The following is a 144,179-nucleotide window of genomic DNA, read 5'->3' on the forward strand; positions in this document are numbered from 1 at the left end:
ATAACTCTAATGCCCTTAACGCAACCTGTTCAAAGTCAAGCAAATTAATAATTATTATTATTTTTCCATAGCTTAAAAAAGGCATTGTAACTTTTATAAAACAAAAGAGTTGAGGCCCTTAGGCGCTTGCCTAAGACCTGAAGGAACTAAATTATTCTGTGAGTTCACAGAAAATAAATACTTGATGAAACATATAAACCATGCTCTGTGAAAAGGGGGTTTAATGCATGTGCATAAAGTGTCATCTGCACAGGCTAATCAGGGACGACACTTTCCGCTCTTATAATATTGCCTGTTTAAAGAAAGTTTATTCTTAGCAAAATCCAGTTTAGGCGGAAAGTGTCATCCCTGATTTGCCTGTGCAGACTGCACAAGCTAATCTGTGATGACACCTTACGCTCAAGCATTAAACCCTCTTTTAACAGAATGCTGCTCATATTTAATTTCTCTTCAAATTTTTATTTTTTTTACTCAGCTGAGATATCACTAGAACAAATGTTCTAACCAAGTTCTAAAAAAGTTTCATGCATGAAGATTTGACTTAAAATGTGTCTATTAGACGATAGTTTTTTCTATTATTTACCTTGAGACCTAACTAGCCATTTTTTAACAAAGCATGTTTATCATTACAACAAATTATGTCACAATGTTTCATGGCGATTGGGCAATAAATCTGATTTCTAGATTGTGAAAAAGCTGTCTCTTTTTAGGCTAGCTGAAACCAACAGATCATAGAGAAACTTTTTCTTTATGGTAAGCTAAAAAACACAGTCAATCAGTTGCTATGGTTACCTGAAATCCTCGCCGCCATCACAGCCATTGTTTCCCTCGCCCCAAGAGCAGTCAATAAGCTGCTGCTGGGAGAAGCGAACTCTATACCCTGTCTTGAGGAAATACGCGCCTTCGATAGTCCCCACAGTCCCAAAACTCCAGCACGATCCACACACGCCCTGGTCTTTCACTTGAGTTACGGCCCCTGGATTTCAAAATTAAAGGTTCGAAAGTATTCCATTTCTCAATTGACTTGATAAGGAACTTGAATTATGCCCCCTATAATGCAAATAATTGTTGTACAGTATTTCATGAATTTCAATGTTCAATATTATAGTATCAAGGAGAACAATATTTTAGGTTTTTTAGTTACTAAATAATTCATTAGTTCATTGTGTTTCAGTTTCTGTAAATTATACCCTCCAAATGTCAGTTTTTCCAAAACAATTTAAGATACAAGTAAATGGGATAAGCCACAAATGGAAATCCACACGCAATGCAAACCAGGGGCAGAATTACTTTAAACACAACAACAACTACATCAATACCAAGAATCCTCCAATCAATGGTGTCAGGAACTGATGCGCGGTTCACTTTAGACTTGTCAAACACCTGGGCGCCGTGATCCCCAGGGGTGTGGCGGTAGCCGTTGCGCATCTTGAGCTCTGCCCTCGATAGATCTGTGAGGTGATTGACAGCCAGTCTGTAGGTCAGGCCCTGCCTGTTCTTGGAGTGAATGAACCTAGAAATGGCAGAGCACAGTGTTATCTTAAACCTATGTGATTGTGCAATTACTCTTAAGTTATTGACAACTGCTAAACAACTAGTAAACAAAAGCAAGGGAATGAAGATCAACCATTTACCACTAAGACACACATTTTGATGCATTTGTAGTCCCTTAGAAAGTTTAATCTAAGTACAGACCATTCTTACTAAATTCAAGTTTTAAGGCTTCATTTCCAAAGCTTAGATACTGATGAGCAGCAAACAGCATAAAAACTGAACAGACTGCGAGTTACTTGCAGGCTGTCGTGGTTTTATACTGTTTGCACATAGCCATTTTCACCTTTCTTCTAATGGGGAAAGGGTTAAAACAACTGCACTGCAGAACCAACATACAAGGCAACATTTCTTTAACTTTCAGGAAAATGTTAATCACCCGATCCTCATTCTTTAAATCTCCGCTTGCAAGCATGGAGCTTCGTGCTCACCTAAGAAAAGGTTGGGCACCAGTGACACTTTTGAGTTATGTTCTGAGAAAACTGGGCATAATGCATGTGCGTAAAGTGTCATCCCAGATTAGACTGTGCAGTCCGCTAAGGCTAATCAGGAAAGACACTCTCCGCCTACATTTGATTTTTGCTAAGAAGAGACTTCATTGAAGCGAAAAATGTAATAAAAGCGGAAATTGTCGTCCCTGATTAGCCTGTGTGGACTGCACAGTCTAATCTGGGACGACACTTTACGCACATGCATTAAATCCAGTTTTCTCAGAACACTACTCAAATGTGTCACTGGTGCCCAGACTCATTTAATCTGTCAGCATTAGGTCATGCGCTCACCTGACGTTTTGTCTGAAATTGTGCATCCTCTGTGCGTGTTCTTTCTCGTGTCCGTACACCTTGCCGTGCTTGCTCTTGAACTGGTCAAACATCTCAGTGATGTGGTTGTCATGGTGACTCACATACTCCATGATGGGATTGCTAAGGACGCGGTGCTCACCACTGCCAGGTCCAGGAAAGCCCCCACAGGTCATGCCTGAAACCAGAGGTCGATAATTATATGGCACAATGATGTTTTAACCATTTCACTCCATATGGCACGACCGCTTAGAAACAGCATTAATTATGCAAATGTTCAGATTTTCTGTAATAAGAATTATCATGCTCTGAAAAGAATATTAATTATGAAAAAATACATCTTATAATATTGATTATTGTATTAGTGTAAATGTATTTAATTAAAACATAGTAAAAATGCTTGTAATTTTGCTTTGCTTAAACATCTATATATCATTTCTTCCTTAGTAGTTACATGTTTCATAACTATTTATCTGTGGAAAACACATATTTTCAACTGAACACTTTAAAAGTGATTCAAAAGGTTTTAGCAATAAGCTAATATGGCAAATTGAAAAGTTAGCCCTGTAAGAAAATTCTTTCAAAGATGCCTTAAAAATATGTGTCCGCCAAGTGTATATGGTGTAAATGTATATCGTGTACACCTAGCAACCGGGAGGTCATGGGTTCGATCCCCACCGTAGGAGCATTCTTTCAATCTCTTTCAAAGACACCAAGAACTGGTTTTAGTCCCAGGAAACCGACTCGAAAGTGTTTCAAATAAGGCTTAGGCTTTCAATGCAGTCAAGCTAATATAAATAGTTTTAAAATAAAAATATGTGTTTTCCAAAGAGCTGTATAGATACAGCTCCAGATCTTACCCTGTGGTGGATCAAAGGTGGAGGCTGGGATCGGAGCCGTGTTGTACTGAGAGTAGTCGATCACGTATTTGTCATAGTGGGAGCCAAGTAGGGAGTCAAAGCCCATCATTATATAGCGGACAGGACTGTTGTCGCTGGGGTCGACCCACATGGTGTAGGTGTTCTTCTTGTGGCCCTGTTGGTCCACCAACACCCACACGTCACAAGCACGGCCATCAACAATGTCCTGCAGGCTTTGTTTCTGCATGAAAATATTAAATACATGTTGTTTTAGACATCTTCCTCATAAGTCCCAAAAGGTTGCAAAGATTGGTACTCTTTATTAAACAGGCTTTAACTCAATATTAATGACAACCTGGTAAGACTTTTTACACTAGCCAGTCCAATTTTTTGGCATGACCTTGTTACAATTAAACATGCTTGTCCGAGGACTAACTGACATTTTGGGAGACAAACAGTTTTGCCTTTTATTTAAATATTTGGGCCATGCTCTGTGAAAAAGGGGTTTAATGCATGTGCGTAAAGTGTCGTCCCAGATTTACTTGTGCTCAAGATAATTAGGGACATCACTTTCTACTTTTATGATATGTTTTTGTTTTAAGAAAGTCTCTTCATAGCAAACATCCAGTCAAGGCCAAAAGTGTCGTCCCTGATCAGCCTGTGCGAACTGCACAGGCTTATCTGGGACGACACTTTACACGCATGCATTAAACCCCCTTTTCACAGAGCCTGCTCATTAAAAAAAAACAAAATGTGAGCCTTTGCCGACCAATTTCTTAAAGCTACTAGAATCAACATATTAGAATACATAGCTAGCTGTCAAGCTAATTGGTTTATCTGAACTTCAAACCATCGTGAAACATAAAACCCTGTTACCTGAAAGCCAGAGAGGTCTGGCAGTACGTTCTGAATATCAACTGTGGAGCCACTGGTTCCATTGACCTGGAAGCAGCTCATGACATTGCGCTGCTGGTAAGTGGTCAACGGAGCAATCTTGTAGCTGGAGCCGTACATGAACATATCAGCACGCTGCATTGTCTGAACCATCCCTGACAAAAATATCAACATAACGAACATTCTTGAACCCTTTACCACTTAGACACGTATTTTGACACATTTATAGTCCCTTAGAAAGTTACATTTAATTCAATGCCTTTCTTACTTAATTCAAGTTTTAAAGTCTTCATTTTAAACCCATAGTTAATGATGAGCAGCAAACAGCATAAAACCTGAACAGACTGTGAGTTACACGCAGGCTGTTCTAGTTTTATGCTGGTTGCATAAGCCATTTTCACTTTGCTTCTTATGGGGGAAAGTGTAAATAAAGACATCCGCCTTAATAACACCCCTGTTCTTATATTATATATATTATGTTATTATATTATATCTTATATTATTTATGTAGAAAAAAACTAGTTTAGGTGGCAACATAATAATGTGGCAAATTTAAAATATCTTGCAATTAGGCACTCACCTGACTGAAAATGAAATGTTGACTGGAAATTATGAACGAAAATCCACCATCTTCAATACAAACACATTACATGTAGAATCTTGCTTAAACCCTACTGATGCATTTTTTACATTCATCCACTTTATAAAAACACTAAAACATGTTAAGCTGGTTTCATAGTACTAAATACAAATACTTGTATGCAAGTAACTGACAACTTCCCTACTTGAAACTGAGGAAGGAGAAGAATGACTGAGGAAATAATTCCATGACTAACCCCAACACATGTTAAATGACCAGTCTGATTATTGAACCAATCATGCTCTGATTTGAAGTCTTTCATTTTATCAACTGAGCTAACCAACCCGGTGCAAATAGTTCTTGATTCGAAAAAGTCACAAGTAAATGTGGGTAAGATTTTTTGCCAAAGTCCATACCTCCATAATAATCGATCCTGCTTCGTTTGTTTGGAGCATCATAAAAGCCTGCAAATGGTTCCTGTATTTCAGCATAGGGAAGCTGTAGGTTTCCCTGTACGCTGTACACATTGCCCCAAGTTGGGGGCTGATCCATCACCTTCACCTGCAGCATCTCCTGTGGGAGGGCACATACTGCCCCTGAAGTGGAGATAAAGAATACTATGCCAATGACTAAAATATATTTCTATTTTAAGCTTATCATGTTTGTAATATCCCTGGGTTCCAATGTTGCCACAACGCAGCAGCCCTAATCAACGTCCATCAATACACAGGAAATACAGTTTACCCTTTCTAAGTCACGAGACAGAAAAAATAATAGATGAAGATATTTTATGGAGGACCAAAAAAAGGCAGAGTTGACTCATTGTTAAAACTCACGTTCACTCCTATAGGCTTTGCTCTTTGATTGACTATGGAGACTAATTTGTAAAAATCTTGTATTCACCAATTTCTAGTTTAACGTGGTTATTCAACCAATCGCACAATGTGTTACAATTACAAGCAAGCGCGTTTTCATCTTGTCATTTGCACTGTAACATATTTGCTCATTTGGCGCTATTTTCCCACCACTTAAGCCTTGCATTTAAGGTCTCACGTGTTGATTTTTTTTTTAAAGAGAAGAGTTCAAGAATATTTTATATGTTGGCACATAAATACTTATAAAAACAAAATTATATATAAAAGGAACAATACTGGCACGACTTTGGTATGGTTAACTTTAAAAGACAGCATATGACTTTGACTTGAATACTGATTGAAGTAGCTAAAGAAACTTCAGCGTACAGTTTATATAGTATCGACAGTACCTTTAATGTCGCGCCAGTCAAAAATAATAAAAAGCGACTTTTAAAGTTAATTGTAGCCAGAACTAAGATTTAAGCTGAACTTGAAAACCGGAACTTTTTCTTTGTTTAAGTCAACTTCATTTCACTCCCGCTTGCCTCTGCGTGATCATGAACACAACACCATTATAAAAACATAAATTGAAAGTAATTTTAAGTTTGGTACTAGATCTATTTAAAAAATGAAACGCAAAACCAAAAGTACCAAATATAAACAGCGCCGAATAATACATCCTCACTGCATTCGCCATGTTCCACAAATGAAATCACATGATCTCTCAGCAATCACGTGATTAGCTCAGCAATCACGTGATTAGTCATGCGGTTAAACTTTGCTCAGCGGAACACTCAAACAAACAAGTCATCAATCGGGACAAAAACGTTTTTCACCACACGCATCATTATTAAACAATTAATGATCGAGTAAATATTTTTATGTAACGGTGAGTGTCAGTGATAACAATAGATGCGTTTCATGAACCATTTGCAGTAATATCGATGCACTCTACTTAACAGCGTCTTAGCCACGCTGAGGCACACCGAGGCAGTTGCCTCGGCTAAATTTGCAGAGCCATGTTGAGATTACAAAGAAAAAAAGGAAAATTTATGTATAAGAATAAAATCTATATAAGAAATTGAGGCAATTTGATGAATTTTAGGCACTCGTCTTCTTAAACATATAATATCATTGAGTACAACAGGTTCGTGTTGAGGCAGAGATAATTATTTCAATTTCAGCGTCGTAGCCACGCTGCACATCAAATACCGATAGGTATAAGTACGCTAATTCTGATACGGTTAAGTGTACAATTTTCGCAAAGAAAAAGAATCGTGATTAATTCTGAATAATCTGTTCCAAATAATATTAATAACTAACTGCTTAAATGGTCATTTGTACGGTGATGCAAACATGGCTGAATAATCGATATTCTACTGAAATCTTGAAAATAATAATATTTTTTTTTGATGTTAATATAACTTTACACAAATTTATGTTAATAAATAGATATCCAAAGAGATATAACCGCTTTCAACACGTATTTATAAACTTTTACGACGTGTGTGATGCTAGCCTTTTTAGCAAGTTTAGTTCATAGGTTGAATCATGCATCCTATTAAGTCTTTTTAGCACCCTTTCAGCCTATTTACTCTATTTAACACGTTCAGTACATAGGTTGGAAAATACATGATAATTAGCCTATTGAATTTATTTAGCAGTCTTTTCAGCCTATTAAGAAGGTTTGGTACATTTTTTGAAAAAAATAAATCCTAAAAGCATATGTACCAGTAGTTTTCGCCTATTAAGCGACGTAAGCAAGTTTAGTACATGTCTGTTATAAAATACATCCTATTTAGCATATCAAGCTTATTTAGCAGCCTTTCAACAAGTGTATTAAATAGGTTGAAACAAACATCCTATTTATGCTATTTAAAAACCTATTCAGCCTATGCAGTCTTTTTTGCTTTTTAGCAATCTTATTGAATAGGTTGAACCATTCATCCTATGATTAAGTGTAAGCCTATTTAGCAAGCCATTTGCATTATTTACACAACCAGTTTGTATGAACTGTTAAGTGCCCCTTTCGAACAAACAAGAGTTATCCCAAGGAAGTGACATAGCGCACGCTGATCTACCTTCGGCTGCCTGTCGGGCTGTTCTAGTTTCGGCCCAGGGTTTTAGTTAGGGTTGTCGTCAGAAGGACGTTCATCAAGCCTATTAAGCGCAGCTTTCGCAATATCTACGGCAAGTCGATATGCATCTTTAAGGGCCCCTTTTGTAAAACCAAAAGGAAGAGACCTAGTGCACGCTGATCTCCCGGCGGCTGCCTGTCGTGATTACCTTCTTTCGGCTCGGAGTTTTAATTATGGTCGGCATCAGGGGGACGTACATGAAGCCTTTTAAGCGTATTATGCGATATATCGACGACGAGTTGGTATGCACCTTTAAGGGCCCTCTTCGAACAAACAAGAGTTATCCCCCGGCAGCGACCTATTGCAATCATATCTCCCGCCGGCAGCGTGTCGGGCTGACCTAGTTTCGGCGCGGGGTTTTAATTAGGGTCGGCGTCAGGGACGCATTGATACAGCCTATTAAGCGTAGTATGCGATAGATCGACGACGAGTGGCTATGTATCTTTAAGGGCCCCTTTCGGACAAACAATAGGTATCCACCGGAATCGACCTAGTTCGCGCTGATCTCCCGTCGGTTGCCTTTCGGACTGACCTACTTTCGGCTCGGGGGTTTAATTAGCGTCAGAGGGACGTTGATGCAGCCTATTTATTGTTTTATGCGCTTTAACCAAGGCGAGTGGGTATGCACTTTTAAGGGCCCCCTTCGAACACATAAGAGTTATCCCCCGGTAGCGACCTATTGCAAGCATATCTCCCGTTGGCTGCGTGTCGGGCTGACCTAGTTTCGGCTCGGGTTTTTAATAAGGGTCGTCATCAGGGGGACGTACATACAGCCTATTAAGTGCATTATGCGATACATCGACGACGAGTGGGTATGCATCTAAAAGTGTTTTTTTCGGACAAACAAGAGTTTTCCCCCGGAATCGACCTAGTGAATGCAGATCTCCGGTCAGCTGCCTATCGGGCTGACCTTATTCCGGCCCGTGTTATAATTAGGGTTGGTGTCCGGGGGACGTATTGACAGCCTATTTAGCAAATTATGCGCTATATCTACGGCGAGTGGGTATGCACCTGTGAGGGCCCCTTTCGGACACAAACGAGTTATCACCGGAATTGACCTAATGCACGCTGATCCCCAGTTGACTGCCTTTCGGGCTGACCTAGATTTTATTTAGGTTGGGCTTCAGGGGGACGTAGATACAGCCTATAAAGCGTTTTACACGCATATATACGGCGAGTGGATATGCACCTTTATGTGCCCGTTTCGGACAAATAAGAGTTATCCCCTGGAAGCGACTAGTGCACGCTGATCACCCGTCGGCTGCTTGTCGGGCTGACATAGTTTCTTCCCTGGATTTAAATGAGGGTCAGCGTCAGGGGGGGGGGGGGCGGGGCTTACGTACAGCCTATTTAGCATATTGTGCGCTATATCCACGGCGAGTGGGTATGAACTTTTGTGGAAACCTTTCGGATAATCAAAAGTTATCCCCCGGAAGCGACCTAGTGGAGACTGATTTACCGCGTTGATCATTACAAACACCATCATCACCGTCACCACCACAACCATCACCTTCACAACCACCTTCACCACCAACATCATCACCAACACCATAACTACCAACACTAGCAACATCATCATTTCCACAACATTACCACCATCGCCACCACCATCAGCATCATAATTATAACGACCACCACCATCAGCATCACCATCACAACCACCGTCACCAAACCACCACCATCACCACCACCATCACCTCCAATATCAACACCACCATCAACACCACCATCATCACCACCACCATCACAACCATAACCACCACCATCATCACCACCAGCACAACCACCACCGGCTAAATTGAAGAATCTTCATGGCATCCGTAAACGATGCGCCATCCTTCTCCAGCAGTGGAACCGAATCGTGAAAGAGTCCCATCTGACACGAACAAGTAACTGAAATGAAAATAAATTAAACACTACTTTATTGAAAATATACACTTTCGTTTCATTTTAACTAACGATGATATTAAGGGGCGATAACAGATATATAAAATAAACACGTATAAGCATATATACCGGTAGGTAAATTAGAATACGTCCATTTGCAAGAAAATGTCAGAGTTGAATTACGTTAAACATCTGCACTGAAAAAACGGGATAAGGTGATGTAAGACCTTAGTTACTGCCTTTAGTTAACCGTATTACTGTTGAAAAACAGAACGAAAACGCTATCGAGTAGACTTGATTTTTAGAGCTAAGGCGTTTTAACACTGCTTACGCTGACTCGGACGACTCGGACTCGCTGTACCAGCACCATCGACCCGCGTCAGTGTTTACGCTAGCGGGCAAAAAAGTGTGTCCCTCGCAGTAAAACTGAGGAGCCTTGCCAGAGTTTGAGCAGACAGACACACAGACAGAGCGTCAACAACATTAAAACGTCCTAGCTCTAGAAATCAAGTCGAATGGACAGTGTTGTCTTTCTGCGTACCAACAGCAGTACTGCTTACCATAGGAACTCAACGACAATCGCACATCACAATTGTCTCTTTAATTATACCTGTCTAACGTCAATTTCAAAAATATATGTTATCACTTATCTTTGTATTTACAGGAGTGGAAGAGATGATATTTCAACGATCCATACTTCGGTCTTCTGACTGAGACCTCCAGCAGTTGGTCGTGGTGTATCCGATCCCATCGCGTGTTACTGTCTGTATCAAAATAAACGGACAGCTGTTCGAAAAAGATGTTAGAGATGGCACCCATTGTGTATATTAAATACAGACAAAGGACATTTCGCCAATATGCTTTGTCGAAATCTATTGATTAAAGTTTTAAAGTGTTCTAAATCACAATGTGATTTATTTTTTCCAAATTAGTTGCAGCGCGACAACCTTTTATTTACGATAAAAACGGTCAGTTTTGAAAGTTCAAAAGGAGTGGATTCCGTAAAAGTATTCATACACATTTGGGCGCACACGTGCATTGTTAAATGGCTATTGCTCCCATGTGGAAAACAGCAAACATATAAATGTGTGTTTATGTTCTGCTTAAATTCGTTGATATACTTTAAGCGGTATTTTAGTCAACAAACTATTTTTTCGTGTGTACATGCGTATTGTTTTTTATTTTCCTCAACCAAACTTTTTAACACTAATCACACTTACAAGCTCTGTCACAATTGCAAAGCATGCGCAAATAAGTAATAAGTACATTTAATAAACATTTATATTTACCTAATCAGGCGAACTGCACATCCATTTATTTCAATATCCCAACAACCATTGATCAACCCGATCAAGTTTCACACCTTGATAAACCACCTGATCACATCTCAGAAAGGTGTAACGTGCCACTAGCTAAAATAAAAAAATAAAGTAGTTGTGCAAAGATGGGCACTGTAATTGTATTTAATACAGCAATTATCAGCTTATTCACACAACTGAAGCATTGTGTCGAACTATGTATGATTAAAAAAAGAATACTTACACATTTTGTGATTTTAAGTCTGCATAAACTGCAGTCCTATGAGCTAACCCAAGGCTTGAAAGCGTATGTAACGTATAATTATTATATAAAAATAATCGCTGAATGATATTTGGATGGCACCAGTCGAAGTTTTACGAATCCTTTAAACGTTAACACACACCTAGTGATATAGATTTTTTAGTTTGGCCGCACACTGTCAGATCGTCGATGGTATTTTTTTACTTGATCGGACGTAGGTTATTTCGAATAAGATCGTGGCGACAAGTTATGCAACGAAAGGCACTGAGTAATGTTCAATAGACTGATACATGGAAAACAAGAGTTTAGAAACCCTACTTATCACCCGGGTACAAACAACGCTGATCCATTATGTCAACCAATTAAACAAAGATAGCTTACTTTAAATAATAACGATTCTCACGGTGTGTAACTTAAAAATGATCACAAAAGGGTCAGCTTTATTTGTACCTGCAGATTAGTGTGTTTTCCCAAAAAGTTCCCTTTCCGGGATACACATATTATCGTCAAGGTATCGGACGGCCACCGGTACAGTCATCCAAAGGCCCTTATTTTACGTGCGGCGGTAAACCCTATTCATCTTTTAGTGATATTCCTTGACAATATTCCTGCATGCGCGACGACCCTCACATTCACATCGGTACATTTATACTGTTATAAAGATTGAAATATATATATATAAACGTGACATTGACATACCAGTCGCGATCCTTTTCGTCACAACCCTCTTATCAGACCCGCAGACTAGACGCACGCAAGAACGCTGGACAAATACATACATTTGATGAAACTTTGTGAAGTCAGCTTGGACACCGTTAGGCTGACGCACGGGTACCTCACATTTGACGTAAGTTTTTTTTAATTTAAATAACGAAAGAAGTGGATCTGCGAATGATGCGTTTGACATGCTGCACCGTACTTCAGTCGGTTGCTGTGAATTATGTAGTTAACTGTAAACAACCCCGAATATACTACCAGAAAAGAAAACAAGAAATATCTTTTAAAAAAGATATTCGGCGTATATCCTGGCTTTGAAATTAAGGTAGAAAATTGACGTTTCTAAGTTATTAAATTAAAAACAAAGGTTTTAGTATTGCTGTGCTCTTTTTCACTAAATAGTCGCATATCCACCGCAGGAAATGTTTGTTATGAAGTGTACGAATATTAAACCACATAACAGTGTTCGTAGATACAAACAAATTTTACTACGTGGGATCACATCACATGGTTTATCATGAATTTATTTCTTCGTCATCGAACCATGTGGTTTGTTGATATCGAATTAAGACGCAGTTTTCTTTGCACACATTCAAATAACACGGTTACACTCGTGTCACGCGAAAATGGGTCTTATGGCATATGCGGAAAGCGTAGCTTAAGCCCAGCCTGCGCACTTACGCAGTCTGGTCAGGGGCTACGCTATCCGCTATAAAAAAAGCACGAAATGTATCGTGATATCTCCCAAGTAGCGTATTCAGTATGCATGTTCTGACAAGACTGCGCGGATGCACAGGCTGCGCTGGAGCCACGCTGGCAGCATATTGCATAAGACCCATTTTCGCATAACGCGGATCTTAAAAAAATAATATTGCGTCTTGTAAATGGAACATCAAACCAACATACATTCCGATAGAAAATTGAAGTCACGCTGTCTTATTTATAGCAAACTGGCCATTGTCGGTAGCTCTGGCTTTCATACGTCACACATGTGTGGCTAGATAATTAAACGATTTCCCTTTTATCATGGATACTAATATTTCGGTTGTTTTTCTTTCTCACAATACAAGACACGTGTCAATTACCGATAGGTGTTCACGATATAAAAGAACATGATACTACTTTTCATAATAAAATACTAAAACAAAAACATAAACTAAAATCCTTCCAGATCTCAGCGTCGTAGCCACGCTGAGGCACGCCGAGGCAGTTGCCTCGGCTAAAATTTGCAGAACAATGTTGAGATTACAAGGAAAAAAAAGAAAAAAATATTTTAAAGAATAAAATCTATATAAGAAATTGATGCAATTTAATAAATTGTAGGCGCTATGATATTCACAAACAAATATTATCATTAAGTACACTTGGTTCATGTTTAGGCAGATAATTATTTCAATTAAATAACTTCAATTGATGCCAAATTGGCTCAGCAAAATGATTTGGAAAATCCGTATATTAAACAAAGCGTCGCATTGTACGCTTTGATGCTAAAATCATGGAGGACATCGAAACGTACCAAGCTAGAATAGGGTGTTTTACGGCAAGGTCTGTCTCTATTTTAGACTTAGACACACTTCGTAGGTTGGCGTTTTCGGCTGTATTGGTATTCTCCTCTTTATGGCCGGTGTCGAGTTAAATCCGGGACCGTTTCAAGTGGTAAGAATGTTTGTTCACATTAGAATTTTCAAATTATGATATCCCGCGTATTCAACTTTTTTTAAGAAGTTCAAGTCTTCTTTTTAATAGTCAATGTAGTTGTTGATAAAACGGATAGATAATAATGACGTATTGCTAAATAAAAAATTACACAAGAAAAGTGTAAAAAATGGTAAGAAACTTTACTGATTTAAGTTAAATATTTTGTACTCCTCATGATAATCAATATGTCCCTGTGACGCAATCGGTAACGCGTCCGACTCTGGATCCATTGACCAGTATTATATTTTCACTGCCTTGATCGAACCCCAGAGGGTCCTGTTTTTTTTCAAATAACTTCCATCAATGATCCTTTTTATATGTGCTTATGATTTAATGTATTATGTAGCGTCCATGATTCCGATAATTTAGGTATAAAATGTGGTTTAAATGACCTTAAAAACGCACCAGAGACGTTCTACGTTCTATAAAACAAAATCGGGGGGGGGGGGGGGGGGGCATGCCCGGACCCCCTTGAATGACCTAATATACTGCCTCGGCTAAAATTTGGGTCTGGCTACGCCACTGCGTAAGTGAAAGTATGTAAATTTTTCTCAGTACTTTCTTAAAGTTTCTCTCTAATTTTACACAGGAGCGGTAATAGTGTCGGAACCTTCTAAAAATTGTCATCAAAATAATTCTTGTTTAGGTCGTATCACGCTCTGACCGCCTAAAAACTAGTGTAGTAAAATAATGTCACTTCCAACAGCCTTGCTGTTGGGCTAGCTCTTTAGCGACGTGGTTAAAGTGTCTGACTACCACTCTGGAGGTCGTGGGTTCAATCCCCGGCCTGAGCTCAGTATTTTCACATTACTAGCGAGCTGTCGGCGTCCCGAAGTTCGTTGAGGGTACGCCATTTGGCGACAAACATTTAATACGACCGCAACTTAAATCACATTCTATATTGCTGCATGGGTCCCTAACGACTGTTTTTCGAAGCTGTGGCGCCACCTCCGCTGCTCGCTTCTGTCGTCCGACACCGGTTTTCACGAATAACATTTCAGCTTACGGTAAGCCCGACGAGTTCATGAAACAACGTGGAAAGACGACCGACGAGAAGGATGATGCTACAAGTCGAGGTCCGCAAAATCCTTCTTAGAAATATCCGTATCCGACTCCGTGTCGTGTGTCAAAGGACATTCATGTAGATTTGCTAGTCTCCAAGAAACTATGTTCAGCCCTTTTAGACCTGTTTGAGGCAAAAGCTTGTCATGCAATGAGATGGCTTGCAATTCGGTAGATCATGACTTAATCGAATATACATGTACTTTAATCACCGTTATAAAAGCGTTAAGATCTTGAATTGGGTAGCTCTATCCAAACGAAGAAGTACAGTTTTGTAGCAAATGACCTTACACACGATCTTTAAAGCGTTTATATGTTGCTTTATATGAGTCGTGTTCTGAGAAAACTGGGCTTGATGCATGTGTAAAAAGTGTCGTCCCAGATTAGCATGTGCAGTCCGCACAGGCTAATCAGGGACGACACTTTCCGCTTTTATGGTATTTTTACCATATTTTTACCATGGTATGGTATCCTTATCGAAAATCAAGTTTAGGCGGAAAGTGTAGTCTGGGACGACACTTTACGCACATGCATTAAGCCCAGTTTTCTCAGAACGCGGCTCATATAATTAAAAATGATTATAGATGATTGACCTTAAGGTGAGATTTATTGAAAGTAAAGCTACAAACCATTCAGAGAGCTATTTGTTAATATTAACGGACCAGTTACGTAAATATTAAAGACTACAGGGTTTAATTTGCACTGTGTTGATGCAGTAGTAATCTATATTCACGCACCTAGTGTTCGTAGTGATACTTTCCGAGGTTTTGTCTGCAAAGGTACATTTAATTGAGATCGTCACAGACGCACGTTTGGTCTTTTATTTATTGTGTAATAAGAGTAAGGTTCGTCAAACCCTCAAACCTGTTTAAACCCAAATGCTTGCATTTGCAAGACCGTTCCTAGCCGGTGATCATCTTATGGTTATAGTTTGTGTTATGTTATGAAAAGTAGTGGGTAAGAATAAAATTGTCTCTCCCTATAGAGTTTATGGGGTTCAATTTTATTGTTAACACGCTCGTGCACTGTGAACAGTGTTTAACAGATGAGTCTTGTAAAAAATGCGGGTACACTCTGAACAGTGTTTAACGGACCAGTCTTGTAAAAAAACACCCGTGCTCTCTGAGCAATTATATGCGGGATTTTTATGATTTCCTTTTGAAAAATTTAACGTTGTGCTTCTAAGACACCAACGATTGTTTACATTTTGTTTGCTACTACACAGACCATTATCGTATATCAGTTTTAGCATTTACTTTAGAAACGTCATCTTTATACTTCCTGGTTGAATCAATCGGTTGAAGGAAATTCGATACCGACCATTGTGAATATGTGATATCTCGTAGTTGATTCACAAATATTCTTTACATTTTAACAGTGTTTTTGTTTGCATTTGTTGGTTTTATAAGCAGTTGAAATAAAAACAAATATGCCTGCAATAAAACGTGATTGGGAATCTATAGACAATCATGCTAGCAAAGTATGTATTTCTACTTTCGAGTTTAACATTTGTAATTCATTAATTCAAGTTTGAACAAGTTGTGCGAGTTATGATTATTACGGTTATCATTGCTTGTTATGTTGTATTCGTTAACAGAAAAGGTAAGTTTTAAGGTAAACTATTTTTTACATTTTTATTAACACATGATAAATATATCAAGTAAAACAGATTTCCACCAAACTTCAACTTAGTTGTTGTGTTTTGAATTGCGAACTTCCAAACCTAAATGACTGACTTAAAACTGTTTGTGTTCATTCATTTTCTTAAAGGGACCTTTTCACAGACTTTGGCATGTATATAAATGTGTCATTAAATGCTTTGGATTGAAAAAGCTCCAGTAAAAACAAGAATAAAATTAAAGAAAGAAAAAAAAGTTACCCTCAACTGGGCTCGAACCAATGACCCCTGGTGTAAAAGTCTATCGCTTAGACACCTCGGCCGTCCATGCTTATACAATACGTAATGTATTTTATACTTTATATAAGCAATCCTCGTAGTATAACAAAATATAACGACAACAACAGAACTCTCCAAATAAGTCAATCGTTTCGAGTTGCAACGCTTAATAATTGTCAGGTTTTTAAATCGTCGAAAGATGTATATAATGGATATTTTAGAGCATGGTAAATCATCAGTATTACTGTGTCCTCACAAATAGTATAACTTCAACGAAAATTACCGAATTCGATTTTTACCAAAATCTGAAAAGGCCACTTTAATAAAGTATAGTTTTAAAGCGGATCACAAAATCACTGTTAGGATGTATAACAATAATTTAGAATAAACACACTAACATTTTATAAATGGACTACACAATCATTTGTTGAACCTGTACTTATTAGGGGACAAGTTGATTGTATACGTTTGTTTGGCACATATTATTTTCACAAAACTACCGATTGTCGAATACACCCACGTCGTTCGAAAATGGGTCTTATGCCATCTGCGGTCAGGGTAGCTCATGAACAGTATTCTCTGATGCGACCACGAAACCTCGACTTTATAGCACTCAGAAGTTACACTGACCGCGTATGGCACGTTTTCGCATGACGCGGCTGACTGACCGCGTATGGCACGTTTTCGCATGACGCGGCTGACTGACCGCGTATGGCACGTTTTCGGATGACGCGGCTGACTGACCGCGTATGGCACGTTTTCGCATGACGCGGCTGACTGACCGCGTATGGCACGTTTTCGCATGACGCGGCTCATATACATGTATAGAGTAACTATCTTTACCGCATGTATTACGCCGAGTATTCGTGCCTTGTTCTTGTACAGACATGTCTAAAAGTTTGTTCGTTTCCAGGCAACGGCTACAACATTTGAGTCTTTAGTGGCGTATCTTGACCAGCCGATCGAAAAAAGTGCAGACAGGGACATTTTCATGACCAGGTAATAACTAATAAAGTGCAAGCATTTAGTTTGAAATATGAATTCAAAATAGTTTAACGCTATTTTTTTTGGACATTTGTTTCCTCTAATGTATCAGTTTCAGTAAAAATTAATACACATTTCCTGTAGGAATTGTAAACGATATCACGTTTAGATGCAGTAAATCATGAATACATGTATTTTAAATAATGAAAAATACGACGAATATAAACCTACGTTACCGTTAATTAGTAAATCCTCCTCAATGACGAATCAGTTTATGAGCTATTTAAATAAGATCACTTGCTCGGATGCATACTTAATTAATATATTATTGATTCATTTAGTCAGGATATTAAATAATAAAGACGTATTGAGGTAAGGAATTATCAAGCAACTGTATACTATGCAGATTTCAACGGGTTGTCCCAGGCGTCTGACAAGAGTGTACATCATGTCATTAATTGAGCTCTGTTGACAGGGCGAGCGTATCAATATACTCAAACGCTACTTATGGAAAGATAACCGTCCATATTTGTCCCCTTCCACTAGTGTTTGTTGTACGATCACACTTATACTATACATGTATAAAGCAAAACAAAACAAAAACTCGCCGTAGTGTGCTAACTCTAGTTTTCAACGCCAACTATTAAATCTACATGTCCAAGCCAACACCTTTATCTACCTGGCCAACGCTAACTACTTAATCTACGTGGGTAACGCTAACTACTATATCTACGTGTTCAACGATAACTACAATAAGTATATACGTATCCAACGCTTACTACTATATCTACGTGTCAAACCTTAACTACTATATATACGCGACCAACGTTAACTACTATAGCTACATGTTCAACGCTAATTACTATATCTACGTGTTCAACGCTTACTACTATATCTACGTGTTCAATGCTAACTACTATATCAACGTGTTCAACGCTAACTACTATATATACGTGTTAAATGATAAATACTATATCTACGTGTTCAATACTAACTACTATATCTACGTGTTCAACGCTAACTACTATATCTACGTGTTCAATGTTAACTTATATATCTACGCGTTCAACGCTGACTACTATATCTACGTGTTCAACGTTTACTACTATATCTACGTGTTCAACGTTTACTACTTTATCTACGTGTTCAACGCTTATTACTATATCTACGTGTTCAACACTAACAACTATATTTACGTGTTCAACACTTACTTCTATATCTACGATTTTAACGCTTACTACTATATCTACGTGTTTAACGCTTACTACTCTATCTACGTGTTTAATGCTTACTACTATATCTACGTGTTTAACGCTTACTACTATATCTACGTGTTTAACGCTTACTACTACATCTATATGTCTAACGCTTGTCACGGTGTCTACACTTAGGGCATTACTGTACTGGTTGAAATGTAACTCCAAAGTTCAAGAGAAGGATTACCCGCAGGATTCACCTCAAGGACTTGCCTGCAAAATGTTCTCTGAAAAGCTTGCGTTTGCTGATGGGTTTTCAAGAATGTGCAAGTAGGTGTCTCATTGTACAATCATTTATACCATTCTTAGTACTTATCAGTAAAACAACTTTAGTTAAGAGACTACAGTTATTTTATTACTTGGGAATTGTGGATTTGCCAAAACGTGGATGTTTCTTTACATGCTTCAGTATCCCCTGCATGGGTTTTAGTAGTTTATTTTAAAACTGCATGTTAAATAAAAATATATCGTTGCAGAGAGGCAAACATTGATTGCAGAGTGGTATTGGGCATCAGTAAGACAGGTGATTACAAACCAGGTGATCTTACTGTAGACAAAGGCCGAATGCAGTCGCGATGGAACAAACTATTTTTGAATGGTCAATGGTGGCCTGTCAATCCGCGCTACATACTGCACAACAGAGAGCGTGGCCTGATCAAGGAATTCTGGTTTTTAACCGATCCAGAGTTGTTTGTTCAGTACTGCCTACCTGATGACCCCGAGGATCAAATGTTGCCAAAGTCTAAAAGGATCAACAGCGAACGGGCTTTTATGAAGCTGCCTTTCCTTTCTCATAGGTTTCATGAATTGAACATGCGGCTTACGAGTGAAGACCAGTGCATAATTGAGACTGTAAACGGCTGCAGCAAAATCTCATTCAAAATTCCTAGAAAACTCGCGAAGGACTTCGAGTGTGAAATAGATTCCGCACACTTGTCAAACGTGCTTGACTTGAAAGGAAATAAAAGTGATGCAATCACAAAGGCATTTGCTGGTATCAAGATTGACAAACTGATATTCAGTTCAAGGAAGAAGGGGCATTTTATCTTTGAGCTTAGATGTCCTGTTGAAATGGCGTCGTATAACTTGACCATTGAGGGCGGTAAGATTGATGAACGAAAAACCACGCTGGTCAAGACGCGGATCGTGTGCAGGGAAAAGATGAAAAATTTCAAAGAATTTCCAGACAACAAAGGTTCACTTGGGTGGGGGTTCGGACCACGAGCCCATGCCGCGGGACTTCTTTCAACGACAAAGTTTGAGCCCAAGCTTCTAATACAGGATAACCATCTCGAACTGAAGTTTGGGGTCGAAAAAAGAGCAAAGAAAGAGTACCGCGCGGAGTTGTCAAGGGAGAATATTTCAACTGATTTGACAGGTATGTTTGTTAAAGAAATGGGTATGTTGTCGTTTAATCATTCGCTGATGTGGTCGGACAAACACAGATGTAACTTAATCCACGGTTGAAAACTAAAAGTATACATAATATTAATTTATATTGTTATGATATAGTGTGCGTTTGATTTAAAAATAATTGTTTCATATAAAATTGTTATATCAAGCTATATATGCAATTTATGCACAGGTTTCGTTCAAAGTCACCTGGACACTGTAAACAACAAATTTATAGTCAAAGTCCTTAAACCTCCGGTCTCCGGTGAATACGCTTTGACAGTGTTTGTGGTTGATGGAGTGAAACAAAAAGGAACACCCGTGTGCCAGTATCTTGTAACGACTCTTTTAGACTTAGAGAAACGTAAGTAAATTGTGTTGTGGTTTCAAATGCGAATAAACCGCTTGCGATATAAATTAACATCACAATCAGTGTTGATGGGGAACGAATTATAAAACATCATACGTAACATGTGTATATACCAATGAAAGAATGTACCTATGGTCATTTTATTAAAATAACGCGCTACGCAAAACAGCTTTAACAAATCTGGTAAACATTTTATATTGGAGAGAACAATGGATTACAAAAAATCTGTTGGGCGTCAAATGGTCCACAAGTATACGTGAAAAGCTCGGATATGCACTCGCGATTCATTTAAGGCGTCACTAAAGGCCGTTCCTAGGCGGTGACCGCAGCTTTATTCTTATATGTGTGTATGTTAATTGTTTCGTATTGTGCTGTTTCATTACTCTTACTGTATCGTATATTTGTTTTGTGTCTCTCTGTTCGGATAAATAGAGGACCGCGTTCTTAAATATAGTTCATAGCCTACTGGTGCCGCTGATTTCCAACTGAGTGTATATTTGTTTAAGTGGAAGACGAGTACTACGATTCGTCCGATGGAACCTCTGACGTTGATGAAGAGATCAATAAACTGGAGGATGAAGTTGCAAAGCTGACAGCTCAGCGTGACAAACTGAAGAAACAGCTGCAAACTTCAGAACAACGCGTGGTTAATTTCGACCAGAAACATGTTGTTTTTTAACTTCGGAGCTGCATGCTTCGTAATATACTGTAAATGTGTAACAATTTTTGTGGATGGGCTTCTATGTGAAACTTGTTTCTGCAAATTATTTTATTAAGTGAATATCGCATAGTGAGAAAACAACATTTGCGCTTGACTTATTTATCTATAGGTTTACTTGTTCTAAGATTTGTATGCGTTTTTAAGTACGCTAATCATATCATAACTGTGATCGATGTTTTGTTATTTAACAGCGTCATAATACAAATTCATAACCCTGCAAAAATGTATAAATGCATTTTGACAATTTTTTTACGGTCTCGACTAATTTTAAATAGACGAGTGTTCTTTAACTGTTTTTATGGGTGTGAGAGTATAGTAACGTTTCTTTTCCTAACAAACACGCATATTAAAATGCTATTCCACATTTATCGTATCGTCAAATTTTTTACAATTAAATTTTTTATTTGTTGGCTTAAGTCGTTTTTATATGTGTATCATTTTATTTTTACATTAAACTTCCACTTGAAAGCAGTGTGTATGTTCCGTAAGTTCAGAAATATCAACTTTGTATGTGTATTTAACATTGGTGTCGGATCTGGTTGCAAAAAAGACCATGTCCACCATATGGCCTCGTAGTGTGACAAAGTGTTGGACGTAAAAGCTTTTAAGGTAAGGAGATATTTTTGAATGGAAGATTTTATTAACATGTAAGTAGAACGAACTAAGTTGGCAATCATTGGAAATGTTACCTAATTCTGATCACGCATATCACATTAATCAACTTGGTCAAACTATTTGGAAAATTGTTTTAAAAACGTTTTAACGTTTGGATAATAAATGCGACTTCTAAATTCGTAACCGAACGTTATCATTCGGGTCATTATGTTTTACAACATAAAGCCGTATCAAAACCAACTAGGAAATTTTGAGGACAAAAGTTCTGACTGAGTTGCGTCAAGAAATGTGAACATTTGAGTGTAAAGAATGGAAATGTTAATACGTGTTTGCAATTACATGGCGATAAATATCTTATCGCATGCCTCTTCGCTCTAAAGTAGGGCAAAAACTGTGCAACTCAACGATAAACTAAGAATACAGAACGTCCGAAAACAAAATGATGTCTGTTGATTGTAGCCATGGCAACAAGAAAATGCGATTATAACTCGATGAACGCTTTAAAGACAAGGACAACCTAATTTTCGCATGACGCCTCTATATGTAAGCTGCCTAAACAATATAAACGATGTGTGCTTTTAAATTCTAGAGATCTGTAAGGCGGTACAAATTTCAAAAAGTTAACAAAATGTTAATTACTCATAGCAAATTGGAATCATATGTTCGATCGTTAACCCAAAACATGTTTTTTCAACCTTTTCGTATATAATATGAACAAAATTTCGAGCCAAGCTACCTGCGCACGTTTACTATATAAGAACACTGCGTATATTTGTTAAATTTTAATAATTGGTTTTAAGACTTCGCACGGAAACCGAAAATATCCTTATAAATTTCACATACGAAATTAAAGATCTCACCATCCTTAATTGCTTACAGAATATTTGGCATTTAAATTGTACTGCACACACATTTAAAGCATGTGAAAATAAATAAATAATAAAAGTAATCAACAAACAACATTTATTTTTTAAGGTCACAGTTTTAAAAAATACAAGTGAGGAACAAGGGTACAAATCATGATAATGACAACAAATTAATGTAACACAAAGTTATATATCACAGTCGCACAAAACAACACAAATATGAACATGTTCATCAAAACGAAATGAAGATTAAGTTACATCAAATTCAGATCATTCGTGTTCCAGATGTTGCAAACATTCATTCGAAAATGTAATATATTTATACCATTGCCCGCAAGTTATTTTCTTTAAAAAAATAATTAAATATAATGTGGGTTATTCCGCAACATCCCATGGGCGTAACCTAAGTTGTGAAAAAAGTTTCAGAAATTGCTAAGCTAACCCTTTATCCTTTATAAACGGACTTTTGTAGTCCCTTATCAAATCTAATTAAAATATTCTTTTCTAGTATCAAGTTTTAATGGCCTCATTTCCAACCTTTTTTAAAGGCTTAACATTTCCCACCTTAAGATATTGATGAGCAGCAGACAGCATGAAACCTGAACAAACTGCGAGTAACTCACAGGCTGTTCTGGTTTTATGCTGTTTGCACATAGCCATTTTCACTTTGCTTCTAAGTGGGAAAGGGTTAACAGCGCTTGCTTGTACGCGTGATCAAACAAAGTGTTAACAAACAATTAATTTTTGAATTACAGCGCAGTACCCATTTTGTACACTTGTTATATTTAAGTTAATTTAAATTTTAAAGTCATTTCGGTCATTATGGTCTTATATATAAGGTTTATAACTTCACTGTATTTAAGCTATGACGTATTTTTCATTAAATGTCTATAAATGACGCTGACGTCATTCAAGTTTATTTGTTTTGGTGTGTTGACATCACGGAAACTTCTGCGTGTATGTTTTCAACGGGAATAGCGAAAAGTATTTATTCCAATAGTTTTGGCAATATACAAACAAAACATATAGATATGTGGCAAAATCGTGATAATTCCTATCGCCTCCGTTCAATTCTTACGCATAGGAACTCCGATCCGCAGGTAAAATACCAACAACGACGCAGCCGTATATGACGTAAATTAACTGCCTGAAAGTTGGTTATAGAAGAATGACCTAAGCATATGGTTATGTTCACCTCTAGAGATACTGATACACAGTTATGTAAAATTTAATTTGATTAAATGGTTTCAGAGAATCAGTACACCCATTTCAAGCAGATGGATGGATCCCTTCAACGTTGGATTGAAAGAAACAAAACATCAGAAATATATTATCAAACCCAACAAACAGCATCAAAAATGCGAATTCTAAGTTTTAAAGGGAACAAGAGTTCCGCGGTCGGAGATGACCGCATTGAAGCCGGATTTTTGATTTAAATGACAGGAAAGTACCTTTCGTGTTTTTGTCAATGCAATACTTAAATTACTGAAATATTGTTCAAAGGTCAAAATGAAATGTAAGTACTTTTCAAGGCATGAGCAAACCTTGTGTTATGTTTTGAATGCATGCATATACATGAACAACAATAACATTTAAGGTCACAAATATGAACTTGAATTGACAATTAGGAAAGTTTGATCTCAATTTTTTTATTAGCAAATTAGTAACATATTGTTTGAAGTTTCCATCAATTTCATTATCAAATGTAAGAAAATAAACTTTAACATTTTTACATTCAAGGTCACAGTGACCTTGACCTTCAAATGAATGACCTTGAAATGTCCAGTGGTTACTTACTAGTTCTGGCCAACCTTCATGTCAAGTTTCAAGACTCTAGGTCCAAGCATACCAAAGTTATAACAACTTTAACATTTTTATATTGAAGGTCACAGTGACCTTCACCTTCAAATGAATGACCTTGAAATGACCAGTGGTCATCTGTTAATCCTGGCCAACCTTCATGTCAAGTTTGAAGACTCTAGGTCCAAGCATACCAAAGTTATACCATGAAATAAGAACTTTAACATTTTTACATTCAAGGTCACAGTGACCTTGACCTTCAAATGAATGACCTTGAAATGACCAGTGGTTACTAACTAGTTATGGCCAACCTTCATGTCAAGTTTCAAGACTCTAGGTCCAAGCATACCAAAGTTATAACAACTTTAACATTTTTTATATTGAAGGTCACAGTGACCTTGACCTTCAAATGAATGACCTTGAAATGACCAGTGGTCATCTGTTAATCCTGGCCAACCTTCATGTCAAGTTTGAAGACTCTAGGTCCAAGCATACCAAAGTTATACCATGAAAGGTCCAAGCATACCAAAGTTATAACAACTTTAACATTTTTTATATTGAAGGTCACAGTGACCTTGACCTTCAAATGAATGACCTTGAAATGACCAGTGGTCATCTGTTAATCCTGGCCAACCTTCATGTCAAGTTTGAAGACTCTAGGTCCAAGCATACCAAAGTTATACCATGAAATAAGAACTTTAACATTTTCGAGCACGCCGCCCGCCCGCCCGCCCCCCCCGCCCCGCCCCCCCGCCCGCCCGCCCGCCCGACAACATCAATCTATAAGCCGAGATTTTTTCGAAAAAAATCCGGCTAAATATATGACATTAAACGTTATTACAAATATAAATGCTTCATAAATGTTTGCAGCAAACAAAATGTATTTTTATACTTCACAATATTTTAAATAAATAAACAGTACACATCAGATGATAAAATGACTTGTAAACACAATGTTACAAAAATATATCACAGTTAATCAAAACAAAAAAATATGAACTACTATATTCAATAAAAATACACACATTTATTGAAGTTCAAAATGAAACAATTAACAATCGGAATTCATTATGGCAAAATTTCAAAGTGCACTGTTATACTGTTCCCATTTGCATTTTAAAACAAACTCTGGAGACCGCGTTTAATGTTCATCATTTCTTCTTTTTGCTGAAGTGTAATACAAAGAAACGTTTTTTAACAAAGGATACTATATTTAAGAATTGAATTTGCTTAAAAATATAAACGTTTAACAATTAACATGAAAACTAAACATATTCAATAAATGATTTATGAATACATATAAATTGATAGTTTTTTAATGAAATTCAAAAACTGAAAACGGTTGAACCTTGACCTTGAAGTAAGCCAAACGTGTTTTTATTTTTTAACCTCACAAATTGCCTTTTTTTGATGATCTGTTGTGCCCAATTCAAGTCTATCTATCATACAAATAATTGTATAAAACGTTACAATATTTACCGTTTCAGCAACAAGTTTCTTCTGTAAGGCAGCAATATCTTCTTTCAACTTCTCTTTCAAAGCATTCTCAAAATAAAGGGAAAATATTAAAACTAAACAACTGCTACAATCCTTAATACAGTTAATATAAAAATAGGACACAACATGGTCCTTAATTGTTCGACTTTAGTCATATGTTTTAAATGCAGATTTAAAAAAGAAAATGTTAAAAGTTATTTTAATACATACAGACTATATTTACCATGTTACCCCATGAATATGGCCAAGATTGACAACAGAGGTATGATGATAAAAAAACATCTACAGTGCCACAACAGCATGTGGTTTAATATTTGACCTGGTGAGCTAGTTTATTAATGCACATAACCCACTCTCAAACTCTTTCTAGATATTTTTATAATAAAAATTCTGACAAAGTTTCATCAATATTGAGCCATACATGTGGCCTCTAGAGTGGATGACGCACACTGCACTCCTCATGCAGCAGGCTGATGGACAAGTTAACGAACGTAGGGTGATCTAAATAGCTCAGCCAGAGCATATATATTTATTTTGCTCAGGTGAGATAAAAAGAATTGTGGATGAAGAAAACCAGCATACAAATAAGAACAAGTGAACATTTTTCTGGGCATAATAAGCATATTTAACAAATTAACCTGTAACAAGCACACACGCTGGAGGAATGAATGACTAACACCCTACTTTTAAATTGGCATACTTGAGCTTATCAGTGACATTATTTTTTACATCAATCTTATTAAAGGGAGAATGTCCGCAGAAATAGTTGCAGGGTCAATGACTACACACGTTTTATGTAATGAAACTCTTAATATTCATTCACGGGTAATCACTCTACTAATTCGCATAGATGAGTCTTCACAGAAAATTATGTATTTCTTTGTTATGTAAAATGTTAAGATCTAAAATACTTACATTCACATTGAGGTTGTACTTTGTAACTGCTTTTGTTCTTTCCTTCAAGTGTGCTTGCAGCTTTTTCATGTTCTGAATTCTAAACAATGAATCAGCAAGACTTCAGTATTGCTAACTTATGCATTATTTTACATCTTTTAATAAATCATTCTTTACTTAATCATTCTAAAGACTAACTAAATAGCTGATGAAGAAGATGTGATATCTTCGAAAATTCCAAGGTAAATAAGCCGGCTCTGAGTCCAAGAACCTACTCAAGTATGCATCAACCAGAGCAGAGAAATCTACATGAACGTTGTTATAATCATTGTTATAATCATGTAATAGGATTTTAAGTTGCAAAATGGTCATTTATTTTAGCAATTTTTAATGTGCGAAAATAAACATAATGCATTACTTCATATCATAAGGAACAATACATGCAAGTTGTATGTTTACAATTGTAGTAGTAATTTGTTGTTATAATCATTGTTATAATCATGTAATAGGATTTTAAGTTGCAAAATGGTCATTTATTTTAGCAATTTTTAATGTGCGAAAATAAACATAATGCATTACTTCATATCATAAGGAACAATACATGCAAGTTGTATGTTTACAATTGTAGTAGTAATTTGTTGTAAAAGAGACAGACAGACATATTCTGAACAACTATAAAGGGTAATGCAACATCATCATGTGGCTGGGTATTTCATTAACGCATACATACAACTATGAACAATGAAGTCATGTTAACCTTTTCTGTTGAGATTCCTTGTTGGTATGGATTAAGTCAAGTTGATACCTAAAGAATTCCTGTAAAAGTGATACAGTTTGGTAATTAGGAATATTTATTGCAAACTTTACATTCAAAAGTTGTAAACACTAAACAAACACTACTTCTAAATATAAATATCAGCTGCATAAGGGGTTCAAATAAAGAAAATTAACAGGATATTATTACATTTATTTAAATAAATAATTTTTTAAAGCTGTGAATACTACTTAAAGCAATTTAAATTTAAAGGAAGCATTTATGGTCCTGGGAATATGCTTTCAAAACCTAACGGGGTAACTGAAAACACCTGTGCAAGGATCAGGATATTTATTCTTACACTTTTAGATAAAAATCTTAATTAAATTGGTAAGACCAATTAAGTATTTGAAATTTATATAAATATCAACAAAGAAACTTGTTGGTAGGAAAAATTATAAATGCTCATTTTGGCAAAAAATAAGAACATTGCTTGGCCTATGTCAAAACCAAACTGCACCAAATACAAGGGTGTGCCAGTTAACATACTGGTAAATATTGTTGTAAAGTTAAATTTAATCCTCTTACAGTCATACATTTCTAGTATATGGCTAAAAAGGTCAATAACTTTGGTTAAAATTGAATGTTAAATACCCAAGTGTGTAAGAGGAAAAAAATCAGACATATTTCAAGATGCAAATCTGTATCCCTCAACCTAAAATGTGGCGTGCTGAAAAATTTCATCACTTATTAAACAAATTATCTGGTGAAAATAATTATTATTCTCAATTTATACATCAAAACACTTCCAAGATTTAAATAGCTTAATATGGAAGGGAAATTTATTTTTTTAGGACACATCTACTTGCCTATGTACAAACATATTGACAACTTCAAGCAATATTGCACAAATCATTTCTAAAAGTGGGGCCAATCCCAATGTTTTTCTTCCACTTTCTCAAAAACAACATCCATAATTATTAAAAGATGTATTATAATTATGATTATTTTTATGTGCCATTCTCATAATATTAATAAAAGCTTCCAATCCCATTTTACATGAAGTACAATCAGAGCAGTAAGTATGATTGATATGCAAAACACTTTTTTTATTAAACAAATAACATAATATAAATTAAGATTTCACTACCTCAGCTTTCTTGTCAGCATCAACTAACTTTTGAATATCTTTTTCAAGCGCCATCAATTCTATCAACATCTTCCCTTGGAACTCATCAAAAACGTTGACTCTGCAATTGGTAACAAGTGTTTTTGTTGGTTAATTGTGCCTTAGTGTTGAGCATCTAAAATAAAAGATCCCGAGGGTCCCTGAAAATCTGTAGCTCAGTGGCTCAATACTTGGTCTCGTGTTTTGGGTCAATTTTTACATCTAGTGCATATCTGGAACATATCTTGCTATGAACCTCTTTAATGAACAGGATGAAACAATCGCAATGATTGACTGAGACAGGTCCCCATACTTTTTATTAGACAGGAATCCCTATGCTGAGAGATGGAATTATTGGGAAATCAGCGAGTTTTTGTTATAATAAGCTGTGTTAATGACGCTTTTTGAAAAGCTTCTCTCCAAAGTGGACTACCAGATTTTAAGAATAACTTGCTTGCTGCAAAACCTGGGATGAATGGGTGCTGGTTTTAATCTCTGTGATGTGGAGAACAACAATAAAATGTCAATATAAATTATTTTACCTCTAGGCCTTTTGGTTTCGGAGAAGATTATTGCAATTATCATTTTAAACACCATTTTTGGCGCATTTATCTAATTATTCAATGGACAGGAGAAATATGGAAATTTTTCAATGACTAATCAAGGAACATTCTTGTGAAGTTTTATCAATATTGCCCTATAGTTCAGGAGGAAATTTCTCGTTTAGACAATGTTCAGGGACAGACACACAACGGACATCATGGTTCCCCAATAAGGCCAATAGCTCACTATGAGCATGGTGTGTTCAGGTAAGTGAAAATAAACAGTGAAAAGCAGGTTCTACATAATCTCTCCATTTGGATATACATAAGACAGCTGCTAAGAATAAAATTATTGTTTGAAATCATAACCATAAAGTAAAAGTATATTTTTTTCTTTCTGTTTAGAGGCCTTAATGCTCTTATAACAATGGAAAAAACAACAAACTTTACATACCGATTTTGGTTTTGTTCCGCCCAAGTCTGGTTAAAATGTTTTTGTGCATTTTTTAGAGTGTGCTTTGTATAATTTTCTAATCTCTTCCTCTTAAACTGAAAAAGTACATTAAACAATACTAAAACTACAATGAAGCGGTGTTCATATCATACATTATTATATCCAAAGAGTTGAAATCTATACATTTTTTTTTGTATTCAGAATGTAACAAATGAGGACCCCTGTGGTGTTTGGTTAAACACCATAGCTTATTGAATAATAGTTCTCAAACAATTTTAGATTCAGTTTCACCACTTTTTAACGTAAAATGATAAAGAATTGACAAAAAAACATGAACAATTAACAGGGCTTTTTTTCTTGATTTGGGGAAAGGGCAGGGGGACAAATAATTGACAAAACTGAATAAGAAGAATTGTCCCCAAAAGTAAGCTTGTAATTTGGGGAAAATTGCATAATTTTAATGAAATTCTCTTAGAGGAAGGGTTCTTTCTCTTGGGGGAAGAGGTCCTTGCTAAAGAAGGAAAAAAAGCTCTGATCAGTGTAAGCTAGCTTTATAAAAGATTTCCATGATGCTTAATGAGGAAATCTTACCTATAAGTGTTGTTTTCAAGGGAGGGCAACTTTTTTCAACTCAAGGAAAGTTATCCTTACAACTCATTTCTTTGATATTTTTTTTAGAATATTGTGCGGAAAATGTTTCTTCTTAGAGTGTAAACAAACTTTTACTGAAATTTTGAGCTATGTTTTGACCAATCAAAAACCAGTATAGACATTTGGTGTGTAAGGCAAATTGGTTTGCCCCATCCAGCTATCTATGTATATATTTTCCACAAATTTTTAATTCAGTTTACCAAAAAAGCTTACAAAATTAATAATATATTCTTATTTTAATGAAAAAATGGTTATAAATGGTGATAACTCTGCTATTAAAAAGTGGTGTGAAACAAAATGTGCGTGACCTTGGCCATTGTGACATGGTATTGCATGTGCCTATCTGCCTGATAACGATGATCAATTACAGCAGGGCATTTGAATCCTAACAAAACACGAAATATTTAATTAAAATGTGTAACATTTCACCTACGTGTGTGGCATTGCGCTTGACCCTAGAGACTGAGTCTTACCTGTGACACAGTCAGATAAAGGAGAAAAATTTCAGTAACAGAATCCATTGATGCATAGTGAAGAAAAGGCTAAATTATTAATTATTTGTCAGATTTGTGATTTTTGACCTTAATGTGTGACTTGACCTCCACTGTATTGTTAAGGGTCTTGCATGTGACTCATTTCCAGATGATTGAGAACAATTGTGGTAAGTTGCATGGATTTGGCTCATATGTAATTGGAGAGACAGCTCAAGACAGAAAAAATCCTATGTAAAAAGTCAATAAGAGCCATAACTCGTTATTGAGAAATGATTGCATCCCAATTGAATGTGCATCATACTCTTATCCATATACACTCTCATACAAGTTCCAAAGTAATCTACACCAAAACTCTAAGATGTTGTTAAAGACAAAAAAGGTGCTTTTTTAAGTGAAAGAGTCATAAATCCATAACAAGTAAATTGTTGTCTCAATTTTATGTGCATCATCCGCTTATGCATATATACACTCATACTAAGTTTTAATGCAATTGGCCGAAGTAGTTCCAGGATATGGCTCTGGACACAAGTGTTCTTGACAGATATTTTAAAGTCAAAAAGGACCATAACTCCCTTTTTTGTAAAAGATTGTGAATGCATTTTACTTTCACGATCCTCTTAATCCATATATTAACTCATATTAAGTTTTAATGTGCTATGGAAAGGATCGAGGAACAGACAACATAAAGGAATTATCTTTCCCAATATGTAGGGGGATAAAAAGGGAAGTTGCGATGCAATGCACTATTAAAATATATTTGGATAAGATTATACAAAACAGTAAATTGAGACCTACTTGCATATTTTTTTGGATGTCAGCACCAAATGCAGAACAGAATGCTGATAAGCCAAACTGAGTACGAAAATCCTCATCTGGCAAAGAAGTGGCATCACTGTAAATACTGGGCGCAGGAGCAGGTGCATCTGTAGTGTACACAAAAAATAAACACTGCCAACATTTAAGGCAAGCATACATGTAAAAGGTATTTCCCCCCCCCCCCCCCAGTTTTGATAAAAAAGAACTTTTTGCATGAATGATTCAGGATTGTGATTACATAGAACTAAAAGTATGGACATCTATGTTACAAGAGAAATTACTCATAAAGTCGCAAGTTTTGTATACCATCTGTTAAACAACATCAATTCATTACTTTGTATTTATATGTATATCTACCTGTGAAACAACATCAATTTGTATGTATATGTATATCTACCAAAATGTATAGTAAACTAGAGCTTTGTCACAGACGTGAAATATACCCCCACATGCTGCATTGACACATAATATTTTGCATGCTGTCTTCACAAAACAAGAGAAGAGATATTTTATGGCAATTTTCAAGAATTATTATGCCATTATCATTTATGGCCATTTTGACATTTCAACTCTTGAATTTTGCATGACACGCCGTCCAATGATTGTGAACAAATGTACTGAGTTATCAAAGAATCTCACAATGAATGAGTAGTTATGGCCCGGACAAGATCATGTATAGCCATTTTTGACCTTTGATCTCAAAGTGTGACCTTGACCTTGAAATATCGATGTAATTCTTTCGCATGACACACCGTCCAATTACTGTGAACAAATGTACCAAGTACTATAAAAATCTCACAATGAACGACATAGTTATGGCCTGGACAAGATCATTTATGGCCATTTTTAACCTTTGAACTCATAGTGTGACCTTGACATTGCAGATAACGACGTAATTCTTTCGCATAACACGCCGTCCAATGATTGAGAACAAATGTGCAAAATGATTTTAAAATCTCACAATGAAAAACATAGTTATGGCCCGGGCAAGCTCATTTATGGCCATTTTGACCTGTAAACTCAAAGTGTGACCTTGACCTTGGAGATATCGACGTAATTCTTTCGCATGACTCACCGTCCAATGATGGTGAACAAATGTGCCAAACAATTTTAAAATCTCACAATGAACAACATATAGTTATGGCCCGGACAAGCTCATTTATGGCCATTTTTGACCTTTGAACTCAAAGTGTGACCTTGGCCTTGGGGATATCAACGTAATTCTTTTGCATGACACAACATCCAATGATGGTGAACAAATGTGCCAAATGATTTTAAAGTCTTACAATAAATGTAAAAGTTATGGCCCGGACAAGCTCCATAATGGGCAACTCTAATTGTGACCTTTACCTTGGAGATATCTACGTACTTTTATCGCGTGACACACCGTCCCAAGATGGTGATCAAATGTAACTAGTCATTTAAAAATCTTACGATTAATGACATAGTTATGGTCCGGACAAACTTTAAGTTTAAAACGCATGACCTTGTTTTTGACCCGGCATGACCCACATTCAAACTTGACCTAGACATCATCTAGATACAACTTCTGACCAAGTTAGGTGAAGATTGGATGAAATTTTTGAGACAGACCGAACCACAAAGTTACCAATGTTTATAGGGGTATAATAGGGATAGAAGTAGTTACAAGGCAACTATGTGATTGTACATAGTTTGTGTATATTGTGTATTCTTGGGATGGTGGCCTGAATTTACTTAAATAAAATTGTTTGAGTTGAGTTATTATTATTATAAGACTGGAATTTAACACAACACAGAGCAATATGAAACTGAATATAAATATATGTTACAATTAATACAAATATTAAATGTGTTCACTTGCTTTAAAAAGTATGCTAACACCGTGCATATAATTAATACTTTACATTTTTAAAACACTACAAATATAGAAAATAATCGCAAATATTACACACAACCTTTCAGATCAAATTTAAACAACTTCTTTGGCATAAGAATGGAATTTTCTTCCACATCATTTCCAGAAGAGCTGTTGCTTGAATCCTCTTCATCGCTGGTTGTTACATGCTTGAGTTCAGTAAAGGAAATGAACAGATTTCCATGTTTGCAATATTTCAAATGTGTTTCCATCCGATTTGATGCAGAATAATGTATTTAACAAATTGTGTTGTTTTAGTATTTTAAATAACCATACTAGTGTTTACATATAATAACATTGATCATACTTTTAGAGATAAACATGTAACTACTGAAGTTCAATGTGTAAATGTATATTACTAACTGATGTCTTCACTTCAGAATTCATTTAGTATATTTTTATATAGTTTTGGTCCTTTGACACAATACTTTTTGGCTTGACTTCGCAAGAAGTATGTGTTAAAATGAGAAGAAAATGGGCTTGAAGTGCCACTCCTTTTCTGATTGGCAATAAATCCTGTTTTTATTGTCAAGTGGTGATTTTGACTGAGGTGTAGTGACTTCCTCTTGCCTGCTGAGCATTGCAACAAAGACATAAACATTGAGTGAAAGTATAATGATACTTTAATGGGCAAAGAAAACACAGGGTGCAGAATCAACAGGGTTTTCAGGGGTTTACATCCGGGCTGGACAGAATGTAAACACACCGTTAAAAACTTTTTTTTCTTCTAAATATCTCAAGTTATTGAAATACATTTGCAAAAATCTCAAGGGCATATAGACAGTTTTCTAAGTTTAAGGATAAATCCTTAATATGTCTGAAATGTCAGGTTGGCTGAAGCATAATTGTGCAGTACACAAAGATTTTTGAACAAGAACACAGGCTTACCAAATATAGTAATTCTGACGTATTTCACATTGCCATGAACAGCACAAAATGTGTCTTTTATGCACTAGTTAAATTCGTAAGAAAAACTGTTTAAAAAAATTATTTGGAACAAGAGATTGCCAAGCACTATGGTCCCCTTCCAGTGAAACTTCACAATTGTAAGAATTTATTTATCTTTTTTAATATTTGTTGCCATAGCAACCAGAATTCTTGACGTAAGAACAAAATGAAATGACGTGCATAATCTCCATATTGCCATCTATCCATGTTTCAAGTTTCATGACAATTTATGAAGAACTTTTTGTTATCGCAGGATCCAGAAAAGTGTGACAGACAGACTGACTGACTGATTGACACACAGAGCACAAACCATAAGTCCCCTGCGATTTCATCGGTAGGGGACAATAAAGCACCACTTACCAGTGTGTTTACATCCATAAACGTTTAATTGGGAACCCCACAAAGTCATGTGATCCTGCTGCCTGAATAATAGATGGACATTAAAAGCAGACTCAAACATACACCCTTAAGGTGTGACCTTGCCCTTGAGTTGGCATTAATTGATAATCCCTTTTGCACATTGTCCAAATGAGAATAATATTTGAGCTTAGTGTAATGTAAGTCTGTAAAAGGAAAAAGTGGACATTGCGCAAACACACAAATGAAGACTTAAAACTTTTGATTTCGAAATGAGACCTTATTTTAGTTTAAACCTATTTGTTTTAGCTCAATTACATCGAAAGCCTTAGGCTTATTGAAACGCTTGCTTCCATTTCCTGGACCTAGAACCAGTCCTTGGTTTCTCTAGGGGAGATACAAGGAATGCTCCCAGTGGGGATGGAACCCGTGACCTCCTGTTTGCTAGGTGGACACCATCGGTTAAGGTTCAGTGAGCCATTAACCTTTCATATTGTGTTGCTGTGTTTTGCTTATGCAACTTGCACATGGTATAAGTAGCAAACATTAGAGCCAAATTTCATGTACTGTTAACCTACACAAGGGAAGAGGGGACAATAGGTAGAAGCTTATGGAGGTTTAATAACAAAACCCTTAAAAGTTAACATTACTTTTGGATTGCTATGGAAATCCCGGCACAATTTCTCAAAACGGTCAACATTTTAGCATGATTTTATACATGAAAACCATTCAATAATTACAAGAGATAATAATATGAGGCAGACATGAAAATGGAGCCTTGACCTTGACTTCAAGTGTTACCTTGACCAACAATGACTAACTGGCCTCAGCACATCCACTAAATGATGTTAACTTTAAAGCCAAGTGTCATAAAAAAAACCAAGAGATGTGTTTGTCAGAAACACAATGCCCCCTATTGCGCCGCTTCGAAATAAAATTTCAATATTGCATATCATTTTGCAGGTTTAGAAACTATCTTCCTTTTAAAGTTTATTACTTCCCTTGGATTGTATTTTTTTACCTTTGTCTCTGGAGGATAACCTTGACCTTTCACCACTCAAAATGTGCAGCTTCATGAGATACACATGCATGCCAAATATCAAGTTGTTATCTTCAATATTGCAATAGTTATGGCCAATGTTAAAGTTTTCGGACGGAGGCACAGACTGACAGACGGACTTACGGACAGTTCAACTGCTATATGCCACCCTTACGGGGGCATCAAAACTTTTAAACAGCAGAGGACTAAGAGATAAATGGATATGTGTGTGTGGGGGTGGGGCACATAAATCCTTGGTATATAATTATTAATAAGGCTCTACAGAGTCAGTATCAAAGGATACAGGATATTTCCTTTTTAATGCGGTTCTGGTAGGCCTTACTTCTGATGATGGACCTGGAAAAATCAACATCAGAAAAATAGCAAGACTATTGCCAAGTAATGATGTCCCCTACCGGTGAAACTCCACCATTTTCAGCAATATTTCTATTCTATGTGTTGCCATAGCAACCAGAATTCTTGATGTTTGAACAAAATAAAATGACGTTATCAATTTACCTGTATTTTAGTAATTATGAATCCAAATCTAGGTCTGCATGAAAGCTACAATAAGTATTTAAGCGAACACAATTTTGTCATGAAGACATAATCAGTGATGTTAAACTGAAGGACCAAAAACACTTAGTTGGTTGACAGTGTCTGCCAGCTGGCAAAACCCCTCCAACAAGAGCTTGTCACAGTAGTGCCAAATACCCGCCGAAATGTGTTTGGTTGTACGACAACATTTGTTTTAGAGAGTAGAATAATATTTGTAAAACATAGCAACTGTGTCATCTATTTATTAGCTATATAGTGTTGGAGTTATGCTAAAGAGAATAAATACGGAAGTAGATAAAGTTATGGTTCTTAGTCACTGCACTTCTCCTACTTGATATCTGTTTATATTTCAAGTTTCAAGTAAATCCCTTCAGTAGATTTAAAGTTATGCTCCGGACAAAAATTTACTTTGAAATTAAATAAAGGGAGATAATTCAAAGAATAAGGTAGATAGAGTAATGGTTCTTAGTCACTGCACTTCTCCTACTTGCCATCTGTTTATATTTCAAGTTTCAAGTAAATCCCTTCAGTAGATTTAAAGTTATGCTCCGGACAAAAATGTTCTTAGAAATTAAATAAAGGGAGATAATTCAAAAACTAAGGTAGCTAGAGTAATGGTTCTTAGTCACTGCACTTTTCCTACTTTCCATCTGTTTATATTTGAAGTTTCAAGTAAATCCCTTCAGTAGATTTAGAGTAATGCTCCGAACAAAAATTTACTTTGAAATTAAAAAAAGGGAGATAATTAAAATACTAAGGTAGATAGAGTTATGGTTCTTAGTCACTGCACTTCTCCTACTTGCCATCTGTTTATATTTCAAGTGTCAAGTAAATCCCTTCAGTAGATTTAGAGTTATGCTCTGGACAAAAATTTACTTTGAAATTATATAAAAGATAATTCAAAAAGTAAGGTAGATAGAGTTATGGTTCTTGGTCACTGCACTTCTCCTAGTTGCCTCCTGTTTTTATTATAAGTTTAAAGTAAATCCATTGAATAGATTTGGAGTTATGCTCTGGACAAAGTTTCGGACGGACGCACACACAGATGGACAGACAGACGGGACCAATTACTAGATCCGTCTGATTTTTTTGGTGGGGATAATAAGCAGGTTGTTTAACTTCATTGAAATCTGTTTAATAGAAGGGACATTAAAGGCAATCAGGAACACCAGAAAAACATGTTATGGTTAGTTCAACCTGAAACGAATCCATCTGCACCCATCTGCATGACATTTACATTGTGATGTTTCGTTTGTACTTCATTCACATAGTTTTCCTGAAAAATCAAAAAATATTTTTTTATAGCTCTATGTTGTTTTTGAGTAATTGAGCAGAATTATACATTTATCTATATTTTTAGAAATGGTGACAAAGAACATGTGCAAGTCCACCTGAAAGTTGGTCTTAAGGATTATTTGTGTGAAATTTCTTTGCAAAAGCTCTTTTTTAAGGATTAGTTGCGTGAAATTTCTTTTCACTAGCTTTTTTTTTTTAAGAATTATTTATATGAATATCTTTGCAATAGCTCTTTGTGCACAAACAGGTATTTAAAAAAGTATCTATATATGAAGATTAATTTCAATATTTAAACTAGTTTAAAATTACTGAGCGGAATCTGTAATCTTATCCTTAAAAAGCCACATAATTACATTAAGTAACACAAATATTGTCTAATATCAGAAATGTCTCTTAATGACACATGTGCTTCCACTATATGTTACTGGATAGAAAAATGAGAGATGTGATTTATCAAGATAATTTGCATGTTTACATAATGTCAACAACTAAATGACAATATATCATATTATCAATTAACCTATAAAGCGGTCCATTAATAACGAAGTTCGTGGCTTGGACCCTGTCATCAACATTATTTTAGAGTAACAGATAAATGATAAAAAGACAAAAGATACAACATACCACATCCAATGACATGAACGCTGTATGAGCATCATCAGCATCACAATTAGAATCTGTAGGAAACATTAAGCATCAAACTAAAATGTTTGTACTGTACATTACACTTAAATTGTCCATAGAAATAAAAAGTAAGGCACAATTTCGGACAGAAAAACATTCACAGCAAACAACTACAGTAATGTACACAAACGAAAAGTTTACAGATTGACAGACAGAGGTGAAAATGTGTGCCGAGTCATTTTGAAATCCTTTAATGCATAATGATATTAATAAGTGGCCAAGCTCTTTACAGAAAAGTGATAAATTTTGACCTTTGACATAAGGAAGCCATGTGGTTCTAAAAGGGGACACACTAAATGATCAAGGTGGTTGTGTCAAGTGCTTTCAAAATTAACAATTGTACAAGGAAGGTATTCAAGCAGACATGGCCTATTGTGACAACAAAGTTTGTATTATAATGACCTTGACCTTAAAAATAGTAATGCAATTATTGCAATTAATGTCTAAATCAAGACATATGTACCAAGTTATTTTTTAAATCCTTCCATGAATTGTGGAGATACAAAATAAAAAGGTTATTCAAATACACTAGTAGATCCCCTAACACCCATCATGAATACTACAGAAGGGAGGGGTGGGGAGGGGTAATCAATTAAATTACTTTAGAATATATTTGTTAACTAAAGGATACTTTGATTATGAAGTTTGTCAAAGTATGGGTTAATTGAAAGTATAATGGAAGAAGAGTTAGAGCCAATAACTCTTTGAAAGATAAACAGAGAGGAAAAATGCCATTGACCCCACATAGGAGCAGATTGATGTCACATTTCCTGTCCTGCCTTTGCAGCAGAGCATATAACATTCCATCATATTTGACCATGTGTTCCTACAATATCAGATGGCAAAACAATAAATTAAATGTCATGTCATTTCTATTCAAAAGGCAATATAACACTTCAAAATCATTGGTCCAAATTGACCTAATAAGATGAGCATGCCAACCCTACATTTTTTTTTTCAAAATTTGTTGTGTGACAGTCCTGATAACATTTGGACCGGCATGTTTTCTGAAATGCCAGGCAGAATACAAAAATTGAATTCAATAAAGGACTATTTTCTATTTGATCATTCTGAATAATGCTTACATAAATTGTTAAAGTCAAATCCAGGCACTTGCATGGAGAGAAGAGAACCCAGATCAAACTTGCTTCCGGATTTTCTACTGCCCTGTATACTACACACAGGTGTCGTCTGTACAGTACTTATAGATAATTTCTCATCAAAGACATTTCCTATTCCCAGACTGGATGGGAGGCCTTGACTACAAACTGGACTTCTCTGAAAAGAGCAATTATACGTATATACAAGTTAAACATAAATCTGGGGGTTTATAACTATTATAATTTCGCTTGTGTATCGCAAAACAAAATTTTTTGTTGACACCCACTTTCAACATTTGCCCAAAATATCTGCATTTTCATTGTTTTATCAGTCATATAAGAACTTCATAAAAAGGAATTATTTCAGTTGAGTTTAACAAGACTTAAGCTGGGTTCCCACTGCCGATCAGATCAACTCAATCAAGCCCGACCAAGCGGTCGGGTACTGGTTTGGTTCGGTCGGCATAAGTGATCGGGGGCGGTCAGGTAGGTTGGCATTGGTCGGACTTCCTACCCGATATTTTTTGACATGTCAAAAAATATCGAGTAGCGGTTGAGTAGGAAATGGATCGAGAAGCGTTCGGCAAGTGGTCGTGTATTAGTCGAGTAGAAGATCGAGTTGATCGTGAAGCAATCGTGTGGCGATCGGATTGACATCTTTAACAAGATCTCTACCCGATCCGCTTGACCTCTACGCGAGTTATTTAAGATCGCAACACGATCCACTTGACTTCTATTCGATTTGATGTACAGATTTACTAGACTGCTACCCGATGGCTACTTGACCATACACGATCACTTCCCGATTGCTATTCGACCATACACGAGCTCATGTCACTAAAACAAAACTCACGTGCAAAACGTCGTGCTTGTGACTCTCATAACCGTCTTAGAATCGGACGAGTAAACATCCAAAGATGCGAAGAAATGGCAAAAAGGCGACTGATACAGCTAAAACTATTAAAAAATCCATGATGATGAAAGTGATTAGTGAACAACAATGTTTGAAGTTTTTATTCTCAAAGTTTCAATACATGACCGTTCGAGACTTTGTACGACTGTAGTAAGACCATCACGATCTGGTCGTGTGAAGATCTGGTGGCAATCGAGCTGAGGTCCAATTGGTCGAGCTGAGATCATATAGGGCTCGCATATAGGTCAAGATGATCAAGTGAAATCAGAAAGATGGTTGAGTGGACGTCGTGAATGAGTCATGTGGGGGTCGTGTTTTATCGACAAGAGGTCGAGAAGAAGGCGTGCAACCCTTTTTAGTAGAGCTTGGTCGGGAATTTTTTGTGATCGGGATGATCGAGTTGATCGGATCGGCAGTGGGAACCCACCTTTATACAGATAATTTCAAGCATTAAAAGTAAACCCGAAATAACTTATATGTGAATTAAGATTCTTTACAAAGATAATCTTACATTGAAGGACTGCATGCACAATAAACTGAAGTTAATGCCCAGACATCATATTTATCCATAAGCAACAGTTACATTTGATATCAGTCTGACTCATTTATGAGTATTTTAATTGGCCATTAACAAAACACTGTCTGGTGCTTTACTTGCAAGTGTCAATAAAGTACAAGTACAATAAATTACATGTAATGTTTTATAACATATACATATCATAGATTATATTTGAACACAACCTATATTAAACTTCACTATTGGCACACACCTTGTTCAACATCACATCATCAGTCTCTTCGTCTTTGTCTTCGTCCTGAGAATCTTGAGGCCAACTGGGTTTTTGTTTTGCTTTACAATTGTAGGTCTGTAACCTTTCCTTTTCACGAGGTTTCTTTTTTCTCTCTGCTATCCAACTCTTCTCGCTAAGACAAGCAAAGTAATTTGTATTCAAAGGTGTGATCAAACCAGAGAACATTCATGTAAATTTACAAATAATGGGGGTGAGAGGGGTGAACGCATGGTTCTGCTGCATATTTCATAAGGGACCCAAAAACCCCGATTCTGAACATCTCCGCATTTTATGCAGGAAGCATGATACGCATATTGCACTAGTAATTTTTTAAACAAGCGATGTCATTATCAGTTGTTTCTCTAGCTATTACCATTCATAAAACGTGTGTTTTGTTTTGTTATTTTTTTGCTGATTTGTTTTGAAATGGCGTCAATCTGTCTTTAAAAAAAATGCATATGGAAAAAAACGAACGCCTGTTTCAAACTCTGTGAATGAAAATGAGTGAAACAAATTTAGTTGGTATGGCTAGAAGCAACCTTGGATATATATCTGACAGTAATACCAGTTTTTGAATGGTAAAGAACAATTTTGTCAGTTCTTGAAAATCCAAGAAAATCAAAAGTTTGAATAAATACTGTTACTATTTGTACATTAGTATGCGAAGTAAAAGAAGGTTTTAAGAGATAAATGGACCGTGCTCTGTGAAAAAAATGTTAAATGCGTGTGTGTAAAGTGTCCTCCTAGATAAGCCTGTGCAGTCTGCACAGGCAAATCAGGGATAACACTTTCTTCTTTTATATTTTCAGTTTAAAGAATTTATATTCTAAGCAAAAATCCAGTTAAGGCAGAAAGTGTTGTCCATGATTTGCCTGTGCGGACAGCACAGGCTAATCTATGAGGACACTAAATGCACATGAATTAAACCCCCTTTTCACAGAGCACCGCTCCAATCTTGATGTAAAGATCAACTAGGTGTTTATTTGTATGTCTTTTCATGAGATTTGTCACCCAATTATCTAGTTGTCCAAAATCAGGCGAGAGAATTTTACACCCAAATGACTTCTTCTCAATCACACCCCTGGTATTACTGTAGTACATTTAGATATTTATTTGTTTATTCATTTTAAGGCTAAACTTTTTGTCTTTTATATATTTTTTAAATTTTACACAATTAAATAATAGGTAATCTCCTAAATAAAATAGGGTACCTCTTCACAGATTGAATACTTAACAATATTGCTACTTTTAGTAATTAATTCTTAAAAGAAAAAAAAGCTATTAACATTAAGGAATAAAATAAAATACAGAAGGGTGAAAAAACTGTTTCTATTCCCTTGTTGGGATATTTCTATTTTATAACACTAACATTACTTAAGCTAAGACATTGGATGGCATACATACAATACAAGTTTCTTTGCATACATCCAATACAAGTTAGTTTGCATACATCCATTACAAGTTTCTTTGTATACATCCAATACAATTTAAATTGCATACATCCAATACAAGTTCCTTTGCATACATCCAATAAAAGTTCCTTTGCATACATCCAATAAAAGTTCCTTTGCATACATCCAATACAAGTTCCTTTGCATACATCCAATGTAAGTTCCTTTGCATACATCCAATACAAGTTCCTTTGCATGCCTCCAATACAAGTTCCTTTGCATACATCCAATACAGTGTCCTTATAAGAGAAAGAGAGTGCTTTGAAACTCAGTACAAACACATGAGAATATTTTACATTTTACCAATCACTTACTTGATTACAATTGATACTTACCTTTTACTGGACACATTGTAGCTTTCTTCTAAAAAGCTGACAGATTCAGTGCTCTGGAATATATGAAATTATATATGAAAATACAGAAGGAAGGAGCTTTTGGTATCAACTGATGTTTTTTTTTGTAAGCAAGCATTTGAAGCTTCTTCTGATATTCCACATACGAGTCACAAAAACTGTTCATTTCATGTGAAACCCCAAAAGGCAAACAAAAATTATTAAAATGTTATTCTCTATTGCAATACGCATTGATTTGATTGAGCTTAACATGTACATCATTAATGCCCGAGTCCAAAAATGTTTAAGCACAATCACATAATTATTATGGTTTTATAGATATTAATTAACAATACCTGTCTCTAATGACAGGTAAAACTGAACAAAGTTTGTAACAATATAAAACATTTTTTTTACAAGATTTAGTCATGATAAACATTCTTGCAAAGTTTTGAGAAAGACTGCGTCATAAATATAGCATAAACAAGGGACAAAATTGTCACAAAACCAGGTTTTCATTGTGAAAAAAAAATCTGATAAAGGGAGAAAACTCAAACTGAACTTTTGAAATGAACAAACAAAATTAACCCCCTTTGAAAGTTTGTTTTTAAAAAAAATCTATTTTTAGTCGTGGCGACCTTGACATTGGAGATATTGACGTGATTCTTTCGTGCGACACACCGTCCCATGATGGTAAACAAATGTGCCAAATGATTTTAAAATCTCACAATGAATGACATAGTTATGGCCAGGACAAGCTCATTTATGGCCATTTTTTACCTTTGAACTCAAAGTGTGACCTTGACCTTGGAGATATCGACGTAATTATTTCGCGCAACACACCGTCCAATGATGGTGAACAAATGTGCCAAATGATTTTAAAATCTGACAATAAACGACATAGTTATGGCCCGGACAAGCTTGTTCCACCCGCCCGCCAGCCCGCCAGCCAGCCAGCCAGCCAGCCAGCCAGCCAGCCCGCCCGCATTCGCCAATCTAATAACCAGTTTTTTCCTTCGGAAAACCTGGTTAAAAAGTGATAGCTGGCTTGAAAGCTTTTCTAAGATTTGACCTGATGTCCTTTTTTTTTATGCAAGTGACCCAGATTTTAACTTGGTATTGTTAAGATTTAACATTCTGACCATGTTTCATCGAGATTGAGTCATAAATGTGTCTTCTAGAGTTGTAAAAAGGTTTTTCTATGATTTGATCTGGTGACACGTTTTTTTTACACATGTAACACAGACTCAATTATGGCCTGAAAAATGTCAAGATAAACATTCTTACCAAGTTCATCAAGGAGAAGGAATAAGGACTGTTTTCAATGCCCAAAGACTGCTATTTCAACCAAAACGTGTGATATTGACGATCAAAGTTGGGAAAACAGATAAGTTTTTTTTATTTATTGAATACTCTGTACTTCCACCAAGTGACCTCTATCATTATATGAAGTTTCATTTCAACCCCTTCATTACTTCCTATATGCATTACAAAAGAAATCAACTATACAAATAAATACCCTAAGGGCAATAATTCCACAAATATTGATAACAGAGTTGTGGTTACCATACTTTCTTTCTTTGTCCTCTATCAAGGTATAAAGTTTCATGTTAATAGCTTCAATACCAATAAGTAATACTATGCACAAGACAAAATTCACTAAAAGACCATAATTCTGTAAATATCAACATAAGAGTTATGGTTCTTGTACTCAGTACTTCTCCTTAATTTTAATCATTATAATATGTAGTTTCTTTTTAATCCCTTTTTTACTTCCTAAGTTATGCAAAAAAACAATAAATGAACTATTTAAAAACAAGGGCTGTTTGTAAAACATGCATGCCCCCCATATGGGCTCTCCGTTGTAGTGACAGCCATTGTGTGAATATGTTTTTTGTCACTGTGACCTTGACCTTTGACCTAGTGACCTGAAAATCAATAGGGGTCATCTGCAAGTCATGATCAATGTACCTATGAAGTTTCATGATCCTAGCCATAAGCGTTCTTGAGTTATCATCCGGAAACCATTTTACTATTTCGGGTCACCGTGACCTTGACCTTTCACCTAGTGACCTGAAAATCAATTGGGGTCATCTGCCAGTCATGATCAATGTACCTATGAAGTTTCATGATCCTAGGCATAAGCGTTCTTGAGTTATCATCCGGAAACCATTTTACTATTTCGGGTTACTGTGACCTTGACCTTTGACTTAGTGACCTGAAAATCAATAAGGGTCATATGCGAGTCATGATCAATCTACCTATCAAGTTTTATGATCCTAGGAAAATGCGTTCTTCAGTTATCATTCGGAAACCATTTTACTATTTCGGGTCACCGTGAAATTGACCTTTGACCTAGTGACCTCAAAATCGATAGGGGTCATCTTCAAGTCATGATCAATGTACCTATGAAGTTTCATGATCCTAGGCATAAGCGTTCTTGAGTTATTATCTGGAAACAATTTTACTATTTCGGGTCACCATGACATTGACCTTTGACCTAGTGACCTAAAAATCAATAGGGGTCAACTGCAAGTCATGATCAATCTACCTATCAAGTTTCATGATCCTAGGCATAAGCGTTCTTGAGTTATCATCCGGAAACCATTTTACTATTTCGGGTCACCGTGACCTTGACCTTTGACCTAGTGACCTGAAAATCAATAGGGGTCATCTGCCAGTCATGATCAATGTACCTATGAAGTTTCATGATCCTAGGCATAAGCGTTCTTGAGTTATCATCCGGAAACCATTTTACTATTTCGGGTTACTGTGACCTTGACCTTTGACTTAGTGACCTGAAAATCAATAGGGGTCATCTGCCAGCCATTATCAATCTACCTACGAAGTTACATGATCCTAGGCATAAGCGTCCTTTAGTTACCATCCGGAAACCATTTTACTATTTCGGGTCACTGTGACCTTGACCTTTGACCTAGTGACCTGAAAATCAATAGGGGTCATCTGCGAGTCATGATCAATCTATCTATCAAGTTTCATGATCCTAGGCCTAAGCGTTTTTGAGTTATCATCCGGAAACCATTTTACTATTTTGGGTCACTGTGACCTTGACCTTTGACCTAGTGACCTGAAAATCAATAGGGGTCATTTGCAAGTCATGATCAATGTACCTATGAAGTTTCATGATCCTAGGCCTAAGCGTTCTTGAGTTATCATCCGGAAACCATTTTACTATTTTGGGTCACTACGACCTTGACCTTTGACCTAGTGACCTGAAAATCAATAGGGGTCATTTGCAAGTCATGATCAATGTACCTATGAAGTTTCATGATCCTAGGCCTAAGCGTTCTTGAGTTATCATCCGGAAACCATTTTACTATTTTGAGTCACCGTGACCTTGACCTTTGACCTAGTTACCTCAAAATCAATAGGGGTCAACTGCGAGTCGTGATCAATGTACCTATGAAGTTTCATGATCCTAGGCCCAAGGGTTCTTGAGTAATCATCCGGAAACCACCTGGTGGACAGACCAACAAACCGACCGACAGACCGACCGACCGACATGTGCAAAGCAATATACCCCATCTTCTTCAAAGGGGGGCATAACTAGAAATGGGGCGGAAGAGGCTGATGCGTATCCCCACACCGCAAGCTACCATGTGTTTCAAGGTTCTAGTGATAATAGTGAAGGAGGAGATAGTGGCCAGGACGGACAGACGAAAAGGAAACTTTGGGTGGGTGTGGCCTATGTGGGCGGGGCTTTGGGGTGGATAATGTGGCTTGGATTATAATTATGCTGAAATAGCTCAGTATCTTGACCAACAAACTGGCTTAGATTATAATTAGGCTAAAATAGCTCAGGATCTTGACCATCAAACTGGCTTGGATTTTAATAAGGCTGAATCGCTTGGGGTACTGACCACAAAACTGGCTTGGATTTAAATGATGCTGAAATAGCTTGAGGTTGAGGCCACCAATCTGGCTTGGATTTTAATTATGCTGAAATAGCTCGGGGTCTTGACCACAAAACTGGCTTGGATTTAAAATAAATATGCTGAAATAGCTTGGGGTCTTGGCCGTCAATCTAGCTTAGATTTTAATTATACTGAAATAGCTTGGGATCTTGACCACCAAACTGGCTTGGATTTAAATCATGCTAAAATAGCTTAGGGTCTTGGCCGCCAATCTGGCTTGGATTACAATTATGTTGAAATAGCTTTGGGTCTTGACTGTCAATCTGGCTTGGATTTTAATTATGCCGAAAAGGCGTCTTGACATCCAAAATGGCTTGGGTTTCAATAATGCTGAAATAAATTGGGATCTTGACCACCAAACTGGCTTGGATTTTAATTATGCTGAAATAGCTTGGGGTCTTGACTGCCAATCTGGCTTTGATTTTAATTATGAATTAGCTCGGGGTCTTTACCGCCGATCTGGCTTTGATTTTATTTTAATTATGAATTAGCTCAGGGTCTTTACCGCCCATCTGGCTTTGATTTTCATTATGCTGAAATAGCTCGGGATCTTGACCATGAGATGTTTAAGAAATAATCGACGGGTAACCATTGGTTATTGTGGTAATAACCAACGGTATGGAGTTCCGATGCGTAGGAATTAAACCACGAGGGGGTAGCCCGCGTGGTTTGATAACAAGCATCGGAACTCCATACCGTTAGTTATTACCGCAATAACCAACGCTTATACGTGGATTATTTCGATTCTAACACGATTTCATTAATACATTATCTGCAATTTAAAGGGGCCTTTTCACAGATTTTGGCATATTTTGAAGTTTGTCATTAAATGCTTTATATTGATAAATGTAAACATTGGATCTTAAAAGCTCCATTAAAAAATCAAAATTAAAATTTAAAAAAGGAATAAAAAGTATCCGGTACCAGGGCTCGAACCAGTGACCCCCCGGAGTACTCGAGTTAGTCTGAAGTAAAAACGCATTCGCCCTCTCGGCTATACACAATTTAAGTATTTTATACCTTATATAAGCAATCTTCGTAGTTTCTTAAATTTAAGCGACAACAACAGAACTCTCCAAATTATTCAATCGTTTTGCGTTGCAACGCTTTATAATTTTTAGGTTTTCAAATCGTCAAAAGATACATATTATGGCTATATTGGACTATGGTAAATGTTCAGTAATACTGTTTCCTCAAAAATATCATAACTAAAACGAAAATTTGCGAATCTGAAACTTTTTTCAATTTTGTCAATTAACCAAACCGTGAAAAGATCCTTTAAATGTATTAAATGAGAATTATATTAACCAAACGTACTCCACTTTCCACGAAAATGTGACGTCACCACAACAATGAAAATCATTTTATGACGTCATCTTCATTCATAAACAGTGTGCGGACAATCAAAGTGACGTCATAATTATCTCCGTTGGTATATAGGGGTAATAACCCACGGTAGTTTTCCTTCTTTTTATATAGAAAACATGTCACGTGCAGTGGGAAAATCAGTATTAATTTGAGGTCAATTGGTAAATAAATGAAGAAGTTATGTTAAAACAAAATTTTGGGTGGGCATTGTCTATGTGAGTGGGGCGCACCAGCGTTGGTTATGGGGCCATGCATAGTTGAGATTGACCGTATTGTCATAGGAGATGTTCAGTATCATTTTGAAGTAAATCGGTGTAGAAATGAAGAAGTCAATGTAAAATAACATTAAAAAAGAGTGAAAATCTTTGACCCGTCCCCATCCCAACCCCCATAACTTTTGACCCAAGGGGCGCCCCAGGGTTGGTAATCGGGTCATGCACAGTTGAGATTGACTGTATTGTCAAAAGAGATGTTCAGTATCAATTAAAAGTAAATCGGTGTAGAAATGAAGAAGTTAATGTAAAATAACATTAAACTAGAAATGGCGCGGCAGAGGCCGACGCGTATCCCCACGCCGCATGTTTGACCCAGGGGGAGCCCCAGGGCTGATAATGGGGCCATGCATAATTGAGATTGACTGTATTGTCATAAAATATGTTCAGTATCAATTTGAAGTAAATCGGTGTAGAAATGAAGAATTTATAGTTAAAGGCAATTTTGGGTGGGCTTGGTCTATGTGGGCGAGGGCGCCCCAGGGTTGGTAATGGGGCCATGCATAGTTGAGATTGACTGTATTGTCATAAGAGATGTTCAGTATCAATTTGAAGTAAATCGGTGTAGAAATGAAAAAGTTTTTTTAAAAGGCAATTTTGGGTGGGCATGGTCAATGCGGGTGGGGCGCCCCAGGGTTGGTAATGGGGCCATGCATAGTTGAGATTGACCGTATTGTCATAAGAGATGTTCAGTATCAATTTGATGTAAATCTGTGTAGAAATAAAGAAGTTAATGTAAAATAACATAAAAAAATGAGTGAAAATCTCTGACCTGGCCCCACCTCAACCCCCATAACTTTTGACCCAGGGGTCAGATCAAAATTCCAAATAGTGCAGGGTCACACATATGCTCATAGCTACCATGTGTGTAAGTTTCAAGTTTCTTGTGGTTATAGTGTAGGCGGAGATAGTGGCCAGGACGGACGGACAGACAGACGGACGGCGGAGATAACCACAATATCCCCACGCTATTAAAAAAGTGTGGGGATAAAAATGAGTGAAAATCTCTGACCTGGCCCCACCCCAACACCCATAACTTTTGTCACAGGGGTAAGATCAAAATTCCAAATAGTGCAGGGTTGCACATATGCTCATAGCTACAATGTGTGTAAGTTTCAAGGTTCTAGTGCTTATAATGTAGGAGGAGATAGTGGCCAGGACGAACGGACAAACGTACGGACAGACGGCAGAGATAACCACAATATCCCCACGCTTTTCAAAAAGTGTGGGGATAATAAGCAAAGGGCAATAACTCCCCAAATACTAATAACAAATTTGGTTCTTGTAATCTGCACTTCCTCTCAACTTGTTATATCAATGTAATAAGTTTCATTATGCTTCACACAAGAAAATTCCCAAACAGGCAATAACTCTAACTAGAAATTGCGCGGCAGAGGCCGACGCGTATCCCCACGCCGAATGTTTGACCTAGGTGTGCCCCAGGGTTGGTAATGGGGCCATGCATAGTTGAGATTGACCGTATTGTCATAAGAGAGGTTCAGTATCAATTTGAAGTGAATCGGTGTAGAAATGAAGAAATTATAGTAAAAGGCAATTTTGGGTGGGTGTGGTCTATGTGGGCGGGGCGCCCCAGGGTTGGTAATGGGGCCATGCATAGTTGAGATTGACTGTATTGTCATAAGAGAAGTTCAATATCAATTTGAAGTGAATCGGTGTAGAAATGAAGAAATTATAGTAAAGGCAATTTTGGGTGGGTGTGGTCTATGTGGGCGGGGCCCCAGGGTTGGTTATAGGGCCATGCATAGTTGAGATTGACCCTAATGTCATAAGAGAAGTTCAGTATTAATTTGAAGTGAATCCGTGTAGAAATGAAAAAATTATAGTAAATGGAATTTTTTGGTGGGTGTGGCCTATGTGGGCGGGCGCCCCAGGGTTGGGATTGGGGCCATGCATAGTTGAGATTGACCCTTTATGTCATAACAAAAGTTCAGTATCAATTTGAAGTGAATCCGTGTAGAAATGAAAAAATTATAGTAAATGGAAATTTTTGGTGGGTGTGGCCTATGTGGGCGGGGCGCCCCAGGGTTGGGAATGGGGCCATGCATGGTTGAGATTGACCCTATTGTCATAAGAGAGGTCCAGTATCAATTTGAAGTGAATCGGTGTAGAAATAAAGAAGTAAATGTAAAATAACCTAAAAAAATGAGTGATAATTTCTGACGCGGCCCCACCCCAACCGCTATAACTTTTGACCCAGGGGTCAGATCAAAATTCCAAATAGTGCAGGGTCGCACATATGCTCATAGCTACCATGTGTGTAAGTTTCAAGGTTCTAGTGCTTTTAGTGTAGGAGGAGATAGTGGCCAGGAGGGACGGACAGACAGACGGACGGACAGCGGAGATAACCACAATATCCCCACCTTTTTTTCAAAAAGCGTGGGGATAATAATGGATTCTGCCCTCTATCAATATATGAATTTAATTTGAATCCCTTCCATACTTCCTGAGTTATGCCATGAAGAAGAAGTAAGAATGGAAGGTGGTTGATGCAATGACTATTTGCTTCCTTTGGGGGCCTACAAATTTTAATTCCAGTGTTAACGATTTAACATTTGACAAACAACACCAGACATAGACTGACCACAGGTGCTCACCAATCACTCTTAAGTGCTCACCTTGAGACTTAAGTGCTTCTTTGAGCATTAAGTGCTCAGATTAGCTAATCAAACCGGAAAGTAGCAAGAGGGGTTTGGTTTAGAGAGGATCTGGTTTAAAAGGTTTTCCGCTGAACAAATTTATAAAAGTTGTAGAGAACCGTATTTCATCATAAAAACTTTAAGTTTTCGGACACTTAACACATTGTGTCCAAAAAATGAGGTACAAAATGTATTTTTGAAATTAAGACGTCCAAAAATTAAGAGAAAAAAATACAGGTTTTTAATACTTTAGAGAAACTCTAAAAATATTAATGTTTGGACACGTGTATGCAATGTGTAGAGCGTCCAGCGCTTTAACAAATAATAGCACATGCTTGTAAAATACCATGCTGTGTAGAATAAATTACTTTTATATACATTAATGTTTCACTTTAAGCATTTGGGTGAAACCATTGTCTTTTACCGGTATACATAGTTAAACAATAAGGCAAATGTAAGGTCCATTGCCGTAAGACATTCGTCGGCCAGGTTTTATGACCTTAATCAGTTGCAAAAACACATGATCAAAGTGTCCCAAGATAAGCACAACAGGACAGAATTTTGGTTAAATAGCAGCGAAAAAGAAACTGTCCGAAAATAAAAGTAATTAATTATGGACGAAAACCTGTATGTCCAAACATTTAGGGTCACGAAAAATAATTATTTTGTCAAAAAATGGGGGTGTCCGAAAATTTAGAGTGTCCGCAAATTTAGGGGTAATTACGGTTATAAATTTTGAATTCCGCTCCACACAAAAAACATAATTGGTAAACATTTTTTGCTGTTAGCCCTTAAATCTTGCAAGTTCAAGAAAATTTTTCTTACTGATCGTGATTTCCTTCCACTTTTCTTACTTCTTTCAACTGTTGACTGTTTTTCATCATCCTCACTGTGAATAAATATAAAGAATAATGAATTGTCTTCATTACTGTCCCACATGGCACTGGGGAACGCTTGACAATACGCTCTTGCTTTCAAGTCAATCAATGCTGTCAGTGTATGTTACTAGCATATAAATATTATGCCATGAATAAATATGTTAAAACCAACAGTCCCACGCAAACTTATACAATACACAAATGGTATCAGACTCCTAAAAGCCATCTTACATGTTTGGCCTTGACCTTCAGCTGGATTGATAGGTGTATGCCTTCTAAAATTTTATAAACGTCTCTCTGGCTTTAACATTTGATTCAAATTACATGAAAATCCTCCAAACTGCATAGCCATTATGTATTGAACATGATATTGGAAATTGCAATAATTGACCTTCAAATGTGCCCTTGACTACTGCGTAATATTTTATGATCTCAATAATTTACCACTTAGATACGTATTTTGACAATTTTGTAGTCCCTTAGAAAGCTAAATTTTATTAAAGACCTTTCTTACTAGATTCAAGTTTTAAAGGCTTCATTTCCAAGCCTAAGGTACTGATGAGCAGCAAACAGTATAAAAACTGATAACACTGCGAGTTACATGCAGGCTGTTCTGGTTTTATACTGTTTGCACTTTGCCATTTTCTTGTTGCTACTGAGTGGGAAAGGGTTAAATGAACATTTCCAAAATCAAGTATTGTCAAATGAAATCCTGCCATTTAAGGCAAACTAAAACAAAGTAAGAAGCTTTGCAGGAAAAACGCACGCATTCCCAGCATACAAAGACACACACAAACAAATGCTCTTGTTCTGAGAAAACTGGGCATAATGCATGTGCGTAAAGTGTCGTCCCAGATTAGCCTGTGCACAGGCTAATCAGGGACGACACTTTCCACCTAAATTGGATTTTTTCTAAGAAGAGACTTCATTTTAACAAAAAATGTTATAAAAGCGGAAAGTGTCGTCCCTAATTAGCCTGTGCGGACTGCACAGGCTAATCTGGGACGACACTTTACGCACATGCATTATGCCCAGTTTTCTCAGAACGCAACACAAATGCTCGATTAGCACAACACAAACTTGGTAAACACTATATACATGTACCCTTGCACAATTATCATGGCTGGGTTATAATACAGGGTGCTGGATCACGTGACTTTGTGGGGTTCCCAATTAAACATAAATGGATGTAAACATACCGGGGAGTGATGCTTTTTTTCAATAACCTTTTAAAGCAATTTTATTTAAAAAATTCAACTAGTGCATAAAATGACAGATTTTTATGCTGCTTATGGCAATGTGAAATACATCAGAATTACTTAATTTCATAAGCCTGTGTTCTTGTTAAAAAATTCCTTGTTTACTACACGGTTATGCTTCAGGCAACATGAAATTTTGTCACTGATTTCAGTCGTATTCAACGATTTATTCGATTACCTTAAGATATTGTCATAATTGCAAGAAAAACTGACTTTTATGCACTAAAGCTTTTGCAAATGTATTTCAATAATTGAGATATTACGGAAAAAAGTTCTTAACAGTGTTTTTACAGTTCAGCCCGGGTGTAAACCCCTGAAAACCCTGTTGATTCTGCACCCTGAAAAAGTATCTATACCTGTATTTGGGCTCCATTTCATCTTTGTGTCTTGGGTGTCTTTTCTATTAATGTAATAAAGCGCAGTAATTATTCAGAATGTGTTTTAAACACTAGAAAGTAGACTGGACAAACAGCAGTTGGTAACCAGTAGGTAATTTTAATTAAGCAGTTGGTAATTATAAATAGTTGGAATAAAATACACCATATGTGTGATCCTAATTTTAACAAGTTTCCTTGAAATCTCTGTAAAGAAACCTTTTAACATAGTGCGATTTTTGTGTGTGTCATTAAAAAATCATTTACTGAGAAAACAATATTATAAGGATAGTAAAAAAATAGCAAGAATAGAAGTTCAATACAAAAAGTGCATGCCCAACTACCGATCTTCAGTAATAGGAGTAAAACAAAACATATAATTCAGTTATATTTGATTGGAATAAAATACACTCACATGCTTAGCATCTATTCTGACAGGTGACTCAAGGTGAATGTCTGTAAAAAAGACCAAAACAAAAACAAATACAAGGTACATTTCTTGAAGAGTTTATTATGCACAGGTTCATGACATAATTGTTTTAAATACTGACTCTTGGCTTATAGTTGGTTCTTTCCAGCTATTGCTGAGTAATTATTACAAAAATCAAATACATAAAAAGATGCTATTTTAGACATGCAGGTGCAACCAGAAAATAGTCAGATACTTCTAAATAAATACTTGCTTGTATGTACATGAATATCTGCACCTTCTTATACAAGATGTAGATGTATACATCTAATGTGTTTTAACAAAAACACCGTTACATTTGACTACTTAAGTATTGTTTAACTTAACTGAAATGTTTAAGATACAGTATTTTAGGATAACTTACTGGGTGTCGCAAGGGGCAATTGCGGTGTTTTCACAACGGACACATTCAGTGGGTTGTAATATTTTCTTTTGGCTGATGCCAAAGTGGGCGTGATAGAGCAAGACGCTACAGAGTTAGGGCTCTGAAAAACATAAGTGTCAAAAAAAAGTATGGTTCACTGACATCTTGACCTGCTTTTATTTGTTAATTGAAAAACTTACCCACTGAAACCAAAAACAGATTTCTCAGACAAAAAAAAAGTGCATTAAACAACTTATTTTTAAATTAATCTGAGGATATTTCATGTGTAAATAGATATAAACTCTACCCATCATTGTTGTTAGTTTGATGAATACATTTTCAAACCCCTTAAATCATTTCAAAGCATTCAGCTAACTTTACGCATGTTTAAATGTCAAGCTTAGCTGCAGGATCTAAGCAATGGAAACACATATATAAGAGTTTTGATAAAAGCAAAACCGTAGTCAAAGGTATTTTGATGACTGGAAGCTGAAAACATTCTGGAAAACAGAACTTTGTTAACCACAGATGCTTTGGCTCTTTAAAATTTTTATGTATACTCTCTCTCATCTTGCATGATTATGTTTTTTTTTGTCCTGGATACCAATGCTGTTATGGTCAGCTATGCATGATAAGCCCCACCTATTGCCCCCCTCAGTGAATAGAAGCTGGCGGTATGTTATATGCTTGTATTGCTTTTAGTTAGTTGCTCTTTGATAGCGGTAGTAACTTAATGTGTGAAAAATCAATCCCTCTTGGGTCTTGTGTTTTAAACCATCCCTCTTAGGGTCTGGATATTAATAATTATAAATAAACATTACAGATGGCATTGTCTACTGACATAAACACATATCCACCATGCTTCCTTCAAGTGGCTGGTCATAGGAGACTCCACTTTGTCTTAATTTCAACTGCAATAGAAATAATCTATGACCAATCCATTCACTGGCTATGTTGCCAGCCTAAGATTGCAGGGCTATTTCCCTCCTTAGGGGAAGGCCATTTCGAGTTCGAGACTCAAATTTGCATATTTTAAAAAGTTTGCAACTAATTTTTTCACATTTTTTAAATTTGCGACTCTCTGGATCTTTACACTTATCTACAAATGTATATGCCAGTATATACCAACAGAACTATAGCCAGGTCCAGAAAACTTACAGCTGAAAGTCCCATCCCCTTGACTATGCCAATTACAAACTTTTGTATGAATAATAATGATGTGCAAGAATACTGAAGAACCACGCCAAAACAAGTTTGAAACTGATTTACCTTTATGTCCATGCTCGCATTAATCTGGCTATCCATCTCATTGCTGTTTTCATGTTCATTGGAACATTTAATGGAGGAAATATTCTGAAAATAAATCAATACCAAACTTAGTTGTACTTTACTTCCTTATAGCATAAGATGGATGATGAAGGTTTACCACAAATGAATAAAATTGCATATATCTCACAAATATGTATACAAAATTTAACAAGAAAAAATAGTTTCTAGCATCCCTACAAAACTTGATCAGGCATCCATACAATTTTCAAGTTGATCAATGCAGTAATTTTTTTAAACAAATCAGTCTAGTGGCCGAATGTGTCTTTTTATAGGGAAAACAAGAAACCGTCGGAGACGGGTGATGCTCCCCAAAGTTTTTTTTGTCACAATATCTTTATATTCAGATAAAAGGAAATGTCTTGAGGGCACAGTAGTTGTGGGGAAAAGAATTTTTTATAGAAAATTTCAAAGGGCCATAACTCTGTGAAAAATCATCCGACCAGAACCCGCTGATAAAATGCACATCTCCTCTTGGTAGTGAAGCTTCCCATTAAGTTTCATTGAATTCCGGTCATTACCGGTAGTTGCTGAGAAATAGCCCAGACAAAAATTGCACTATATGTACAGTTAATGGAAAATTTCAAAGGGCCATAACTCTGTGAAAAAATCATCCAGCGACAACCGGCTGATATAATGCACATCTCCTCTTGGTAATGAAGCTTCCCATAAAGTTTCATTGAATTCCGGTCATGAATTGTTAAGAAATAGCCCGGACAAAAATATATTTTTTTATGAATAACGAGTGAATTAAAATTGATATTCCACCAAATCCAACAAATTTTCTTTTTATTTTAAGCTTACAAATGATTAATTTTGTATTTTTGCCATTCCCGATAATATAATTCCCCGTTGGGCACCCGGAAATGTTATTACATGTATTTTAAAAGAAAGCTAATTCGTATGTTTTAATAAACATCAATGCAGAGTTGTCGCTCTTGGTAAAATTGCCTTTAATTGAGGGTCACAATGGAACAAGAGGGCCATAATGGCCCTGTATTGCTCCACTGTTTTTTATGCGAAAAAAGCGTGCAATGCGCATGGGTTGAAATGTACTCAAGCATGTGACTTTCTCTTTCTATCCCTTGTCCCACTGGGCGCTAAAAGTTGGAAGGGTGAGCATTTTTATATATAAATTTGGCCCCAGGGGCATAATTTGAACAAACTTGGTAGAGAACTATAAGATGTCACTACATACCAAATTTGGTAGCCCTAGGCCCAATGGTTATGGACAGAAAGATTTTTAAAGTTTGCACAAAAGAGGCTTGATATAAGCATATGTTCAGTTTTGTGACCCCTGGGGCAGAGTCAAATTTGAGCCCAGGGGAATAATTTGAACAAATTTGGTAGAGGACTATTAGATGGCACTAGATACCAAATTTAGTAGCCCTAGACTCTATAATTATGAACGAAAAGATTTTTAAAGTGTGCAAAAATAGGCCTTATTTAAGCATATGTTCATTTTTGTGACGACGGGACAGGGTCAAATTTGACCCCAGGGGCATAATCTGAAAACACTTAAAGCTTTTAATACATACCAAATTTGGTAGAAATAGGCCCAATTGTTATGGACAAGCAGATTTTTAAAGTTTGCACAAAATAGGCCCAATATAAGCATAGGTTCATTTTTGTGACCCCAGGGGCAGGGTCAAATTTGATCCCAGGGGCTTAATTTGAACAAACTTGGTAGAGGACTATTAGATGTCACTACATACCAAATTTTGTAGCCCTATGCCATACTGTTATGCACAAGAAGATTTTTAAAGTTTGCACAAAATAGGCCTTATTTAAGCGTATGTTCATTTTTGTGACCCCCGGGGCAGGGTCAAATTTGACCCCAGGAGCATAATTTGAACAAACTAAGTAGAGAACTATTAGATGTCACTACATACCGAATTTGGTAGCCCTTGGCCCTACGGTTATGGACAATATGATTTTCAAAGTTTGCACAAAATAGGCTTTATATAAGCATATGTTCATTTTTGTGACCCCCGGGGCAGGGTCAAATTTGACCCAAGGGGCATAATTTGAAAAATTTGGTAGAGGACTATTAGATGTCACTACATACCAAATTTTGTAGCCCTATGCAATACGGTTATGGACAAAAAGATTTTTAAAGTTTGCACAAAATAGGCCTTATTTAAGCGTATGTTCATTTTTGTGACCCCCGGGGCAGGGTCAAATTTGACCCCAGGGGCATAATTTGAACAAACTAAGTAGACAACTATTAGATGTCACTACATACCGAATTCGGTAGCCCAAGGCCCTACGGTTATGGACAGAAAGATTTCAAAGTTTGCACAAAATAGGCTTTATATAATAATATATTCATTTTTGTGACCTCCAGGGCAGGGTCAAATTTGACCCCAGGAGCTTAATTTGAATAAATTGGTTAGAGAAATATTTTATGTCACTACATACCAAATTTGGTAGCCCTATGCCATATGGTAAGGGACAAGCAAATTTTTTAAAGTTTGAAGAAAAAAGGCCTTTTTTAACGTATGTTCATTTTTGTGACCCCAGGGGCAGTATCAAATTTGACCCCAGGGGCATCATTTGAACAAACTAAGAAGAGAACTATTCGATGTCACTACATACCAAATTTGGTAGCCCTAGGCTCTATGGTTATGGGTAAGTGATTTTTTTAAGTTTGCACAAAAAAGGCTTTATATTAGCATATGTTCATTTTTGTGACCCCCGGGGCAGGGTCAAATTTAACCAAAGGTGCATAATTTGAACAAACAAAGTAGAGAACTATTAGATGTCACTACATACCGAATTTGGTAGCCCTAGGCCCTACAGTTATGGACAAGCAGATTTTTTAAGTTTGCACAAAATAGGCCTTATTTAAGCGTATGTTCATTTTTGTGACCCCAGGGGCAGGGTCAAATTTGACCCCAGGTGCATAATTTGAACAAATTTGGAAGAGGACTATAAGATGTCACTACATACCAAATTTGGAAGCCCTATATTATAGGGTTATGGACAAAAAGATTTTTAAAGTTTGCACAAAATAGGTTTTATTTAAGCGTATGTTCATTTTTGTGACCCTCGGGGCAGTGTCAAATTTAACCCCAGCGGCATCATTTGAACAAACTAAGTAGAGAACTATTAGATGTCACTACATACCGACTTTGGTAGCCCTAGGCCCTACGATTATGGACAAGCAGATTTTTAAAGTTTGCACAAAATAGGCTTTATATAAGCATATGTTCATTTTTGTGATCCCAGGGGCAGGGTCAAATTTAATCACAGGGACATAATTTGAACAAATTTGGAAGAGGACTATTAGATGTCACTACTTACCAAATTTGGTAGCCCTATGTCATACGGTTATGGACAAAAAGATTTTTAAAGTTTGCACAAAATGGGCTTTATATAATAATATGTTCATTTTTGTGACCCCCAGGGCAGGGTTAAATTTGACCCCAGGAGCTTAATTTGATCAAATTAGTTAGAGCAATATTTGATGTCACTACATACCAAATTTGGTAGCCCTATGCCATATGGTTATGGACAAGCAGATTTTTAAAGTTTGCACAAAAAAGGCCTTATTTAACGTATGTTCATTTTTGTGACATCCGGGGCAGGGTCAAATTTGATCCCAGGTGCATAATTTGAACAAATTTGGCAGAGGACTATTAGATGTCACTACATACTAAATTTGGAAGCCCTATGTCATACGGTTATGGACAAAAAGATTTTTAAAGTTTGCACAAAATAGGCCTTATTTAAGCGTATGTTCATTTTTGTGACCCTCGGGGCAGTGTCAAATTTATACCCAGGGGCATCATTTGAATAAACTTAGTAGAGAACTATAAGATGTCACTACATACCGACTTTGGTAGCCCTAGGCCCTACGGTTATGGACAAGCAGATTTTAAAAGTTTGAACAAAATAGGCTTTATATAAGCCTATGTTCATTTTTGTGACCCCAGGGGCAGGGTCAAATTTGACCCCAGGGGCATAATTTGAACATATTTGGTAGAGGACTATCAGATGTCACTACATACCAAATTTGGTAGCCCTATGCCATACAGTTATGGACAAAAAGATTTTTAAAGTTTGCACAAAATGGGCCTTATTTAAGCGTATGTTCATTTTTGTGACCCCGGGGCAGGGTCAAATTTAAACCCAGGGGCATAATTTGAACAAACTAAGTAGAGAACTATTAGATGTCACTACATACAGAATTTGGTAGCCCTAACCCATACGGTTATCGACAAAAGTTTTTCAAAATTTGCACAAAAAAGGCCTTATTTAAGCGTATGTTCATTTTTGTGACCCCCGGGCAGAGTCAAATTTGACCCCAGGGGCATAATTTGAACAAACTAAGTAGAGAACTATTAGATGTCACTACATACCGAATTTGGTAGCCCTATGCCCTACAGTTATGGACGAGCAGATTTTTAAAGTTTGCACAAAATAGGCTTTATATAAGCATATGTTCATTTGTGACCCCTGGGGCAGGGTTAAATTTGACCCCAGGGGCATAATTTGAACAAATTTGGTAGAGGACTATTAGATGTCTCTACATACCGAATTTGATAGCCCTAGGCCCAATGGTTATGGAGGAAAAGATTTTGAAAGTTTTCACAAAATAGGCCTTATATAAGCAAATTTTCAATTTTGTGACCCCTCAGAGCAGGGTCAAATTTGACCAAAGGGGCATAATTTGAACAAATTTGAAAGAGGTTCACCCCAGGAACATTTGTTATAAGTTTTATCAGAATTGGACTTGCAGTTTAGAAGAAGAGATGTTTAAAGAAAAAGTTAACGCACGGACGCACGCATGACGGACACAGGACCATGACATAAGCCCCGCTGGCCTCTGGCCAGTGGAGCTAAAAATTAAAGATATCTAAAAATAATTCCGGTTAAACAATGAAAATTAACACTGTTTTTCACTGTTATTTTTCACTGTTTGAAACAGTGAAATAACAGTTTTAATCTCTGACATTTCTCTATAAACCATCGGAAAGCATATAATATGATTTGCAATCTTTAAAACTGTACATTTATATATTCTTTCATAATACAATGCATACCTGAAGAATTTTGCTGAAATTGCCTGGAATGTCTACATCCTCGGTGTTCTGGTCATGGCGCATCATTTCAATGTCACAATCATCAACTCCATCAACACATGTAGGCCTATTTGGTAGGCTCTTTAAGACCAAAGATAGTACACAATGCTTATAAAATTTATATGTCCAAGTATCAAACCTTTATGTACACCATTTTTTACATCAGATGGCATAAATGGGACTTGCTCAATATATTTTTATAAAACTAAAAAAATTAAATATAATATTACTTTCTTAACATTTGCAAAACCAACTTTAAGTACAGATGATATTATAATTTGAATAAAGTGACATCACTTCAATATTATGGCAGACATACATGGATCATACATACAGACTGTTGAGACAAACTTAAAAAAATGTACTTAAATAACTCCATGAAAAGAAAACATTATTATTACCTGTTTTTCATTACTTAGTGTATTCTTTTTTCTGTACCATTTATTTGTGGTTGGATCTTTAGCCAGTGTATTTTCTTTGTCATGATGACTATTCATAAACGACCTTTCCATTTTGCTATCACCATCATCATATTTTGTTTGAATTGCTTCCTTTCGTTTTTGTTTTTCTTTTATTTTTTTATTTAAGATAATTGACTGATCCTTTCTCATTAATCTTTCTGAGCGTAAAGACGAATTTTCACATTGCTGGTAGAAGTCATAGGGATCATAGTCTTCATCTTTCTTGTTTTTTCCTTTAACAACATTCTGTTTTTTATAGCTTGTATTTGATTTTGCATATGATACTTGAAACACTTTCATTTCCTGACTATCCTCTGTAACTGTCTGAAAAGTGGCTTGCTTCATTGTTGAGTGTCCATCCTTAACTTCTTCAAAACTCTGACTTAATAAATATGATTTACTTTTCACTTTTTGCTTTTCATTCTGTGATTTTGGATTGTTCTTGTGTCCTCTTTTCTTCGGATTTTCTACACAAGAATCATCATCTGTTTCTATAACCTGGTCATATGACTTTGATTTAATACCATGATTATCTTTATACATGGAAGAACCGTTTTTACCACATTTCTTCGAAGTGTAAGTGGAAGTCTTTCGTCCAAATAGCTCTAATTCTAGTCTATATCGTCTTGCATTGTAGCTGTCATCTTTTTCAATTACCAAAGATTCGGAAGAATTTGTTCTTGACAAATCTGGAGAATTCATTATTGGTGCTACATGGACAATTCGCATAGCTCTGTCTTTAGTTTGTTCATTCTTCAGTTTGGACTGTTTGCCTTGAATATAAGATATGGCTTCGTTTATACTGTCTGTTTTTTTATTTGCACTTATTTCAACACCTTGTTCTTCATGTAATTTGTTCTTAGAAGCTTTTTGTTTTCCTTTGCCTTTCTTAGGCTTTATTTCTTTGTCTTGTTGTGAAAGACTTTTCTCAAACTCTAAGTCATTTTGAAATTCATTGTCATCATAACACTTATTTGGAGCTGATTGTGTTAAGTCAATTAATTCACTCTGCTTAACAGTCTGAGAACCACTTACTGAGCTAATCTGGTAATTATTTCTCCTTAAGAGACAACCATCATCACTTTCTCCACTTGCAACAGAGTACTGAGAATTAGTTGCTGTATTCTCATGATGCTTTTCTAGTCGCACATGTTCTGGACTATTTGATGACAGTATGTCCTCATCACTGTTTTGATTTTCTTTGTAGCTTTGTTTCTGTTTTCTAGTTCGTAATGATCTACTTGGTAAATTCTCACTCATGGCTGATGAAATTTGTTTGGCTGGTTTTGCCTCAACTTTTGATGTTTTTATTTTCAAATTCTTTACTTTATCTTGCGACTTAGCTGATTGTTTTATTTTAGCTTTATTTTCAGCAGCGCTGCCAATATCTGCCTCATTGAAAGTGTATAGCTCTTCCAAATTTGTGTCATTAATGTTAGTCTTCTTTTTGTTTTCTGGAAAGCTTGATTTTAGATTTTTAACTTGAAATGTCTTTGCCTTTTCTTTAACATCAAATTCACAAAGCTCTTTAAGTGATTTATCTTCGTCAACAAAAGAATTTTTCTTTTTGAATTTCTCTGCATCACTTTTATTTTTTGCTTCTTTATATACTTTCTCATTGGAGTAAGGACTTGGTGCATTGGATTCTTCAACAACTCTGCTTTTAATGGAAGGTGATTGAGTATTTACTTTTGCACTTCTACCTTGTTTTTCTATTTGAACAGTCTCGTAACTATCAGGAATGCTGTCACAGTCTTCAAGACAATCATAAGCATTGTCAGCTGACCTGATATCCTCTTTTGAGTCAGAGTCAGGAGTCCCACTTTCAACATCTGTTTCAATAGGTTTGGGTTTCGTTTCTTTATTTTTTTGTTCTTCGTCTGCTTTTTCGTCAACACTTGCTAGCTTAGATTTGGCTTTTGCTTCACCATTTGCTTCCCTATGTTTGGCTTTTGCTTTATTATTTTTTTGTTCTTTTTCTTCAATATTTGTTTGCTTAGGTTTTGTTTTTGCTTCAACATTTGGTATCTTATGTTCTGCTATTGTTACAGAATTAGGTTGCTTAGATTCTGCTTTTGCTTCAGCATTTGTTTGCGTATGGTCTTCTTTTACTTCCACATTTGTTTGTTTATGTTCTGCTTTTGTTTTTGCTTCCACCTTTGTTTGCTTAGGTTTTGTTTTTGCTTCCACCTTTGTTTGCTTAGGTTTAGATTTTGCTTCAGCATTATTTTTCTTAAATTTAGCATTTACTTCAATATGTGTAGGCTTAAATTCTTGTTTTAAAGAATCAATTGAATTGTAGTCTATATCTTGAGACTCCTTGATGGTCATTTGCAAATTATTTCCATCATCTTCTATATCAGCCTTTCTGTTTTTCAAGTTTAATTTCTTTGACATATTCGTTTGTTTTTCTTTTTTGTTCATTTCTTTTATTATTCCATCATCAATCTCCTACAATGTGAACATAGTTGTGATATTTAGCATATATTCCATGAAAACCAAATTGAACCATTGAAATACAGAATTACAACGAAATGTTGAAAGATGAATGTCATTTTTATAAAAACTGCATCAAATTCTACCTGCTGAGATGCAATTATAAGGGAAGTCTTTGTATGAGGTATCTCCCATTTTGCATATAATAAGAAAAACTTTCCATTTTTAAGATTGAATGTTCTATTTTAGAAGTTGCAACCATGACTCGTAAAGACACATACCCATTCATCAAGATATTTTTTTTTTCAATTTTTACATACCGGTATATTGTTTACCATCTATCCCACATGGTGATAATGTTTGGCAAGTTATATTTAAATTGCTTAAAAGCCCACAGCACACTACATGTAGTTCAGACAAACGCATGCATAAGATATGTGAATAGATTAAATGCAGTGCTTCAAAGAACATTTGAAGGTGGCCCTGGTGAAGTGGATATGGTGTCTGCCTAGCGATGGGGAGGTCAGGGGGTCGATCCCCATTGACAGCAAGTATTTATTCTTGTCCCAGGAAACGGACATGAGAGCGTTTCAAATAAGTCTTTGGCTTGTAAGTCTATGCAAAAGACCTAAAAGAATAGGTTTAAACTAAAAGGACATTTTTACTGCTGTTTTTTGCATACTAAATACATTTACTTAAAAATGAGTTATAAAATACAAACAGTACCTGTTTATCATTTATGTCATCAACCTTTTGATCATCAGCTTCTTTCAGTGTGAACAATTCTGTACCACAAGACATTTTTGAGTCATCCAAACTAATACCACTATCTATTGTTCTGTCAGCAAGGCTACAAATGTAGTGGTATTCACATACAATTTCATATTTTAATGGTCAACATAATAAATTGTGTATTCTTAGAAAATGATAAAATTCACTATAACACTTCAAGAAGATTGTCACCCACTGCCGCAATTCTGCTATTGATTAGTTGATTCTATTAAATGCTTAATGCAACAGTAAGTAAATTAACTAGTGCATCAGATGCCTTGGGCATTGTCAGTCGACAAAAGAAACTACCAAAATGAATAACGTATATATGTTTCCTGCAAAAAATGTATGTGGGGTACATACTTATAAAAACAGTGTACTCTTTAACCCGCTTTACCACTGTCTTAGAAACGTATTTTGAGGCATGTGTAGTCACTTAAAAAGTTTAATTAAATACCTTTATTACTTAATTCAAGTTTTAAAGACATCATATCCAACCCTTTGATAACCCTTACTCACAGGCTGTTCTGATTTTATGCTGGTTGCAAAAGCCATTTTCACTTTGCTTCTTATGGGTGAACGGGTTAAAATAGGTCAATTAAGGAAATTCAAACAGGATACCTCAATTACAGGCACTTTCATTATGTACTGACGTACAGAGGGTTGATAGTAATCAGTGAGTGAAATTAATGTTTCTTCATCAGAACTAAAATGCAAACAAAGATGGACATACAATACACTTTCTATTGTTGTTTTGTCATCATCACTTTACCTGGCTTTGCCCTTTTTAATTCTGTCTCCTCTTTTTGGTGGCAACATGTCATATAACGTTTGCTTGTAACATTCAGGAGCACTTATCTTTACAGCAATCAGTGTATCTACAAATATTGTTCATTAAATAAATGTAATTAAATATTGGTTAGAAATATAAATTGGATTAGCGTTATTGAAAAACAGGCATGTTTTGATTTTTTGCTATTTTTAAAAGTACTCAAGTCACATCACTAAAGTCAGTTAACCTACTCACTTTTCCTAAACAAGCAGGTTCCCCTATACTAAGAGCCCATACTTAATCCAGTTACTGACAACTGCCCTGCTTGAATCAGTGGTAGGGGAAGAATGACCATATAAATTATTTCATGACAAATCACTGAACAAGGTACATGGTTGCACCCAAAATTAAACCTGAAATTATGAGACTTGAATTCCAGTACTTACTGGTATAGTTAATAAAATAAAATACTTTGAATTCCAACCACAACTAGAATTCTTTTATGAATAAGTTGATTTCAGGTAAAAGAAAGAAGTTGAATAAAACTGATAGATGTTACGGTATTTTCTCAAAAACCCATTGTACTTTTATTTTTAGTTGTCTTAGTAGTGATTAATTATCCTTAAACTCACCTTCCTCAATATCTAACACAGCAGGTTTAGTTTTCTTGGTTGGTGGTGTAACCGTTACAACGGGTGTCTTCACTTTGGGTTTACCCTGGGTATTCTTTCTCACTGGTGTTTTTGGGACTGTGAAATCTAAATTGGCAATGAATAATGCTTTAATACTGAACACTAAGGAAAATTTAACAAGAAACATGGCTATGCCATGGAAACAATGTTTTAAATGTCTTATTACGTCCAAAGTTTAATGTAAATTGTTAGCAATCCCAAGATGAATGTTAACTCAACGTTATACTGAATTTCATCACAATACTTCCTTCCAAACTAAAATTCTTAAATAGACACCATTTTTCTATTGTATAGCAACAGTGATCTTGCCCTTGTCCCAAACAGCACCAAACACAATTCCCAGGTAAGTTTTAGCGCAAGCTTGCTTAACCAAAAGTTTTATCAAGATTGGTCAATGCAAACATATTTTTTTTACTGAAGATCACCAGTTTGTAGCTACTTGAGCATTCAAAACCCACTGCATTTTAACCTTTGTTCAAAACCTGGTTTGCAAGTATATTTTGTGTCAAGGATGTTTTGTTTCTTATTACTGTTTTTTAAATCCTGTTTCAAAGTTGGTATTTTTTGTCAAGTCTCGTATAAAACAATTCCAATATCACACTTCATTATAAATTACAAACAAGCAGAGCTTAAATAGAGCAATCAAAACATATAATTACTTTTTGATTCTTGTCTCTGTCCACAAGACTTAGATATAGCAACAGCAACTTCTTCAACAATATTCTGGGACTCGGGTATGCATTCTGTTGTGTATATATACAACATGTAACTATATTCCATTTAAGAAATTATATAAAATTGCTGTTTTTATTTTATGATTTTGAAAACAAATATTTGAAAATATATTTTTACAAATACTATTACATACTATGCAAAATTATGGTGTGCTCTGCCCATTTCTTATATATAATGCTCATTCCGTTACAATGGTCTCATTGTTTGTCTGATAATATAGTGACAATAAAGAGGAACCTTGTTGTTTTTTTTAAAGTAAATTTGATTCACAGCCGGTGTATCAATGATCAAGTATTCTGTAAAGTGCAAGGAACCCACAGACCCTAAGCATTCACTTACAATGGAAATTATGAGCAAGTTTCAAGGTATGATGACTGGGCAAAAAAATAAAAATATACATATATATAGGGGCTGTGCTTTGTGAAAAGAGGGCTTATTACATGTGCATAAAGTATCGTCACAGATTAGCCACAGATAAGCCTGTGCAGTCCACACAATCTAATCAGGGACTACACTTTCAGCTTTTATGATATTTTTCCTTTAAAGAAAGTCTATTCTTAGCAAAAATCCAGTAAAGGTGGAAAGTGTCGTCCCAGATGAGCCAGTGCAGTCTGCACAGGCTGATGAGGGACTAAACTTTTTGCACATGCATTTAACTCCATTTTTACAGAGCATGGCTCATTATGATATAAAAAGGGGGTTTAGTTGGCCTTGATTAACTAAATAAACTGTTCTGTTCATAAATATAAGTCAAACATTTATTCAATGTAAAGATCATAATGAGCTCAGGTGATTTGAGTGTGTTGAGTTTTGAATGAATTTATTAATAACAGATGAACCTACAGACAAATCAACATATGCCGCTTGGCATCAGTAGATGAGGGGGAGGGGGGCGGGTTTATACATTGTAACAAACTGCCCTCCTCTATCAGTGTTCTTCAGTGGATCAGCACCATCTTTGAATTTTCATAGATATCACAAGAACAAATTGTTTGAGCAAGTTTAAAGATGTTTGAGCAAACATATTTACTTCCAGAGTGTCCACAAGATTTGGCTACAGCCTTATAAGGAAAGTTGCTTTCCCATCCCCCTAACAGCCATATGCTTCTATTTCCGTAGCAATATCATTTACAAAACAAATGTTTAGAGCAAGTTTTATGCTTATTGGGGAAACACAAAGGCGACTTCTAGACTGTTTAAAAGGTTTCTTTTCAGCAATCAAAATAATTCTTTCAATGTTTTGAATACCTTAATGATTTTCTAACGCAGTTCTAAAGAAAAAAATGTTCTTATTGGGCAAAACTAGGTATAATACTGTCTACCAGGTTTCACTTTTACCATGTAAGGAAAGCTGACCAGCCCCAATCATGACCATTTTTTTTATGAACAAAACAATTTAAAAAACCAACTAAAATATTATTATCCTCAATATTCTAAGCAAGTTTCTCTTCACAAAGACCTTTGATGACAATTAGCGAAAATGTTACTTCTAGAGGCTTCACAAGGTTTTCAATTAATTTGAAAAAGTAACCTAGTTTTTGACCCTCGTGTGACGCAGCTTCAAGCTTATTCTTGATTTTGTTCGAACAATTATTCCAATCACAAAGTAAATATTGAAGACGGAGGAAAAACTAAAGTGATCACAAAATTTCACGACGTGCTCGTTCTGTTCAAATAAAGTAATAATATTATTCTTGTACATGAGTTTGTCATACTAACAGTCTAAGTTTCCAAATGTAACAGCAAAAGGTGCTGTGTTAATTTTTGAACTGATAGCATAAATGTTTGTATGGATTAACAATTTACCAGCATCAGCATTCATTTTTTTAATGTTTTCTCCAACTTTGGAATTCCTGTCAATGACAGGAGAGAACATGGGCTCCGAAGGGACAGAAACTTTCTGCTTCCTGATAGACACAGACTCTTGGCTACTCTGACATGATTGGGCACACTCTTGCTTCCTTCTGCGCTGCTTTTCGAGCTTCTGGCTTTGGGAATCCTGAAGAAAGTAATGTTTTTTCTTACACCAGTTTAGTTTAAACCTAATTATTTAAGATTGATAGCATCAAAAGCCTAAGGCTTACTTAAACACTATTGAGTCTGTCTCATGAGTAAAACCAGTACTTTGTGTCTCTGGGAGATTTGAAGAATGCTTCCACATAAGTTACCTCCCAGTTGCTAGGGGGACACCATATCCACTACGCTACGGTGACACCAGTTGCTCACCAGTATCTAAGAGTTGGAAATGAAGCCTTTAAAACTTGAATCTACCTATGTTGTTTCAAGTTAGTACCTTAAATTGTTGTTGAGATCTGCCACAGATAAAAATATGCCCTGACGGTGACTTCTAGACAACAAAAGAGAGACAACATAAAACCAGTATACACCCCCCCCGCTTTCAACTTTGTTGTTAAGGGGCTTAATTGGATTGTTGATTTTAAAAGTACATTAAGCATAATAGAAGCTTGAATTACTAGATGAAAGTAAAGAATATTCATTACCTCTGTCTGAACCTGCTTCATAGATATTTGTAATGGTTCTTCAACAGTGGAAGCCTTGCATGTTTTCTGAAAAAAGTCAAAGATTAGTTTGTTTAGAAGGATTTACATACAGTGTTTATGATATTAAAAACGGTATCCGGACAAACGGCACCCAGACAATCAGCACCCAGTGTTTTTTTTGCATACGGGGACAGTCGGCACCCTGTAAATTTGTCAACCCGGACAATCGGCACCTGATTTATTTGTATACCCGGACAAACGGCACCCGATTAAAGGTGATTGATAAAGCCCGTCAGCACCTTGTTGAACTAATTAGTCTAATCCGCTAACTGGTTTGGTAAGAGATGATTAGAGATTAAATCCCGTCAACAAACAGTGTTATCAAACCAATTTAAGTGTGGATTGATAAACGTTATCTGCGAATTGGTTTTATAACAACTCTTAACAATTAACAAAACAGATAATTAAATAATTCCTAAACTTATGATTTGTCCCGATAACAACAAACTGCGAATGAAAATAAGCTTAATTAGAAGAACGAAAATGGAGACATATCATAACAAACATGCAATTCATCACGACACGTAACGGTGTGCGAAGGAACTGTGTTTCGAAAACTTAGCTTTATAATCAGCTGCTGACAACTTTAGGCAATTTGCTTTATTTGCAATTGATTATACATGTACTATTTGACAACAAATAAAATTACAAGATGGAAATTACAACTGGCTTGCATTTTTCTTTCCCAAATATATAATTTGAAAACACCACAATACACGGAGATGGTACTTTTTACCACAATGTCCGTCACGTATTATACATATGGACAATACCATGGACCAAATCGGCAGAGTTGCCTTCACACATGTTAATCTCTTTTGTCCAAACACTGCAGACAGCAGCAGTCTACACAATAGGTTAGTAGACGTGCTATATGCGTGCTTTTATAACGCCAAACACTTAATCAAGTTCCGTTCAGATGTTCTCTTGAGTCAGTATACAGTACAATTACTGTTTCAATAATTACTCAACTAAAATAACGTAACGATAAAGATACGGCTTGTTTGATTTATAATTAATTTAGAGGAAATATCAACTTATTTGTGATATAATTGCGTTAAAAAATACCAAAGAAACTTTTAACGGAAAACAACAGAATTCAATGTTCCCTGCGCATCAAAGTTTGTATCAAAAACTCAATACACGCACGCTTTCCATGGGTATACCTCGACCTTTTACATCGCCACATAATTTTCACGCTTTTTTGTTGGGAAAGATACATGATGACTATATGGGAAGCATTTGTAAACGTCATGTAGACATAAAACAAGAGGGCCTGGAAGGCCCAAAGTCGCTCACCTGAGATAACAAGATATTATTGGGAAAAATCTTCTGACCAAGTTTCATGAAGATCGGAAAATAAATGTGGCCTTTAGAGTGTTAACAAGGTTTTACTATAGCCATATAAGGAAAAATGCCCCGCTCCCTGGCAGCCATGTTTTTCAACCAACCGGCATCATTTTTGAACTCATCCAAGATATTATGGGGATGAATCTTCTGACCAAGTTTCATGAAGATCGACAGTAAATGTGGCCTCTAGAGTGTTAACAAGATTTTACTATAGCCATATAAGGAAAAATGCCCCGCCCCTCGGAAGCCATTTTTTTCAAGCAAACATAATTATTTTCAAACTTATCCAAGATATCATTGAGACCAATCTTCTGACCAAATATCATGAAGATTGGACAATAAATGTGGCCTCTAGAGTGTTAACAAGGTTTTACTATAGCCATATATAGAGAATATTATGTGAGTTTATGTGAGCAAGCCTCGCGCTACATCAGTTCTAAGCCTCGAATGATAAACTTGATCTTTATCCAAAACTCACATAATATTCTATTTATCCTATTATTTTGTGGTCGTTAATAGTTCAAAAAGAGTAAAAATACTTTAAAATTCAAAAAAACAGCGCTGGTGTTCCAAGTTGACTCTGAAGTGTTTGTTTACTTCAACGTTATCATTTGCTATGACGTCACATTGAAACATATACCGGTATGTTCTTAAGATAGAGGTCGGAAAACCATGGTCTAAAAATAGCGATAGTATAAAGGTAAAGTTTATACGATCGTTGTTATACTGTCGATTTTCATCTGGTAATAGGATAAATAGCCATATAAGGAAGAATGCTCCGCCCCTGGTGGCCATGTTTTTAAAGCAACCAAAACCATTTTCAAACTCATCCAAGATATCTTTAGGACAAATCTTCTGACCAAGTTTCATGATGATCAGAAAATAAATGTGACCTCTAGAGTGTTAACAAGGTTTTACTATAGCCATATAAGGAAAATAGCCCCGCCCCTGTGGTGGCCATGTTTTTCAACCAACCAGCATCATTTTTTAAATCCTCCAAGAAATTATAGGGATGATTCTTCTGACCGAGTTTCATGAAGATCGGACAATAAATGTGGCCTCTAGAGTGTTTACAAGATTTTCCTGTAGCCTTATATAGCCATATTAGGAAATATGCCCCGCCCCTTGGCGGCCATGTTATTCAAGCAAACGTCACCATTTTCGAACTCATCCAAGATATCATTAAGACAAATCTTCTGACCATATTTCATTAAGATTGGACAATAAATGTTGCCTCTAGAGTGTTAACAAGATTTTACTATAGCCATATAAGGAAAATGCCCCACGCCCCTTGGCAGCCATGTTTTTCAAGCAAAGGTTACCATTTTTTAACTCATTAAAGATATCAGTGGGACAAATCTTCTGAGAAAGTTTCATGAAGATCAGAAAATAAATGTGGCCTCTAGAGTGTTAACAAGGTTTTACAATAGCCATATAAGGAAAAATGCCCCGCCCCCTGGCGGCCATGTTTTTCAACCAACCGGCATCATTTTCGAACTCGTTCAAGATATTATTGGGATGAATCTTCTGACCAAGTTTCATGAAGATCAGACAATAAATTTGGCCTCTAGAGTGTTAACAAGATTTTACAATAGCCATATATAGCCATATAAGGAAAAATGCCCCGCCCCTTGGCAGCCATGTTTGTCAAGCAAAGGTTACCATTTTTAAACTCATCAAAGATATCAGTGGGACAAATCTTCTGAGCAAGTTTCATGAAGATCTGGAAATAAATGTGGCCTCTAGAGTGTTAACAAGGTTTTACTATAGCCATATAAGGAAAAATGCCCTGCCCCCTGGCGGCCATGTTTTTCAACCAACTGGTACATTTTCGAACTCGTCCAAGATATTATTGGGATGAATCTTCTGACCAAGTTTCATAAAGATCAGACAATAAATGTGGCCTCTAGAGTGTTAACAAGATTTTACAATAGCCATATATAGCCATATCAGGAAAAATGCCCCGCCCCATGGCAGCAATGTTTTTCAAGCAAACGTAACCATTTTCAAACTCATCCAAGATATCATTAAAACCAATCATCTGACCGAATTTCATGAACATTGAACAATAAATGTGGCCTCTAGAGAGTGAACAAGGCAAATGTTGATGTCCCACAACGCACGACGGACAAAAGGCGATCACAAAAGCTCACCATGAGCACGTTGTGCTCAGGTGAGCTAAAAATTGGAATTGTGTTTTGGATTACAAATTATTGTTCTCATTTGGGAATTTTGGGATCCGCGAATCTCGGATTATTCGGATATCCTTTGCAGCCATAATTATTAGCACATGGAAGATAAATACATAGATTTAGCGAAAACATCGCCTTGCAGCTTAGTTTCCGTATGTAAAAGATGTATTTGCTTTAACTCTTTCCTTCTCTCCGCTAAATTTGCCTGTATCCGCAATTGTGTTTGTTTAGGTTTGAATTAACGTGTTGAATCATGCATATTTATTAGGTCGTTTTTGTACTTTACCGTACTCGACCCCAAACTAAAAATCGCCATATCGTTGGTTTTCAACCGGATTTTCAGTGATATTATCAATAAAAACACGTTTTCTTAAAATTCTGCCCATATATAAAGCTATGATCGGGGACATTAAATAGGGTGCCGTTTGTCCGGGTATGCAATTAAATCGGGTGCCGATTGTCCAGGTTGACAAATTTACAGGGTGCCAACTGTCCGCGTATGCAAAAAAACACTGGGTGCCGATTGTCCGGGTGCCGTTTGTCCTACAATCATTAAAAACTGGCATATTTAGCCAATTTTTCAACTTGAAAATCTAAAACAAACAAAACCAGAGCTAGCCTTAATATAGTGACTGTTGGTCTAAAGTGTGACCTTGAACTTTGACCAAGGGGTTGAACACTTTCTCCACATTGTGAATGTTTGTGGTAAATTATTCTAAATTTCATGATGAGTCAACACATAACAGATAGGACATGCTGTTTTATGATCCAAATTGACCTTTCACCTTTAAGTGGGACCTTGACAATTCTAACCAGGGAACTGTTGTAGTCTCCAAATTGTGAACATTTGTGGAAAATTAATTTTCAAATTGAATAATGAATGATGAATTTATTGCATGGACAAGCTGTTTTACAACAAAATGTAACAAATTTAAATCAGTTTGAACTTGGCCTTTGTGGTAAGGAGGCGGATGTTATCTTGCAAGGAATTGTCTTCTCATGGTGGGCATATGTAGCAAGTTATTAAAAAATTGCATAACAAATGATAAAGTTACAGTCTGGATAAGCTGCTCCATGATTAAATTTGACATTTGACACCGCAGTGTGACCTTAAACATTTTTAGTAGGTAGATGGCTTTAATTGCAACATGATGAATCCTTAATGTTGATTATTTTTAGTAACTTATAGAACTGTATCATGAATGACGATGTTGCAGTCAGGAAAAGCTGTTTTATGGTGAAATTTGACTTGTGACCTCTTGGTGTGACCTTGATCTTTCAGGTAAGGAAATGGGAGTAACACCTGACATGCAGTCTCCACATAGTGGTCATATGTGGTGAGTTTTTTTAAATTGCATGATAGATTACCAAGTTGCAGTCCAGACAAAATGTTTTATTGCCAAAGGTGTTGTTTAACAGCTAAGTTTGGCCTGAATAAAATTAAAGTAAATCAAAGTAAAATGCGCTGAAAACAAATAAAAACAAAGCATCATAGGGTGCATTTGATCGAAAAAAAAGAAAAGCTGTACAAAAAGGAAATGAGTTTGATGCCATATGCTAATTTTATAAGCAAAACTTGAAATATATCATTTTATTGAAGTAAATTGCTCTTAAAAAATAAAGAGTAAAAAAGTTGTGTTTCCTTTAACCTAATGGACCCTTAACATTTTGTCTAGTTTGAGATGTCAATCATTTTTGCTGTGTGTCCATAAACCAAGTTTCATCAACCTTGCTAAAATAAGTTTTTAGAAATTGCTCATGAATGAGAACCCAGATTCAGATGGGCAGAAAGACACACTGAAACACAGTACCTTGTGTCCCAACAAAGTACCTTAGACAAGTTCAATGTGTATTCAGTGGCATGTGAAACATGGTCCTCTAGAAGAGCATTGAACTGTATTCTGATGGTACTGTCAGTGATGTCTTGGTGCTGACTGGGATAGATGTCACACACAGGGCTGCGCAGGCACACTTCCAGAACTACCATCCCATCTTCAACTATGGGAAACATACAAACAATTTTAAGGATTCGAGTCTTGCTCTAGAAAAATGAGGCTTTATACATGTGGCTAAAGTATCGTCCTAGATTGGCCTGTGCCACCCACAGTTAAACACAGGCTAATCTGACAAGATATTTTCCGTCTAAACTGGATTTTTATTCATGGTAAGTGGCACTTAACAAGAATATTACGTTATTGCAAATAAAACTGCATATTTTATGGAATTAAAAGTGAGAAAATGTGTAGTTGTTTTTATATAACAAAAATAAACAACATTTTATTAGAAAATCACTTCACAAGACAGTCATATAATATGTATTTTCCAAAAGCAGCCTCAAATCTCTTGATTTTTCTTGTTAATATTACCAAAATGTTTACAATTAAAACATAACCCCCTTGAAGGTTTACATAATTGTCAAAATTCTGTATAGATTATTATTTTGCACATGCTCAAATCGAAAAATACATGTTAAGTTATTTATATTCGTACTATAGCTGTATAGGGAAAAGAATGCATTGTGTATACCTAGTTGTGAAATAGACTGAACATCTGCTTTGTATATGGCTACAGTCTCCCAAAGCTCTTCATCAAACTGTGAACTCTAACATGTAAAAAAGACACAAATATTACATAAGGTTAAACACAAATGTTCCATTTAAGCATGCCATATAATTGTATTCTACAAAATGTACAACCATCATAATCCATGATTTCATTGTATGAACCAAAAATATAAGGATGAAAAGGAAGAAGAACAAGAGCTGTCATCATAGGATGACATATGCCCCCGATAAACGCTTTTTCAAAACCTAAACGCAGATTTCGAAACCTAAATGCAGACCCTAAAGCCTATAAGTTCAAGGTCAGGTGGAAAGGGTCAACATTTGTGTGCGTATGGAAAGGACTTGTCCATATACACATGCATACCAAATATGAAGGTTACATCTGAAGCGACATAGAAGTTATGAGCATTTTTCAAAACCTCAACGCAAAGTGTGACGGACTTTCAGACAGATGGACAGACAGACAGACGGAAATGCGATCACTATATGACCACCTTTGGGGGCATAAAAACAAGGAGAAAGATAACTAGCATACAATTATTGACTTGGCTACTGCATGTGCACAAACTTTATTGTATACAAACAAGAAATTAAATATTTATTGCAATAAACACAGAAATTTATTATTTAACCCTTTCCTGCTAAGAATAAAAGTGAAAATGGCTCTTGAAACCAGCATAAAACCAGAAGTTACTCGCAGTCTGTTCAGGTTTTTTACTGCTCATTAATATCTTAAGGTTGGAAATGAAGCCTTTAAAAGATTTTAAATTTAATTAGATTTTCTAAGTGCGTCAAAATGCATCAAAATGCGTTAAGGGGACAGGGTAAAGAAAAAATATACTCTTTCCCATCATGTAATGATATTGAAAGAGATGTTCACGGACCTGACTGCACAGAGAACTGTGCTCACAGAACAAGGTCACCCTTTCACTGCCAATGTTGAAATCAACCCAGAATTCCTCATAACCTGGGTCCGACGGCTTCTTAAGCTAAAAACACAACATTCTTCACATAAGTACACTTAAATGGGCAACTTTTAAAATATAACAGTATAATTTAAGGATTTTTTACAGTAACTGTAAGTCATTCATTTCATTAGATTTTATTGAAAACTATACTTATTTTTTGATAATTAGTAAATTTCTCTACTCAAATGAACAGCAAAATTATGTATGGATTGGTTAATTCTATTATTTTGTTTGAATTTGTGGTTTTATTTATTTGTAATATTTGTTTTGGCTTATTGTTGTTATGTTCACAGGTTAACATGAACCTATTTTGTTTCATGATACATTATAAAATATTGAATATTATCTGAGAAATAATTCCCTGTATCTTTCTCACTACCTTCAGTAGGGACTAACCCAAATACGGCAGTACAAATCAATGAGGAAAAAAGTATAGGCATAAAACCTCATTAAAGTTATTAATATGAAAGGAATAATTTTAAGCATTAAATTATAAAAAGAATAATTGTTAAGTGAAACAAATACCCATTTTAACTCGCACAAGCACTTGTGAACAGATTTTTTTCTCACTTTACTTACAAAAAATATTTTACGTTAAAGTCGCAAAAGCAAACAGATATCCTCTAGCTCTTTATTTATTATTTAACATGGCATTATTATTAAACATTGCATGTTTTTAATTAACATGTTACCTCCTTATTTCCAACAAATGCTGCAATGCATGGAAGAGAGAACACTCTGAAATACAAGGTTATAACACAACTGATAACTAAAGTAGGTCTTCCATGAAAATGAGGTTGACATTATTTTGATCACAAGTTATATTCTTACAAAAAAAATGTTTAAGAGATAAAGAAAGTTTCTACTCATCCAATATGATAGAAATATATGAAGAAGTGTATGATTTTCTTCATAAGAGTTTACACGTCCACATACACTTTATACACATACATTTTTATAAATTAATTTGAAGGATTTTTTTCACTTTTAGTAAACACTTTGAGGAAGAAGAAAACATATGTTTCATTTATGGTTTTAATAAACAAACACTCATGGACATATAGATGCACAATATTTTGATAATTAGTTAAAATCAACAGAGGTCAAAAGCCCTTGGTCACTAACATGAGACTCGATTAAACTGAACTGTTCTGAACAGATTTTGAGAGTTAACACTTTATCCCTTTAAGGGAAACAAGTTCCCACCAGGGACATGATTTGAACAAACTTGGAACAGGACTACTGAATATGATGTTACATGCCAAAAACCACTGAATAAGATGTTACATGCCAAAAACCACTGAATATGATGTTACATGCCAAAAACCACTGAATATGATGTTACATGCCAAAAACCAAACAACCCAGGCCTTGTGTTTTCAGAGGAGACAAATAGCCACCAGGAGGTCACGGGTTTGATCCCGACTTATGGAGCGTTCTTTAGATCTCCCCAAAAGACACCAAGTACTGGTTCTAGGCCCTGGAAACGGACTCGAAAGCGTTTCAATAAGCTTTTGATGCAATCGAGCTAAAATAATTAGGTTAAAACTAGAGGAGATGAATGTTTACTATACACATCTAAGGAAAACAAGTTACCCCCAGGATGGGGACAGTTTTGACCCCTTGTTCATGTTTTGAACAAACTTGATAGAAGACCACTATAAGATGTTACACATATAAACCCAAAGGTCAGTGGACCTCTTTTCTCCCATGGACAATTGTTGGAACAAACTTTGTAGAGGATCACAATAGAAAGTTACACGCAAAATGCCAAACCTGCAGGACATTAAGTTTCTGGAGAAGTTTTAACTCCATACATATGAGGAAAACAAGTACATGTAATCCCCTTGGAGGGGCAAGTTTTGACCCTAATGACATGATTTCCACAATCCTGATAAAGAAAGGTAAACTTCTGCAAGAATGCAGGCTCACACTTACACACGGACAAAGTACATCACTATATCCTAACAGCTTCATATTAGCACTATGATGCTCAGGTGAACTTACACAACAAAACATGGATAACATGCAGAAAACTTACCCCTTAGATGGATCATCAGCCCTTGAATTAACGTTGTTCAGAAATAATCGACAGTCCTGAAAATAAACAAGAGGCCCATGAGGGCCTGAATCGCTCTACTGCTATAAACACTGTGCAAGTTTGGAAAAAATAAGATGGAAACTGTGTACTTAATCACGCAAACAAGGAGAATTTTCTCAAATTCAAGGAGAGATTATTGTGTACTTATTTCTCAGATACTGCTCATATTCAATAGGGTTCAAGTCCTCATTGATATAAAGATACTGTGCAATTTTGAAAATAATTGGATGAAAACTGTGGAATAAGTTGCGTAAAACAAGCGGGATTTCAAAATTTTCTCATATTCAAGGGGAAGTCATTCTGGACTTATTGCTTCGATATTTCTCTTTTTAAAAAAGGGTTTGATTCCTCATTGATGCAAAGACACTGTGCAAGTTTGCCAAGAATGGGATGAAAATTATGGACTTTATCACATAAAAAAACTGAATTTTCATTTTTTTTCTCAAATTCAAGGGGAGATAATTCTGGACTTATAATAACTCCAATATTGCTCATTTTCAATAGGGTTTGACTCATCATTCAGATAAAGACACTGTGCAAGTTGGGAAATGATTGAATGAAAACTGTGGACTTAATTGCGTAAATAAGCCTTATTTCACAATTTTTTCAAATTCAAGGGGAGATTATTCTGGACTTTTCACTCTGATGTAACCCATTTTCAATAGGGTTTGAGTCCTCATTAATTTAAAGACACTGAACAAGTTTGAAAAGAATCGAATTAAAACTGTGAACTTTATCGCGTAAACAAGAAAAAGTCTAACGCATGCACGCACAGACGGACGACGGAAACCACGCCATGACATATAAGCTCTTCAGGCCTTTGGCCAGTAGAGCTAAATATACCATATTTATATTATCTAATTACTTAGGGATGGACATGTGCAATTTTCAATGCCTTCCACTCCATTGTTGAGGGGCTTAAAAAAATGTCCTCAAAATAATTGGCTATGTCAGCTGATGAAACGGTGTGGAATCTGTAAGGCATACTTAGTAAAGGTCCATCAGGCAAAATTTGTAGTGTATGAGTGCTATACAAGTCAGGTCAGTTATACTATGAATTTATTGCTCTCTGAATGGCTTAAAACACTGTCAATCTAAAGTAAGATCATTGTAAGATTAATTGAATTAGTAGTTTATCATGTGTTGCAATACATCAACATAGTGATAAAGATACACTAAGAATTTGTGGACTTACTGTTTCAAACTCCTTATCTTTAATTGCCATAAACCCTTCCAACATGGCATGGTCTTGTATAAACTTGGAGGCATATGCTAGTCTATGTTTTCTTGGGAACATTCTCATCAAACATTCCACCATACCCACTTGGAACTCATAGTCTGAAAACATTGAAGCCGCGCTCTGTGAAAAGGGGGTTTAATGTATGTGTGTAAAGTGTAGTTAAGATTAGCGCACAGGCTAATCAGGGACGAAACTTTCCGCTTTTTATGTATTTTTTGTTTAAAGGATGAAAATCCAAATTAAGGGCAATTGTCGTCCATATAAGCCTGTGCGAACTGCACAGGCCAATCTGGGACAACACATTACCCATATGCATTATACACTGTTTTCTAAGAGGGCAAAATATTTGTTATATTATGACAATAATATATCTATGGTCCTTTATGCAAGTTCATAATATAAATGATATGCTTTTTTTGCCTCATGAAACCATATTAAGAAAAACAAGAATTAGATATAAGAGAATTTGGTCAAACCATTAACCAATTTAATGCACATGTGAAGTCATATGTCAATATAGATCTTTGTGTAAACTGTGAATTAAGCATTTAAAGAATTATTGATATACTTCTTTACCCATTTCTTCGATTCAACCCGAGGATCCTAATTTAATATACCACAGAACAATATAATTAATTTTCATGTACATGTTCTTTGTTATTATAAAAGAAATTGATATCATTATTAAAATTTAACAGTGTTGGATATTAACAAAATTGGCTTACCTCCTACATTCTTAATAAGTTCTGCCATTTGATTCCTATTGCAAGTGAAAAATATAAATTATCAATAAGTATTTAATGTGATCCTAAAACACAGGCTCTGCCACTTCATTGAAAATATGGATTATTCAGAGTTGTGTACCTTTGTCATGAAAAAGAAATGGTTATCTAAATTGAATTAATCACTTTATTTACCATCATTCCAGAAAATTGAAAATCTATTAAAAGTTATTATAATAAAAATAAAACATGCAAATATAAGAAACAAGAGCTGTCTCCATAGGATGACATATGCACCCGAAAAACGCTTTCATAGAAATTATAAGCATTTTTAAAACCTAAACACGGACCCTAAGTTCAAGGTCAAGGTCAAAAGGGGTCAAAATTTGTGTGCGTATGGAAAGGCCTTGTCCATATACACATGCATACCAAATATGAATGTTACATCTGAAGCAACATAGAAGTTATGAGCATTTTTCTAAACCTACACGCAAAGTGTGACTGACATACGGACAAAACTGACGGACAAACGGACAGTGCGATCACTATATGCCATCCTTTGGGGGCATTAAATAATAATAATAATTAACGTTCAGTCCAATCATTCTCAGTCAAACAACATCCAACCCTACGACTGCATGCACAAAGGGGCATAAATAGTTTCACTGGACAGAACTCCATCTAAAGATTATGGAATCTGGTTAGGGCCATCCTAGGTGTCCCATGTAACACTTTGATGCAAATACTTGCCAATAAAGGCTCCATAACATAAAATACTTAACATGAAAGAACCACATTTGATCATGAAATCACACTATATTTAAGGATTTATATATTGCAGTGCTGCAATAGACTTTTCCCAGGAAATGTTAAATGTAAAAAAATGTAAAATTTTTAAATAAGTTGGTAAATGACAGGTGTTATTGCTCAATGCCAAGTTTCATGTGTTGATTGAATATGGTGCATCAACCTTAAAACGCTCCACACAATACCGGTATTAAACTTGGCATTCCACCATGGCCTGTGATATACTATGGCTGTGAATTAAATCTATCTATTAAACAAACATTTCAACACTGCAGTTCATATTTCTCAGTTGTCTGTGAATTTTTAAATCAAACATTACCATATATAATTATATATTTATTATTTTTGGCTTAATGGTTTGAATGCTTTGCCTACTGAAAAAATGCAGATTATGCATGTTTTTTTAAATATTGAACAGTCTCCATGAAAGTCAACTAGACCTTAGACAAAGCCACTGTTAAACTAAACGAGGTCCAGGAATAAAATTCAGAAAACTGACCCTAATTATAAGAATTCCAAATGTTTGTTAGACTTATGCTGAGAAAAAAATTCTAAACACTTGGAAACTATGATTCTCCTTAAGATCTTTTTAAAAGGGACATAACTGTCCAAGTTTATTATTCTTGAGGCCTACATTTTCAGTGGAATGTAAAGCCTAAAAAAATAAATGTTGCGGTTCCGGTCACCCAACCCTACCTAGGAAAATGCGCAAACCCTAAAGTTTTTATTGACTGTGCAGACCCAAAACTTTGTTACTGTTTTCCGTTAAGATAAATATCAAAGCGCTATTGACTTAGCCGAAAATTTTGAGAGCCGATTTATGATCCTCTGTCAATTACGTAATGTATCTCTTTACCCACCTAAAGCCCGCCTTAAGGCAGATCGCCATTGTAATTGGCAAATGAGAACGCACGCTTTGAATGAGCGACAACACTTGTAAGCAGTCATACATGTACCTGCAGTAAAATCATGCAGATGTCGAGTGACATAATTTTCATAAGTGTGTGTTTTTATGGCAGTTTGTTGGCTTTGTTATCTAACACACTCATCGGTCCCTATGGTGTACACCTCCACGATGAAATCTCGGCCAGTTTCTTAGAAGACAGATGATGGCAACCTGATGAAATCCTCGTGGATATTGTACATTTCATGCATAATATGGTCAAAATATTTATTCGACACATCATGCTCTTTAACAAATTATCGTTTAATTAATTACGCACAACTGTCAATGTTTCGTTTGATTCTCAAATGAGCATTATTCAATTTGTTATCCGAAACACGCTTCAGAATTTTAATGCTAACGCGACATTAACAAATTCTAGCGTCAAATAAACAGTGCTTTATCCTTTGTCTCAATAAAAAGCGCGCGAAAATTATGCAGACATGTAGAACGTTGCATGCAAAGTGTGGATGTATTTGGTGTTGTATAAAAAAAGAACATCACGTCAGGCGATTTACGCGTGTTCAGTGGAAAAACCCGCCCCGATTGGACGTTATTTCATCACATCTTTAAATAGTAACAAATGCCAAAATTTATTTGAAACTGAAAATGGCGAATGTTTGTGTTTCTTGAAATTTTTAAGCACTTTTATCGTATTTACCAGAATTTGCTTTACAACTGGAATCTACGGGATTATCGAGTAATAAGTAGCGATGGGAAAAGAAGTAAGTATATGCAGTAATAGATAGGTAGCATTGTTGATACGGAATCGATCGAGACGGGATTATGTGTATCTATGCGGGAAAGGGTAAAACATTTTTTTTAAATGTTGTTATCAATGATGTCATTGCTGTTTTTTTCTTGAAGAGTCATATCACACCAAATAATGTCATTTCACTTTACAAATGTAATAGATATAATATATGGAGGGTGCAGCGCAACACCCCCCCCCCCCCCAGCACTGGGTAAGTTTCATGCGATCATAAGTGGGTGGGGTAAAACAGTGATTTTTTAAACTTTTAATTACATGATTTAATAACACTGATATATTCTTTAAGCAAGTTACATTCATTACGTTCATACACCCGCATTAAACTTAGTTTTTGGGCGTAAACCGGAATCATGGTGGTTGTTCTGTTGGTTTTAATCATAGGTTGAATCTCACCTGGCTGGAAAAATAGTTGTTAAAATGATAAATATTCAAAGAAGATCACTACATAATAATGGGAACACTTTTCTATGGTGTACATAGAGGTTTTATGTGAAAACCATCAGCATAAAATTACATTTAAAAACAGGCATCTTGTCTGGAGAAAATAAAAAAAATAAACCTACCCTACCAAGAAATTTTTGCTATGTTACCAGAACCACAACATTATTTTTTTTTTAGGCCTAATTATTTACATTTGAAAGATTAATCAAGAATAACACCTTAAAAGTTTCTGAAAATCTGCCAGGGGGCTTAGGGTAATTTGTTTGAATGAGACACAATGAATAAGAATGCACAATCACGCCAATAAAGGGGGATCCCAAATGCTAAAAAGATTTAATTAAATTGTTAATAAAATGTTTCAATGACATCATAAAAGTAAGCTAAAGGGTAGAAAATGTGTTCACACAAAACTTACAATCTGTTGACATTTCCGGCACTGTTCAAAAACGATTCTTTTGCAGTTGTTGGGCATTGCTCCAAAAGTGTGTTGACAGACTTAAGAACCTGAAATATAGGTACTACAATGTGTCAATGTGTGTGCACTTTAAATAGGTCCTCCATGCAGAAGCTGTATATGTGAGGAAAAAGGATGTCCCTCCTGTACCCCTGCTGTTGAGTTTCTTTTTTAAAATCATGAACACTTGAGAATGTGAATTTGTTATGTTGTCCTGCGTTTTGGGGAAACAAGAAAGCGTCGGAGACGAGTGATGCTCCCCAAAGTTTTTTTTGTCACAATATTGCACTATACATGTATATTCAGATAAAAGGAAACGTCTTGAGGGCACAGTAGTTGGGGGGACAATATTTTTTTTATTTAAAATTTCAAAGTTTCATTGAATTCCGGTCATTAGTTGCTGAAAAATAGCCCGGACAAGAATTGCACTAAATGTACAGTTAATGGAAAATTTCAAAGGGCCATAAGTCTGTGAAAAATCATCCGACCAGAACCCGCTGATAATATGCACATCTCCTCTTGGTAGTGAAGCTTCCCATAAAGTTTCATTGAATTCCGGTCATTAGTTGCTGAGAAATAGCCCGGACACAAATTGTGCACGGACGGACACACGGACAGACGAAGCGGCGGCTATATCCTCCCCTCAAAATTTTTTGGGGGAGCATAAAAACAGAACGCCTAAGAGATTTAAGAGCTAAGTAACATCATTTAATACTTTAACTTTATTTGTTTAACGTTTTCAACAGTATTTCACTCATATCACAGCGTTCAGTTTACCAACTCTAACTTTTCCTGGAATAACTGCTTTTTGAGGTCGCCGTGGTGTAATGGATATGGTGTCCGCCTAGCGACCGGGAGGTCACGGGTTCGATCCCCGCTGTGGGAGCGTTCTTTCGATCTCCCATATAGACACCAAGTACTGGTTCTAGGCCCAGGAAACGGACTCGAGAGCATTTCAAATAAGTAGGAATTACTTTCTATGCAATCGAGCTAAAATAAATAGGTTTAAACTAATAACTGCTTTACCTAAGCGCGCATACTTCTGCCAGTAACTGATAACTGTCCTACTTGAATAAAAGGTAGAAGAGAATGGCAATCAAAAGGATTTCATGACCAATCAACTCACCAATTAGGAGGCAAGGCTGTTGATCAAACCTTGGATCCTATTATTTGTAGTTCTGTTACCGCAACTGTACAGCAAATTCACAACAATCATTTAAAATTCTTTCAATATGATAAGCCAACTAAAGTTAATGTTTTAAATTATAAATGCATACAATTGGTTTACTTTTATTTGCATGAACATACCTCCATTCTTGTTTGAAATCCCATTAACTTGTGTAGCAGCAAATCAGTAACGAAAGGGCCGACTTCTGTCAATACTGCAGACTTTGCTGAAGAACAGGAAAGCCAATAAGAATGCCCCCACATTTCAAATTTGTCTCAAACTCCATTTACCTAAAACAAGCTGCCAATAGGCAATTCAAAATTTAGACCTCTTAGTGTGACCATGACCTTTGAGGTAATCAAACACTCACTTGTTAAACACAAGGGAAGTCTCCTTATGATGGTCATTTGTGGTAAGTTATATTAAAATTGGATGATGAATGACACAGTCACAGTTCGGACAAGCTGTTTAAAATTTGAACATTTCCCTCTATGTCTTCACCTTTCTGGAAGGGAGACACCAGTGACACGACATGCTGTCTTCTAATGTCGGACTTTGTGACTAGTTATTTTATAATTGCATGATGAATGAGAAAAGTTACAGTCTAGCCAAGTTGTTTTATGGCAAATTTGAGATTTGCAATCCTTGCCTTTTGATGGTTTTCATTTGAGAAGTTACTTTATGGCCCAAATTTCCATTTGACTGCTAAGTTTGACCTTGCCCTTTTGAGATATTAAAGGGCAATAATTCCCAAGTGTATGATGAGATTTGGTTGGTCATAAAACTAATTTTGCCTCCATTTTATGCTAAGAACCATTTGCAGACAGTTTGGTAACAATCAAACTAACAGAGATAAAGAGCAGAAACCAAAAAAGTGCAGAATCACTGACAGATGGAGGTTTATTTTGAGAAATTCAAGGGCCATACCTCCAAAGTGCTAATGAGATTTGGCTTGTTATTCAACTTGAACTCAATTTATGGCTAATAAACCTTTTCAGAAAGTTTGGTTACAATCAGATTGAAACTGGTTCAATTATAGAGCAGAAACCAAAACGTGCAGAATCACTGACGAATATATAAGGAAATGCAGAAACTATATGCCTCTGTCAGGGGGCATGAAATCTGAATTTAAACATAAATAAAATAGAACGTTCCGAAAAGGTACTTAAAAACCCCACATAAAATTGTTCAACAGACTAAGAACTGTGACAATAAGCAATGGTAAATATTAAGTGCTAAATTTTTTTGCCTTGGCAAATACATGCCTTAATATAAATTTACAATGAAGATACCTTTAAGATCAAACCAAAATTATAATTTAAGTTTAAATCTTTCACCCGGGCTCAGTATTCTTTTCATGTGATAAACACCCCTGGCATATTCAATTGCCTAAACATTTTATCATTTTAAGAAAATCATATAATACTTATACAAATTCCAACATAAAAAGAGCCAACAAATATTTCAAGCATATTTACCATTCAAGTTCACATCTCCTAGGACCTATCAAAGAATAAAAATATACCATTAAATGACAAACACATCGAGAGCTACAAAACATAATATAATATGTGGCTCAGAGAAATGTGGCACAGGACATGTAAACGGTATGCCCCCTGCGAATTGTTACTGGACAATAGATATAAGTGTTGTATGAGAGTTTTTTTAACAATCAATTAAGAAATTAGAAAAAATGATGACTGTTAAAACAAATTTATGTATCTTTCTGTTATTACATGCAATACCAATAAAAAAAATCTTAGATTATTTTGGTGCTCTGAACAGACAGACAGACAGACAAATGTAATGGTGAATTCCTCTCATTTTATGCAAACATAAAAAAACAGGCATTCAAACCAACTGTTTCACAAGAGGCGTAGTCCACAATACTTGGGCAAATGCAGTAGGTTCCGAATATAAGAATATTAAGTGGAATAAAATTACTTTTGGTAAAAAGCAAAAATTTAACTCACATTGACTGTTTCTACAACTAGTTCAATCAAACCATTATTTGTGTCTGTTGGACCTTCTCTAGACAGTCTTGCAGCAAGATTGGAAAGAGCATCTGAAACAATACGCACATAACTAATTAATTGCTTTAAAAGAGCAACTATCTTTCTCTTGATGGAAATTGCCACTGAAATTTGGTCAAACAAACCCAAATATATTTACTTTAACAAGTGAAATGTTTTGATTCCACTTTAATATTTACCAGTTTATTCAAAGCACTCCTGTTGTTTTTTTTTTTAATGAGTGCCCCTGTTATTTTAAGTCTTTTAATTGATATAAATGAACCAGGCTTTTGCTTCATTACAACTTATTTCACTCACTACTGATAAGTCCAAGTAGCCCATTCTCTTTCAGGTAGTTGAAACGTTCAATGTTGCTTTTCACAACATGTTGAACTGCACTCATCAATTCTACCACAGCCGTTGGATTTCCACTTAAACTCAGCATGCATGTCTCCAATTCCTAGGACAATAAATTAAAATACTCAAATGAAATAAAAAATAATACTTATACAAATAACATAGACAGGAAGGTTAATGTCCTTGTTATTCATGATTTGCAATGTTCATAAGATAACCAGCAAGAGCAGTTTTCTGGTCATGAATTAGCTCACTACGCTTTCCTTGATGATGAGCTATCTTTTCCTTTCAAATCTACTGCACAGAGTCAGACCACCGCCCACCATGCTTGTAGGAACACTTCCTAACAGGCAAGTGCCGCTTGCAAACAGCACTGATTGCTGGTCTTTGCATCTCTTTTGAGAAGGTAATTTTATAAGGGTACAAAATGTTTTAAGTTGACCGTTCTTACATATAACGCAAGGGTCTATACTGCCACAGTATCATGATTACTGCAATCATAATTTATCTCCCTTGGTGTGCCAATCCATATTGAAATAATAAATGTTTACAATATTTTAGGATATTTGCAAAGAATAAAGGTACTGCCGAGTATTGTAACACACAGATTATTCTATTTTCAATGATGATATTTGTTTATTACATGCAGTGTTAGAAATTTGCACTAGAACGATAGCAAGGGGCTAGTTGATCTTGTTTCGGGCTATTAAATTTCCCTAGGTACTAGCCCGATCAGGCTAGTGATTTTTCCAACTTTTCAAAATTAAACATGCTCAAAAGTATTATCTTCATCCATTGTTTGAACCATATCTAGCTTTTATTAAGCGTCGTATCGCGTTTCCTCACCTTCCTGATTATGTTGACATGACGAGAGTTTGAAATGACGATTTTTTTAAATATTGAAACGCATGTTTTCAATGCGTGGAACTTTATACTCTGTCAGCAACAATTACGCTATCTTATTAAATCACGGGTTTTACATGGCATCACGTATAGTGAATGGTGCAGATGCGTTTGATTGGACTTTCCAGAGGAATGAAAACATGTCACCAGTAAACTGGACAAATATATTTACCTGATGAGGTCGCATAACAGGAAAAAACTGCAACTTGCGATTTGCTATTGTTAATCTGTATCCCTGCAAACAAGGCTGACTCTTGCATATACCTATGGCAGTCTAAATTACATGTGTGATTTTGCAAAGATCAGAATGGGTCAGCTTGATTTTTTTTTACCCAAGATATGTAAGGTTTTCCAAAATATAGCCAAGTTTAGAGCAAATCTGTACACAGTTTAGAAGTCTATCAAATACTCACCTTGCAACACTGCTTTAACAGAGCAGAAGATAACCCATGGGAGTTACTTGCAGACTCTGAATTGTTGTTCATCCATTCAATCAATTTCTTGCTGCTGTTCATTCTTACTGCAATGATAAACAAGCAATGTTTGTTAAACAGATAACGCCATTTTTACACTGAACAAATTTGTTAAAAGCCCATAAACCCTCACGAATATTTCATACAATACTTCGAAAAATAAAGTTACAAGGCTTTTTTTCTTGATTTGGTGAATGTATCAGTCTTGTCTTCTATTTTGGGGAAAAAATTATTGACAAAACTGAAAAAGGGGTAAAAAATCTCAAAGAAAGCTTGAAATTTAGGGAAAATTGCATCACTTTAATGAAATCATCTTAGAGGAAGGAGCCTTTCTCTTGTGTGTCGTATGAATAGATATCATTGCAGGAAATTAACATGGATTATATTGTGCCACAAACAAATTTTAACGCGCATTGTGTATATCCTTGTACATATCTATGTACATTTCAAAATTTTCAAAGGGTCATAACTCTGTGAAAAATCATGCGAACAGACCTCGCTGATTATATGCACATCTCCTCTTGGTAGTGAAGCTTCCCATAAAGTTTCATTGAATTCCGTTCATTAGTTGCTGAGAAATAGCCCGGACAAAAATGGCGCACGGACGGACAGACGACATTTTTCCTCCTTTGTCTATATTGTTGCGCAAAGATTTTGTGCGCAACATTCAAGCCCCGATATCAGACACTTAATATCAACGGATTGCAATAATATTTACATACCTGTGTAGATAATTCATTTCTCGATAATGTTGCGTAAAAATTATGTAATGACACTTTGAATTTTGCACGCCTGAGCAATTTAAATCCAACCAACATTCAATTTTTCAATATCTCTCGATTCGCTAGCTGTGTAGATATAAATCGATAACACCTCCTCGATGTAAAGCATCTGGTTTAAATGTGGAAGAATAAACTGCGTAAAATACAGTTTGCGTTCGTATGTTGTGTTGCAGAGTGTTACATAATAAACCGATGTTATTATACTTTTCTGGATTAATTAAGCATTGTTTTTTTTTCTAAAGTGACAATTAGCGTGTAAGTACCTGTTATCGAACAGCACCTATTATTGGACGTTTTGTTTAGATTCTGTATGCACATGCGCAAAAGTGCGCATTACGTCACATTGATAAACAAATGGTCGCACATAAAGTGCATGACCTACTTGCCTACTTAGCTTGAAACAAATGCGCCTAAAACAGGTTAAAGGAATACATTTATTGTTTTTTACACGGTTTTATGTGTTTTTTGCTATTACTTTTTGAATGCATTTATCAAAACGTGCATTTACCAAATGCATATTTCTGTTTGCAATTTTGATTGCAGCAGACGCAGATTTTTTCACCGAGTCTGGGGTCACGTGATAGTCATGTGACTTTGTATATGCTAGAGTAGTATTTATGAAGTGTCGGGTAATAGGTCATGTTTACATCGGCCGCCATTTTGTTTTGTCTGCTAGAGGTGACAATAACAAGGGAATCATTGTTATGAGTTCTTGAAGGATATTTGCTGGAAAACTTTACAGATAAGTTATTAAATGATTAAACTGTTAGTCAATTGTTAAAACAAAATGTTTCTGTCATTTTAAGTGTTTCAATTTTAACACAATTTAAGGTAATTTCTTAGGTGTTCGATAACTGGTTCGTCCACCATAAAATGTTCTGAAATAAATTACATCTTTTATTTTTATACTGTACATAAATAATATTGATACAGATTGTACAGTATACCGTCCTATGTAACGTAGAATGTAAGTACATAAAACAACACAGACAGAGGTGCGAAAAAGACATGCATAAAAAGTTGCTGAAACTTAGAAGAGTAAATAGAAACTTCACCATATCTGTTTTGAACATATGCTTATTAAATCAACAAAGATGAGCATACTAAATCTAGTTAGTCAAAAATCGGTGTTAAAAGCTCATGTTAAATAAAATTACGCGTACACATTACACTGTAATGCCTTCTTCTGATTGGTTGATATTTAAATCTGTTTCATAATATGGCAAGAGGTCAGTAATATTGTTGCGATTTAAAGTTTAACTGAAGAATTTATGCCTTTCTAACTTCAATTGGACGATACTTGAGGTAAAAATGGACTTCTGAACTAAAACTGAATGAGTTGGTAATGTTATTTTGCAATTTTACGCAAATTGATGAAAATTTAAACTTTCTGGTTTCCAACACATTTTGGACTTTTCCCCAATGAGACGTTCCAAAGAATTAAGCCCATATAAAAAGTATCTCTAAATTCTTTGCGTGTCTTATAAATGAGACTGTAGCTGTCAAAAAATAAGAGGTTTGAAAGATGGTTCGTCCATTAAATTAAACCATTTTGGCATTCATCAAAATTACTCATACTTAGGCGGAATCATAAATGCACGCCTTTCTTCTTCTTCATTATTTTTTATCGAGTGCACCGGGATTGTCTCCCATATGGCCATCGCCCCCAGAAAGACGTGTTAGTTGGTTACGGGGGATAGTGCAAGATACAGGAGACAACCCGTTCCAGAGGTTACACTGTGTCTTTTAGTGCCCGGTGTATAGCACCTAGTACACTGCACCTCGGTTTAACGTCTCATGCAAAAGACGAGTTGGTATGTTAGGTGCAGCGGGGGATCGAACCAGCGATCTCTGGATTGTGAAGCCAGTGTGTTACCACTAGACCACGGATCCGCTACTAAATGCACGCCTCTATAATAAGACTAATATATACCGCGATTCTGCAATGTTGAAGCAGGCAAATGCGAAATTTTGTCAACGTTTGGAATGTGAAAATCAATCATGAACACCAAGTCTCACGTAAACAATTAATTTTGCAGTATTACTAGTAAAATGCGATAATTGTTATGATTTTCGTTGTTCGTTGTATTTTGTCCTTTCACCAAATGAATATTTTAATAGAATACCTTACCTGTTACAAATAAACAATTAAATTCAGTTTGTTTTTATTTCAAGCAGACGACATGCTCCCTGTGACGTCATTTTTGCGCGAGCTGTCAAGCGTTTAATCCAAAGGCAACGTACAAATTAACAAGAAGAAAAGGCTACACTCTACTAATTATGATAGCGATAAACCGTTTATTGGCATACAGTTTATTTTGCTCTCAACAAAAGTTGATCCGATATATTATAAAATTAATTTAACATTATATCTGATAGCTTTTTGACGGTCAATTGTCTGTTTATGTGGAATTTTATTTTGTAAGAATGACTTGGATTTTTTTTAGAAAGATAAAAAGTATTTCAAATAAACACAATACTTGCAAAATGTACGGTCGAGCTTCTCTGCAGGATGAATTAAATTTAGGATTGCATTTATTAAGGGCATATTTATAATAGATCGTAAAAATTATTAAATAGCAGATACCAAATATTAAATAGCAGATAAGAATTGCTCATTGAAACATGATAATATCCTAGATTGATGTTTCCCAAAATGATTTTAAATTAAATGTTATTGTTCTATTTAACTTTCAAGAAGCACCGAATATGAATAAATGGCATAGGCTGGTTATAAATAAATGTCAATGACCATGATAACAGCCGGGAGACATTTTTGTTATGTATAAAGGAAGTGTATAGATTTATAATACTTTAATATCATAATCGCAAAATGTTTGTTACATGTATTTTCTATATTAGTATAATACGAATCGAATATGTTGTTGAACAATTGTAAAATATCGTTGTATTTTATTTGCAGAAATAATGCCGATAATCTTGTTGTTAAGAAACGTGTTCGAACATTAACATTGACAATATGGAGGCCATGTTTGACTCCGGTCCGGTATGTTTTATCAATGGATAAGTTCTACTGTGATTTAATACTTACGAATCATTTATTAAAATCACTTTTAAGTTCGACAATTTTAAATCAAAAACTGTTTCTTGATGTCATTGATACCACCATCAAAAGTGATCGATATTATTTGTAATGATTTATTGTCAGTTTTATATATCTTATAATTTCTTATAGTAAAACATATATTTGATTTTTCAACACTGTTTATGAGTTCATAAATTACAAGTTTTATGACTTATTTTTTTTTAAAGACTCGAAGCGGATTTACCACATTCTTCAGAGAATTAACAAATGCATATTTTTACTTTCATTTTCGAGTTTTTTAAATATAAGAATACAGCATTTTGGAATTAAGCCGATTGAAATGGCACGAAAATAGCATTCACACTGATACAGCTTTAAAATGACTGCGCTGACCGTAAGTGACTCCGAGATTCATTTCGTCCACGTTTATGGCTTTAATAAAACTAAACTTCCAAATTCATGTAGAACGTCTTGATAATATTTTGTCAAATTGCGCGTTGAACGAATAACAGAAAATAGATCTATATATTGATATATGAATTTTCAAAGAAGATATAAAACAACTTTATAATCATACAATTAAACATACATAACACAATTACAAAGTGTATGCATTAATAATACTATATAATTTAACATAAAATGGAGTTGTTCACAGATTGTCGACAGGACAATTTTCAAACTTGTTCTCACAGATTCAGAAAATGAAAGGACGCTATAAAGGAGGGAGGAAAATGCCACCAATTAAATAGACTCATACTGAAAATAAAAGTTCTTTCATGAATTATAATCATTTGAAATTGATAAAATTATAAAGCATTACAAAGGCGAAACGATTGAATAATATGAATCGATTCTGTTGTTTTTGTTAGAGTTTGTTACAATACATGTAGATTTATCACTTATATCACTTATATCAAGTAGATAATGACTAGTGACTTCAAACATTGTGTTGGGCTAGGTGGGGTAGACCTGTCAAAGACTTTAAATCGTAAGGAAATCGGTTCGAGCCCCTCTGAGTACAAACGCTTTTCATTTTATTTAAGTCTTAAATTGTGCTATTGTTATTACTGGTATAATAGAACTCTACAGTTATGTGTTTAAAAAAGCAATATAAGGCATTAACTGGCGCACACAATCTCAATTCTTTTCAATTAAATGTGAATCTTAACACGATCAACAATTTAAACTAAACTGTTAATTGAGATTTAAAGGGGCCTTTTCACATTTTGATAAATTAAGAATATAAAAAAAATGTTTTAAATTCGCAAATTTTCGCTGTAGTTAATATATTTGTGAGGAAACAGCAATACTGAACATTAACCATGCTCTAAAATATCCAATATATGCATCTTTTGACGATTTAAAAACCCAAATATTGTAAGGTATTGCAACGCGAAACGATTGAATAATTTGGAGATTTTTGTTTTTGTCGTTATATTTTGTGATACTACGGCGAATGCTTACATAGAGTATAAAATTAATCACTAATTGTATGAGCACGTATGGCCGAGTGGTCTAAGCGATAGACTTTTCCTCCGGGGGTCAATTGTTCGAGCCCAGTTGAGAGTTACTTTTTTCTGTCTTTAATTGTATTCTTGTTTGTTTTACTGGACCGTTTTAGATCAAATGTTTAAATTTATCAATATTAAGCATTTAATGACAAACTTCAAAACATGCCAAAATCTGTGAAAAGGCCCCTTTAATGTGAAATGATATGTCATTATTAAATAAGATCTAGCTAGCATATCTGAGCAAATCATTTTATTTGATACAATTGGTTGTATAAATAATTGTATTCCAGCGTTCATCGCGTCGAACCCAATCCAAATATATCATTTTCTTCATTCACATTGCGATTTTTACAACAGAACAGTTTCGTGGGTTTGAGTCAAAGCGTGCGTTCAATTAATACAAACATGATCATATGCATTTTCAAATCATGCTCTGAAGGATTACAATGCTTCTTATTGTTTCATTATTGGTCTATAACGTAAAAAAACTGTATTGCATAAAAATAACATACATGCTTTAATTGTTTACCATGCTTATTAGTAAGGTTTTGTTTTTGTGTTTAATGTTCCCGATATAAAATACTTCTTTTTTGAAAGTTAGGTCAGCAAGCAACATTTTACAAAGAAAACTACAACCAAATAAGATTCAATTTTTCGTTTTCAATTCAGTAACTTCTCAATAGTACATCGGTACTCTAAAGTATACTGCAATGTACGATTGGTACAAAAATAGCACCCGGCGATACTCCGGGGTAACTTTTAGTATATTTTCCGTACCCGAGGTACTTTGTAGTGTACTTAAGAGCACATGAATATACTTTTATCTAGTAGCTGAGCCAACAAAGACCAATAGAGTCCTTATAAGTATAATATAGTACTTTCGTAGACAATGAATTCATTGAGAATAATATGTAAAAGTAAATAAGCGTCTAATATTAGAGAATATGTAAAAGTAAATAAGCGTCTAATATTAGAGAAACGCAAAAGACGTTCAAAAAGAGCTTTTCTTGCATTACTATAATAAAAAAGGCCACATTAAATGTAACACACATATCTATGTATAATAACACTGTAAAATGGATAACACACATTTCTTATATAATAACTACTTTTAAACGGTATTTTTGGTTTGCTCAAAATTCGTTGTTACAGCTAAATTGCGTTACGGTTAGAAACGAATGGTTAATTTCGCGATAATGAACGCTCTTTTGTATATCAATAAACTACATGTTTTGCCATAGTTCAACTTAAGCAACTTAAAAAATCAACTTTCAATGTTATTTAATAAATAATGCCCACGTACCGCTATAAGGAGTTTTGTGTCCATGCCTTCTATACAAAACAGCGATATTCGCTTCGCCTTTCTATTCTATATTTAGATGCAGGCATTGCAGCCATCATGCAATTGATTTTTGTGCAGCCACAACACAGACATTCTTTCAATGCACGCCAACCATTTCCCGCGCTTTTTCAAGTTGCACAAAACTTTGCGAAGTTTCCAGAAAGAACGGTTTCTTCGTCTTAATCTCTATGAACGGAGCCCTAGCAGTTTCATTAAAGCATTTTTACTATTCATGCCGTAAACATATTAATCATAATTTGCAGGAATAGTTCAATGAGCATTATAGCGCGCTGCGACAGGGGGTAAGGCATGCAAAGCTGTGCTTTCATGACAAGCTCCAAGCGTTTTCTGCCTTAACCATGATTTATAATTTCTGTAATTTTCAAGTTGTTCCCCATCTTATTTCTTCAAAGTAAACTAAGGAGCCACTCTTAAAGGCAATGCATCAAGGCAGCTGTGAACTGTTATGTTAAAATGTTACAGGGTTGGTGCAAAAACTGACACACGTTACGTCTCTTGCTTTGTTCGGTTGAGCTGCAATTTCAATCACGTGCAGGCACTGATTCTATCGCAAATTAATAGGAATAAAAGAAGGAATCTATTGACTTTTTAACAAGGGTGTTGCATTTGTCATTGTCTTGGCTGGATGCAGGGAGATGCAAGGGGAAATCGAGAAAACATGCAGGTGAGGTTGCCCCTACAAAAGGGTATCCGTGGCGCCTCCTTGTTAACACAAGCAAATAATCTCCATCCAGCAAAGTCTCCGATGATTTATCACTGCTAAGAACCGTCGGAACACAATGCTTACATTTACATGGAAGTAACCTTCCCCGACCTGACTGCGGAGATCTTAAAGATCCCAATCATTGAGCCTGCGGGAAGCATCGTCTTGACGCAAATCTGGAGAGATTTTTTGATTGCATAATCACCAGGGGCTGCCGGTCTTTAAGCATTTTTGTTAGTTTTGAAAGTGACCCAATCATCCACACCTGCTTTTGACAAATGAGTGAATGATTTTTTCATGTTTCAGCATGGTGGCTCGGCCTACTGATGTGCTGCATGGTGTTTAAGTTTGTTTACGACGTGGAAGGTCAACGTGGTGTCCTCGCCTCATGTATCACAGGGCGTTCATCGAGCAGGCAAAAATACGTCGATAAGTGCAAGTGTCCTCCCGCAGTGTGTTGAACATGCAAGACGTATGATGGACCAAGTCAAAATAAGATTTATGGCTTTTGATTACGACGGACGAGATTTATAACGGAAGATCTCATCTATTGTTAAAGCAACACACACTACATTTGCACACTTCTTGAAGATAGGTCGAGCAGTTAAATGTCATTAAACAGTGCACTGATAAGAACTTCGCAATTAATTGGCTGTCATAAACTGCAAAATGAACGCATGTGTTTGCTTGTTAGTCTTGATTTTAGTTCACTATGGACAGAAAGAAAAACGCATTTGTGTCTCATATTGCTATTACATTACGGATTTTTTTTGGTAAATCTGTGTATACTATATTAACGGTAAATATTTGTGTGATACAATGTAAGTAAATGCAAAATAAAAGGTAAGTAACAAATACAAAATAGATCGCAAATTGTGGTTCTAGAGCACACGGCCATCTACTCGAAGGCATAACGCCATTACATGTCCTACTTGCATCGCATGGATCGTGCATTGCGCATGCGCTTGCTGCTTGCTGCGTGCGCACTGTCGATACGATGCAACGTGACTCTGCATGTAGTTCCACTACCTCTCTTATCGCGTTCACGTTATTCTTCTTAATAATAAAAGTTAATGTATTTTTGATAAATGATCAATTCTATAAATTTCCATTTCGACCGCAGGCTAACCACACTCGAGTTTTGCATAGTAACAAAGATATAAATGAAAGTCATTTTTAAACGAATGTAAACGAGTTTTTGTAGAATTGTTCTTGTTTTTGTCAAGAATACTGGTATTCACACGATAGCAGTTTTCTTGTCGTTTATAATGAGTTAGCTTTTTGTTGAAAACGTTGTTGATTTTTCAATTAATTTTGAACATAATTGAATAAAATAGTGCAGACACTCTTCAACTTTTGTCAGTATTTAAACAATTGAGTATTATTTATGTCTTTGCTTTTTTCCCTCGAGGACTTTTTCATAATGTGGCTTTGTATTGATTTCAAAAGCATCAACGTTTTAATTTGAATGGCACGACACAATGGTATTGCGTTTTAAATTTCATTAAATAATAAAAATGAGTCTGATAAAAGAACATTTTGAGGGTATGACAATTTACGACAGCGGATTGGAACACAGGTGGTTAGCGTGTGGCTATGATATTAATTAGTGAAAACATCATTTTGAATGATAAATAATCATATTATAACGAAAAATTAACTTTTCTGAAAAAAAATATTTCACTATCAAATATATATATAACAAGGTATGCAACTCAAAATCAGCCCAAAACGGGGTGCATCGCTTTGAACAGCCATATCTTCATCAATTTTGCAGCGATTTTCACGATCTCGGTCTTATTCAACGCAGAAATGAATTTCCTTTCTGGAAATGTATATGTCTTGCAATATTTTTACAAATGCTGGGTCAACTTTTAAGAAATAACACGATACATAACACGCACGACCCAGTTGACAGTGATCATGTATTCTTTATGAATGAAACTCCAGTTGTAAAGACACACCTCCGCATTGGACCAATGAAATCACTCGTATGTTTAAAATGTCAGTTAGTTGAAATGTATGTAAACAAAGGTTTCAAACGGCGCTGGACAGTTAGTCTTGATGCAGAATGAAACGACAAGAACGGTAATAATGTTTTTTCATACGTTTTATTGAATTATGGTATCGAACTACATGAACTTTATAGGGAAGTTGCCCTTTACTCCGTGAAGATTTCAGTCTTAAAGACAGCATGATCACTGTCAACTGGGTCATGCGTGTTGTGTATCGTGTTATTTCTCAAAAGTTGACCCAGCATTTGTAAAAATATTGCAAGACATATACATTTCCAGAAAGGAAATTCATTTCTGCGTTGAATAAGACCGAGATCGTGAAAATCGCTGCAAAATTGATGAAGATATGGCTGTTCAAAGCGATGCACCCCGTTTTGGGCTGATTTTGAGTTGCATACCTTGTTATATATATATTTGATAGTGAAATATTTTTTTTCAGAAAAGTTAATTTTTCGTTATAATATGATTATTTATCATTCAAAATGATGTTTTCACTAATTAATAGCATAGCCACACGCTAACCACCTGTGGATTGGAATACAAATTCTTATGTTATATTGTATACTATTCATTCGCTATCAATTACCGGCCGGATACATTTATGTAGTTTTTGGTGTTACAGTAATACCCTGTCAATGGATAGGACTTTATCAGAAGAGAATTCATTTTTAGCCTCATGAAGTCATGTATTTATGGAAATCGACCTATTGCCCATACAAGAGAGGACAAAACATTAAACACAATAATTCAACCTAAAACAATGATTAAATCTGGGTTAACCGCATTGGAACGTCAAAGCATTTACCGGCTTGAATCGGTTTGATAGCTACCTTAACCACGCATTGAGCAAAGAATTCACAAAACACACAATTGTAAATAAACATTAACATAAAAGCCTTTTAATTCAACTTGGAAGATAACGATTAAAAACGAATAATATTTTGATTTAATCAAAGTTTCATACTTTATGCTTAAACGGCCATAAACACTCAAAATCAACGAATATTTTGTACACTATTTCGAAAAATAAAGTTAACACACAAACATTTAATGTTCCTTATAGCAATAGCAAAAATTTCAACGCTTTATGTGGTCTGGTAACATAGAGTTATCGCGATACAAAATACTAGTTTTCTTTTGTGTCACAATATATTCCATGTGAATTTCCGGCAACGATATCCGAACATTTACGAGCCAACGCGAGATGGCTTCGCGAAGCCATAAGGAACACTGGTTTTTATGGGTTAACTTTATTTAACGAAATATTTTGAAAAATACTCGTTGATTTTGAGCATTACTGTTACTGTTGAAAAAGTTCAGAACATATGGTTCATCGTTAAGTCATATAAGCATAACGATATTGATTTAATTAACTCCATTTGATGTATCTACTAGACAAGAATCGTACTTCGCTGAATTTCATTCGGACATAGGAATCTTACATTGAACTTGCTACTGTTTATTGCATATGTCCTGTATTGTAGTTGTGCATACTATTTATCTAATGTTGGTTTGTATATTTGAATATCTAAAACTTTTTATTCAAATTCGTGTCAACCAATACTAAATTCATTTCCCCTTTTTTCGCTGATGCGCAAAAGAGACTTGAATATGAACCACACAGCCAACCGTTTTGATATTTGGTATGTGACATCAAATTCCACTTGAAAGATTTCCATAAATGTCCCTCAGGATTCGAAACTGGCCACGTCCATTACACAGTCGAGAGATCTGGGGCCATCTAGGGCTACCCTACATATATTATGCACTTTTATATTTAAATTTAAAAAATGATATTATTGTTTGAAGCAAGAAAATTGAACACTGATTTTAAACAATTGCCTTCGTTCTTTTTAAACTGGCCGGTCAATCGTTGGCTGTTGGAACAGAGTTTAAGCAATTTGTCAATCTCGTGTTACATTTGAATACAGATACATTTACGGAACGCACGTAAGTGTAATACAAAACATGTACGAAATTAAACTCCGTTATATTTTGATACCAAAGAAGTTGTTATATTTGATATCATTTTCTGACTGTGCTATTGTAAAGCAAGCATTATGTGTTTTTCTCGTGTTTTATTTCCAAATAATCGCAGGCATTTGTTTATAAAAATGAGAATTTATCTATTTATTACACAGTTGATTAAATCACAAGTCTTAGAAAGGTTTTATATTATATGCGTATTGTATACCGGTTAACACGTTAAAATATGCATTCATTCACAATTAAAAATTAAAAACAAGAAACAACAGGATTAATTATTTGATGTTCTACTGCTAAAAAGGTGATCCGGTTGTAAAAAAATAAGCTGGACGTTTTTCAACTAAAATAGCTATATGTTTTCAATATTTCATGACAGATTTCAACCACTGAACCTTGGAGTAAAAGATTAGCGCTAAGACCACTGGGCCATCCGTGCAGATATTGCAGGTGGTGAATTGTATACTTTATATTAGCAAGCCTCGTAATGTCAAACAAAATAACGATATCAACAGAACTCTCCATATTAGTCAATCGTTTTGCGTTTGTAACTCTTTATAATTTTCAGGTTTTAACATCGTCAACAGATGCATACTTTGGATATATCAGAGCAAGGTAAATGTTCAGTATTACTGTATTCTCGCAAATATCATAACAATATCGAGCACTTGTTAATCTGAAACATTTTTCATCCCCACGCTTTTCGGAGAAAAAGTGGGGATTATGTGGTCGTACGCCGTCCGTCCGTCCTGGCGACTATCTCCTCCTACACTATTAGCATTAGAACCTTGAAACTTACACACATGGTAGCTATGAGCATATGAGCGACGGTGCACTATTTGGAATTTTGATCTGACCCCTGGGTACAAAATTATGAGGCTTGTGGTGGGGCCGGGTCAGAGATTTTCCTGCTACCGCGATTCGAAAAAGGCTCATAACTACTGTGTCCCTTCAGATATTGCTTTCATATTTGGTATGCATGTGTATCTGGACAACACCTTTTCATGCGCATAAAATGTTTGACCCATGTGACCTTGACCTTTAACTTGTGGTCAGCGTTCAGGTTTCGAAATTTGCGACCGCGATTCGAAAAAGGCTCATACCTACTGTGTCCATTCAGATATTGATTTCATATTTGGTACGCATGTGTATCTGGACAACACCTTTCCATGCGCATGAAATTTTTGAACTTGGGGTATGTGGTTTTCTCCGCCTTCTGTCCGTCCGTCCTGGCCACTATCTCCTCCTACACTATTAGATAGAACCCTGAAACTTACACACATGGTAGCTATGAGCATATGTGCGACAATGCACTTTTTGGAATTTGGATCTGACCCCTGGGTCAAAAGTTATGGGGGTTGGGGTGGGGCCGGGTCAGGGATTTTCACTCATTTTTTAATGTTATTTTACATTAACATTATCATTTCTTCACCGATCTACTTTAAATTGATACTGAACATCTCTTCTGACAATACGGTCAATCTCAAGTATGCATGGCCCCATTACCAACCCTGGGGCGCCCCTGGGTCAAACATGCGGCGTGGGGATACGCGTCGGCCTCTTCCGCGCCATTTCTATTTTTTTGTATTGCTTTTAAGTATATGTTATCCGAAACTACAAAGATTTCGACGAGAAAAATGGTGTATACAATTTATTTTCTTCACAAGCATTTGCACCAAGGACCTGTGTTATAAAAACTTAACGTGCCACCACTCATTCATGGTTTTGAACTCCTCTTTGCATGACAAGAAATGTTAGAAAACACGTTTATTTCCGATTTATTTATTTAAACTGTTACACAAGCTTTATGAATGTATTTTTGTCGATTAATAATTGATGTTGAGTATTATTTCCAGTCGGTTAATATTTTAGCTCGATTGCATAGAAAGCCTAAGGCTTATTCGAAATGCTATCGAGTCCGTTTCCTGGGATTATAACCAACACTTGTTACCTTTGGGGGAGATCGTAGGTACTATTTATATAAATAGTACGAAGTGTATTACCGGTGGATGCAAGTTAATAGTTATATCACATAATAATGACTCATAAGACGAGTTTTTGATAAAGCCGCGTCAGGCGAAAATTGGTCGTAAGCCATATGCGGCCAGTGCATGTCCAATCAGGCCTGCTTAGTCGCGCAGTCTGGTCTGGAGCTTCCCTGTCCGATAATGAGACCACAAAGACTGCGGGAACAGGGAATGCGTAGGCGGGTCTGGAGCTTACTGGCCGCATACGGCGTAAGGTCAATTTTCGCATGACAATATAATATTTTTTTCGTCCTTTGGCCAAGTAATGACAATTGTGTTACGTGTTACATCCAGACCGGCGGTGGCGATGTTATGGTCAAGCCATGCTCGAGGATCAAATGTAATGGCTGTTCCGTGGTTTAGTGATAATACACAGACTGCACAATCCTGGTCATCAACCGAAACACAGTGTTCGGCAACCTCCGCGCAGAGATTTTACTGGAATCAGCATAGCTGGATCAAAACCCTGAATCCCATTACCAACCACGCGATAATAGCCGAGCCACGTGTACAATAATTGTCCCGTTGTTTTTTTTTTACTTTTTTATTTTAGGTATTTATTTAATTATGAATATAAACTTATACACAATGTTCAAAATATAAAAGAAAATTAAACTACTTTTTATTATATATAATACCTAAACTAAAAGTGAAATCCGAAAAAAATCTTTTAGGATTTTCTTGTGATGGAAGAGATGGTATGTGAGAGCATGGAGCGACAACTCTTTGTGGAGATTGAGCATACGGGTATAATGTGCTCCCTACCGGCCACCCAAACACCCAAAGTCATAATTGCACAAACAGCGTCTATGTGAACATTTGAAATTATTTGAAAAGCTCTTTACAAGGCATAACAATTCCGCTGTTTCTCCACAGAATTCTATTGAATTAAAGCGACTTATTTGAATGATTTACGGTAATTCGTTTTGACAAGGACTGGTTTGATAAGAATTGCATGATAGCAAGAAATATTTACATTAATGTTTTTAATGTTGTTTATAAAACACAATCCGAATTAAATATAATTAATTTGTGCGATCAACACAAAGTATGGATATGTGATAAATGTAAAGAATAATGCAAATTATAAAATGCAAATAATAACTTGAGCTAACGAAGAACAAGGGATATTTTAAAAGGATTTAAAACATTTTTAAAGGAAAAACAATACGAAAAATACCATTGAAGAAAGATCGTGATTATTTTATTCAAATTGGAGGAAACCTGTTCAAATGTTGAAACTATTTTGTCTATCTGAGTCATATCTGCACACAAAATATTGAACGTCAAAAGTATTTGTTGACATGATTACATGTTTCCATTCCATTTATAGCATTGAACTGTGGCTTATATTTTATAAACCCGGAATCCAAGGTTAAATTGTATTATTTTATTATCTATTGTGAAAAAAAGAGGGAGTTAATGATTACGTTATAAATATATAATTTTCCTCCTCTGTTGAGGATTTAGAATTGTATCCAAAAAGGATGTCGATGACAGTGTGTCTATTGATGATATTGTTTTAAAACTTTTATTTGAAGACCAAATGATCAATAAAGGGAAAAGTCCTTTTATCATTTAGTCTTAAACAATTATATTAATACTAATAAAACAAGTGTCATGGTATTTTGCAATCGTGAAGCATTATAGGAATTGGAACATTAGCGCAACAATGGTAATACAATTACTGTTGTTTATTCCTTTAACTACTGTTAGACTATGTTTTATTATACAAGAATAAAATAAAATATACAAGAAACTTCGTTCAATTGATATCCCCCGCTAAATACAATTTATTTATGGATGGGTGTAGAACTATAAGAAAAGGTTTAAGTGAAGGGTTGTGCCTTTTGTCATTTTTTTAAAAACTCATTTGTACCTGTGATGGGTTTGCATACATTAAAATGCAGACCACTGCCTGATAATTGAGAACAATTACATCAGGACATCTTGAGAATCCATTTAAGTATGGTAGAATCCTTACCAAATAAGGCATATTTAATCAAATGTATGATTTTGACCTTTGTGTGTGACTTTGACCATGACCCTAGTAACCTGGATCTTATATTTGACACTCAGCTAGATAATGGTGAACAATTTGGACAGTAATTACAGAATTGATGCATAGTAAAGGAATGACTAAATAATGAATAATTCATCAGATGTGTGACCTTTGACCTCAATTTGTGACCTTGACCTTAGCCCCTAGGATTATGGGTGTTGAATGTGAAGCACCCCCAGATGATTGAGAACAACTATGGCAAGTTTCATGGCTCTGGCTAATGTGTTAATGGAGATACAGCTCTAAGCTTATATTACTAAGCATTTTTTCAAGATGATAAGGGCCATAACTCCGTTATCAACAGATGGTGTACAATGCTATTTGGCGTGCATCATCCTCTTATCCATATATACTCATACCATGAAATCCGCCAAAGCACTTCCAAGATATGGCTCCGGACACAAAAGTGCCGGACGGACGGGCGGGCGGACGGAAAGACGGACGGACGCACGGACGGAAAGACGGACGGACGGACAACGCCAAAACAATATCCCTCTGCCTATGGCGGGGGATAATAAATATGAAACTTTCCGCTTGTATGATATTTTCAGTTTAAAGAAAGTCTCTTCTTAGCAAAAATCCAGTTTCGGCGAAAAGTGTCGTCCCTGATTAGCCTGTGCGGACTACACAGGCTAATGTGGGACGTCACTGTACGCACATGTATTAAACCCTCTTTTCACAGAGCACGTTGCATTAATATTTTCATCTCCGCAGTTTGTGTCAAAGCACATTGTGTCAATATGTTGGTGATAATTCACCCCTGAAACTACAGTTTACTAGTATTTGAAAATGAATGTGTTAAGACCAAGCACCATATTGAAGTCTTGACTAAAATGCCTGGCTGTCTATCTATTCCTGTCTGCATGTCTTCCTGTATGTATATTTGTCTAATTGTCTGCCGTGTGCATAGCTGTCTGTCTGCACACATTTGTCTGTCTGTCTGTCTTCCTGTCTATCTTTTAGCGTGTCTGTCTGTTTATATGTATGTCTGTCTGTCTTCCTGTCTGTGTGTCTACCTGTCTGCATGTATGTCTGTCTGTCTGCTTTTCTGTCTGCCTGCTTTTCTGTCTGTCTGCTTTTCTGTCTGTCCGTCTGTCTGTATGTTGTCTTTTTGTCTTTCTATCTGTCAGTTTTGTCTTTCTGTCTGCATGAATACCTGTCTGCATGTCATTCTGACATCCGTCTGTCATTCTGCCAGTCATTCTGTCTGTCTGTCTCTCTGTCAACCTCTCTGTGTACATCTCTGTACCTCTGTCTCTCTGTGTACCTCTCTGTCTCTTTGTGTACTTTCTGTCTCGCTGTGTACCTCTCTGTCTAGCTCTCTGTGTACCTCTCTATGTACCTCTCTGTGTACCTCTCTGTGTTCCTTTCTGTCTCTCTGTGTACCTCTATGTGTACCTCTCTGTGTACCTCTCTGTGTACCTCTCTGTCTCTCTGTGTACCTCTCTGTCACTCTATCTCTCTGTGTACCTTTCTGTGTACCTCTGTCTACCTCTGTCTACCTCTCTGTCTCTCTGTGTACCTCTCTGTCTCTCTGTGTACCTCTCTGTGTACCTCTCTGTCTACCTCTCTGTGTACATCTCTGTCTACCTCTCAGTGTACCTCTCTGTTTACCTCTCTGTCTCTCTTTGTACCTCTCTGTATACCTATCTGTGTAGCTCTCTGTGTACCTCTCTGTGTACCTATCTGAGTACCTCGCTGTGTACCTCTCTGTCTCTCTGTGTACCTCTCTGTCTAACTCCCTGTCTACCTCTCTGTGTACCTATCTGTCTCTCTGTCTACCTCTCTGTGTACCTCTCTGTGTACCTCTCTGTCTCTCTGTGTACCTCTCTGTGTACCTCTCTGTCTCTCTGTGTACCTCTCTGTCTACCTCTCTGTATACCGCTCTGTCTCTCTGTGTACCTCTCTGTGTACCTCTCTGTGTACCTCTCTGTGTACCTCTCTGTGTACCTCTCTGTGTACCTCTCTGTGTACCTCTCTGTGTACCTCTCTGTGTACCTCTTTGTGTACCTCTCTGTGTACCTCTCTGTGTACCTCTCTGTCACTCTGTGTACCTCTCTGTGTACCTCTCTGTCTACCTCTCAGTCTACCTCTCTGTCTCTCTGTGTACCTCTCTTCCTCTCTTTGTACCTCTCCGTATACCTCTCTGTGTACCTCTCTGTGTACCTCTCTGTCTACCTCTCTGTGTACCTCTCTGTCTATCTGTGTACCTTTCTGTCTCTCTGTGTACCTATCTGTCTCTCTGTGTACCTCTCTGTCTCTCTGTGTACCTCTCTGTTTACCTCTCTGTCTACATCTCTACCTCTCTGTGGACCTCTCTGTCTACCTCTCTGTGTACCTCTATGTGTACCTCTCTGTCTGCCTGTCGTTCTTTCTGGATGTCTGTCTGTTTTTCTGTCGATCTCTCCGGATGCCTGCCTGTCTGTCTGTCGATCTCTAAGAATGTCTGCCTGGCTGTCTTTGTCGCGTCTGGAACATGGCATCTTATTATCTTGCAGAAATCGCTGAAACCAAACAACCCAATTGCAATATAACCTAATGGGGTGTAATTCCGGTATATCCGACACATAAATGATAATAAGTGACATATTCATTCTTATTAAATTGTGACCATCCTGAAATGAACTTACATTTTCCCCGTTTTGACAAGATTTATGTTCATAAGCCGATTTTAAAAGTGTATGCCGTGAGCAGCAAAGGACAACTCTGTTGGTAGATTGAATTGGGGTTTATTAAGGTGTGTTCCCAAATATCATCGTTTATTACGAAATCATTGAAATTTGTTCATAGAACGACCCGTGTGTTCTTAAAAGTTTATATGACTTACAGGTCATAATCCGACAACTTGCGTGTACGAACTGAGTTCGCAAGGAAACGTATTACAATGATTTAATGTACGGTTTAAGCCATCGTACCTGAACTTTTCTTAACAATTCGCCAATTTGTTTTGAATTGCCACATTATATTATTCGTTACAATACATATATAGAACATGCCTTTTTGGTAAATTAAATTTAAAAAAAAACTTAATAAACCGCAATAATTTGTTATGTTAATTTGACATTTAAATCACAGGTGGTTAGCGTGTGGCTATAATATTAATTAGCGAAAACATTATGTTAAATAATAAATAATAAAATTATAACGAAAACTTAACTTTTCTGAAGTATATATATATATAACAAGGGGTTAAACTAAAAATGACCCCAAAGCGGGATGCATCGCTTTGAACAGACATAACTTCATCAATAATGCAGCGATTTTCACGAACTTGGTCTTATTCAACGCAGAAATGAATTTCCTTTATCGAAATGTACATATCTTGCAAGATTAAAAAAAAATGCTGGGTCAAATTTTAAGAAATAACACAATACACAACTCGCGTGACCTACTCGTTGTCGATCAGATCCGATTGAAGACTGAAATCTTCACGGAGTAAATGGCATTTTCCCTGCAAAGTTCACGGATCTAGGTGCCATAAATCAATAAAACGTACGAGAAAACATTCTTACCGTTCTTTCTGTTATATTATGCATCAAAACTAACTGTCCAGCGCCGTTTGAACCTTTCTTTACATACATGGTAACTGGCCGACATTTTTAACACACGAGTGATTTCATTGGTCCAATGCGAAGGTGTGTCTTTACTCCTGACGATTTCATTTATTAATCGGGTCAGATCGACAACGAGAAGGTCACGCGAGTGGCGTATCGTGTTATTTCTTAAAATTTAACCCAGCGTTTGTAAAAATATAACAATATATGTACATTTCCAGAAAGGAAGTTTTTGTGTGGTTAATCACGACGAGATTTAGTGTTTGTAGAATTTCAAAATTAAACATAACATATACTTTATTCACAAGTATGATTCTGCCGAATCGCTTTTAATTGTGTTCACTTAAACACAAACAGAAATTACAAACATGGGTTAAAATTGAAGTTTTTTTGTATAAATCAGTTAATTAAGTTAATTATGTACTCAAATATTTCTGTGTTGTACGTCGTATCACAATAAATACATATACGTATGAAAATGAATGAGGTGATTTCATAGTCTATAAACTCATGTTTGATAGTTCTGTATTTTACTAACAGTAAATGATATACATTTACGCGATATTTGAAATCCCCGAGCGCAAAGCGGGATGTGTTAAGTATTAGGAATAACATTCATCCCCTATCCTTCTGTCCGTAACATATTCGTATCTCGTAAACAACGTTTCAAGTCAATTGGTATAATTGAAAGATTTTGTTTATCAAACTTGGATCAAATGTCAAGGTCATAGAGCCGACATGCTAAAAGAATCATGACACGCCGGCTCAAGGTCAATGTAAAATCCGAAGGTCAATTGTTTTTTTAAGAGCCATTATTTACGTATCCGGCCAATGTCCCCTATATCTAAAAGGGGCCTTTTCACGTTTCGGTAAATTTACAAAATTAAAAAAATTGTTTCAAATTCGCAAAATTTCGTTGAAGTTATGATATTTGTGAGGAAACAGTAATACTGAACCTTTACCATGCTCTAAAATATCAATTATATGCATCTGTTGACGATTTAAAAACCTGAAAATTATAAAGCGTTGCAACGCGAAACGATTGAATAATTTGGAGAGTTTTGTTGTTGTCGTTATATTTTGCTATACTACAAAAATTGCTTATTATATATAACATGGTACAAAATTCATCACTCAATGTGTGAGCGAGGATTGCCGAGTGGTCTAAGCGATATACGTTTACTTCAGGGGTCAGTGGTTCGAGCCCAGATGAGGGTAACAAATTTCCTTTCTTAAATTGTATTGTTGTTTTTTACCGGAGCTTTTTTGATCCAATGTTTACATTTATCAATATAAAGCATTTAATGACAAACTTCAATACATGCCAAAATCTGTGAAAAGGCCCCTTTCAGACGGGTTTTCATAAAAACTTCGCTTAAATGTTGCGTCATTAGCGGGAACAATGTCAATGACAAACTCGAAAGTAAAATGTTTTCAGTATTGTGTTCGTAACCATATTCGTCCCCAGTCTCTTTTTCCTACTTTCTTTCATCCAGCTGAAGTTTAAAGGTCACGCAATATTCAAATTGTTGGGCCTTTCTTTGCATATATGTTCTGTACGACACGTGTCCTTGACGTTTGTTCATGGACTGATATTAAACGCATCGATGCAATTTGCCAGAGGACCTGAACATATGACTCGTATAATTTTACACTCCAGCAAGGGCCTAACGCGCGATTGGTCATTGTCGGCTCGGGTACTAATTTAATGAACACCGGGTACGGCAAATATACCAAAACGTACCCGTGAATTCTAACGCAAAATTGGTCGTTGTCGGCTTTTGTTTGAAATAAATTATGTTTATATTTATGTCAATAGTGTAAATTCTATATTATCGAAACGGCTACTCAAACAGCATGTGGAGGAAGGTTTTGTTCAAAGAGAATTTTGTTTCGTATTCCGTTGCGCGTTTTGAATCGAATTTTGGGCAGGGATAAAATTCGTTTTCAGCCGAATTGGGCCGGGTACGTTTTAGTATATTTTGCGTACTTGGGGTACATTTAAGTAGTACCCGATCCGACAATGACCAATCGAGCGCTACTTACAAGTCATTATGACTACCGTCCTTTGACAAAAAAGTTTATCTTGTCAATGATTTAATCAGCACAATTGCTTTAGAAATATCTAGGCAACCATTACGAACATAAGTGATTTGTATTCATTTTAGGTTTTAAAACGTGATACTTAATAAAATTATGTTCAACATGAAATGATTTGTACAAAACATATTACGGAAACAATATAAAACGTCTACTCCCCAAAATAACGTTTAAAGAGCCATATTTAATAAGTATATATAACTTTTAAATTGGGTTGAAATAGTACTTTTAAACCATTTGTATTTAATAAAAGGCCACTCGAAATTGATTTGTTGGTCGTCGAATTTGCCGCACGTGTTTTTTTCAAAATGGAAAAAAAAAATATTTTTTTTACCGCTCGCACTCATTTTTGTGTCCTTCTGTAACCATAGCGCATGTTTTTTTTTTTTTTTTTTTAGTAAGTTTTTTATGCATTTTCTTCATTATATGGGCATATGGACGGTATTTCCCTATATGTAGGCACATTTTTCCTATAACACAATTTTAAGTGAAGAAAAAATCAACATAAAATCATTAAAGATTGGTTCTAAAAGAGTCACAGGGACAATGTTTTAGAAATATTAAAATACATGGTTGACGGAAACTGTTTTTCAGCTAGGTCCGTGTATGTTAGAAACATCAAAAAAGTTTTGTGTAATGTATACATTAATTTCAGAAAAATACAATACAGTACTAGCCATCGATATGCCCCTTTTAAAATAAGGTATCGACAATGGATTATATGCATGGCCTTTGTCCGACTGTCTGTCATTATCATTTTGATGATTGTCCCTCTTTAAGTGCTATTGCACATGGTATACCTTTTCACATCTTGCACGTGGTATACATTTTCATAGCTTTCTCTTTTGAAAAGTTCGAACCAATATAAGCAGCAGTAGGTAGACATGTGTCCCTCACTTCAATGATATGTCATATACATCGACCTCATATCGTTTAACGTCAATTTGCTGTAGCATCGTTCCGACATGAAATCATATCGGAAGCTTTAACGGCTGCAAATTCATATAACAGCGCAGAATCTTCATGGAAGAGTTATTCGATATAAAAATATAAACGTTATTTTACCAATTGCATTAGAAGATGTTTAATTAAAACTTACAAGTAATGCTATTCCAGATATGAAAACACTAGCTTTAGACTTGTGTTCTACATTTTAAAGTTTAAGTGCTGAAACCTAATTTTAGTGCATTTTTAATTGAAAAGTATGTAACTCATAGATATATTATTGCTTGTTTGTACATAATTTATTTTCTGTGTATAAGAATTGATTTGAGTGTAAACTATAGCTGTATAAACCTGTATCTCTTGTTAATGCAATATTTTTCTATCGAAAAGTGATTTTTTTTTATTCTTCGCTCTTCGCTCGCTCGAAAGTTTTCCTGTTTTCAAAAAAAATATTATTTTTTCGCTCGCCTCTTCAATTTTTTTTTTCAAAAAAATCTGTAGACCAACAAATGGAGTGGCCTAAACGAAAACAATTGGGGTGTTAAGATGACAATGCATGTCCTATGTTCTTGAACGACGTTCCCATACTTGGACTGTTTTTAAACTGATTAATTGTTATTCTATACTTTAAACAGTCAGTGCGATGTCCGCTGTAAAGTCTCGCTAGGTTTCGTGGTCTCATTAGCGGGCAGGGTATCTTCTGACCAAACTGCGCATGCTGCTCTGGAGCCAACCTTGCCGCTCATGGCATACGACCCATTTTCGCATAACGCGGTTCAAATAACATCCTTATTCGAAGCAGTCGTGATCCATCGTTTCAGCATCTAGTACAATCGCATTTTTCATCGCAACGATTGTAATGTTTTGATTTTCCAAAGTATACCCGCATTCGTTCTAGCGGGTAGATTAATGATTTACGCACGTGTCGTATCTTTTCCGAGCAGGGTGCTGAAATTCAGACTCTGCTTGTTTGCCAAGAAATAAAATTTACGCCCAATAGGGTACCATAAAAATACATTGGATATCACACCGTCGAGCGACCTGAAACTGATGTGTGCTCGTCCGCTAAAGACGATGAAAAGGGCATCGCATCCGCCCCTACTAAGGGATCCGCAATAATTGTATCGGTAGTCATAATTCACCCATAATCGACGGTCGACTTCGGGAATTTTACTACCAATTTGTTAAAAGAGGCAGTTTAATTTATTAAACGATTCAGCTATTCATCAGCATTTATTTGGAAATTTAAATTCAAACATCGTTGCTCGTTTTTTTCTGTAGCACGGTAAAAGCATCGTGGCTATTGATACAGCGGGAGGTATCAGACTTTAAGATTAAAAAGAATTGAATAGAATGAAAAATAAATCAGATTTTAACAAAATTTGACACACGATGTATTTTCATTGCTGATTTAGCAACAATGATTGAAATTATCTTTATTACCGTCTGACACATGCCATGCGATTTTAAATAAACGGGTATTGCGCGTTTTGCTTTTGATGTTTTTGAACACGAATAAAACCGTTTTTATTGTGTCTTTACCATTTTATTTTGTTGTATCTCGTGTATTCTCGCTTTTATATATTTTGTATCACTTTCATTAAAATGTTAATCAACTTTTCAAAACGTATAATTTTGAGAATATCTTAAAGCTTTCGCACAATGTTCAAATAATTAAGGAATTACGTGTTTATTTGCATTATTGCAATGCCATATCAGTTTAGGTAAATTTGGGAAGTTGTGGGGTGATATACAAGTATTGCGCTTTTCACCGTTTTGAGACAATATCAAATCATTTCACGAATTTCATTATGCAGTTTAACAATATTGCAACAAACAAATATAATATTTCTGAACAAATATAGGTTCGTTCGGGCTATAAAACTTCCTTTAAGCTCAATGAAATATGAAAGTAACATTACTTCATGGTTAGACCATTGTCCCCATTGGGATGAAAAAGCTTGTGAACAGCTTTCGTGGTCACATATAAATGGCAAAATGTGTATCTAATATATACAGCCCTCCTTTCTAAAAACAAAGAATACGGTACTTATTTAAATATGGGCACAAAAAGACATTAACTTGATATATGATGAAAGTAAGATTTATCAAATAAACTGCCTAACATCCATACAACTGCAATCACAAGTGAAAACACGAAACACAAAATATTGTAACTTCATATAGCTGTTTATTTAAAGCGGCCTTTTCACAGATTTTGGCATGTATTGAAGTTTGTTATTAAATGCTTTATATTGATAAATGTTACCATTGGATCTCAGAAGTTCCAGTAAAAAATCAAGAATAAAATGAAAAAAAATGAAAAAAGTAACCCTCAACAGGGCTCCAACCATTGATCCCTTAAGTCCTTGAGTAAAAGTCTCCCACTTAGACCACTCGACCATGCGCTCATACAATAAGTGATGTATTTTATACTTTATATAAGCAATCCTTCACAAAATATAACGACAACAACAGAACTCTCCAAATTATTAAATCATTTCGCGTTGCAACGCTTTATAGTTTTCAGCTGTTTAAATCGTCAAAAGATGCATATAATGTATATTTTAGAGCATGGTAAATGTTCAGTGTTACTGTTTCCTCACAAATGTAATAACTACAACGAAAATTTGCGAATGTGAAACACTTTTTTAAAATTATGTCAATTTAGCAAAACGTGAAAAGGCCCCTTTAATGTTACTATGTAATTGTCTGCGTTAACGCATTAATGCACGTGCTCTAGAAACAATTAATATTCTAGAGGTAAAGTCTGAGCTTCCAACTATTGCGACCCGGGATCAATCCCCGTTCCTGGCGCATGGGAGTTTGGTAGGTGGTAACCATACCGGACAGGTGGGTGTCCTCCGGGCACTCCGGTTTCCCCCTCGTCAAAAGACCACACAAAAATCGAATAACTTTCATCAAAAACTTGAAATTGAAGCTATAATGCAAACTTTGTCCCAACTTTTGTGAGGCTAGTAAAGGTAATTAAGAATGAGTTCTTGGGCACACTCCAGGTCCACACATAATGTAGCCTCTGGCTCGGAAAGGACCTCATGAACTTAGAAATGCACACACGATGTCATCTTTAACTAGTTTCTTTCATGATATTGTGTTGTGTAAGCTTGATTGGTGATTGGTCACATGTCATAAATAAAGGAACTCGTGCTATAGTTAACGATATATAGTGTTCATCGTGCTGGAGCAGCTTAAGATGCTCTTTGAACATACCTGTATACTTACAGTTCTTTATCAACTGTGTATCAAACCGTTTTAGCAGGCATCGCCTGAAATATATTTGTTGTATTAGTAGTTTTTCAGATAGTTCAAATGAGGCGAATTTTTGCAAGCAAGATTATATAATATGATTCAGAGGTTTAGAAGAAAATGTATGGTGTAAAACTTCATTTTCATAGCAAGCGTGCATATATTGCACTTTAAATAACCATTCTATGTAATGGTGTGGTCATTATATTACATTGCATAGTTTGCTATACCACATGTCTAGTATAGCTTCTTAAGTCAAAACATCCGTCATGCAAAGGTAAGCAATTTTTATAACCGTCTGTTTCGGCCCAAAGCGGCCGGAATTCAGAAATATGAGACCGTAAGTCATTTAAAGGGATCTTTTCACGCTTTGGTAAATTGACAAAATTGAAAAAAGTTGTTTCAGATTCGCACATTTTCGTTTTAGTTATGATATTTGTGAGGAAACAGTAATACTGAACATTTACCATGCTCTAATATAGCCATTATATGCATCTTTTGACGATTTTAAAACCTAAAAATTATAAAGCGTTGCAACGCGAAACGATTGAATAATTTGGAGAGTTCTGTTTTTGCCGTTAAATTTTGTGCAACTACGAAGATTGCTTATATAAGGTATAAAATACGTCAAAAATGTGTACTCGGCGGAATAGCTCAGTAGGTTAAAGCGTTTTTACTTCAGGACTCTGGCAGGACTCCAGGGGTCACTGGTTCGAAACCTGCTCCGGGCAATGTTCTTTTCCTTTTTTAAATTTTATTCTTGATTTTTTACTGGAGCTTTTACGATCCAATGTTTACATTTATCAATATAAAGCATTTAATGAATAAGTTAAAAAATGCCAAAATCTGTGAAAAGGCCCCTTTAAATAGAAAAAAACTTTAATTAAAAGAAGTGCACATACGTATATAAGTTGGAAAAAAAACTTAAAGGCGCATTGTTTAGTAAACTTATGATTGTAACGATTAAACAATATTCAGACTAAAATCATCAATATTGATAAAAAGAAGAAACATTAGTTAGAGATACATTCTTAGCAATAAGTATTTTATGAAAGGTAAATGACTAATAAACTATACAATACAATATAATCCTATACAACACAATACAATACAAAACATTCAGTTCAAAACATGCAGTACAATACAAAACAATACAATACAAAACGATGCAATACAAAACAATATAATACATGCTGTACAACATTTATCATGAAACAATGGTTAACACTGTGGTCACCGCCTTGGAGCGGTCAATGCACGGTATTGGTGGTTTAAACCGGTTAAGTGGATAGTCTAACCTCACAGACTATCAATAATCGCTTAAAAGATAACTTAAACAAATGGAAACAAACGGATTGCGTGTAACCTTAACATATTAAAAAAGTAATTAACTTTTAGGTCACCGCCGTGGAAAAATCAATGTAAACAGAGACCTGGGTCTGACACCAGTTGACGGGTAGACTTACATAAAATTTTAACCAGAAATAATCACAAAACGCCCAATTGAAAATACACATTTATTTCATATCATCGCAATTAAAAATCAATAAAAGTAACTTGATATAATATATCTATGACGAGCTCGGGTGACTATTTCCCGACAAGTTTGTTAATATTTTATAGGTAGAAATTAAATAGACACATTCTGTCTGAAGTTCTTTTTTTTTCTTGTATAAGTTAAAAAAAACTGAATTCTCTTTACCAGAATAATTCATGTGATCATATTATATGTATATAATAAACATCAACACGTGTGATTGCCTCTCTATATGTGAAACATTTTAAATGTACCTAGTTTGAATGCTCTGACCACGTGAAAAATACGTGTAAGAAATTTATCCCGCACTTGCTCCTCTCCACCCAGGATAGTAAATAGTTACCTATGAGGGTATAAGCCAAAGTGCCGTTGCTGCATACTTCGTTGAATGTAAACGGACGACATATGTGCCAGTGATCGGGGGTAATTTGTTGTCAAAGTCGGTTGGAGATGAGTATAGCATCATAACCAGACTATAACCCTGTGCCTTTATCTTGTAAATTTACATTTTATTTGTTATGTCAGATCTATAATTCCGACTTCAATTGACAAACATTTGAAAAGAAATATGGAAACATACTCGTCAAAACCTTTTCAACTGTTCACCATTGCAGGTATTGGAGAAACAATACAGTTTATGAAAATTATTAAACCGCTGTTTTTAGTCAATGTTTATTGCCTGAATGAATGATGATTTGAATGTTGTGGACTCATCGTGATTGGACAAAATGAACAGGTCATGCACTATGGATATTGGTTAAAAAACACACACAAAAACACGTCAGCTTCGTCAGACACATCCAACAAGGAGACGAAACTATATGGGCCGTGCTCTCTGAAAAAGGGGTTTAATGCAGATGCTAAAGTGTCGTCCGAGATAAGCATGTGCAGTCCGCAAAGGCTAATCAGGCACGACACTTTCCATCTAAACTTGATGTTTAGTAAGAAGAGTCTTTCTTGAAACGAAAAATACAATCAAAGTGGAAAGTGTCGTCCCTAATTAGCTTGTGCGGACGACTTTACGCACATGCATTATGTCCAGTTTTGTCAGAACGCGTCTCATTTGATGATAATTTCTACCATTGTATTTCAAATCCCATCATGGACAACAAAGTTTTGAGCCGGATACAAAATGCCACACACAAACCCACACTCCGAGACTGTTGTGTGCACATGATAGTATCATGGCGACGTTTGATAAAAAGGGGGCAAAAAGGTGAGAATAGAGAGAAACAAAAGCTTTATATAGAGATTAACTAAAATTTACCAGGAAAAGAAATAACGTGTTATTGAAACAGTAAAGATGATATCATTGACATGAGAGCGAATAAATATGAGCCTTGCTCTGTGAAAAGAGGGTTTAATCTATGTGCGCAAAGTGTCGTCCCAGATAAGCCTGTGCAGTCCGCACAAGCAAATCTGGGACGACACTTTCCGCTTTTTTGATCTCTTTAATGTAAAGAAAGTATCTTCTTAACACAAATTCAGTTTAGGCGGAAAGTGTCGACCTTGTTAAAGGGGCCTTTTCACAGATTTTGGCATGTTTTGAAGTTTGTCATTAAATGCTTTATATTGATAAATGTAAACATTAAATTTTAAAAGCTCCAGTAAAAAATCAAAAATAAAATTTAATAAAGGAAAAAAGAGTAGCTCGCAGCAGGGCTCGAACCAGTTTCCCCGGAATCCTGAAGTAAAAACGCATTAGCCAACTGAGCTATCCTGCCAAGCATACACAAGATGCGTATATTATACGTTATATAAGGAATCTTCGTAGTTTCACAAATGTAAACGACAACAACAGAACTCTCCAAATTATTCAATCGTTTCGCGTTGCAACGCTTTATAATTTTTAGGTTTTTAAATCGTCAAAAGATGCATATAATGGCTATATTAGACCATGGCAAATGTTCAGTAATACTGTTTCCTCACAAATATCATAACTAAACCGAAAATTTGCGAATCTGAAACAACTTTTTTCAATTTTTTCAATTAACCAAACCGTGAAAAGATCCCTTTAAGCGTGTGCGGATTGCAAGGCTAATCTGGGACGACACTTTTCGCACATGCATTTAACTCCCCTTTAACAGAGCAATGCCCATATAATGTTAGCGACTAGTGAAAAAAAACAGGCTAATGGACTGCACAGGCAAATCTGGGAGGCCATTTTAAGCACATGCATTAAACCCCTTTTTCACAGAGCAAGACTCATATATACTGAACAAAGATGTTTACTGCCATACCTCTCCGATATTTTTGCCCCAACTGTAAACTCTTCTGTGAGGTTTTTTAAGTTGAATGTTCGATCTATTTTATTATTTTTAATAAAATAACTATTAAGTTTGCGACCATTTGTATTATAATTAACTAAAGAAAGAATGTCGGATAAAGGTTAGGGAGAGTTCTCCATGTCTTTGCATAATCATAGTATATCTTGTTCGTTAAAAAAAGTAAAGAAAGGTCGACCTACCAACCTAGTATTGTTTGTGGAAACTACTGGCTATTTTTGGCTTAGTACGAGTTTGACAAAAGTTGAAACAGCTTCATAACGCAATATAAAATGGTTTCTGGCAGAGCATGTTTTAAAATCAATTATCTTCTTATTTAAAATATATTCAAATAATATAAAAGAAAACGATTACATGGCAATTTTACTATAAAAATAAAAATATTTTGGAGTTGTTTCGCCTACATACGTATATTATACAAGATTGAAGATTGTGATGATACATACTAAATGTATAAACATGTATTGAATACATTAAAAAAGTTTACAGTGCCGTTGACCGAGTGAAAGTCATATTTGGTCGTATCGGCGGCGCCCATGTTAACAATCTTCTAACATTTTATAGTGACCACTTATCAGACAAAACACTCTCAGAATCAAGTGCAGTTCAGATGTAGATGGTCTAATGAAGACCACTCTCTTAAAATACGGCATTGAAAATTCCGCTTATCTGCGCAGCATTGGTCACATGATGGTGCATACATTTTGGGTTCAAACTATTGCACGCAGTATTTTTTTGTTATATTTATTCTTTATATTAACATTGACGCACATAGCGTCTTATTGTCCTCTATCGGTGAAACCGGAGGGGACTTATGGTTTGCGCTCTGTCAGTCAGTCAGTCAGTCAGTCAGTCAGTCAGTCAGTCAGTCAGTCAGTCAGTCAGTCAGTCAGTCAGTCAGTCAGTCAGTCAGTCAATAAATGAACACATTTGTTTGCTTTGTAATCGCTGCATTTTGCTCGCTATTATAAAAGATGGAAATACATATTTTTGCTCGCTTCAATTTTTTTAGGAGGGATAAACTGAATACAATAATCGATCACTTTTCTGACCTTAGTGTCTTTTGGGCGATTTTTCTCGATCGATGCATGCAACCAAAGTGAACTTAAAATTTGAAGTCTTAAGGATTTTGTCAATTACTTAATTGACATCGCTAGTTTAAATGAATTGATGAATGCATTAAAAACACATGTGACACATGTCGAACACAACACCTAACGTCAATTTAAAATAAACAAATGAAAGTTTCACTTTACTTGGTCCGACATAATACCTGGTAAAATCAACACATCCGAACAATGCGTTTTGTAATCAGGACCACTAAATATTATAAGGATGCGCCTGTCGCAAGAAAGAGAGTTGACTGTCATTAGAAATAATAGAACATTACAGATGAATATTGGTCGAGGGAGATCATAAAGAATTAATATCAGAACACTTGACTATAAAACGCATATTTCAGATGTGTTAACGATAGCACGGAGGAAATGTACGTAATTACAAGTACGAACCATTTTTGAAATTATAATTGTTTTTAAAAGTAGTTTTAACTAATTGTATTTGCCACCTCTTCTTTCTTAACAGCAATATGAACTATAATAACAAATTGTACACATACAAAGTGTGCACTACATATGTCGTGCCCACAAACTGCGACAAACGTTTACATCGTTGTACATCGTCCATCAGATTGACTTTTTCGTGATGACGTGAACGTCTGCTGTCTATCTATGAGTATTGCTTTTGTTTCTTACATTGTTTACATTTGCAAACCATAATCGCGCACATGCTTTATAGTTAACTTTTGTTCAAATTAATTGAGCATTTCCGCATTTCAATGTTCAAGATTTCGAAATAAATTAACTACCATAATCACACGAAGAGTTCTGTGGCGATGTCTTAACATAAACGCAAATGAGGCATTAACCCATTCAATGTGTTGCTTCTATTGCAACTAACTGGCAATTTAAGTCAACGAGATAGCTATAACACTATTTGCGATGGTAAACGGATTAATAAAATAAATAGAATGCACCGACTAAACCCAGATGTGTGTCCGTTCTTCAAAATACATTCTTAAATCCAATTTTCTGCGTTCAAAGGGGACACCTTTTAAACCGTTTCATAAGAACTTAGGCCATGTCTTCTGGATATTGTTTGTAGAACCATATGTTACCGCGAAACTAATTAAACACATTTTGCTGCAAATATGCAATACACCACTATTAACCTCATGTATGTGTTTCACTTCGCTTCACCTTTATGGGTTTCTGTGATTGGTATTTGTAATGCGCAACATGGACTAAATGAATGCAGTTCTCGCTAATTTGGCCTTTATCCGTATCCATAGAGACCAGGTTGGGTTCAGAGTCAACCGTTTCCATCTCGTAATTGATATCGTCAACAGTATTTCCGGACGTTATTATACTGTTGTTGAATCTGAAGATCATATCATCCATTTATTTAAAATAAAAACTGAGTAAGTGACAGCGATAGTGATATTTGGAAAATCCATTTGCAAAACTAGTTTTGCATGGAAATAACACAAGTTAAAAGACTTTGCTTTACATGCAGATTGTATAGCAATTCAGTTAGAAAAGTATAACAGGATAATACAATATATAAATGTAGACACGATTGATTTGTCATTAACACATACTCATATGTCTGCTATTTAATAAATTAACATTTTATACAGAACAGAACAGAAATGTTATAACGACTTGTACATCGTCAGTCTAAACCATGTAATAATAAACATATCAAAAGATCATGTGAAACGAAAGTGATTATACCGTTATAAGAATTGTACTTACTATCTAGCATAATACATGACAGTGGTGGGTAAACACGAAACGACACAACTTTAAAATTGATACACCATGATTAGTATAACTTAAATTGCATAATATTTTAAAGGCCAGGATTTTAAACAAAGAACATATCTGTCATAAACTCTTCAAGGTCGTACTAGAAATGGATGTCCCATTTGTTAGCAAGTATAATATTCTTAAAGGAGATTTTGGCATTTTGGAGTCCTACAATTAATTAATTTATTTATTTTTTTGAAAATTTGTGTGATTTTTTTGAAGGCATAAAAACATATTTCTTTTAAAACAAGAGAATTACGATATACAATGTAAACGACAAATAAACAGTGATTTAACAGTGTATTTGTCTTTCTAATAATTTGTGTATTCCGTCAATTTGTCAAGTGATTATGTGACAGTGTCAATTTATGCCGTTTGAACAACATTATTAAACCACACCCTACTTTAAAACTAGTTGCCCCTTTATTGTTTCCAATATTGGCACACGGTTGAATGTACATTTGATAAAAAATGGTTGTCGATTTTGTCATTTCTGTTATTATACGATAACGAAATTTATAACAAGGTTCAAATATGTATTCCCTAATCAGTCAACAGTGTCGGCAGGAAAGAAAAGTAATGTGCTGCCCGGTATCGCAAATGAATTATATATGGACCGTGCTCTGTGAAAAGGGGGTGTAATACATGTGCGTAAAGTGTCGTCCCAGATTAGCCTGTGAAGTCCGCACATGCTTATCAGGGACGACACTTTCCACTTTTATAGTATTTTCGATTACAGAAAGTTTCTTCTTAGCAAATATGCGGTTTAGGCGGGAAGAGTCGTCCCTGATTAGCCTGTGCGATTGCGCACAAGCATTAAACTCCATTTTCACAGTGCACGACTCATAAATTATTCATAAACTGTAACATTGTTAAGCGTTTATCATCGTTCCTGATAAATAATTTTCACATCATACCATTATTTACATGTGTGTATTTAATTGTCGTCACACCTTCATAACAGATGTTTTTAAATAACGATAAAATTTACAAATAACGCATCCGCATTCACTTCTTGCTACTGAGGTTCCAAATACATTATTAAAGCCGTAAAAGATACACATATGTGTCTTACTAATAATCGTCTAGAAATTAATTGGAAAAATATCTTACTTTGAATTCGTGTTTATAATTGTATGGTATATTCATAAATCGTATCTTCGAATTCTAATTAATTGTTCAACAATAGTTATTATTATCTACTTCACTACAAGAATGCTAATTACGCATTTATCCTGTTACCAATTTGTCAAAATAAGCAGGCAATACTTGGTGATGTTGCCTGGTTTTAATACGTTATGTTGCCCAAGTTCCATATTGTTAATGATTGGTTATTATTATTACTACTACTACTACTACTTCTATTACTACTACTACTATTATTATTATTATTATTATTATTATTATTATTATTATTATTATTATTATTATTATTATTATTATTTATCTATATATGTGCGGAATTCTTCCTTTTCCAAGAACATATATACACAAGAGAGATGGCCAAGACAGAATCATTTAAATTACAACATAACATATTTAAATTTAAACAAATATGCCATTTAAAAATAATACGTTTGCATAATAGCAAATAACATTAGTATTTTCGTTATCATAATTATTATTACCGGCCTAAAGGCCTCATGGCGACAGTTTAAAATACTGCTTTCTACTTCGTGAAAAAAATGTAATTGTAACCAATCCCAATCAAATATCTGTTTTATAATTTGCATCTAAAATGAAGAAAAATTCAAATCGTATTATATTTAAGATAATGCAAATGAAAATTGTGCATATTCCAAGAAAAATTATGATTGCGGGCCAGTATGGTACGTGAATTTAATGTATAAAATACATACAATGAAAATTATTATTATTATTTCGTTAATTTTGTTCTTAAACTTTACATCAACAACGTGTCAGCAAATATTAATACATGGAGATATAAAAGAAAGAACATGATTAAATATAGTTTGAAACATTTATTAAAAAATCTACAAGAGACGAATCATTAGGAAAAAAATGTTTGATACAAAATATATTTTAAATGATTGATACTCAAAATCGCTTATTTCAAAAGAAACAAAATCTTTCAATCCTGAGAAAAAAGTCTGATACAATAGATGTCTTTGAAAAAAGATCATTAAAGATCATGAACTCGTTTTAATCGATTAAGAAGCGAACGGAACGGATTATAATCAAAGACTTTGGGTGTAAAAACAAACAAGAAGAGTAGCCGGTACCAAGTCGCCGTTTGAGTTCATCTCCCGTCGTGGACTTAATCAATCAATCTACGTTTTCGCCACATCACAGGCAGTCCCTAAATGCTTTCATATTAATTTTAGATTTGTTTCCCTCGTTGTTCAAATGCAAATTAGCCCAGTAGAATATCGAAATTAAGCAGCTTTCGTGTTACTATTTGATTAATCATTACCATAAGAAAAACAAAAACCGATCTCTAAAAAAGAGTAAAAATTTAAGATTTTAGAGATATCGGATATGGTTCAACTGACATTGTAACAAATCACTCTACGAAATGCCGCTCGCGTTTGAATAAAATGACCTTTAAAAGACAGGTGTCGCGTGTAGTTTAGAAGAATAAACCGAGAAAACAAATATTATGTCGGCGTTTTCGACAGCCACTTAAGAAGGACGAATGTTTACTTAATTTCTGTCCAAACGACTTAATGGAATGTCCAATGTTATCATTTGTCCAGATATTTGGTAACAACGAAGGGAAAAAAGAAAACAGAATTCGGGCGATCATCCTTGCAATAGTCGATTGTCCATCGTCACTTGAAGTCAAAAAAGGAAGAGTTAACGCTGGCATGTGGACTATGAGTGATTATTAAATGGACAATGAATCTGCCAGAGTGGTCAGTGGGGCGGACTTTCACACCCGAGAGTACCGTTAATAAAACATCTGCAGTGACCAGTTGTGTCCAGGGATGAAAGTGACACCCCTGGGTGTCAGAGTTTCTCTCTGCAAATAAACAAGGAAATTGTTTGGTAGTCAAAAAAAAAGTGTTTCGCAGTTTAAAAATATGAATAAGTTGGCAAAAAGAACGAGTCATGTATGAATCATCCATGCGGGTGAGCATGACTTACGAACATTCATGAACCTAAACAGTTCGGTACATTTTCGTGATATTTAGACCTAAGGTATTATGGATTTAATACCATTATAACTCAATAATAAATTTTTAATTATCACTCATCAAGTATGCTAACACACCCATGTTTATAAAACTATACAACATATTTGTTGAACGAATTGCATTGCCGTTGGGTGCATACAAATACAATCGGGTTCCAGATGTTTTGGCTGTCAATTAGTCATTAAAAAATTAAGGAGCCGTACTGTACGAAAAGGGGGTTTAATGCATGTGTGTGTAAAGTGTCGTCACAGATTAGCCTGTGCAGTCCGCACAGGCTTCCTGTGCAGTCCGCACAGGCTTATCAGTGACGAAACTTTCCACTTAAACTTGATTTTTGCTAAGAAGAGAATTTATTTTAACACAAAAATAACATAAACGCTGAAAGTATCGTCCCTGATTAGCCTGCACGAGATAATCTGGGACTACACTTAACGCACATGCATTAAACCCCCTTTTCATAGAGCGGGGCTCAAATGATTTGTCAACAAGCAAGCTTATTTCAACAAACGAGTGATAGTGTGAAAGGTTAAGCATTGACGAAAAAATATATGTTGAGAATTTAACTAACTTTTATTTTATGTAGCTTTTGGATTTTTCCTAAGCAGAAACTCTGACTATTGCACATGCTAATTTGGGATGGAACTTTACGCAAATGCATTGGACCAAGGTTTCATAGAATGAGGTTGTTAATATTGTTTCTCTTCAAAATCATTTTACCACCAAAAAAAATAAATATGTATTTCTTTAAAAACATTATGACCGCGCAGTATTTCGATTGAAACAGCAATCGTTTATTAAATATTGGCATTGAATAAGTAACAGTATATGTTTGGCCCTTGTTATCGTTACAAACTTTCTGTCCGACACGTATGTATTTCAACAATCAAATATTCCAAACCAAGTAATTTAAAAAAAAAAGTTTGATAATATTTAATAGTAATCACATTGTTTGAATATGATTTATTACCGTTTTATTAAACAGATGTGTTTGGAAAATACATATTTCTTGTTTTATTCAAGCGACATTGAATGAATAGTAGATCGCTTGATGCATTAAACACAAATAATATGCATATGTTTTAATTCTACCGCAATAGATACATTTATAACATTATATTGTGTTGAATGTTGTGTTTAATATTGTAGAAGTATTTACTCTTTCGCACGAAATTACATATAACTTTTTTTTCAATCACACTTGCTTTACGAAAGAAACGGATTTGGGCTTTATGGACATAGAATATCAACAACAACAAAAACAATTAACGAATCGTAAAATATGACTATGCGGATCAAACAATTTTCTCCCAACGCCATTAATATTTTCAGCATGGCTGAACGGATCGACGTTTACTTGTCCAGTAGAGTCAATCCACTCGTTTGTCACCATTAAATGCATGCCTGTGTGCCGGAGCATCTGCCTTCAGTCCAGATCCAATTTGGTGAACATTGTCCTGTAGGCTTTCCGAGCTCTCAAAGTACTAAATGCTTGCGGTGAAACGTTTAAAACAGCTTTTGTGTTGATTACAGAATGGAGACAATACATTAATACATCTCATTTTCTACGTGTGTTTTTCCGACACCCTTTAAAATTGCATTATAAAAAGGAGGTCAATTTTGTTAATTAATCATTTTTTAACAACTGAAAGCGGTTACAACTGTGTACAACTGCACTACTTTTGTTTGAGAATCCATTGTGGTCATCAAATTAGTAGCTGCCAAAAACAAATTAAATTCTATTTGTAATAGTTCATTGTTTGATTGTGGAAAGTATGCCAAGAAAGACTATCGGTGACACCAACAATGATTATTTCCAACGTTTTGAAAGAAAACTAATACAGGCAACATTTTGCGATTAATCATTCATACTTACAAATAGTTCGGTGCTACTTTGTAAAAGAAAGTATAATATAACAATGCGTTGAGACCAATATTTTGAGGTGGGTATGCCGTAACGGAATTCCATATAAAAAGAAACTAGAAAATATAAAACGGTAACAATTCAAAATGCTTCTAAAATTCATTCACAAATAACTGGTTGCAGATTGTGTGATAGACTTACAAATGCTCGCATTATAAATCATATTAGAATGACCCGACCATTTGTACTTGTTTTCGTGCATCCGTTGGTCATAGCGCCCGTTAACGGTACAAGATTAATTAAGACCAGTCACGTGGTCAATTATAGCTAATAATAGTAACACTCAAATGTGCAGCTGACCTCGAAATTCTTAAGTGTCATGCTGAGAAAAATATGCACCGCGTCAATGTTTTTATTGTTTTACTTCCATGAATGTATGGAGCATTTAATTGACATTTTATTGTCGAATAATAAATGACTTTTGACGACATTTAACCATTAATTGGTCGCTAGAGTATGCGCCGAAATGAGTTTTGCTCATTTGTCTTGGCAGTTTGAATGAGTTAATACAACGAAATTTACATCTTTTGACGGCAGGTGCATCTTTAAAGAAGTTGTCAGAAACTCGTATAAAGCTATTTTTTACACTCGTGAATTAGTCTTATTTGCAATAAAACAATTCTGTAGAAAAAACATATATTGTTAAATTAAATGGTGTTTGTAATATGAATGCCGATTTACAAATCATGCCAAGTTAGCATGCATAATTTATTAATTTTTTGTCAGGAAAATAATGTAATGATAGGCTGCATGCAGTTATATGGTAATGAAATTAATGTAACGTCAAACCTATTTTAAACATAATACAGGAAAAAATATTTGCGAAATGAAACTAAATAACCCAAAACAACCATTTATTTGGAAAAGATTTACAATGTTAGCGCCCATTGAATAGATTTTAATAATTACATCATCGTAATTATTGGGAGACTTCGACCGGACATAAAGGTTACTCGAGCGGATTCATAAACGTTCGTAGCAAACGTCGTATATTATAACCACCATCCGTTTAACGGATTATAAAATGATTTAATGAAAGTAAGGGGCATATAAATCAGTACTTTAGAATGGGCATAATCAAGAAAAACAGTATTCTACAAGAGCGCGCAACGCTCGGGAACGAGCTGATAATGGCTGATTTCGTAATGGCGACTGTTCGGGAACCCGTTATTTTTTCGGCACATGTACGCGTTGATTCCCCTTGATTTATCGGTACACGACGTCGTCAGGACGGATGTCAAAGAGCAACTATTACAGCCATATTAATATTGAGAGAATGGAGGCCATTGACTGCTCACGGCGTTCCATCTTCCCAATCACCTGAGGCGGACATCGCTGGCATCTTTATACGGGTCGAGGACATGGCGGGACTTTCTGTGAACTCATCTTGCACAATTTCGAGCCAGTGACGGGTAATAGGGGGGATCCAAGACACTCATTGACAACTTTCGCATAAATAGCAGTCAAGTGTTCGGTGATAATTGAATGAATGTGGCACGGGGAAGATTTAGAAAGTGAAACGAAATCTGTAAATCACCCATTAGCCATTTGAATGCCATTACATCGCTGGTCAGGAGAAATGGATTACCAGAGCAAGTGGTCACTTCTCTCCTGCCGCCTGAATACCGGTACAATGGGATTCTTGAAATGTGTATTTACATCTGAAAGAAAGCACGCATTTGAATGTAATGGCAATCGTCGATGTTGAAACAATAAATTTGTCCGAGTCGACACTCAGTATTAAAATGCAAACACTGGTAGCAATTCAATAAGTTAATGCATACACAATTACAGTAAGACAATAACTTGAAATTGATGCGCGTACTAAGCTCAGTACTATGTTTGCTACAGTTTAACCCTTTTTTTGCATTCTTGATAATGTGGGTCGCGTTCTGAGAAGACTGGGCATAATGCCTGTGCTTAAAGTATCGTTCCAGATTAGCCTGTGCAATCCGCACAGGCTAATCGGGAACGACACTTTACGCCTAAACAAGATTTTCGGTAAGAAGGGACTTCCTTTAAACGAAAAATACCATAAAGGCAAAAAGTGTCGTCCCTGATTAGCCCGAGCGGACTAAACAGGCTAAACTGGGACAACACTTTACGCACATTTATTATGCCCAGTTTTCTCAGAACGCGACACATATATGGATACTAGATAGCGTGCTAATAGATTAATGAATACACAAATTAAAATCAAAATATTTGACGTTGATAGTTAAAAAACGGTATTCCGATATTTGACAGGTTTTATATTAATGCAATGATGACTTCCAAAACAGAAAACTCCTTGTCGCAGGTTTCCGTCTTCAATGATTGTTGCAGATAATTAAAATCAGTCAATTATTGCCAGCAACGTATTGGGCGTTTGATGATAATCGTTCGTAAAGAAGAAACCCGGAAACTGATATTCTAATAAGATATTCATAGAAACACGGCATGATACGGAAGAAGAACGTTCATTCGGCTTAATTTGTATCTGATTTACAATCGTCGCTGTCGTTTACACCACCGAGATCAATGGAATCATCAACATTCATGATGACAGATTTTGCCATATCAGGTCACCGGTTTCCATGGTACCTGTTGGTTTCCAATCTGGCCCTCGTCCCGCACCCAGCTGGGTCGGTAACCCCGGGCATTATCATAAAACAATTAACAATACACACTAACGGTTTTATGGCTCTATTATTCATAGCTGATTATCTGCGCAAAATCTTTTTGCAAAGCTATCATGTACTAGAATTTTCTCCATGATTTAACAAAAGAAGCAAACAGCCCTAAGGTACACACGTATTGACAGTCTTGACAAAGTTACAAGAATCGGTTCGTAGTCGCCGCGACTATTTGTCAGAACTTGATTGGGAAAATTGCCTATACTGGAAAAGCCACCTCTTTTAGTTCAAGGGGTGGGCGAAGTCTGATTAAATACCAATCGAGCTACTTGACTCCAAATTAGCATAATGGTTCGATTGAATAAAATTGTATGCAATAGCTCAGAGAGATTTTGTAACCGATTCAGAGTCGTGGAAAGGCGTACCCGCATACACTGCTCCGAAGCGCTCTCGAAGATATGGGTACATTGTTCCGCAAAATCGTAGTAGCCCCGTTTGCAACGTAGCTTTGTTGGAAAAAGTAGCCAAGGACGTGTTATGATTGAAATTAAACGGGGCGAACAAATTAGAACATATGTTATAATGATAAGGCGACGTTGGTAAATGTTCCGATTCGGAGAAGAACCTGGCGCTAGCGGTAGGGTGAGAACACAGATAGAATAAGTACCCACATCATGTTTTTTTAGAAAGATGGTTTGAAAATAGGTCCGCGTCTGGACAGTGAAAAGCGAGAGTTAGACGATAGGGGCATCGACAGTGTTAACTTGATGAACGACTTTTGTTCTGTAGAGTTTTCAAACACGTTTGTCTTCCGTAGTTTTAGTCCCTATAATTACATCATGTGTCGAGCTAATTAAAATTGGTTTCCAGATGTACCAAACGCCGGTCAACATTCTAAGCTAAGCTTCATTTATTTATAATGCCATTATGTTTGATCAATATTTATTTACTTAATGAGTTATTAATTTTCTTCTCTTAAATCATATACTTTTCTCTTCAATAAAAATTGTACATGTTTGCACATGAAATTAATAGAAAAGTAAATGTCAATTCTCTTGAGCTTGTTTGAAAGCATACATGTATAATATGAGCCACGTTTTCGGAAATCCGGGCTTAATTCTTGTGCGGTAAGAATCGTCCCAAAATTAGCCTTGATGTCCGCACAGGCTGGGATGCGAACTTTCAACTAGACTGGATTTTTGTATAGAAGACACTTCCTCTAAACGACAAATCCATAGAAACGGAAAGTGTCGTCCCTGGCGGTACGTCAAGGACATGCATTTTGTCCTGGTTTCCCAGAGCGACACTCAATGACTTTTAAGTCATGCAATTTCTTTAAATTATACTATGAAAATAAAACGAAGAACATTTACAGAAAGTTATTTCTTATACAGATTTTGACATGCATATGAGCCGATATGCATATGAGCCGATGTACATATGAGCCGATATACATATGTGCCGATATACATATGAGCCGATATACATATGAGCCGATGTACATATGAGCCGATATACATATGTGCCGATGTACATATGAGCCGATGTACATATGTGCCGATATACATATGTGCCGATATACATATGTGCCGATATACATATGTGCCGATATACATATGTGCTGATGTACATATGAGCCGATATACATATGTGCCGATATACATATGAGCCGATGTACATATGAGCCGATATACATATGTGCCGATATACATATGTGCCGATATACATATGTGCCGATATACATATGTGCCGATGTACTTATGAGCCGATATACATATGTGCCGATATACATATGAGCCGATATACATATGTGCCGATGTACATATGTGCCGATATACATATGTACCGATATACATATGTGCCGATATACATATGTGCCGATGTACATATGAGCCGATATACATATGTGCCGATATACATATGTGCCGATGTACATATGTGCCGATATACATATGTGCCGATGTACATATGAGCCGATATACATATGTGCCGATATACATATGTGCCGATATGCATATGTGCAGATGTACATATGAGCCGATATACATATGTGCCGATATACATATGTGCCGATATACATATGTGCCGATATACATATGTGCCGATATACATATGTGCCGATATACATATGTGCCGATGTACATATGAGCCGATATACATATGTGCCGATATACATATGTGTCGATATACATATGTGCCGATATACATATGTGCCGATAAACATATGTGCCGATATACATATGTGCCGATATACATATGTGCCGATATACATATGTGCCGATATACATATGTGCCGCGCTCTGTGAAAAGAGGGACTAATGCATGTGCGTAAAGTGTCGTAAAAAATTAGCCTGTGCAGTCCGCACAGGCGTATAAGGGACGACAACTTCCGCGTTTACTTGATTTGTGCAAAGAAGAGACTTTCTTTAAACGAAAAATATCATCAAAACGGAAAGTATCGTCCCTGATAAGCCTGTATGGACTGCACATGCTAATCTGGGACATGCATTAAATCCCTTTTTTCACAGAGCACGTCCCATATTGTACAAAAGTAACAAACAGGAATGAAGGAGATCAGCTGTAGCGGTCAGAAAAAAAGAGATACCACAAGGACGATAGTATCAATGTAAATGTTAATATGTTATTACGATAACTGCATCAAGACCAACTTTAAATAAGACCGATTTAAAGAACAAGATGTGGATAATTTGTTATGCAATTTGTAATCATACCAGAAAATTAAAATGTTTCGTGACAGTCGCAAACGTCGTTATTTGCACGAGGCTTCCGTGTTAAACGTAACGAGTCACGTGGCTCGCATAAAGATCTTGTTATGTTTATCAACCCCATGGGGACGAAGGGCGTGGTCGATATTTTTTAAAATTAGATACAAAAACGTTGTTGTTTGATTTTTCATTAAAATGCCATTAAGACATGTATTCGGTGACGGCGTTATACCGAATATTCTTAACGAATTTAAAATTGAAATATTAATAGGGTATTGTTAGTGTGGCAAATCTCTGTTTTCATAAGTGGATTTCTGCCATGTGATTTTTTATTGTTGAAAATGTTAATAGTGTTATTTCAGTCATGCTATAAATAAAAATACATTAATATTAGGGTTTCTTATACTATCAGTATAAATCATGCCATGTATGATATTTGGTAATAATAAAAAAAATATTAGCTAATACCATTTCAAAATTCGAAAAGAAATACCAATGACATTTGTACTAAAAAATAACGTGTCATGTTGGTTAATTTTCAAATGAACTTCAAAGACATATTTCCATCAAGCCTCAATCCAATATTAAACCATTTAAGCCTAATGAACTCTCCAGTCCTTTTAAATTGGATCATTTTATTTCCAAAATTAGGGATGTCTAGTATATTTATTTCTATGTTTAGAATATTTCTTACAGAAATTCCTTTAAGCAAACAGCGCAGACCCAGATGAGACGCCGCATCATGCTGTTTGCCAAGGCCTTTTTTTCTAGACGCTTTGCATAAATGGGTTAAAATAGTCTACATTCCAGGAACGGTTCATTGAAGCCATGCAGGCGACAATTTAACTTAAAACAAATCATTCCCGTGGCTTTCACTTTAAACACACATCAAAAATTACAGTCGACTAAAATCAGTTGCAAAGCCCAATGCGTTATCTGATTTAGAAATTTAATGTTCAATTAGCAAAGAAATCCATCGACCCGAGTCTCACTCCGCTGTGGTCACGTGGCCTCCAGTTAGATCATCCCCTGTCGCAGCAGCAGGAATCAAGCGAACTGATTGGATGGGACCAGAATCCAATAGCCAATCGGTGCCTGTATAAATGCTCGTGATCGGAGACTTTTCGCGACTTTGGAAGTTCTAGTGACTAAGTTTTCTCCGTAAAAGGAACGAAGCTGACGGATTTGTCTGACCTATATAGACGGGTAAGCTTTCTGTAGAATAGTTCTGTTGTGTACAAATATCTATAAGATAAACGACAAAATATTTATTTGGATTTGTTTTTCGTTGTGAATGCGAATGAGTATTTTTTAAACAAAGTGCGTTTGTCTATGCTTATGCATATTTAAATAAAATATTAAGCACACGCAAAGAAAACACGCGTACATTTCTTTCTCTTCATTCTAAAGATGTAGCGAGTTATTTGTTTATTTTATTAACATTGCAGTTGTTGAAGTGATTTTTTCTTAAGCGTTTATTAAATGACCTTACAAAACATGAATATATTACATGGAAATTCAAATCAAGGCGAAGTCACAATTTATAGTACAAATCCGTACATATTGTTTTGCTTTGTATTTCTTCTATAAATACAAGTTAATAGACCGGCTATTGAGAATTTCGCGTATTTAATTCAATAATTAAGCATTTTTTATCAGTATTGCCAAAAAAAGGAGACATTTAAAAATAATGTGAAACATCTCTTCTCAAAATTAAAACATCGGCACATTAAATTACACTAGAACAGATATTAAAAAAATCACTGATACAATATCGCATACTGCATCAGTGACCAAGAAGCCCTTTTTATCATAAGCTATATCCTGTTTTATGTGTAAAACATCGTTACAAATATAGGAGGCAATTTAAATTTTTCACGGTAAAAGTCTTTGACGAACTAAATGCGTGTCACTATTTTTTGTTAAATGACTCTCTTTATTATAGCAGAACATATTCGATCAAACGTCTCAAGAAAGCTCTTCAGTAAGATGACCAAAGGCTCGCGAAATAAAGCAAATATGAACTCATTCAATAAAATATGATATGCACAAACAACTGATGTCTGAAACTTATAGTCTGAATTCTGTTTAAATAGTGTATTATAATAGAAACGAACGAATGTGTTACTCTTAACTTGACAATAAATTAACGCCGATTTCTCGCATATACTTCCAAATATAGCGTGTAATCCCTGTGACATATTGGATGGATACTTTATAGTAATGTTAGATTACTCCGAAATCATTTAACACATTTTTTTCAGTTAGGTTAAGATTAAACAAGTGTTGTAGCTTATAGATAAATATTTGAACATGTAAATTAGAACATATCAAGTGTACACAACATGTATATTAATACCGCATGCGTTGTTTTAGTACATATCTGACATAGCACACATATTCAGATTTCTCGTAAAATACTGAGTACAAGTATAATGGAATATATAAGTTGAACATTTTCACTGAAAAAAATGCACGAATGTAACATATCATTCCACCTAAGGAAACGGAAAACGCTCTGCACGCGCATGTATTGAAGACGTTCTTAACATCGCTTTCTTAAAAAAAGTCTACATTAGAAACGGTTTATTTGGTCTTTTTAGTACTCGTTCATTTATAAACGACAGATGAAGCTGAATATTTGTGCGGCATACACTAGAACCAATTATTAACGCCAATAAGGCCCTTGACATATAGTAACAGACAGTATGTTCAACATCCAAAACAATATTGCGGTTATACTTCATAAAAACGACACGACTTTCATACTGCTTTATTTGCAAAGAAATATACAGTACATTCGTTTGTAATTTGTTTAATAATTTAAACGTCAATTATTCCGTCTCGAATTCCGAAAAAGATATTGTCTCATAGTCACACGACATTCACTGTTGATAGTATTGTCACGGTAATATGCGTTGCTAATTTAAGCATTTTATAAGAATTGGTAAGTTACCTTAAATAGTTGCATCAATAACAATATAAAGAAGATCCATATTTTACAACATTTCGTGTCTACATTTCTAATTCACAATCGATGACCATATTTACGTTGGTGCCAGTAATAAATAGTTTACAAAATAGAACAGCATTTACAGACTTTCGAAGGAAACGCACTTAATTATTAAGTCCTTAATTAACAATAAATAAAGTATTAAAGAAATACCACAATTAACATTGAGCATGGTTCGTGTACTAAAGAATATACAATGTTTATTTTACACCATGTATTCACTGTGTAAAATTGAACCGCGCTATGGGAACTGGGGGCTTCATGCACGTGCTTAAAGTGTCGTCCCTGAATGCCCGTATTGCCCGCACAGGCTAATCAGGGAAGAAACGTTCCGACTAGACCGGATTTGTTTCGAAAAGACTATCTATAAGCGAAACTTCCATTACAGCGGAAAGTGTCGTCCCTGATAAGCACGTGCGAATACTTGACGCACATGTATTAAGCCTGGTTTTCCGAGAGCGCGACTCACATAATAGAACTCGCAAAATCGAAACCGGAAGTGCATTTTAAATATTAAGTGACGAGTCGGGAAGTAATTATTTTTGTACTTCATCGCAACGGAATTTCGTTGGAAAATGCGTATGCTTTTATCTTATTTTCTATTGAGATTTCATATTTTCATATTCTACTTGATATACAAAAATAGGCATAATAATACAAGACGCATCTGAAAGCAAAACTATACAAGCAGTCATATTGAATGTGTGACCATCTTATTTTAAGGAGAGTTTCGTTTCAAAATCAGTTTAAAGTATATACATTAAAAAGTGTTACAGCTTCAACAAAGTGTCATTGTGGATTAAATTATAACAAAAACACTATTGTAATAAATCTATATTATACATTTCACGGAATATGTTGATATTTCAACTTTTATTTTGAATCGTATTGAATAAATTATAACGTCCTTTTCGCAATTTTCACATATATTTTCTTTTTAAAAGATGCGTTTCTCTTTCGGCCTGTTAAATAGAAAAGATCACCTCGTCGTGATTTCCATTTTATGTGTGTATGCACAAAACCATTTTTTTCAAGTTTGTCAATTTTAAAAATTACAGTTAACATGACAACGTTATGTGTATATATAATTTATATATAATCATCAATTTGTAACTTTCAATTCAGTCAATATAGCTTCAAAGCTTAATAATAATAAACAAAACTTCCCCTTCGTTAAACATGTAACCTAAAATGACAATGGCATAGTTTTCAGTTTAAAGGAACGAATTTTTATCAGTGTAAATATAAGTTTATGTTGTTAATGTCTTTGTTTTATAAAGAAATATCTTTAAACAAATTGGTTCAATAATTATAGTAAAATGTAATATTCCGGTGATCAAAAAAAATCTTAATTTCAAAATGCCACACACAATGATACAGTTTGTAAATAAGGACAGCTTCTTTTACTTTCTTCAGTCTTCAAATGTATGGACAGTTTGTCTTTCGACCACTTTATAAGATTCCAAGTGACACTTGTAAATATTATTCCGCTGTTAAGTATTTTATTTCGTCTATATGTTTCACGGGATGTGTATTGTTTAAACAAATGTTCAACTTGAAGGTTTCACTCAAAATGAGCTTTGAATATATGAACCATATGGACGTTGTGGGATAACTTAGCTTGCCCTATTAGCGTGTCGTTCCAGATTAGCCTATGCACTTCTCACATGCTAATCAATGTAATCAGAGACGACACTTTCCGATTAAACTGGATTTTTGGTACGAAATGATTTCCTTTAAGCAAAAATAAAATCTTTAAAAGCGGAAAGTGTCCTCCCTGATTAGCCTGCGGACTGCACGGGCTAATCTGCGACGACACTACGCACATTTATTAAGCCCAGTTTTCCCAGACCAAGGTTCTGAAATGTAAGTCTCTGAAATAAATGGAGACAGTTACTGCGACTGAGGTTGCGTTGATAAACAACGGACTCAAAAAGTCAGGCTTTAATTTCTAATATTGATTTTTAACGCGTCCTCGATGACAAGGTGTAATAAAACACATATTCCCACCGATTGTGACGCATGCGGTAACTGGTCCAAAGTTAAATGAGACAACATTTTTCTAATTTCCTCTGAAATCAATAGTAATTGAATTTAGGCTGCACACTACCAGCAACCGTTCTATAGTAACGACGCGTGATTTCTTGTTAAATGGCAAGCTCAACGATATTCCAAATGCAGAATGATAGCGAAGTAATAATCCTTTTGATTTTGTTGTGCACTTCTGTAACCACGTTTCATGGCAATTAATATGCATCGACGAAACATGATTACTTGTAGATGTTTATAATCAATATAAATAGAAAAACACGTGTTTGAAATAAAATAAGCCAATTCGTTGAATTGATATCCCCCGCCATAAACACAAATATATAACAATTAAGATTCGCGTTGATATATGGTTTCTGAGATATAGCCCTTACAAGACGGACGGACTTACAGACTGACGGACGAACGGAAGGACGGACAACGCCTATTCTATAGCCCTTCGCCTTTGGGGGGGGGGGGGGGGGTAAACATATTCACTGTTCAACCTTTATCCTCCTTCACATTTCAGTATCATATCTTCGGTTTATACACGAGGATATATTAATTCATAATATAGCAGAAGACACTGAGCCAGTGCGTTTTATGTATTTGTGAAATAAGCGCTCAACGCTGATTAATATTTCAGAATAGCATACGTAGATAATACGGTATGACACAATACAAAGTTTTCGGAAACGCATTTTTAGCATAGTGTCTTATTGTCGGGGTGGCACAAAAGTTAATTCTCGAAAATTAAGACTAGTCTCTGTTTTGCTTATTTAAGACAGCTTTTAATACGAGTATTTCTAATTAATGTTATAGAAAGGTTCGATATATTCGACATATTGTCAACTCAAGTTTAGAGATACATATGAAACCCAAAAGTGTGTCATAAATGAATATAACCCTTACTTAAACTGCAAGTATGCATGGAATTATAAATGGTTAAAACGGGAAATTTGATCTAATTTATTTTTGTAAGCGCAGCCAAACTATGTACCGTCTACAGAAATCAAACCGTAGCCATGCACGGGCCGCTGGAACCAAATCACTTTGGCTGCACTCAAATTAGTACCAAATTTCAACAAGGGCACGAGTCGCGGTGTCAATCAAATTTCGCGTGTCCGTCACGAGATCTCGCGCGCGGCTAATCTACACGTCAATAACACGTGACCGCTGCCCTCGTGATGCACCGAGCACCATTTGCCTTGGTATCAGTTTCGCAGAAGTGAAATACGCGCGCTTTCGGCACGAGCATTAATTGCGCGAATGATAAACTGGCAAATCAGCGAGACGTGGGGGCATAAACGATCACCATTCCCATATTCGCAAAGGCACCAATTTTATCATTAGCAACAACGATATGATTAATAACAGTGTCGACAATAACAGCGTAATAGAGAGGTCCGTCATGATAGTGTTATTACGAATTGGGTAATCGCTTGCTGATCGTTTTAACATGTCTGGATTTGAAAGACCTATCGCATTCAACAATGTTTGGTTATATTTCGATAGAAAATGGTTCTTCTTGGACAAACATGTAAGCACATACATGTAGAATAAAGCAATTTTACAAATTCCATCATACCTCTTTTTTTACTAGCCAAAATACTCTGTTTATACAAAAACTATAACCGGGTAGTTATGTATTTTGATAATTCGATTTAAATATATATGTATATACTTTAATTAAAACTACAAAACACGGCTACAATATGTGGTCATTCCGGCGTCCGGCGTCGCGCATTGTCCGTAGTATGCTGTCCTTCGTCAACTTTAATCTCGTTACCACTTTAGATTTTTAATCCTATCTTGATGAAATTGCGTCAAAATGTTTATGTTTACAATAATTACGCTGAGTTCGAATATTTCGTCCAAAAAGTAAGCCAACAGGTCAAATCTAAAAGATCAGTTGCGTCCAAAACGCATGTCACCATGCCAACCTTAATTTTTTTTACTACCAATCTAGAGACAACGTTTAGAAATCAGTCTTGATTAAACTTGGTAACAAATTTTTTGTCTAGAAAATACATCCACAATGTCAAGACTATGTTAAAATCTTGGTCCAGGGGATACAAAAAAAGCAAGATCACTTAGTCAAAATAGACTTAAAATACATTTTGGTAATACAATAATTGTTATGAAGTTAATAGGCAAAATTATCTTTACAATTTTCATAAGATTTTTTTTTTCACTTTCACAGCAGCGTCCCCTATGGTTGGTGTCAAATACCCTCTGATGACATGTGCAAGGGCCAACCAAACATCTTCAAGGGGTTCGAAACCATGTCGCTGTTAGCCAAACGGTCAATGTGGTTTTTATTAGGGTCATTTCAACCACACGACAATTGTTTTCAGTCTCTTTAGTCATCAAATTGAAAATGTGTACTGCGCATGTCAAAGCCTGGCCACGTGCGCAGTTATAGAAACTGCTTCCGGTCACTGTTTGTTTTTGGCAACACTTCATTTCGGGTATGACCTTTCAATCAAACAGTCACAGAATCTAATCACGGGTAATTAATGGTACTTGATTTTATTTTGGGTGTTATTCTACTGTCCATTGATATTTGTATTGGATATTAGCATATTTAAGCAATGAACCGCTATTATCCATTTGGTGGCGTTTAAACATGGACAATAATGAAGAAGAGCTGACTTTTTCTGATTAAATTACATTATGTGATTAAGTTGCATTTGTGTCTCGCAATTCTTCAAATAAATCCAAAGCTACTCAACTTTAATTTGCAACAAAGAAACAAACATATTGAACGATTTATTGTGTGAACTTAAAGCAAAAGCATGGACATTTTCACAGATTTTGGCAGGTATTGAAGTTTTCCATTAAATGCTCTATCGATACATGTAAACATTGGATCTTAAAAGCTCCAGTAAAAACAAGACTAAAATTAAAGAAAAAAAGTAACCCGCAACTGGGCTCGAACCACTGACCTTTGGAGTAAAAGACTAACACTTAGACCACTCGGCCATCCATGTTCATACAATATGCTATGTATTTCATACTTCATATAAGCAATCCTCGTCGGATCACAAAATATAATGACAACAGCAGAACACTCTAAGTTATTCAATCGTTTCGATTTGCAATGCTTTATAATTTTCAGGATTTTATATCGTCAGAAGACGCATACAATTAATATTTTAGAGCATGGTAAATGTTCAGTATTACTGTTTCCTCACAAATATCATAACTACAACGACAATTTGCGAATTTGAAACAATATCTTTAAATTTTGTCAATTTACCAAACGTGAAAAGGCCCCTTTAACAAAGTTTGCATTTTTGACATAACTTCAGTACCTGACAAATCATTAGAATTCTTAAATTGGTCTCATGGGGCAAAGTATGACTTTTTAAATCGTACAATCCTATTTACGCGCAGCGTTGATTAGATGTTTTGGAACTTTCAACGCTTAAAAAGACATAGCATTTTGTATTTTTCAACGTCACTATAATCAATTTATCAAGGCAAAACGCCTGCTAAGCGTCGGTTAATCATTCAGAAAGAACGACTTAATCTTGTTAGACAATGAAAAAAATCTTGCTTTGCATACCATTGAGCCAAAATGCATATGCATGTTAATTCGAATTAAATTCTCAATTTGTAAAGTCACCTTTAAAAGAATTATATGTGAAATGCCATTTAAAAAAATACATAAAACATTTTTCGTCAATTGGGTAAATAATTAATTTAGTTTTAACTTAAAATTCTTTATAAATGAAGAGTTTCTTAGATTCCATGCTGTGGTATGAATAAATAAATCAAACAAACGTTTTCGTTATCATATCGACGTCTTTTATTCTTCTATAACAAGTTTATCACTTCATGACGTAGCGTTAGCAAACGGCAAATTTCCTCCATATGAAACGCCATATTTAACTTCTAACCTGTAATCTGCGGATGGCAATCTATTTGATTGCGACAATGCGATTTTCTGCCTCATTGGCGCTACAGAATAGCGATTTATTGCTCTACAGATCCGAAGGCGGAGCGAGTGTCAGTGAGGATTCGCCCAGCTTGCTAGGTGGTATCCATGGAATAGACAACGGTTTTATGAAATTACTCTAAATATCAAAGCAAATGGAGGATTTCAAAAGAAAAAGGGGTCTTTAAGACGATAAAAGGATTGTCAAATGAAAACAGATGCAGTTCACAGGGCTACATATTGGCGTCCATTTTGTTGACCTAATGACCCGGAAGGTGATTTGCCACGCGACTGCGCAGTAGCGTTTTTATACGGATACCTAATATTGTTCATGTCAATTTGCTAGGTGGAGTCATGATGGGTCTATTAATCGCTCCATCCAACACGGATTTATAAAACACTTCATTAGGAGTGTCTTTAGATCAATATCCCAGCTTCATGATTTTTATTCTGACAGTTTGTTTGTATTAAAAACGCCAGTTTTATGTTATTACAAATGACAATTAATCAAGACCATGCGGATGCGTCTTAATTAAAACCGACAACCAAATACAATAACACCACTCGTTTTCTTAGTTTTTCACATTTTGTGTGTGGATTGACACTGATATAAACGAGCCGCATTCGGTGAAAACTGGGCTTAATGCATGGGCTTAAAGTGTCTCCCTGATTAGCCTGTGCAGTCTGTGACGACACTTCCCTTTTTTATAATTATTTGTGTTCAAATGAAGTCGCGTCTGAGAGAAAATCCATAATAAGCGGAAAGTGTCGTCCCGGACTGCACAGGCTCTTCTGGTGCCAGGTTTTTCAGAGCGAGATTCGAATAACGATCTTCTGGAGACGATTACACTGTTATGACTGCAAATACATTTTCTGATGACAATATTATTCTAAGGTTTGGATGCAGTTGTAAACTTTCTGAAACAATACAATTAAAATATTTTATATTTCCCGTTTGTATTAAATAAAACAAAAGATCGTCATTGCCATTAAACATATTTTTAATAATATAAAGTGAATGCGTGAATATATTAACGGTGATTCCTCCAGAGCGAATTATTTGTGGTTTAAATGCATTTTTGCATTTTGCAGCGATATAATCATACATGTGTAGTCGTGATGTAATGAATGAGAAGTCTATATGAACGTGGTACCTTAGAAGGAAAACAAAGTCTCTATCCTAAATAAGGCTATTGATATTAAATGTGCGGTCTGCACGTTTAAAGTTCAAACAATATGATATTTCTTATAACATTTTGTTTGTAATTCATTACAATTTAACGTTTTGCCATATTTGACGTACGATATGACTCTTACCTCGGGATACATTCGCACATTGGTAACAGAGTTACATGGTTTGCATCGAAATGTGTCAAATAATTGTGTGCGTCGTATATATGTAAGACTGTGTGTGCAAACATACATTATTTGGACTTGTTCTTTAGACTGACTGACAGACAGTCAGACAGACAGACAGACAGACAGACAGACAGACAGACAGACAGACAGACAGACAGACAGACAGACAGACAGACAGACAGACAGACAGACAGACAGACAGACAGACAGACAGACAGACAGACAGACAGACAGACAGACAGACAGACAGACAGACAGACAGACAGACAGACAGACAGACAGACAGACAGACAGACAGACAGACAGACAGACAGACAGACAGACAGACAGACAGACAGACAGACAGACAGACAGACAGACAGACAGACAGACAGACAGACAGTTTATTTCAATCCAATAAGGCATTTAAGCCCACGAGGACATATATACAATACAAGTGTTGACGAACAGTGTAGACTAGAATACAAAATTTTAACAAAAGTTGTAGTTGTATGTTTCCAACATTTGGAGAAGATCGCTTTGAGAACAATATTTCAAAAAGCATACATGCAAGATAATTCTGGAACGTTTTCTAAGCATTTAACCAATCTTTTTTAAACTATAATACAGTATGTTCTTATCTTAGAGGTTTCTTCAATCAACTACTTTGGGTAGTATAGCTGCCAATATTTATTTTTGTCCTTGTACCGATTACTGGATGATATTCTATTAACAATGCAGAAACATAGAAATTGGCTTTTAAAATGTAGCATACATTTATTCTAATTTGTTTCCTACTATCAAATATCATCATATAAGCATGATAGTATGTTGTTTAAAGGAAACATTTTCGGGCTGTATTCTAAACATATGCATCGATTTAACAAACAACGACATAACATACACATTTACATAAGTATGCCATATTACACCACTTTATCCTGCATTAAATGGTTTCTCTACATCAGCCTCTTCGGATATGTTTATAAATTTAGTTCAATTTTACTATTACGAAAAACAAGTAAAATAACCAATCGCAAAGAAACCTTTAAATACAAAAATATAATATAGCTTAATTATTTAACATGTATAAGTTATATATCTATCACAGATGGTATTTAACATCTATGGAATTAACATTAAGAGTGCCATAGATATATATGTCTTACCGAAACGAAAATGTAAGACTGATATCATAGGCAACTGCTATCACTAACATCTGTACTTAACAATTTATATCCACTTTTCATATATTTGTCTTACCGAAAGAAACATGTAAGACAAATATTGTGGAAATTAGACTTATAATGACGCGTTATAATACATTAATTGTAAGATCGTGAACTACATTATGAGTTAACGAGTAAGACAGACATTATAGATGTTTTTGTCATATCTATTCATACGATAGAACGCTTATATGGTGTGATATTAACATAAACAGTAGAATTTATTTTGCTTTAACAATTTCAGATTAGTTCACTACAATACTTTAAAGTTGTACAGAGCAACGCTATTATAGCCTGGTAAATATAATAATACAAAGGGTATTAAGGCAACATGTCTTTCTATTAATCGTAATAGAAAAATGCGTGTAAATGTAATAATGTAATCGTATTTCACTACAATACATTACAGTTGTAAATAGCAACGCTATCATAGTCTGGTACACTTAACAATTAAAACGGCATAAAGGCCTCATATCATATTTATTATCCGTATTACAAAATGTATGTAACAGTAACCAACAATCATGTAAACATAGTTTGCGTATGGTGTCTGTAATATACCAAGGAACATACATAGTACATCAGACATATTAACAGTCTCAGCAGAAACACATAGAAAACATGAAATATATACAATTCAAGTACAAAGAAACACATAGAAAGCATGTATTGACAGTATCACACGAAACACATTGTGCATCGATTTAACCATGTCAATTTCTATACATTACCTCATTTCTAATAATAAATGCTTTATGAATATAGGTTACTAAGTTTCTAAGTATATTCTCATTTTCTGACTTTATAAGATCTACAAATTTAGCCATGCTAGGTCTAAACCAATATTTTCTGCCAATATATTTTTTACTAATGTCAGTATACATTACACATTCCATGACAAAATGATATTCATCCTCAAATGTATTGCATCTTGCACATTTTCTATCACTTATTGGGGTACTCAAAGGTCTAGTCCATCGACCAGCCTCAATATGCAATGTATGCGATGAGACTCGAAAACGAGAAAACGATTGACAAAACTTACTAATATTAAAACATTCGAGATATTGTTGAAATCTAAAAGATGAAATTGTGTTGTAGAATAAAGCTCTACTAAAGTGAGTTAATCTGGC

At 35.5% G+C, this 144,179-nt stretch overlaps 3 protein-coding genes and 1 long non-coding RNA gene across 8 annotated transcripts in view; 1 reads left to right on the plus strand and 3 right to left on the minus strand.

Moving 5' to 3' along the window:
- Nucleotides 1-6,343, minus strand: part of LOC127834122 (digestive cysteine proteinase 1-like) — a 13,842-nt gene extending 7,499 nt beyond the window's left edge. Inside the window, exons 1-7 of one of the 2 annotated variants that reach the window (XM_052359742.1) lie at nt 6,191-6,343; nt 5,102-5,281; nt 4,088-4,260; nt 3,212-3,452; nt 2,334-2,529; nt 1,320-1,513; nt 793-976 (exon numbers count right to left, since the gene is read on the minus strand). In XM_052359742.1, coding sequence (XP_052215702.1) covers nt 793-976; nt 1,320-1,513; nt 2,334-2,529; nt 3,212-3,452; nt 4,088-4,260; nt 5,102-5,281; nt 6,191-6,236 — 1,214 coding nt within the window. In that variant the 5' untranslated portion in view covers nt 6,237-6,343. The remainder of the gene's footprint in view (nt 1-792; nt 977-1,319; nt 1,514-2,333; nt 2,530-3,211; nt 3,453-4,087; nt 4,261-5,101; nt 5,282-6,190) is intronic. The other variant, XM_052359741.1, reaches the window with a different exon arrangement.
- A 5,550-nt stretch (nt 6,344-11,893) lies between these two features.
- Nucleotides 11,894-23,109, plus strand: LOC127834056 (lim and transglutaminase domain protein ltd-1-like). Of its 3 annotated transcripts, none has more exons than XM_052359623.1 (6): nt 11,894-11,971; nt 17,412-17,497; nt 18,874-19,008; nt 19,215-20,116; nt 20,324-20,494; nt 21,007-23,109. In XM_052359623.1, exons 1-6 carry the CDS (start codon nt 11,909-11,911, stop codon nt 21,177-21,179), a joined length of 1,530 nt encoding a protein of 509 aa, XP_052215583.1. In that variant the 5' UTR covers nt 11,894-11,908; the 3' UTR covers nt 21,180-23,109. The 3 variants fall into 3 exon arrangements, with proteins under 3 accessions (XP_052215583.1, XP_052215584.1, XP_052215585.1); XM_052359624.1 differs by lacking the exon at nt 11,894-11,971 and adding an exon at nt 15,866-16,081; XM_052359625.1 differs by lacking the exon at nt 11,894-11,971 and adding an exon at nt 16,154-16,203.
- Nucleotides 23,110-25,323: 2,214 nt separating this feature from the next.
- LOC127835685 (synaptonemal complex protein 2-like) lies at nt 25,324-107,000 on the minus strand. The gene is made up of 42 exons (XM_052362123.1): nt 106,748-107,000; nt 88,963-89,069; nt 87,608-87,749; nt 87,251-87,342; nt 86,756-86,780; nt 85,418-85,503; nt 84,071-84,159; nt 80,696-80,730; nt 79,926-80,068; nt 78,671-78,726; nt 77,322-77,367; nt 76,546-76,650; nt 75,624-75,699; nt 74,929-75,095; nt 69,496-69,561; nt 68,801-68,993; nt 66,919-67,002; nt 66,200-66,325; nt 65,568-65,673; nt 64,751-64,874; nt 63,779-64,039; nt 61,529-63,745; nt 61,089-61,208; nt 55,984-56,067; nt 54,715-54,835; nt 54,297-54,337; nt 53,864-53,907; nt 52,196-52,259; nt 43,142-43,194; nt 41,335-41,488; nt 39,637-39,829; nt 38,492-38,544; nt 37,769-37,847; nt 36,318-36,370; nt 33,710-33,818; nt 31,752-31,879; nt 29,812-29,906; nt 28,798-28,897; nt 27,651-27,709; nt 26,915-26,993; nt 25,982-26,047; nt 25,324-25,669 (listed from the first exon to the last, which is right to left on the minus strand). Exons 1-42 carry the CDS (start codon nt 106,998-107,000, stop codon nt 25,619-25,621), a joined length of 6,345 nt encoding a protein of 2,114 aa, XP_052218083.1. The 3' UTR covers nt 25,324-25,618.
- LOC127834057 (uncharacterized) lies at nt 44,949-46,478 on the minus strand. 2 transcript variants are annotated; one of them, XR_008027778.1, is made up of 3 exons: nt 46,415-46,478; nt 45,204-45,979; nt 44,949-45,058 (listed from the first exon to the last, which is right to left on the minus strand). It is a non-coding gene; the product is annotated as an uncharacterized LOC127834057 (long non-coding RNA). The 2 variants fall into 2 exon arrangements; XR_008027777.1 differs by lacking the exon at nt 46,415-46,478 and adding an exon at nt 46,270-46,333.
- Nucleotides 107,001-144,179: the final 37,179 nt, after the last annotated feature.

The sequence above is a fragment of the Dreissena polymorpha genome, chromosome 6, assembly GCF_020536995.1.
Source record: "Dreissena polymorpha isolate Duluth1 chromosome 6, UMN_Dpol_1.0, whole genome shotgun sequence".
In the NCBI taxonomy this organism is placed as follows: domain Eukaryota; kingdom Metazoa; phylum Mollusca; class Bivalvia; order Myida; family Dreissenidae; genus Dreissena; species Dreissena polymorpha.

Coding starts and splice junctions, on each gene's coding strand:
- LOC127834056 (XM_052359623.1), top strand. CDS start 11,909: ATGAAACTTTGTGAAGTCAGCTTGGACACCGTTAGGCTGACGCACGGG. Junction 20,117..20,323: donor TATTTCAACTGATTTGACAG/GTATGTTTGTTA, acceptor ATTTATGCACAG/GTTTCGTTCAAAGTCACCTG. Junction 20,495..21,006: donor TCTTTTAGACTTAGAGAAAC/GTAAGTAAATTG, acceptor TATTTGTTTAAG/TGGAAGACGAGTACTACGAT.
- LOC127835685 (XM_052362123.1), bottom strand. CDS start 107,000: ATGCCATGTTCCAGACGCGACAAAGACAGCCAGGCAGACATTCTTAGA. Junction 84,160..85,417: donor GATTTCAAACAAGAATGGAG/GTATGTTCATGC, acceptor CCTATATTTCAG/GTTCTTAAGTCTGTCAACAC. Junction 78,727..79,925: donor AAGATAAGGAGTTTGAAACA/GTAAGTCCACAA, acceptor GTTTATTTTCAG/GACTGTCGATTATTTCTGAA.